Here is a 144,179-nt window from a genome sequence, read left to right as displayed (position 1 = left end):
GGGCTGCAGCCTTGAGCAGAAGATTGCCAGGTTGGGGTGGGGGGAGGAGGAAGATGTAGATTCTGGCTTTGAATACACATGGACATTCCTTGTGCCGAATCAGGTCTATTTAGGCCAGTATTCCCTACTCAGACTGGCAGCAGCTCTCCATGGGGAGAGGTTTTTCACATCCCTTAGGCCCTTTCCACGCATGCAGAATAATGCACTTTCAGTTCACTTTCAATGCACTTTGCAGCTGGATTTTACCGTGTGGAATAGCAAAATCCACTTGCAGTGACGTATGTATAGATTTTTTAATGGGGGGGGTTGGGGGGCAGGGCCATGTCTCCCCAAGCCCCGCCCCCAGCCTCAGTGTTTATAAAAGCAGACTGGGGCTTCCCATTCCTTCCCTTCCCATCACATTTAGCAGGGCAAAAAGCAGGTTTAGCGTTAACTGCAGCGGTGTCCCTGAATGCTCCCTTTCCTTTCCCCCTGTGAGTTCTCTCTCTCTCCACACCCCCCCCCCCATCAGCAACTCATCACAAGTTAGATTGGTTTTTTTTTAGGACCAAGCACAAAATACGACACGCAAAGAAAATGTCAAAGGCCTTTAGACCAAGAATAAAAGCTGTAAGACAAGAGGACAATCGGGCAATCCCCCAAAGGCAACAGCGTTTGGGTTTTGTTTAGTTAAATAAGGGAAGGTCAGAGAGACTTTGGTGGGCATCACTTAATGTTACCCGTAGGAAACAATGAATAAGAGCTGAAGTGTGACAAACGTTGGCACGAATGTCATCCTCCAAGGATCATTAAATCATTCCTCGCTTACACAGCTGAGATGGGTCGTCCACTGTGCCGAGGGCTCGTGCTTAGCTTAATTTGTAGGCTAAGGGGGGAAATTGGTCTGCTTTCCAAGGCTATTTAGTGCAGATGTACAAAGCAGTCAGTTCTTGCCCCGCAGCTGAACGATGCAGCTGCTTATCTTCTGTATTTTCTGTTGGAAGTGAAGGACTTTGTGCTGTCTCTTTACCTCAAACTGCAGAGGGTGACTTGACTAAAAAGTCAGAGAGAGATAGGGGTCAAGGCGCTGAGAGTCCTTTCTCTACTGCTCTGACACTATCCTTTTAATGTGTAGACTCCTACTCTCTGGGAAACTACTTTCCTTTCTGTGTCTTCTCACACTCCCACGCGATTCTTTTCCACCTTCCAACCATGAGGGCTGGACGCAGACACTGCATCTCCATCCTAGGTAGAATAGACTGGGAAACTATATTTACTCCTATTCAGAAATGGCGTTCCTACAATAAATGAAGCGTATTAGTTTAAATAGATAAAAAGGCTCTGAGTAATTTTGTTGCTGGCACACACAGAGATTGGATGGGGCATTGCTGAACATACTGTAGCCTTTGTGCACTCTACTAAATTACCAGTTCAGGGTGTGACAGTCTAATTTAAAGAGGGGCGGTAGAGCGGCAGCTAGCGATGACACCGCAGTGCTACATCCAAAGAGGCAATTGGTGGCATGGGCACCGGGGGAGAAGGAGAAACTCCTTTCTTTCCCGAGAAAGCCCATTGCAGCTGTTTTGGCAGTATTTGCACTGGGAGCTGACTAAAGTTGGCTCGGTCCCCAGGAACACCACGGAACACCTCCACTCACACCGGTATGGACTCCTGGGATGAAGGGGTGCTGGCACGTAAGGCTGCTTCTGGGTTTGGGTGCCACACTACTGCACAGTGCCCTGCCACCAGCATAATTGCTCCTTCACTGGCATATTCATCCCTTACGCCAGAGGAGTGAGCACCCATGTAAATGGAATCTTGCACAGCTTCCAAAGCTCCATTCATCTCCCCTTTGGGTTGCACAGGAAGAGGCTGAGATGCCCCGATTCTGAACAGACCAGCAGAATAGATTCTGAATATTTTTGAGCAGACGAGTTGCTTGAAATTACACCATGTGACTCAGAGTCACCATACTGCAAATCATCGGAACCGAAGTTGCAGATACAGTGGAACCTCGGTTTTCATCGGTTTCGGTTTTCATCGTTTTTTTTCAGTGAAAATGTTGTCTCGGTTTTCATCGATTTGCAGCAAGGTGCGGGGGTTTGTGGAGAAAAATCACCCGGTCAAAGCTGTTGCAGGCCGGGTCTGCACCTTGTTTAATGACAATGTCTTGCCCCATTTCAGACAAATCTTAAAGAGGCGTCAGAAACAGACCTCTTTGGACAGCAACATTGGTCCACTGGCTCTGAAGCTGGTCCTAGTGTTATTGTTTGTTACTGTTTTCAGCATTAAACACTATGTTTATTCACCAAAAATGTGTTTTTGGTATGTTTTTTGGAGTGCCTAGAACGGATTAATTGGATTTACATTGATTCCTATGGAAAAGTTTGCCTCAGTTTTCATCGGTTTCGGTTTTCATCGATTCTTTTCGGACGGATTACCAATGAAAACCGCGGTTCCACTGTACAGGCAGCTAAGCGGTGCAGCAGATTTGCCCATAGAAGACCCCCTGCTCAGTCCCCTGATATTTACAGTGCCACAATCACTAGTAGTCAGTGCTGGGAAAGGCCTTTTTCAGCCAGAGACCCTGGAGAGTGGCTGCCAGTCAAAGCAGGCAATACAGAGCTAGATGGACTAATGGGCTGGTTTGGTAAAAGGTAGCATCATATGTCCATCTCAAGGCACCTGGTGAATTCCTTCTGATGTCATAGGCCCCTTCCGCACACACAAAATAATGCATTTTCAAACCACTTTCACAACTGTTTGCAAGTGGATTTTGCTATTCCGCACAGCTTCAAAGAGCACTGAAAGCAGTTTGAAAGTGCATTATTCTGCATGTGCGGAATGAGCCATAGATGTCGAGGTCCTTAGTGATGGAAGGAGCAGAGAGACAGGGCTTGCTGGACTTCACCAAAGTAAAGAAACCCTGACCTTTCATAACGACGTTCTTAAAATGGGTCTGTGAGATTTGGAGTCTAGGCTAGGGGAATGTCTGCCACCATCAAACAGTTCTGTCAGAACACTTCATTAATCACACTAGCATTCTGCTTTTCCTTTTAAAATCGGAGGGCAGAATAATCCGTTCTTCGCAACGGCTCCGTGAGGTACGTTAGGCTGGAAGATGGTGACTTGCTCAAAATCACCCAGTGAGCTTTACGACGATTTGGACTTAGATCTGCTGATCCAAGTCTTCCACTCTTTCTGACACTGTCATGAATGGTAAGGATTCCTAGTCACTTTCAGCAGCCAAAACCTCTTTTGGAAAAATAAGTGGCATTTCCAACTATGCTTCTTTCCAGTGAAAAACAATCTGCGTCAAAAGCTAGATTTTTTCTGCCTCGTTCATTCCAAGGGATCATATGTATCCTATTTTCCATTCTCTCCAGGCAGATTGACCTGCCTGCTTTAAAGGCACTTAAAATTGGAAATCCAAAGTCACGTGTTGCCTGAAATTCAAGCCTGTCAGAATATCCGTGACTTGACCCAGATACCTTAGGATCATTCACACTTCCTTAAAAGGCTTCCTACTCGCCTCTCAAGTTATGCCTGTGAGCTCCGTACTTCTGACTGTTTCCCACAGAATGTTTTTTTTGGCATCTGTTCATTCTGTTTCTCATTTCTCTCTCTCCCCCTCCAAAAAAGAAAATAAACTTTGCACAGGGTACACATCTATTGCAGAGAACTGCAAAAAGGGGCATCAAGCGAGCAAGCATCTTCCAGGCAACTGACCTGCCTGGAGCTAATTAAAATATGGTACCTCAACCGAAACAACACCAGTGATGTTCTTTAATAAAGACTAACCTAGCTTCTATTGGATTCTTGAAAGTCTCCACATTTTGAAGTTCAAACAAATCTGTAGCAGAAGTGTGTGTGTGTGTGTGTGTGTGTGTGTGTAAAGAACATGGTTAATTACATATCCTGATGAGTTCTCTTTGGGTAACGAATGAGTCTCCTCTAAGCCAGGGCACATGAGGCTGCCAGGCCTCCAGCAAGTGCCATAACAGAAAAAAAATCAAAAAGAGATTGGGCAGCCCACTGAGAATGTGCAGAGGGCTCTCCCGCCCTAATCCCGTCACTCCTAGAAAGGGTACTGCTCCTTGACCAAAAGACCTTAAGAAACTCATAAGCTACCACCAGCTGGTTCTTTCTGAGAGTCAGCGTGGTGTAGTGGTTAAGAGCAGGCGCACTCTAATCTGGAGAACTAGGTTTGATTCCCCGCTCTGTCACTTGAGCTGTGGAGGCTTATCTGGGGAACTAGATTAGCTTGTGCATTCCAACACGACAGCTGGGTGACCTTGGGCTAGTCACAGTTCTTCTGAGCTCTCTCAGCCCCACCTACCTCACAGGGTGTATGTTGTGAGGGGGGAAGGGAAAGGAGATTGTAAGCCCCTTTGAGTATCCTTACAGGAGAGAAAAGTGGGGTATAAATCGAAACTCCTCCTCCTCTCCTTCTTATAGGCAACCATGGCTTCTTTCATCAAAAGAAACCTCAATATTAATAGGGAGCAACTTTTGATAGCATCACTAGAGCAGCCTTCACAGGCGTAAATGGGTTATTAATCCACACACAAAGACTTATGGTCAAAAAGTAAAAGCTGTTTATTGGAGGAAGTGGTGAACAAGATGTTTCCATGACATATGAAAAGGCAGAAAACAAAAGATTAGTAGAAATGCAAAAGGCATGTGAAGGCCCAATCTAGCCCAAACGTCATGAGATCTCAGGAACTAAGCAGGGTTGGTCCCGTTTAGTACCTGAATGGGACACCACCAAGGACCACCAAGCAGCAGGCAGTGCCAAATGACCTGGTGCCAGTCACATAATCTCAGCATAGCCTACCTCACAATGTTGTTGTGAGGCGAAAATGGAGAGGAGAACGACATAAGGCTCTTTCAGTCTCCATTGTGGAGAAAGGTGGGGTATAAACAAACAGCTGTTTATCTGTTGCCTTGAAATCCCTATATTGTGGCCACAAGTCAACTCCAACTAGATGACAGTTTCCACCACCACCACCATGATGGGGAGCTGAGAACCGCTGCCTAAAGCTTATCCTGGCCTTGGCAACTCCACCGCCAAGAGCGTGGCCGACAACTGAAAGTGATGTCGATGAAGACAAAATGTGCTCCCAGGAGTACAAAAATCCCTCAAGGGGGAATCCGGCTCTTTGCAGGAACACTGCACATGGATCCAGGGGGAAAGAGTGGACCACCGCTCTTTATAGCTCCAGAATACTGCCGCTGGAGGGAAAGCAAGGTGGAGTGAGCACTTTTGAAGTTGATGAGCAGGCTCTTCATGGAAGCCATTCGTGTGCAGTGACTAGCAAGGGATCCAGTGACTAAGAACAAAGGAACATAAGAACAAGCCTGCTGGATCAGACCAGAGTCCATCTAGTCCAGCTCTCTGCTACTCGCAGTGGCCCACCAGGTGCCTTTGGGAGCTCACATGCAGGAGGTGAAAGCAATGGCCTGCTGCGGCTGTTGCTCCCGAGCACCTGGACTGTTAAGGCATTTGCAATCTCAGATCAAAGAGGATCAAGATTGGTAGCCAAAAGACTGGAGCTGTGCCTCAGCTGTGATGCATCTGCCTTCTCTAGCAGCTGTTGCCTATTCTCTCGGAGCACGCGTCCTTGCTCTAGAAGAGCTAGACAGAATAATGAGGTTTCAGTCACAGCTTGTTTTGCAATTCAGCCAGCATCGAATGCTGTAGCTTTCCTGCTCTGCCCCTTCGGGGTGTTCTCGCTGTCACCTTGGTTTTTCCCACAGTTTGAAATGAATTCATTGTCTGAGCAGCGCAGCCATTCCTGCATGCTTCTAGAGGCACTGGATTACTTCTCATATGGGACAGGCGTGACATTCACTCTATGCCACGCGTTCGGGGACATTCAGCCCAGAGAGCAGGGGTGGATGGGAAAGAGGGGAAGCCAAGTGAGTTACCTCAGAGGTGGCCGTCATCCTTCTTGCCCTGGTGTCTTGTTGGTCCTGCTTTTGAGGGCTGTTACAAAACTCATCTTAGAATGCTCGGCCCGCCTTATAGGGAAGGTATAGTGACCAGTGAATCCTTGTATGCTTGAATTTACTAGAAACCGGGCAAAAAGAGAAGGGAAGCATATCCCAAAAATGGGGTGCTACTACTAAGCTTCAGTCCTCACACAAGAATCCATGTCTGAGCAGAAGAGCAGCATCTGAATGGCATGCAGAAGGTCCTGCACTATACTCCCCACATTCCCAGCATTTTCAGTTAAGGACCAAGCAGTAGGTGATGTGAAAGGCCTCATCCTGAGACGCTGGAGTTCTGCCACCAGTCTGAGTAGACAATACTACTGAGTAGACAATCCACATGGACCAAGGTTCTGGTTGAGTGTGAGATAAATTCGCATGTTCCCTTCATGGATATCTGCATCACTTCAGAAGATGGGGAGATCTGAAGCAAGACTGGCAAAGGAGAACACCACATCTAGGCATTAAGATACAAATCTAGGAAATCCTTCGTTTCCAGGCATACATTTTAGTCCTGGAATCTGGTCAGGATAGAAATTAAGAACATGAGAAAAGTTGTCTCTAGTGCAAATCTTATATGGCCAAAACTTACTGGGTGGGCTTAGGAAAACCACTGTTCTCTCACAACCGCTGTCTACAATATGAGGCAAATGTTACAAGGCCTAACCTCACAGGGCTGGAGTAAGGCTTACTAAGGCCTAGTTTACTCATATAGTGGAACAAAAAAGTAGACTTCTGACATAGTAAAACAGCTAGTGACAGAGTGCCTTTGATCACATCAGACTTCAAGGTAGAGATGCAGGAATCATGTTCTTCATCTTCCTCTACATTGAAATTATCCGCACATAGAAAGCCACCAGAGCAGGTCAAGGATAGTAAAACCTTTTTGCCCTTAAGTTCTATTTTTCTACTCGTTCAAAAATGGAACATTACACCCTCATTCCATTTGATCACCTACTCTGTCTCTGCAGGAGAAATGTTGAAAGTCAGAGCAGATAATATTAAGTTGGGTGGACAAATGATCTGAGTCTATAGGAGGCAGCTTAGTATGTTCCTATAAAACAAACAATAGAACATTCATTTTAGTGACAAAGTTGGTATGCCCAATGTATTGTCGAAGGCTTTCATGGGCGGATTCAACTGGTTCTGGTGGATTTTCCAGGCTGTGTGTCCATGGTCTGGTGGACCTTGTTCCTAACGTTTCGCCTACATCTGTGGCTGGCATCTTCAGAGGTGTATCACAGAGAGAAGTCTGTTACGCACTGTGTCCAGTTACACAGCATGTAATGGACTTCTCTCTGTGATACACCTCTGAAGATGCCAGCCACAGATGCAGGTGAAATGTTAGGAACAAGGTCCACCAGACCACGGCCACACAGCCCAGAAAACCCACAACAACCAGTTGGTATGCCCAACTTGCTTGCTTACGGTTACAAGTTACGTACCAGAGGAGAATTACAGTAAAACTATATTTTGCAGGTGTGTTATGAAACTTAAGCCGCTGTTTACCTTTTCTATAGTGGATTGAGGGGCAATGAATAATTTAGAGCTGGGATTGTTTCCAAGTGCCTCCCGCCAATTCAAGCTATTTGATCAGCAGTGTCAGTTGAAGCTTCAACAAATAGCATCCGAGCCATCTCTCCCCCGAACATTCTGACCCAAATCCAGTTTCAAAATTACATTTTTGGAATGTATTAGGAAGAAGGCAACATGCTTGAAAAAAAAAACCTGGGACAGTTCTATCGAGCAAGCCATAAATGGGTTTGTATTTGATAGTTTTGTGGCTGAGTTTCTGCTAGGGAGAAAGAGAGGCTGTGTGTGTGGCGTCTATATCCTGGATTTTCAGAAGAGAGGCACAGTGCTTTGTATCCCTGTGGAAAACCTTAACAGCACCCGCAACCACACTGCTTAAACCTTTCCAGAGCCCACCATTTAATATATTACTCTGTGGGGAAAGCCAGATTCACATCTCGAGGTTTTGTGCGTATGATTAAAAGTCTTGCTGTGTGAAGGAGGCCTGAAGGGCTAGAAGTTTGTAGGCTTTGAAAGAGCCGAGCTCCAGAGGAGGACGAATTCTGTATCCATTTACTGAATTCCAGTTTGGATTACAACCAAAAAAGAAATTGGATAAAATAGGTGCACCAGGAATCAGCTGGAACTTCCTTTAACATTTTCTTCAGAAGCAGACTCAAACAGGCAGGCCTCTTTATTGAGTTTAAAAGTAATATACTTACCACAGGTTCTTAGAGTATGTAGACATTCTAACTTTCAAGTGAGTCTCATATATGAGAAGCATTACGTAGGAATACTGTTAATGGGTCCAAAATGTGTGACAGAGCCCATCTCTTCATGTTTCAGATCAGAAATGAACTTTCCGTGTTGTGGTTCACCCTCATGAAGTTGGTTGGGACAAGGTTTGTCCCCCACAGTCAGAACCTTTCCCCATCTGGCCACTTTCAGTCATGAAGTTCCATCACATACAACACAAGATCAATTCAGCTGTGAGATGGGAGTTCCATGTTTTGGGCTTCTAGCCAATTTTTAGAGTTCAAAAATGTACAAGATCTCAGGGGAGACTGGAGGGAGGGTAGAAGGGACTGCCGTCTTGGAGCCGGCAACCAGGAGGGGACTGGGTTAGGGGACGGGCCACGCCCTAGGCATAGCGGGGGAGCGAGCGCCCGGAGAACGCATGTCTCCAGGTACCATTTCCCCCCTGGTACCCCTGTTTCTCAACCTAGAGTGGGCAACCCAAATGAGACATGAAGTTCAAAGAGCTTAACATCCCCCACCCCCACAAAGTTATGTTAATGATATTGCCAAGATCCTGGGACTAAGGTGGAAACTGAGCAGCCTGTAGGCCCCAAGGAAGCCTTTTGCCCACTTGCTAGGTTTTTTCCTCTAGGTCTACATTTCCCAGGCACCCTCCAAGCCTGATGCTTATCATGAGGTAAAATCTGAAAGAATGGGAAGGCTAATCGTCATCGAGAAGGCTGAGAGGACTTGAGAGAAATAAGAACTCCCTCCCTCACTACTGAATCATTTCGCTTCACACTTTTTTTCTTGACAGCACACCAGCAGTCAACACACGGTCTCAGAAATTAAACACACACAGTTTATTCTTAGAGTGACTTTATTCATGGAATTCACAAATAATTAGGTAATACCTCAAATTCAATCTTGCTATGCAAGCAAATTCACAAACTACCTAGAATACTAAGCTTCCGAAGGTAAAAAAAATACCATGGGTATGAAATGCCATGGTAAATACTATTTTGACAGTCTACACATGGTGTCAGAAGTGTCGGGCACAATCCAAGAAGACTGACTTCTGTTCAAGCCCAATAAAAATGAAATCACGATCCTGTACACCTTCCACTCATTTCAACAGGGTTGAAGACTTCCACGTGGACTGAGTGTGGGGGGTGTTTTTTAAAAATAACAAGGCAGCGCTTTGTTCTAGTCTTTCGTTTTTTTATGATGAGCTATTTTATTTAAATCTCCCTAGCTAATTTACTCCTCGTAGCACTCAGAAACTGAGCTCACAACTCGAAGCTCAAGTTCAATATGTTGAAAGTAAGAATGTAGATTTTTTTTTAATTTGCTCCTCTCCAAAGGCAATCCAGGACACTCACGATCAATCTATGTCGCACTCAGGACATGCGGTAACGCAGCATGTCAACCTTGCATTTTCGAAGCAGCGTAATGCAACGTAGTCACGAACGTATGAATATGGTGGTGCTCCTGTTATGCAAACTTCTGAAAAAAGAGGAAACCTTCCTTTCCTGACTTATCTATCTGTACATTTCCTGATCTTGGCAATCAACACAGTGAATGCTTTCAAAATTCACTCAACTTTCACCTTTCCGAACTGTCACGGCTGCCTCATTATAAATGTCACGTACGTTAAAATCATTCCCACATTTGCATCATAAATCTCATTTTTTTCATGGCGCATGCACAGGAAAAAATGCTTCGTCTTTTCATTTACCTTGCCTGCATGAGGCCCAAGTTACATACACGGTCCTAAATAATGTACAAAGACAGGGCATGATTCATCCAAAGTTAAACCCTTTATCTGTCCCATTCATTTCACTGGGAAAGATTTAAGCACAGGGCATTAAAAGAAAAATCAGTAGGTATCCAAAAGTGCTCAACTTTGCCTGGATCATGACCATTTTTAAAGTGTTTTTAGCTATCGTAAAACCAAATCAATTAAGTTAAAAGGCTTTTTCACAATACACTAAATTATTCCACATATACAAAAAAAAATATCTCACAGCTAGAGAACGACAGTTCTTTAATTAAACGCTGAATTATATGGGCAATGGGGAAGGGAGAGGAAAAAGTGACTTAAAAAAATAGAAAAAAAAACACTTCTTCATACAGGGACGTCAATTCAGAATGTTTAACACTGCAAAATGCCGCAATATGAGCACTCCATTTTCATGACAAGCCCCTCCCCACCCAAAGGAGCAATGTGAGGAGAGATGCCAAAAAGAGAACGAGAGAGATGAAATACTGCACCAAGAAGCATGCATACAATCGCTATGGTCATTCCATACATGAGCGATTTTTTATTCTCTAGGATGGTGGCCTAACATGTGAATGAGGCAGTGTTTGCAAACCAAACCAAACCCAAAACCCAACCAGTCAACACCTACAGGTTGATCAAGCTTTCTGAGGCAGCGAAGTGAGGGCACAGGGCCATTTCTGGATTCTGGAGCTGTTTGAGGATACGCTTGTGGAACTTTTCCCGCACCCGATTGAACTCCATGATGTCCAGGGGATCCTCGTCAATCCAGAATTTGTGGAATTCATGCATCAAATAGCCTATTACAGGATATAAAGGGTTAGTAGATTATTGTTCAATTCAAACTGGTCATTGATTGTAATAAACAAATGATGATGACGACGACGACGACACAAAAGGGTTAGAACACAGGTGCCAAACTTGCGGCCCTCCTATGGACTACAGTTCCCATCATCCCCTGCCAGCATGATGACACCTATGGGTTAGAATGTTAATAAATGATCTCCACTTTTACCATCAACAGACTCTGTGACTCTTGCAGCTTGGGAGCCCAAGTTCTACAGTTCAAATCTTGCCATATTTTGCTGCAAAGTGAGATTCATTCACATGCGATTATTCCCAAGCTTGTGCACGCTGAATATCAGTTCGAAGTCCTGCTATGGCATTCTATGTTTAAAATACATCACAACCAGGAACCAATGAATTGACAGGAGTATGTAAGGAAATACAGGCAATAGCCAAGTATTGGGTGAAGGTCAGCCTCACTTCTGCCTCTTCTCCCTTGCTTCCTCCACAGGTATCTCATCCATCCCAGAATTCTACCTTCCTCCACTATGCTCTCCATCACCTGCCAGTTCCCATCAGTCTCTACCCTCTTCTCCTAAGATCTTCCACTTGGCCCTGCTCTGCCTTCTCTATCCTTCTGCCTCTTTCCTGTTGCCTTCTTGTGTTTATCCACTGCTTTCTACACTCCCTTACGACAGACCTTTCCCTCACTCCAACTTCCTGTCACAGCTGAAGGCTGGTAAGGATGCAGGGAGGGAAGAGAAGAAGAAGAGCACTGCTGATTTCATAAAGCAGTGGTGGCGAACCTATGGCACTCCAGATGTTCATGGCCATGCTGGCAGGGGCTGATGGGAATTGTAGTCCATGAACATCTGGAGTCCCTTAGGCTCGCCACCACGGTCATAAAGGAACCGTAGCCCAAAACTGCCCTGTGGTTCTTCTCATTTGCAATTTCTCAGATGCGCTGGTAGATTGGATTAAAGATGTTGTGTAGAAGCACCGGAGCTGTACTGCACCTTACAAGAGGTTATGTTTGCAGTTTCTCTTAGAAGGGAGCCATCCCCTCAGATGAAACATACTCTTAAAACAGTGTGAAGCCAGAGAAGATTCACGGACAGGCTTATTAATATGAAACCTGAACAACAGAAGTTTTAAAAATACAGTTTTGTGGACTTTTCCCATTCAAGTTCACCTATCTGTGCCTTCAAATAAAATTAAAGGATTCTGACCGACAGGCTTGGTTAATAGAATTAACAGTTATATAGCACTTTTCAAGAACACAGCACATTTCTTTACATACATTAGCTCAGTATTCCGTACAGCAGGCCTGTATTTATTTATTTTCAAGAATCGTTCTCCACTACTCGGTTCCTGGGGCGGTGTAGAGCATATATAAAAGTCAACAATAAAAACAAACCATGACAAAATGCCTGGTTTTAAATATGATTTACAATGCCGCATAAAAAACAAAGTCATAAAACCAGTGAGACAGTTAAAATATTATAAATCCAGTGCCTGTGGGAAAATGAGAAGAGAAATCAAATTAAACATCTGAGTAAACAAAAAAGACTCGACTGAGAGTTTGAAAATAGGAAGATCAAGTGGGGGTGGGGCCAGAGCTCAGTGGTGGAATATCTCAGTGGTGGATATGCAGAAGGTCCCAGGTTCCATTCCAGACACCTCCACACAAGAGGATCCGGGAGTAGGCAACGTGAAAGGCCTCACATTGATCCCAGACAGCCACTGCTAGTCAGAACAGACTATATGATCCTTAACAGGTCAATATAAAGCAGATTTGTGCATGTTTAGGTGATCATCTGAGAGAAGATATTCCACATCTGAGGAGCCATCATAGACAGATGTCTCTCTGGAAGTCACCCTCTTCAACTGTGTTGACCGGGTGTCACGGGAAGGGCTTCTGAGCAAATGACCAATGTTGCCAGCCAGACTGATTTGGGAGAAAGTGGGTTAACAACAAAGTTATCCTCACACTACAGATGTGCAGACTGATGTCTGAGACAGAGTGGAGCAGTGGTGGCGAACCTTTGGCACTCCAGATGTTATGGACCACAATTCCCACCAGCCCCTGCCAGCATGGCCAATTGTGAAAATGAAGAAAACTTGTACCCAACAGGCTACAATAATGACTTCAAAAATTAGTGCTCCCACTGGAGTAGCAATTTACTAATAAGTAACCAAAATAATTTTACAAACAGTAACAAAATGTTTTGGAAAAATTGTTTACATTCTCCCATTCGAGTAATATATATACACACAAGTTAGAACGGCACGGCAATATAATCTAAATACAATTATAACAGCTAGCCAGAATCCAGATAATTAACTGGCCTCGTTAAACTTCACGGCTGTTAAAGGCAGGTCAGGGTTTTTCAATGTACAATCTACAATGTATTTTCAATGTATAATCAGGGAGGACAATGCTCTGCAATTAGTTTGTTCTTATTATTGAAATGTCCTGGTGTGTACCTTCCCCTTTTGCATAGCAAGCATGGCCAATTGGCCATGCTGGCAGGGGCTGATGGGAATTGTAGTCCATAACATCTGGAGTGCCAAAGGTTCGCCACCACGGGAGTAGAGTCACTTGTCTCAAGTTCCATAGGAAGTTTTTGCCAGAGGTGAGATCTCCTGATTGGCTGTTAATCTTCAGCCAATAATTACACCCCGCAAGCTCCCAATCAGTACCTCTTATAAGCCAGAAGACAGATTAAATGATATCACATATTTCAGCCATCATATCTGGAAACGAGTCCCACTGATCCAGAGCCACCTGTGTGCTACAATGTGAATATGAAGCAGCAGCATGCAGATGTAGATGTCTCCAGCATCAAAATGAATGAAAAAGTAATTGTGGGTGGCAGGAGACTCAGTACAATAAACAAAGCCAAGCCTTCCTTTCTGATTTACTTATTTACTCCATTTATACCCCACTATTCTTCCCAATGGGGATCCAATACAGCTTATACCTTTCTCTTCTCCATTTTAAAAATCTTTATAACAACCCTGTGAGGTGGGTTAAACCGAGATTATGTGACTAGCTTGAAGGCAGAATGGAGAATTGAGCCTGGATCTCCTGGATCCAAGCCTGACACTCTAACCACTATACTACATCACCTCTTAAGAGCCTTTTGAAAATCACAAATGTGGTAGCTGTGAATCTGACTGACAAGTCCCAGAAAGTCAAAGTGAACAACAATGATTAAATTCAATTCAAAATCTGTTACCTTGTCAAAATCTATGAGGGAGGGAAGCTATGAAGCCCTTGACCTCATTTGCAGAAGTAAAATTTCAAAGATAACAAGCAGAGAACAAAATCTGTTCCCCAAAACCACCAAAAGCACTAAAAAGAAAGGCTGAAGGGAAACCTGAGCACTAGGCTAAGTCCTGAACTCACAAACCCCCCCAGCAATCTGGCTAAAGCTAAGTAGGGTCCGTGTATGGATGGGAGACCTCCTAAGAACTCTGTGCTTGTCTCTGTAAGCTCTATGACAGAAGAAAATCTAATTAAGAAATTACATATTATATGCCCATCAGCAGCAGGATTGATGAACCTATTAGCTACTTCCTGAAACTGAGGGCTCTTTAAAAGATGTCTGCAGGCTGACCCTGAACAAAGGGTACAGAGCCATCTGGTGCACCCTCTAGATTAGGGGTGTTCCAGATGTTCATGGACTACAATTCCTATCAGCCCCTGGCCATGCTGGCAGGGGCAGATGGGAATTGTAGTCCATGAATATCTGCAGCACTATAGGTTGGCCACCCCTGCTCTGGATAGTGGCCCAACTTGGCAATCTCTACTTAACCATGGTGTAAACTACCATCCACCATATAAATTTCGACCACTGAACATATAAACTGAAAAAAGATGCTGCCTTCTACGGAGTCTATTTAGGCAACAACTCTCCAGGTTCTCAGGTAAAGTCTTTTACATCACCTGCCACCTGATCCTTTTAACTGGAGATGCCCGGGGCTGGACCGAAGACTTGCTGCCTGCAAAACCCTGTCAATACTCCTCATCCTTTTTAGACCTCTTCCAGTCCTGCATACCTCCAAAGCCTACCCACATGATGCTGCTGTGACATCATCAGCAAACCACCTGGCTGAGTCAGATGAAACTCCGGTAAGTCACCTGATAGTTCAATTGCGTCACATTCGGACTGCCAGACAAAGGGACAAAACCGCATACTGGTGAGGTGGTGTGTTGCTAGCCAATATTCCAGAGCCTTCTGTAGACTCACATAGACACTGAATAACGCATTTTCAATTCACTTTCACTGCACTTTAGTGATATTTTACAACTGGATTTTGCTGTTTCACACAGCAAAATCTAGCTGCAAAGCTGCACTGATCGTGCACGACCCAGTGTGTGTGAAAGTCCCCCCCACCTCAGGCATCTGGAACCCAGGACTGAAACAGGTTTCACTATTGTTGAAACATCGCCACTTTTTTTCCAGAAGGTATGATATTAAAATTATGCGTTTCTTTAGGAATACTACTATCCACAGACTCATTGAGGACACCCATGCTACACCTGACAAGAGAAATGCAAATTTAAAGGAGTTCAACAAAGCGACTGCTGTTGGAAACCCTAACAAAACTGGACCCTCTTCAGAAGCTTTCACCAAAGGAATCAAAGAACTAGCGGATGAGTGGAAGCAACTTGAGATGTCCCTGAATGAAATCCACTCTTCCCACCAACATATCCTTGAGGAAGTGGAGGATGTTTTGCGCCTCAATTCTGCTCCCAATTCTGTTCCAGAGGCCTTGGGGGATGTATTATGCTCTGGAAATTCCCCTTCTTGCCCAACCTTACTTGCCTATAATCCTGCAATTCAAAGTTACTGTTCTCCAGATAACTTTTATATATGCTCTACACCGCCCCAGGAACCGAGTAGTGGAGAATGATTCTTGAAAATAAATAAATACAGGCTGCTGTACGGAATACTGAGCTAATGTATGTAAAGAAATGTGCTGTATTCTTGAAAAGTGCTATATAACTGTTAATTCTATTAACCAAGCCTGTCGGTCAGAATCCTTTAATTTTATTTGAAGGCACAGATAGGTGAACTTGAATGGGAAAAGTCCACAAAACAGGTGCCTATTTATTTTATCTATCACATTTCTATTGGCCGCAAGTCAACATATACACCTCAGCAGTGGAATCTACAACTCATGCCAGTTTTATGGCTCATGAGGTTGGAGGATCACTTGCTGGGATCAGCCAAAATTGCAGTCCTTTGCTGCATCGAGCCAAGTTCAAGGAGTACAAAGTGTACCCGATATCGTTATGAGGCCTTGCTCTGGGTGGCGAATTGGCTCTTGGTCTTGGCCATTCTCAGTACCAGAATAGACAGACAGACAGACAGAAAGAAAAAGGACAGCAACAATACAACTGGGGCAAAATTGGAAGGGAAGCAGAAAATCTGTAGACAGGTATTCCTAGGAGGGGGCATTGAACACTTTCTTCCCCTGCCATTTCTCCAATCACAGACACACAAACACAAATCAAGTATCTTTCCCCGTCAAGAGGCTAATACCAGACAGAAGCTTATGTGCCCGCACTTCCGTGAATCATTTAGCTTGGGGGAAAAAAATAGCAAGCGAGATGGCTTAACTTGATCCCAAACTACCTTCCATCCAGTCAAACCCATTTTAATTTCTCATTTCAATGCCTAAATCTGTCTTCTTCTTGCTGATGCTCAAAATGGTTTATATTGGAACATTATACCAGCATGAACCATTTAAAGTATTCAAATATTTCATTTAAATTTTAAAATGTTAAATATTTAAAGTGTCAGACAAGCTCATTTCAAAACTAGCAAACACTGAATAAATAAGTAAAATAAACACTTTTTAAAAGACTACACTTGGTTCTCTGACCATCAGTTTTTAGGTTTCTACTTGCTGTTACCCAAGTTCCTTTAATTACAGACCCCCTGGAGACCTTAGGTTTGCAAAACATATGGACAGTGGGATGCTGTGTGGTTTCCGGGCTGTATGGCTGTGTTCTAGCAGCATTCTCTCCTGATGTTTCGCCTGCATCTGTGACTGGCATCTTCAGAGGATCTGATAGTAGGAAAGCAAGTGGAGTATATATACCTGTTGCAATGTCCAGGGTGGGGGAAAGAACCCCAGATAATGATAACAACAGACAATGGTTCTTTCTCCCACCCTGGACATTCCACATGTATATATACTCCACTTGCTTTCTTACTATCAGATCCTCTGAAGATGCCAGCCACAGATGCAGGCGAAACATCAGGAGAGAATGCTGCTAGAACACAGCCATACAGCCCGAAAACCACACAGAACCCCAGTGATTCCGGCCGTGAAAGCCTTCGACAATACATATGGTCAGTCATTGAGCTTCGGTCCCACTGAATACTGCATTTGTATCCTTGCTCCTCTGGAGTCTCACAAAGAAGACATCCTTCCCCTTGTCTCAGATTTCAATCTGAAGCTTTGAATGGCCTATCTCACAGGCATGTTTCAAGACTGAATGAAGATGAACAGACAACACACACAGGACTTTGTGTTTATGTTAGGATAATATATATTTTAAAAAGCCTTGGCAAATTTGATCTTTTTCTCCTGTTCTGTTTTGCTCCTTCGGAGTCAAGATTCTTCCAGGTCTAGCCAGGTGACAGCAGGAAGCAGCACAGGCTGGGCAAAACCCAAATTGGAAGCATCAGTAGAGCTGGTTGGATGGTTGTGCAAACAGAACAGCACCACCTGGTGGATGAGGCGGTACCAACAACCCCCCAAAATACACACACACACACACACACACACGCATTCCTGCACACAGACTTTCCAAGGCTTCAATACAGAATTTAAGATTTCTCAAGTAGCTGTTTCGGGGCTCTTGGGCTGGGTGGCTGTGGTCTGGCAGTTAGTTTGCTCCTAACAATTCACCCATGTCTATAGCGGGCATCTTCAGATGTGGGTGAAAGGTTATGAGCAAAACCTACCAGAATATGGCCACACAACGCAGGAAAACCACAACAGCCGGTTGATTCTTGCTGTGAAACCTTTGCTAATACAATTCTCAAATATTTATGAATAGCTAGATTTGAGTCCAGTAGCACCTTAGAGACCAACAAATTTTCAGGGAATGAGCTTTTGAGAGTCAAAAGGAGCTTTGATTCTTGAAAGTCTGACCCAAGGAGTGATGTCACATCATGACATTTACTAAGCAGTCCATGTTTATGGGGTGGTTTGCCACTGCCTTCCGCAGTCATCTACACTTTAACCCCAGCAAGCTGGGAACTCGAGTTACCACCTTTTGAAGGATGGAAAGCTGAGTCAACCTTGTGCTGGCTATCTGAAACTGACTTCCGTCGGGATCAAACTCAGGATGTGGGCACAGCTTTGACTGTAGTATTACAGCTTACCACTCTGTGCCACCCTGCCCAACTGAATGTATGTGTATGTATTTGTTTTGTTGTAGGCTCCTAGCAAAAGTGCAGTATGCTCGAAACCCCAGTGGGCAAAGTTTTAAAAAGGGAACTGGTTGTCTATGGTACCTTCTGGAAGTTTTCCTCTTGTTTCCACAAGAACAAGGGCTGAGGAGCTCCTCAGTTGCTTACCCATGTCTTGGCACATGTACAGTAAGAGATGCTCAGGTGATTAAGATGAGGTTAAAGTGCCTTTCAACTGTGTCCAGCAGTGAGCAACTGAAGTGGCGTTTTGGGACAAGATTCTACAGAATCTCTGGTGCCCTTTGGGACATGGATTTTTTTTTTTGGTCAGTTTCAGACACACAGAAGAAAACAGACTGCAAAATTCCCACCATTTTACACCATCAGGCATTTTCAGTTGGAAATGAAGAACAGTTTCCTTTGGTTGGCCTTGTTCACTGACCCACTAAACAGATACATCTATATATTTTTTGCTGAGTATTGGTTATCCCCCAACAAAAGTCGAAGTTAACTCAAAAATGGAACCAACCAATTGAAAAACAGCTGCAAAACCGCAGTCTTGCTCAATACCAGGAACAAGTACTTTAGAAATAGAATTCTTGTTTTATTGATAGCAAGCATAGGATAGTAACTTTATTGTCTGAACTGGCCAGCTCTTCACAAGACACAGATTATATGTTCCCAGCAGTTTCCCCTTTTCCCTCCTATAGATATTCCCAGGAAAGAAAAGGGCCGGGGAAAGGCAGGGCTGTTTCACCCAGACACACACGTTCCAAAAGGCAGAACGTAGAATCATAGAGTTGGAAGAGACCACCAGGGCCATCAAGTCCAACCCCTTGCAATGCAGATAACAGTCTTGACTTGATAACTTTCTTTCTCAGGCCGAAAGCGTGAGAAGGACCTCTTAATAAACAACACTGTATTAAAACTGACTGAGCCAGTACAATCTGTAATTTATTTATCTGTAGTAAATCTGGGCTCTTTTGTTTGATTGTACTGGGATTCTATGTTGTACACCACCCAGAGCCCCTGGGGGATAGGGCGGTATAAAAATCCAAATAATAAATAAATAAAATAAACGTGGCAGGACCTGAGCGAACTTTGGCAGGGGTTAGCTATGGTTTGTACAACTAATCACCTGTATCAATTTGAAGAACAAGTACAAGTACAGCAACAACATTTCACATGCACGGTTCGGCACATACTTACAGAAGGTTTGCTGGAAATGGGTTAACGTCGGAGCCTCTGGAGCAACGTTGTAGAAGTGCGTTTTCAGAGCACCGCTCAGAAGCAGATTGTATGCCAAGTCCGTGATGTTAATGCCAACGATAGCAAAAGAGTAGCTGCAAGAAACAAGAAATGGAAATTGCCACTTTAAAAAATAAGCTTCTAAACCTAACATGGCTAGGAAGTCATGACCACGGCTGATCTGGTAACTTGACAGGGGGACACAGTTTGAATCTCTTGTGTGAGGTTTTCCATGCTGAAAGCAAACAACTGTTTTGTTATGGCAGTGATGTAAATATCACTGAAGCTAGAGGGGACCCAAAGAACCACATGGCTCTGAACTGAAGTACTTCTTCTTATCTTACTGTTCTTCTGACTCAAAAGGACTTGATCAAAACCCAACCCTCTTACAGGCAATCCCCACAGATAGTTCCATCATTTCAAAGAGTAAACCCTTTTCACAACTTGAAGCAGCAGCTAGGGAAGCACGTAGCTGAGCTGACAATAATTGTCAATAAGCAGTGATGATGGTAATTCCCTATTTTGAAATTTACACTTACCCAATAGCTTTATCAAACTTTTTCTTCTCCCATTCAGCCTTGCTGCATTTGCTGAAAAATTAAAAAGACACATTGCAGCACACGAATCTCTTTATATCACTCAGGAAAGCTGGATCTGTGTGGTAGCATCATTTTGCTAAACCAGGGGTCTGCAACCTGCGGCTCTCCAGATGTTCATGGACTACAATTCTCATCAGCCCCTGCCAGCATGGCCAATTGGCTGATGGGATTTGTAGTCCATGAACATCTGGAGAGCCGCAGGTTGCAGACCCCTGTGCTAAATGTTCTTGTTTTTAAAACTCAACCTTATTTTATTTTTTAAAAACCCCTCTGACAACTAGTCACCTGCCTTATCACATTAGTGTGCCCCCCAGCACTGCTTGTCTCTGACAGAAAGAATATTGAAGTCACAAGTTGTTTTCTATGCAGCCCTAACAAAGGAGGGATCTAATTTTGGTGCACTATAGGTAGGGTGAAGAATCTGTAGAAAGATCTTTGTTTCTTCACATGGAGTAAGTATGACCTGAGCAAGGCCTTTGGGATTCTACAAGATGGATATGACATAAATCACTCGGAACAAGCTGGAGAAACACGTGACACCACAGAGGCAAGAAAACAGGAAAAACCACTGCCCAAAATGCTCTTCGCCTGCCCAAAATGCTCTTTGTCTGAGAGGCTGGTTCACACGTGGCCTCGTGTCCCTTAAGTGGCAAGGTGAAGAAGCCTGCCTTGGAGTTGTGTTTGCCCCCCTGCAGGTAGGACATGAGCATGATACAAAGTCCGCAAACATACACTGAAATGGGTAGAAGCTCTCTCTGTGTGACTTATCATTGCCAAAAAAGAAGGCAAGAACAGGTCGAGATGATGATACCTGTGTGGGCCAGGCTGGGAATTATGGGACTGGCGAAGCCATTTGGGACAGGGTTGCAGAGAAGATGGGAACTAACTGAGCAAAGCTGTAGGAGTCAACTTGGTATCCCCGATTACACCCTCACAGACTCCAAGAAAGAAAGCTTAAAAACCAGCTTTTAGAAATTCAGTAGAAAGGAAGCATTTTAGTTTTATAATTCAATTTTCTAAAATGTTTTTATTTACAATTTAACTCATTTTATCATATGTGTTTAATTTTTTTTAAATGATCAATTTGTGGATGTAATGGTACATGCTAGAAACCCCCCCTCCCCCAGTTCATTTAAGATGGTTTTGGACAACACATGTCCATGGAAGTTTCCTTTCTATATCTGGAAATCCTTGCCTACTGCTACTGTAAAAGCAGGCCATTTTGTCTCTTTTACGGATAATGAGAAGCACCAGGCAGTGGAAAATATACCAACTTCCCCACAACATAAAAAATAAGACTTTTCCCAAAATACTAATAAAATACAAATATGTTTTATGTATTGCCATCACCGCTGGCAACAAAACACAGACTAGGCGGAAGTACATTTTCAGGATTATTCAGGATTATTTCCATGTCTGGCTTGTGCTTTTTAATAGAAAAAGCAGCATGCAGGAGCACAACAAACCATCACAGCATCTCTCAACATGCAACACAACAGAATGGCAGCAGGATTTTCGGTGCCGCACTTTGCAATTCAGTGAACGAAAGGAAGCAAGAAAAAAAGTAAAAAACAAAACAGTAACATGTAACATCCTGGATTCTAATTTAAATGACTCATCCATACCTGCAGTATCTTTTGCCTCTCTGCCCCCACCTCCCACTATGCTGAAGTTTAACTATTTATCAAACTCAGGGGTCACTTTTCCCCTTTTATTGTAATTCCCAAAGATAGAAAAAAATAAAAATAAAACACAACTCTTTCCCACTTTTGCCTCTTCAGAGAAAGGAGGGAAATAGGCCTCGGTTGTAAAAAACAAACAAACAAAATTATACAAAAACCCAATTATAAAAAACTCAATCGGTAAGTAAATTATAAAAAAAACTCAATCAGTAAGTAGAGCAGCAGTGGCATAGTGTTTAAGAGCAGGTGCATTCTAATCTGGAGGAACCGGGTTTGCAGAGGAACCAAAACCATTTCCCCAGGTCAGCTGAAAGCTGGCAAGTTTGCCAACAACCAGGCTGAGTGACAGAGGACAAAAGGAGGGGTAAGGACAAGCGTCATGTGCTTGCTAATGTGAAACCAAACGGCGGTTTGGTATTCCAAACCATGGTTTGTTCTTGCATCTGAACTGAGTCTGAACAGCCTTTAAAAAAATTAAATAATCCAAACAAACTCTCTATAAAATATATCCTTTGACTTGGTAGAGTGCTATCGCTATAAAGAACGACAGCTCGGTTGTGTTGCTGACATGCTATCCCTTTCTACTGTGAGGCCAGCTCGCTGGTAAAAATTCTGAAAGAAAGTTATGAGAAGCTAGCCAACTGCTACCCCAGATTGCCTGCCCATAGTTCTTGGATGGTGGAAATGAGTTCCAGCCTTCCCTGCTCACGCTGAGTCTTTGCAAGCTTTCCTCTCAAGCACATCTGCTGGGGCTCTAAAGCGCAACCTGCCACTTTCTCACAAGTACATCAGCTAATGAGGAGGCTGGGAAAGGAGAGGAGTCTAAAGGACAGAGAGGAAAGGGCATTGGTAGTAGACACAGCCATTCCTTTAAATTGGACCTGCTTGCCAAGAAGGGCATTCCTCCCACACTAAGTACATGAGCTATTCACCCTTGTTCCCCGGAAGTTCAAGTTCACTTCAAAAGTTTGCTATGCAAAGGATTATTAAGGATACAACAGGAAAGCAAGAATACCTGAGATCCTCTTTAGTAACTTCCCTTGATTGTGAAAGATGAAAAAAAAGGAAAAAAGAAATGAGCAGCTTAAAAAAATCATCATCACATGGAATAAAGCAAATGTATTTAACAGTAAAGAAAGAAATATGCAGAATAAAGTGAAGGTATTTAACAGTAAAAAAAAGAAATAGGCAGAATATACAGAAATCTAATAATATTTTTTCTCCAATTTAAGTAAACACGTTTTTGGGGGGATGGGAGGGGACAATCTCAGATAGATCAGCAATAAAACATACAAGATGGTTCCTAAAAGGATCTGCTTACGAGAAACTTTTGCTGTCTCTAAGTTTCACATGTTACCTGTACTTTGGTTGAAGGGAATCCAAGAGGACCTGCTGAGCTGCGGCAGCATCCTGTTCGGCAAAGTACCTGTCAGGGGAAAAACAAATTGGGGGAATTAGCTGGAGACAGAGAGCAACTATAACCTATGTATATGTTAGGTCTCGGATCTTGGACCAATAAAATGAACTCTGGATACTTGATTGGTTATTGGTTATTGGTTGGTTATTGGGTAGGTTATTGAAGGCTGCAAGCCCCTCGCGAGAGAAAGCTGGTTCTGGGGGAGACCTGGCTTTCCAAGGCTCATGGTGGCGAACCTTTGGCACTCCAGATGTTATGGACTACAATTCCCATCAGCCCCTGCCAGCATGGCCAATTGACCATGCTGGCAGGGGCTGATGGGAATTGTAGTCCATAACATATGGAGTGCCAAAGGTTCGCCATCACTGTCTAGGCTGTTATATCTCCACCCAACCCCCACTCCCGCTTTCCCAGCAAAAGTGTGAAAATAATTGCTTAGGAGGCATAAGCCCTCAAGGTTGCAAGAGAGAGAGAGATGCGCCACCTGTAGTTCAATGGACCTCCTGTTGTCCGAGACCAGGAGGCTTCCCAGGGTCATTTGCCTACTTATATATGATCGATGTGAAAGCTGTAAACACCAAGGAGAGGTACAGAAAGGGAAGGAAGAACCCCTTCTAAATGTCAATCAGCAGGCATATCAATCAGAAAGGACATCAAAGTATCTCAGGCTTTGGTTCTGACAGCATACCAGGATAATCCAGGGTGAAAACTCTCAAATGAACAGACAGTTGTATAATTAAAACATGGTTTTATTAAAGGGTAAACATAGTAAATCGAGAAATATATATTTAAGCAATGAACATATTCACACAAAACCGTACAACAACTGACTAAGGCCCCTTCCGCACACGCAAAATAATGCGTTTTCAAACCACTTTCACAACTGTTTGCAAGTGGATTTTGCTATTCCGCACAGCTTGAAAGAGCACTGAAAGCAGTTTGAAAGTGCATTATTCTGCATGTGCAGAATGAGCCTAAGAGAAAAGGGAGGCAGTGGGAAAGAATTTCAGGGATAGGATAGGGTTTCTGGGATGGGTGACAGTGGCCTGTCTTGATGGGATGTTTTTTAGGGAAAGCAGAACTGAGAGGGGAAATGACCGGTATTTCCAGGAGCAATAAGAAGAGCCCACATACAAGGGGAGGTGCATGACCAGATTGAAGAAACACACACATATACACAATGAATGGCCAAAGGACCAATATTTATATCCCAGACTAGGTCCTGAGGTGGTATGAGGTAAGCTGGCAGGAAAACCAGAGGAAAAGAGTTGATTGTTTTTCCAGAGGATAGGAGAGGATAGGAGAGGCCTGATGAGTCGCCAGGACCCAATAGAATGCCTGGACTATTCTCTTGAATACTGACTGATTGCCGGGTTGGGTAAGTAATAGTCTGCTTGGAGCGCTGATTGAATCACTTTAGGGTGACATAATGGGGATTTGCTAGCCTCACTTGCCAGCCAGGCACACCTTTAGGCCAGGAAAAAAGTATAGCAGCCACCCACCTTCCTGACCAGGCTTGACACATAAGATGTATCCCAGAACTCTCTGGGAGGCATCCATTTTGTGTGGAGCAGTGCCTTGCTCTGATGGCAGTCTTTGGCCCCTGTGCCTTTGGGACACCCCTTAGAGGAAGAAAGGGTCTGACATGTAAGTTGGAAAAAGATTAGGCTAGATCAGAGGTCTGCAACCTGCAGCTCTCAGATGTTCATGGATTACAATTGGCCATGCTGGCAGGGGTTGATGGGAATTGTAGTCCATGAACATCTGGAGTGCCATAGGTTCGCCATCACTGACCTAGGGGAAATGGTGAGAAAGGCCAATGCTCAGAATGCCCTTCTCATCTGTCCCTCTTTCGCTCTTTGAAGATGCTCCCACACTTTATAAGCCCCTCCGAGGGCAATGGGATGGATCCAATTATTCCCCCAAGGGGCCTTCCTTCAATTTAAGTGGTTCTGCCTCCATCGGAGGAACCACTTAAGTTGGAGGATGGCTCCTTATGCTGGAGAAAGGTTTCAAACTGTACTCCTTGGAGTGGACGGGGGTAGGATCCACACCACGATCCCTGAGCTCACTACTCATATACGAACACTTCCATCCACCAACCTGGAATGCAAAAAGGTACAGTAAAGCTTCAAGATGGAAGAAAGAAGTAGGGATAAAAGCCCCGCCCTGCCCCAATCCTCTAAGGGCCCATATTCTTACCTACAAAAGAAGAAGAAGAAGAAGAGGAGGAGGAGGAGGAGGAGGCGGAGGAGGAGTTTGGATTTATATCCCCCCTTTCCTGTAGGAGACTCAAAGGGGCTTACAACCTCCTTGCCCTTCCCCCCTCACAACAAACACCCTGTGAGGTAGGTGGGGCTGAGAGAGCTCCGAGAAGCTGTGACTAGCCCAAGGTCACCCAGCTGGCATGTGTGGGAGTTTACAGGCTAATCTGAATTCTCCAGATAAGCCTCCACAGCTCAGGCAGCAGAGCTGGGAATCAAACCCGGTTCCTCCAGATTAGATACACGAGCTCTTAACCTCCTACACCACTGCTGCTCAATGAAGAAACATGCACTGAAAAATTATCTGCCTATGTAATGTATTACTGATGGCTTTGACAGCTGGAATTAACTGCCTGTTGTGGGTTTTCTGGGCTACGTGAGCATGGTCTGGCAGTTTTTGCTCGTAACATTTTGCCCACATCTATGGCTGGCATCAGAGGTACGTCACGGCAAGACGTGTTTCTATCTTATTGTGACATCTCTGAAGATGCCAGCTATAGATGTGGGTGAAACATTAGGAGCAAATGTTACCAGACGGTTGCTGGATAACCTGGAAAACCTACAACACCCAGTCTCTGCCTATGGTGGGTTACACAGATACTACAGTAAAAGGGAAACAGGACATGCTTTGATAACATTGCATCTCATTGTCTGCTACTTTATATTCATGCTTCTCAATGAAGTGGGGAACCCCCCCCCCCGGATCAGAAGCTAAATCTTCAGACCCAATAAATCTTTCAATAATCCTCCAAATGGTTTTCATATGAAAGTGTTTCTCATCCAAAGGGACGAAATGTTACAGTTATAATGAGGAGTTCTGCACATTTCCATAACTACGATCCTCTTAATAAGCTCTGCTGTGTATTAGTGGGAGCAACATTTATAGCTTTGTACTCAGTCTTTAAGGAAAAGAGCTATACTTACAACAAATTATATAAGCCCAGAAGGCCCATGCCTCTGAAGTCTGTTTTAGGATCATCACCTTGGAAACCAATTTCACACCACTGCTTGGAAATCCGAGCTTCTAGCGGGGAATCGGGTTTCAAGCATTTCCATAGCTACAGGAGGGAGGGGGAGAATTCGCAGGTAAAAGAAGACATTTGTGGATTGACATTTCAGAAACTGGTTCCCTATTGGCCTTGGCTTCATTCGTATGCATCGTATTCCGAAAAGCTTGGGGCAATGCACTAAAGAAGGAACACTGGCAGGTAATGTTCTTCAGACACAGCAGACTTTTAAATATGGCCGCCGGGAAATCCGGTGACCTAATGCAGAAATGGTGCATAGACTTGAACAGGGACGCACAATAGCCTTGCAAAGGAGGGGAAAAAACCACTTCCTCTGAACAGTAGGTTGTTCTGCTGGAAGCACGGAATGATCTGACTTCCTTTTCACGAGGCAGTTTTGCAAAGGCCCAGAAGAGAAACAAAAGGGTACAGGTAAAGGCAGTCGGCTGTGCAAGCCCAAAGTCATTACCGACTCTTGGGGTGACATCACATCACAACGTTTTACTATGTCTATGGGATAGTTTGCTGCTGCCTTCCTCAGTTGTCTAGACTTTACCCCCTGAATGCTGGGTACTCATTCTCCTGACCTCAGAAGGATGGAAGGCTGAGTCAACCTTGAGTCAGCTACCTGATACCGTCTTCTGCTGTAACTGAACTCAGGATGTGAGTAGACCTTTGACTGCAGTATTGCAGCTTACCACTCTGTACCATGGGGCTTCTTTTAGAGAAACAAAACAGCTACCTAAATACAGAGATCGGCAGCTCTGAGAACACTGCCTTCCAAACAAGTTGATACTACAGAACAGATTCCTGGTACCCACATATAGCATAATAAGTTTTAACAGAAGAGAGGTTGCATTTAACAGGCATTAATGGATTGGAAGGGGCTTGGAAAATGGGAGCAGTAAGTGACACCATGGAACTATTAACATCCAATGCTCACATTGAGATACATGCAAGGAGAGGAAAATAGCCTGTGACTACCCAGGGGCTCTTTAGCTACTTTTAACAGGCTTCTATCTGTTGATATCCCCTACAACAGATCAACAAAATTTGACTGTCAACTAACAGGAGCTATCTCAGAATAAGCTATTGCATACACAAACCTTTTGCTGATTAAGTAACCTTCTTTTCAATTGCTTACCTTCAAGAGCATTTCTTCATGCCCAGAATCTTCTGAATCATATGGTTCTCGGCGCAGTTTTTCAACCTCTGCAATCAAATTCCTGTACCCTACAATCTGTAAGAGGCAGGCCTGCAGAGATACACTGAGCCTAATAGGAAAAGGAAGCAGCAGATTAAACCCTGCGCTTGACAATTTGAGCTTTTGCATGATCGAATATGGAATTGAGTATGGAATATACCTATTCACCAGAGAGGAAAAGGGCATCAGTTTAGGCAAATATAGGCCATGACATCCCATAATATGCTAAACTCTCCTAGCCAAGTCATGTACCTTATCTTCACTGATGTATTGTTGAAGGCTTTCATGGCTGGATTCAACTGGTTGTGGTGGGTTTTCCGGGCTGTGTGGCTGTGGTCTGGTGGATCTTGTTCCTAACGTTTCACCTGCATCTGTGGCTGGCATCTTCAGAGGTGTATCACAGAGGGAAGTCTGTTACACACAGTGTCTAGTGAGAAGGGAATGTTTTAGTGGGGTATATACTGTCATGTCCCCGGGTGGGGAACCAATCAGTAAGTGTTTGGGTGGACCTTGCTATGCAAAGGTGGGGTTGATAGTATAGTATTGCAGGTGGGGTTTTTCAGTCCAGGGAGTGCTTCACATTTGCATTCCCTGCAGCAGCAGCAATATTAGTGAATGCAAATCCTGTGTTTGGGTGGAGTCCATTGTCCATGAACTTAGCATGCCCTTGGCCTTTGATTCTGGTGTTTTTAAGTACTGGTAGCCAAGCTTTGTTAATTCTCAGAGTCTCCTCTTTCTTGTTGGCTGTCTTGGTGTTCTTGAAGAGGGCAACGTTTTAGGGGGCATTTTAGGATGCAATGGTGGTGGGGGAAACAAGATGATACTTAATGGGTTCCAAGTCAGATTCTCCAAAGAGACAGACGCAAAGGTTTCCGAACATAAAATGCGACAACAGCCCTGCCCTTCTCCACTTACTGTGGGTTTACATCCGGATTAATCTTCTTCAGGTCCATGATGGCATCTATGGTTTTTTCAATTGCATCTGGGTGAACACTAAGTGAACTCTGCAGCAACTGAAAATATAATACATGCATTTTTAACTAAACAGATCACAGTTATGTCTTCGTGCATCACTCTGAAAACAGGCTACTATGTTTCTGATTTAGATGAAGGCGAAGTTAAAATTGGGCATGGGATATGCTAATGATACCATTTTACTGGTGGAAAATAACAAAGATTTGAAATGACTGCTGCTGAAAGTTAAAGTAAAAAGTCCTGAAGCAGGACTACAGCTGAACATTAAGACGACAAAGTAACAACTGCCAGGGAATTACTCAGCTTTCAAGGGGGACAGTGAGGAAATTGAAATTGTTCACCACTTTCTATTTCCTGGCTCCATTATCAACCAAAAGAACCAAGAAATCTGAAGGAGACTGAGACTGGGAAGAAAAGCCATGAAGAAGAGTCTTAAGTGTAAGGATGTGAGACCGGCAACCAAGACCACGTTAATTTCATGCCACAGCACCCCCTTTTATTATGTATGGGTGTGAAAGTTGGACAGTGAAGAAAGCTGACAGGAAGAAAGTAGATTCCTTTGAAATGTGGTGTTGGAGGAGTGTTACGGATACCAAATTGGTAGATTCTAGATCAGTGGTGGCGAACATATGGCATGGGTGCCAGAGGTGGCACTCAGAGCCCACTCTGTGGGCACGCATGCAAAGAGTTCGTCATGTGATAATATTAGCATTAAACCTAATACCTAGTTTTGGGGAAGCAGTGTACATAACCCTGTTGAGCGCTGTTAAACCCTACTGATTTTCATGGGAAGAACTAAAGCGAGATCCTTTACCTGGGAGTAAGCTCGGTTGCTGGTAATGGGGCTCGCTTCTGAGTAAACCCTCCTAGGGTTGTGATTCACCCGTTCGAAGCATTGCACAGTTGCTTCAAAGCAAAGCCACCGACTACCACAAGCTTACTCCCGAGTACCGCACACCTTGGAGCTAACCTTTTTCTCTATTCTAAAACCTCAGTATTCAGGTTAAATTGCCATGTTGGCACTTTGCGATAAATAAGTGGATTTTGGGTTGCAGTTCGGGCACTCAGTCTCGAAAAGGTTCGCCATCACTGTTCTAGATTAAATCAAGCCTGAACTTTCCCTAGAAACTAAAATGACTAAACTGAGGCAGTGGTACTTCAGTCACATTATGAGAAAACAGGACTCACAGGAAAAGACAATAACGCTAGGTAAGGTGGAAGGTAGTAGGAAAAGAGAAGAACCCAACATGAGATGGATTGACTTTATAAAGGGAGCCCGGGCCCTCAGTTTGTGAGATGTTCCACTGATTCATAGAATCGCCATGAGTCAGAAGTAACCTGAGAGAACTTAAGTCACACACAACATTGCTGCTCTCCAAGCGGATATCAGCTCAATGGACAGCCTTCAGAACTACATTCCCCGTCCTCAGCCTCAGCACCTACCACTTTGTCCACGAGAGATAAGTAATGACCTCTAACCACAGGGGTGTTGAGAGAAAAAGAAAATTTAAGACTACATAAAAAGCATGTAGCATGTCAGAAAACCAAAAACAACGGCTATCACCCAGTTTGAAATGGTTGGGATCAAAACCTACATGGATTATTCCGCACAATGTTTGATCGCCCTCACATATGATGTATGATAAAGACTACTGTTCACTTCTCAAGGGAAAAATATTCAACAGTTCCCATATTGCTGGTCTGCACAGCAGCTCTGATCTCAATTGACTGCACCTTAGAGTGTCTCGCTGTGGTTTGAGTAACTGGGACACTGGAGAGGAGAAAGAATGCAGGCCTTTGAATGCACACAGAACCTCCTAGGCTGCATACATTGTACATACAATGGCCCAGTTCAAAGGAGGGGCTGCATGCAAGCAAAGCACTACAGGTAAGTTCTTTTGTCCTGCTAGCATCACCCAATCATCCAAAGACTGGGGCGGAAGACTTTAGTTTGTTGGATCTTCCTGGGATATAATGTACAATAAAGACTACTGTTCCCTGTGAGTTTGGACTTAGATCAGGGTCTCCTAAAATGATCAGATTTCCTTCTTTGCTGTGCCCTCTAATCGCTTTCCCTCCTCCTTTCCATTCCCTTCTCTCTTTCTACATTCAACAATTCCAAAGCAACACTTAGGAATCTGGAGATGTGAAGATGGTTTCATGCATTACTTTGAAGGTAAATCTAGGTTTACTGCTAATGGGTCACATCCCTGTTAAGTATACAGTTCTGGCTCCCTGTAACGTGCACCTCTTTATGTGCTAAAATGAGTTGGCCACAGTTGCACATCGCATTATGGGGGTCACCTTTACCACATCGTATGGAATGCACTTGACATTTTGAAAATGTGATCTAAAAAGCAGCCCTATAGCATTTGACTAAAACAAACATCTGAAGGAACAGAAATGCTATTTTATACACTGCGTTAAAAACACCGGGGGTGCAATAATTCAGAAGAAACAGTGGGTTTTGCTATATCTGGCACAAGGAAACAATCTCCAACTTTCCATTTGCATTTAAATGAAACGTTAAAGGGCAACAAACAACATTCAAACTACTTTGTCTTTTGCAAATGATGCCCATTTTATAACAGGGGGAACAAATAAGCAGAGGAGGGAATCCCTAAGGCTCAACAAGACATCTCTACTATAGTAAAAAATAAGACTAAGCCCCTAAAGAATTTAATTCCCACCACCACCCGGCTTTCTTTCCTTGCCTGTTATTACTTCTTCGGCACCCAAGCCGCAGCCGAGTCCAACGTTAAAAGAAAAGTCCAATCTTAGCTTGAAAAATAAAACCACCTATTTCCAAGAAACAGATGTCCTCACAGCAAGACACTTTTCATGCAATACATATCAGGGTATCTGAAGTGAGCTGTGACTCATGAAAATGAATATTCCGGTCGGTTTTGTTAGGCTTTAAGGAGTTTTTATTTTGTGAAATCTGATAACAGCAGTATAAGGCCTAGTTCATGCATGCACCGGAACAAGGTGTCAGACATAGGGGTGGGTGGTGGTGACAGAGAAGTTATGGCACCACTTTGGCCTGCAGGTGGAAGATCACATTTCAAAAAAGAATAAAAAGGTGTCTAGTGGCACATTAAAGACTAAGAAGAACTTATTCCAGAATAAACTCTTGTGTACTGGAGCCTGCTTCCTCAGACTGTTCTTGGGGAAACAGTTACATAGGAGATATACTTGCACTGTTCTAAACTCAGTGATTTCAATGAATTTTCAAGGGCCGAATTCTCCTTGAGATTACCCAGCAAGCACCACTGTCAGAACAAAAAATAATAATTTTTTTGTACAGGCAGGCTCCAAAATGAAACTGCTGTTCTTTTTTCCACCCTCCCTTGGGCTGAATAAAGCTCTGGGCTTCCTTCTTCATTACAGGTGTTAGCCAGCTGAGTATTAAGTGGCTGGAGAACTGACAATTACTGCTATTCTGAACAGTGTACGTAGTTGATTCTATACGACTTTTACGTAACTGTATGTCACCCTGTACTTTCACAATCCCTTCATTGGGCTATTTACGCTTTTCCCCCTTCACACCTCACAGAGGGCCTGCTACACTGCATCTGAAGAAGTAGAGCTAGTCAGCAAAAAATCATGTTGGAATAAAACACTGTCAGTCTCTATGGTGCCACCGACTCCCACTTGTTTTGTGCTGCAACAAAACAGCAGAGTTCTTGCCTCGACACCCTGCAAACAGAAAAGTAGCACGCCCAGTCATAGGAGTGACCGTGGCCCTTTCCACACAAGCCCCTGAAAAACGTTTACAAATGTTTTCAATACTCCCCGTTTGTCCACACTCACCCCCTCAAAAACACTTCCTGGCTGCCATTTTATGGTTGTTCTGGGGTTTTTAAAAACTTCTTAGACTCGTAGCTACAAATATTCAAAACTCTGTGATACCATTCAAGGATTCAAAGCTATGTAGACACGACCCTCCAAAATAATAATAATAATAATAATAATAATAATAATAATAATAATAATAATAATAATAATAATAATAATAATAATAATAATAATAATAATAATAAAAACCTGATGGAAATACAGAGTGAGCTAAAAAATGGGGCTGATGAGGAAGTCTGAGAACTGCAGAGAGCGGTAAGAAATGTTTTAAATATCTCCGACCAGCAAGTGAAAATGGTTCCACAAAAGGAGCGCTTTCAGAAAACAGTTTCCAAAAAAAAGATTGCTTGGAACAGCATCCAAATAAAACGTTTCAAGGTAAGAAATAAAATGTTTTTGGCTAAAAACCATGCGGAACTCCTCTGAAGGAATGTTTTATTTCCTGCCTCAAAACGTTTCATTTGGTTTGTGCAGAAAGGGCCCATGACAAGATAAAATTCCTCTGTTAGCCAATCCTGAAAGAGTTCATTCCAGGAATGAACATGCCTCAAACTGCTACCAGAGTTAGGTGCATGCAAGCAACCCACTAAAAGTTCCCAAGAGCATGCATGTTTGATGTGGGAACAATTGGCAGGGCTGCTCAAACTGGCAATATCAGCAGGAAGACAGAACTGGGAACACAGGAGATTGAAAATTTGCCATAAAGTCTATTACTCACCTTGTTTTTCGAACTCCTCAGTGACGTTTCTGTGAAGGAAACATTTAAAAACTTGTTGAGGATTTTGAACCTTGATTCTATTTATAAAATTTATATGCTGCTTCTATCGGGAAACTGCACGAGGTGGCTGACAAAGTAAAACAGGAGGAAAATTTTAACACCAGCAAATTTTGACACTTTTAAAAACCCAGCTGCAGTACGAACACAGTGTATAACATTTAGCAGTCTAAAATGATATAAAACAGTTACAGGCTAATAACGATGCTATCACAGAGTGTTCATAAGAAGGGAGAGGTAACAAATTCCGAATCGTCTTCAAGGTATTGGTGTTAACCTTTAAGGCCTTATGCGGTCTGGGACCTTCATACCTCAGGGACCATCTGGCCCCATATGTCCCACGTCGGTCTCTGCGCTCGGCAGAGGCCAATCTACTGGAGATCCCCGCCCCCTCTATGATGCGGCTGGCCTCCACTAGGGCCAGGGCTTTTATGGCCCTGGCCCCTGCCTGGTGGAATGCTCTTCCTCCAGCTGTCCGGGCCCTGCGGGACCTAAATGAATTCCGCAGGGCCTGTAAGACCGAGTTATTCAGCCGGGCTTTTGGGGAGGCCGGCTGCTGATAGGTGCCCGTTAACAACTGAGATCCACTGTTCCCCTCTCAGAGTTAGAGGAGTTAATGGTTGAACGCCATCTGTTTTAAATATTTATGGATTTGGAGCGCTGCATTTTAACTGGTATTAATTTTTAGCATTTTATCCTGTTTATCCACTTGCCTGTAATTATGTTGTAAACCGCCCTGAGCCCTTTGGGGGAGGGCGGTATAAAAGTGGAATAAATAAATAAATAAATAAACAAACAAAAACAGCTGTGACTCTCAATGAAGATCCAGGAATTCCCCTTACCGATTTTCATAGTTCTGCAGGCCCCAGGCTTTGTGCTGTAGCAAATCCGCTGCAACTCGCACCGACCTGTCAGTTTCCTCGCGACAAATTTCAGGCAGCGCCACAAGCATTTACAGTAGAAGTAGAGGCACACCTGGACGAGCATCCTGCCAGAAGGAAAAACTTGAAGTGAGAAGTCAAGCCAATCCCCACAGAGAATCTTTCGGGGGGGGGGGGGGGATAAAAATCCACTCTCATCCTCCTTTCAGTACTACTGAAGAATAATACCTTCAGCGCCTCATTCTATTGGGGCTCACTGTCAAGAGAATCACTTTTCAATGCTGGGCCATTTAAAAAGAAAAAGAGGCATTCTCAATTGTCTCAGAAAACAGTCCTATTCCAAAGAACGTGATCGCTTATAACGCTTCTGCAATTGGGAATTTTAAAAAGGAATTATGTCCACTTAACACAGGAATGAAGGATTGGCTGAAAAACAGCAAGGTCGTAGTTGCTCTCTGTGGTGGTGTAGCAATAGTTTTGCTAAACGAGACAGCCAGCTAGTGCGGTGCAGTGTCAGACTAGGATCTGGGAACCAGATTCGAATCCCCACTTTGGAGGATAGTGGGTGGCCTGGTCTCACCCTCTCAGCCTAACCTACCTCACAGGTGGTTACGAGGACAAAATGAGGAGCATGAGGTAAGCCACTTTTTCAATGCAACTATTTTTTCCATTTTACTGAGGCTAGAAATTCTTCAACATTTTCTTTGCTCCGAAGTACAGATCAAGGGGAGACACTACCTCTTTTATTGGGACATAACAGTAGACCTATCACTCTTCCAGTTGTTAAATGTTATGCCCTTGTGATAGATTTTTGCAGCTGTTCTGATGTGGAATAGCTTTTCACATGTTAGCAATCTGCTTAAAACTAATAAGTTAAGAAGCAGCTTGAGGTAGAGAGAGCAAGAGAGAGAGAGAAAATAAATATGGTGGAAACAGAGAGGAAGACCTGTAGTCAAGTTCCTACCCCACTCAACAGCCAGCCTTGAATGTGAAACCTCAAGCCCTGAGGGGGGGGTGGTGGTGTCTAAATGAGCTACCAAGGACTGTGCAAGTGCAAGCTTCAGACTTTTCTTCAAGTACAGTGGGGAACAGGGCAATATAAGCCCCTGTGGACTGGACAGCAGTATAACACCTGTAGAAAAGCCAAGCCTGGTATCAATTGTAGGAGCCTGGCATTTCCTGCCTGCTATACTACAGCTTCCCACTGTGGCCCCGGCTCCGGCCTCATGCACTCAGCTCTACAAACTGACCTCAGGGACCCTGGCAGGAAAATACACACAGTAGGGCCTTGATTTGCATCCCTTTGCCCACAGCACCAGCCAGGGCACAGCTCTCAAGCCCAGCTAGTGCCTACAGCACTTCCCCTCTTTTTGCAAGGATAGCCAAAAAAAGGAGATAACTGATGGAGGTTAGGATGGTTCTTTGACAGAAAAGCCTATGAGAGAAGTACAAGTTAACACGTCATTTAGAGCCATTTCCTTACTGCTTCCTGTGAGAAGCTTCAGGGGACTTTTAGATTAAAATAGGCAGTACTGGGAATGAACTGGGATCAGGGCCCTTTGGGTCAGCAAGACATCCTTGGACAAAGTCTCTTTTGAGGGCTGCCTGAATCATGCACTTAAAACAGAAGAACAGTACCACATAAGAGGATGTTCTCAAAGGGGAGGTGGAACATGGTCCAAAACCCCACAGAACCATGCTAATTTTATTAACCATTGTCAATGAAGTTCTCAAACCTGTCTCCAGGGGCATGAGGATGTGTAGCATGAGGATGTACAGCAGTATAGGGCAGCACAGGGCAAATATTACTGTGGACTACCCAGCAAATAAGCAACAAGTGAAATCGTATATACTCGTGTATAAGCCGACCTGTGTATAAGCCAAAGCACCTAATTTTACCACCAAAACCTGGGAAAACTTATTGACTCGTGTATAAGCCGAGGGTGGGAAGCCGGGAGGCAGAGGGAGCTCCTTATTTGGGCAGTGACTCCCCCTGATGTCACTGCCCAAATGGCTTCCTCAAACCCAGCCAGGAGGCAGAGGGAGCTCCTTATTTGGGCAGTGACTCCCCCTGATGTCACTGCCCAAATAAGGAGCTCCCTCTGCCTGCCCTGGGCTTCCTCAAACTGCCTCCCGGTTTGAGGAAGCCCAGCCAGCCGGGTGCCTCGGGGTTCCCCCTTCACACTCTGAGGAGGGCAGCAACAAGCGGCTGAAAAACTCAGCTTATATGCAAGTATATACGGTACATTTGCTTCACAGTTGCATCCAAAATAAAAACTCTAAATTAATATAATAGAATTTTAGTAATTAATATTATTAATATACTATATTAATTAAATTAACATTAATATAAATAATTACTTGCTATCAAGCACATGTTCAATTGTGTAGCATTGCCAGGCTACCCATCAAGGGGCCTCACAAGAAAGTGAAGAGAAGGAAGAGAGAGAGTGTGTGTGGATGAACTCTGGTATCCAGCCACCCTCACTGTCAATATAGATTAAATAATCCCGTGGCTTCGGAGTCTTCCTGCAACCAGAAAGCTTTCATAGAACTTTCTCAAATAAGACTGTCACCTTTGGGAGATTTTTTTCAAGAATTGCAAAACTAAATTAGTTAATTGAATTGCCTGACCGTTGAAAAGTCTACCCCTTCATTAACTGGGTAACATTTTTAAATGACCAATTGTTGTAAATGTAGCTTATGCAACTATTAAAATGACAGAAAATTCCTTCCACTTTGGAAGAGACATTAGAACATAAGAACATAAGAAAGAGCCTGCTGGATCAGACCAGAGTCCATCTAGTCCAGCACTCTGCTACTCGCAGTGGCCCACCAGGTGCCTTTGGGAGCTCACATGCAGACTATGAAAGCAATGGCCTTCTGCTGCTGTTGCTCCTGAGCACCTGGTCTGCTAAGGCATTTGCAATCTCAGATCAAGGAGGATCAACATTGGTAGCCAAAGAGTGACTTCTCCTCCATAAACCTGTCCAAGCCCCTTTTAAAGCTATCCAGGTTAGTGGCCATCACCACCTCCTGTGGCAGCATATGCCAAAACCAACCACGCGTTGCATGAAGAAACGTTTCCTTTTATTAGTCCTAATTCTTCCCCCCAGCATTCCCCCTTCTTTCTCACGGGAGAAAATTTATCTTAAGATTGTGATACCCACATTCACAGAATATTTTCTGCCAAAGTCATGGCGTTGTTGATGCCTCGGCCTCATGGGAAAAAAGTTAAGGTTTCCTTAATCGGCCCTCCCTTACAGAACATCTGTGCCTTTAACAGATGTATAAAGTCACACCCCTTTCCATTTGTTTGAGGTCCACTTTTCAAAACACCAAGGTTTTGACAACACAATAAGATAGCAGAAAAGAAGCTGAAAGAAAGGTGTAAGAATCAAAGCCCTGCTCTCTCAGAAGCTTGGGAATGGAAAAGCCAGCAGGGTTTTCTAATTTACGCCATGAATTCTGCACTGCAGAACTGAAACGCCACACATGTGAAACTCCCATACAGCAACTTCCCCAATAAATTTTGTTTCCATGTATTCAATCTACAGTTTTATTGTATTGTCGAAGGCTTTCACGGCCGGCATCACTGGGGTGCTGTCTGGTTTCCAGGCTGTATGGCAGTGTACTAGCAGCATTCTCTCCTGCTGTTTCGCCTGCATCTGTGGCTGGCATCATCAGATCCTCTGAAGATGCCAGCCACAGATGCAGGTGAAACATCAGGAGAAAATGCTGCTAGAACACGGCCATACAGCCCGGAAATACAGTTTTATTGTTTAGCGCTCAGCACAGTATTGGTCTTGCTTTCATAAAACTAAATAAATAGCTTTAAAATGTTTTTTGGAGGGAGGACTACTTAGCTCTTGTTGTCGCTCTTGGTTCCAACCAAGCAACAACAGCTTGTAAGTTACGGAGAAAGAAAGAGGTTGAAAGGCCTTTTTCAGTGCTCTTGTTATTCCACCTTAAAATGTGTTCACAGTTAAGATTTTGGTTGCAGCCCTCAGCACATTTACTAGGATTACTTAATCCAGTGAGGAATACTAAGGAGTTTAGTTTGGCGAAACACAGCAGCATCCAACCACAACACCAGAAAAGTAGTAGAGGTCAGAGGAAACGTATAGTAGGCACTGCTGAGAAAGAGCTAAGTTTTAACTAGAAACAGATAGCCCAAAAAAGAGAACATTCATTTTGGTGGGTACCTTCAAATGATCTACTACTCCTCCATCTTTAACTTATGACACTGGAGATCTTCTTTAGGAACAAGAGTGGCAAGTACAAGTTAATCTGATATCTTTTCAATGTCTGTTTTAAAATAAAAACAAAATCTTGCTTGTAGAAATCCTGCAAGGAAAGCACACTATTTATGAAATGGATTGATGTTTCTTTTTTTCACTTTATGATGACCTGACTTTCCTAAGCCCACTAAACCATCAATTAATGTCTTTTTTAAAAAGACAGTAGCATTTTTACACAATACAAGGCATCCCCAGGAATGATGTTGGTTTAGAGCAGGGGTCTTCAAACTATGGCCCTCCAGATGTTCATAGACTACAATTCCCATGAGCCCTACCACTTGGCCATGCTGGCAGGGGCTGATGGGAATTGTAGTCTATGAACATCTGGAGGGCCATAGTTTGAAGACCCCTGGTTTAGAGAAAGGAGTCCAACAGACGCTGCAGAGGAAATTGGGGTAATCTCTTAATGACGGTCCAGGAATCAGGAGGAAGAAGAGTCCTCCCTTCTTCTGTTACCAACACAGAATTCTTTTAAATGCAGTTAAGTGTAACACTTATGTCAGCCTTCGCTCACAGTGGAATCCTAAGCAAAGTTATACATTTCTAAGTCCACTGAAATCAATGGCTCAGAAGTGTTAAGGATTGTGTTGTATGTATTCTGCCTTAATAGGATGTAAAATGCCAAAGCGGGCCACAAATATGAGGAAAGTCAACTACCTGTAGAAACCCCTCTCTGCCTCCCTATCTTCCTGACCAAGTCAACAGCATAACACTTGACTAATCCTCATTTTTTTAAAAAAATCCAGTGGATCCAGAACTACCAGTGTTTATCATCATGAGTCAAATTGGAATGAGGTGGTAGTGGAAAGTACCACTGAGTCACAGCCTGAGCTTTTGCAGGTGACCCCTGTAGGATTTTTTCAAAGGCAAAGAGCTATGCCAAAGAGGTAGAAGTTTGCTTGCCATTGCCTGCCCTCATAGTAGTAGGGGTTGAAAGAGTTCTGAGAGAACTGTGACTGGCCCAAAGTCACTCAGCAGTCTTCCTGTGGTGGAGTGGGGAATTGAACCCAGCTCTCCAGACAAGTGGGGCACTGAACCCTGCTCTTAACTTGTATACCATGCTGACTCTCATGAGGATGAGGTAGTTTAAGTAAAATATGGAAAATCTCAGGCAGACGATTATACTAAAAAGTCAGAGCTTTATTACAAAGGAGCTCAGAATTTAAGTAAAGTAAAGCTATTTAAAAGGTGTGCATGCAGGTGGTGGAGGACACAAAACCAAAAGCGTTTTTCTTCCAATGTTTGAAAGGGGAATTAGGTTTACTCCAAAATTGCTCAACCACAAATTCTTTTTCTGATTAAGCCATCTTAAAATGAAAACCGGCCACATGTTCCGTCTCTAAACAAAGAGTCCAGAAAGAATGCAACAGAGAACTCAAAAACCACCATCAGAACAAATCCCTATTTAGGTCTTAGTGAATCCAGGAAATCAATAATGAAAAACTTGGGAAGGGGGGCAGGGAGGAGGGGATAAGCTTTTCTCGTCAACGATTCAGTGGACCGAAAAGCTCAGCCAATCACTAAGCCTATGCAAATGAGGCGTTGCCTAAGAGGAGGATAGTCTCATCTTATCAACGTGACCTGAAATATACATTTCACTGTCTGGGCCGGCAGGATCTTGAGTTTGTGACCACACACACAGAGCTCACTTGCTATCAAGGAATAGGGGTTTCGTCAAGAGTTGTAGTTAAGATGCATTTGGGCCAGAAGCAAACTTTAAAGCCGATAAAATATTTTTCTTTTAACACCTGGGTCAATGGCAAATCTAATCAGAGCTACTCTAACACCTCAGCCAAGTCCAGGGAAAAACCAATCTGGGAGAAGTCCCTGTCCACAGTTGCTTGCCAATATGCTTTAAAAAGAGCCCTTTGAGAAACGTAGGCAATAGTTCTAGTAATGATAAAGCTCTTCTTGTAGGAGTTCTTAAGAGAGGCTTTCTTCTGGCCCTTTATCGGCCTTTGATGTTAAGCACCCAAATCTTTTACCAGCTGTACCACCTGGTCCTCAGAAAGGATGGGCTCATAATTCACTTGCCAAAGCCGATAGCTGCTGATTGTACAGAAGATAAGCACAGGCGAGTATGTGAGGGGCAACACCATAAGCAGAATTTGTGTGCAGTGATCTTTAAGCTTCTTCCAGAAACTGTGGTTGTTTGCAGGGAGTGTGCGTGACTGAAACAGGCACTAAAAGTTCTATTAATGTTGAATTGTTCTATTAATGTTGAATTGAGTGCTCCTACAGCAGCAAGTCTCTGGATGTTAAACACTGTGGTTAAAACACGAAGGCTGCAATGCCGTGAAGAGCAACCCCTGTTTTTCCCCTTAGTTAGAAATGCCTCCACAGTTCTTTTCTCCACTTACAGACATAAGCCAGCTCTATGAAAACCAAGCTTTAGGCACAAGAAAGAAGTGACAGGTTGGGTAATCGTCTTGTCTGCTTCGGACTGGTGCAATATTATTTGCTGAACCACACACATTCACTATGACACTCCAATTAGTTTCATGTATGTTTTGCACAGGAAGCAGAGCCTGGTGTGTACAAACACCTTACAAATTGGCAGTAAAGCAGAGGTAACAAATACAGCAAATTTGACCCTCTGATTTAAGAATTGCTATGTAAGTAAAGAAGACGAGACAAAATACAAGTAGGACACGATCATGAACGGGGGGAAAATACTTGTCGCTCTCAGCCCTTCCTTGGTGGTCTTTCTGGTTTCTTGCCAGCAACTAGTTTGCCAGGTACAGTAAAAGCTGATTTTTCCCTGCTTCTCCATCTGCTTAGATGTAGAGAAAAGAACACCATAGCAACCGGAGTTTGTACCAGAGGAAAGACGTTCAAAAAAACCATTATATATTCTGTAGCTTATCCTCCTGATTCAGCTGCCTCAATGATTTATTTCTCTTGACGTGACTGGAATACAGAAGGGACCTTCCACACACGAGGAGAGATTTGCTGGCACTGAAAGGCTAGTTAGCAATGCATAACAACCTGGGTTGTCAGAACAGCAATAGACAACAACACGAAAAATGGGCTGATGCTAGCAGCAGATTCTAAGCTAAGGAGATATGTTATTTCAGAGTGCCAAAAATGAGAACATTGATAGAATCTGCAGACTGACTTAGAGGGCGGTAGCATCCAATATGGTCCCGTGCCCACAATCCTTTCACTTTAAAAGGATTCTATGAGCGACTGTGAGAATTTGCTACGTTATGTCTATATGGATGTGTTTTTGCATATTAAAATTTGTGTGCGGCGCCATCTTTGGGGGCAGACATGACCACAAGGTGTCACATGCCTCCTCATATAGAACATCAATATACACAGCTCCATCTTATCTTGGAGCCATAGTTGCTGTCTAGGAGGGATGGGGAGGAAGGGCAGCTGATCGCAGCCAGATGTGTGGTCCATGGAGGGCAGGACTGTTGGAGGCAGTCGGCTAGTTGGGAGTTGTTTCCTGTGCCAGCCTGGAGGGAGTGGGCCCTTGGCCTAGCAAGGCTTAAAGGGCAAGTCCTTCTTGACCTCTGGACTGTTGCTGTGGCACTTCTCCATGGACTTGCCCACCGTACCTCCCTCACTATGGTAAAATGGTATCTTGTTATTCTTATCATCACAGCTTGGTGGATTGGCACTGGAATGGATCCTCTTCAGGAAGGCGGTGTCTGTGTATCTGCTTCCCTAAAATTAGGGGGGTCCCCATAAGGAGCCTTGGAGAGGTGGTAGCAATTATGCCACATGCCCAGGTGGGAGCTGCTGGTTGTCCGATACCCTCAGGTAGTGATGACCACACAGAGGCCAGTGCCCAGTTGATGCCGGGACTCGCTGCTCCCTGGTGGGCTGGGGGAAAAATGACATTCATCATGTAGTCAGGTGGGTCACTCAATGACAGGATCTGTCCCTATGCTACACCTTAGCTCCTCACACCTGAATTCAATAAAACTAAGCTGTGGCGACCAATTTTACCCAAAAGGTGTCCTGTGTTATTTCCTGCTCTGATTTCCCCACCAGTTCCTTCCCTGGCAGGGAAACGGGCAAACATACAAATCAATCTTTCTGAAAACAAAAACAGAAATTCAGAAAGGGTGCCCAACTTAAGATACTTTAAGAGCCGAGGTCGCCATTATGGGAAATCAGACACAACCAACACCTCTCCCCAGGGAACAGAGTCTACCGGCTCACACACAAGAGCCAGAAGAAGTTGATTTCTAATCTTTGTAGTTGTTCAATACCGTATAAGTGGGGTGGGGAGATCATCTTATATAAGCAACCCTGAGCTCCCCAAGGGGGGGGGGGGCAAGATAAAGTTGTGGTCAGTAACCAAAACAAAATTAAGCAAAATTATGGGGTTATTTTCCCACAATACAAGATGCTGGGCTAAAAGAAATCTTGCTGTTGAATATGTCAATCCCCAGAATGCCGATGTGTAAAGGCTAGAGGTGAATGATCTGTGGTATCCACAACTTTGTGATCCATGGTTACCACAGTAACAATTGGAGAAAGGTAATCTCTAGCAAACAGAGCGTGCTTATACAGACACCCAGCTGGTTAAAGCAGACCGCTCCTACAAGTTGGGGCGCTTCACATAGCAGAAATACCTGCCTCTTCCAGTAGGGACTATATTCAAAGGGTATGTTCCACCACCGAGCCTTAGCCTATTTTCATAGCTGGCCATGGAGAGCGAGAAAGTCTCACAAAGGAAGCAGGACTGGTATTTCAGAACAGACCTGAGACTGGGGATTGTCAAACAGAAGAAGGCCATCTCTGCTGTCACAGCTTGTATGAATTACTAGGAGACAAGGGGGGGGGGGGCCACGACAGATGTTCCAGAATCCCCCGGAAGGCAGGGATATACGCTGTACAGCTCAGCCTTCAGGGCATTTTGGGACACAGAGAGGCTGGGAAAGGGAAGGGTGCTTGCCTCCCCACTGGAGGTTTAAGAAGAAGAAGAGTTGGATTTATATCCCCCCTTTCTCTCCTGTAGGAGACTCAAAGGGGCTTACAAACTCCTTTCCCTTCCCCCCTCACAACAAACACCCTTTGAGATGGGGCTGAGAGAGCTCAGAAGAACTGTGACTAGCCCAAGGTCACCCAACTGGCGTGTGTTGGAGTGCACAGGCTAATCTGAATTCCCCAGATAAGCCTCCACAGCTCAAGCAGCAGAGCAGGGACTCAAACCTGGTTCCTCCAGATTAGAGCACACCTGCTCTTAACCACTACGCCATTGCTGTACCCAAAAGTTAAGTTGTAAAATATTGCTGGGAGGAGGGAACCCAAAATCTCTAAATGTGTCTGGTTTTGGTCGTGAGACTTCAACCCAAAGATTTACTTTAAACTCACTGAGCGAGCATCTGACTTTCTTTTTTCTTTTTTGTAAAACAGCTGATTCCCGAGTTTTAACAGTGGTTTACCATGTAGCATGTGTAGATAGAGGAACTGCTATTTGAAAAACACAAGCCCTAAATCCCCGATGGACACCCATAAGGAATTCTAGCAACCAACTTCTCTTTACAGTTCAGTTACTTCTAAAGCATGTAGCCAAATTGTAATTATACACTGCTTTTGAAACACGTTGAGAAAAGCGGGGTATAAAAACCAACTTGTCTTTTTCAAACTGAATTTATTTCCATCTTTACTACTCATTCTAATATTTTAAAAACAATCTAGCAGATGTTATGTACAGAAACATAAGATGAATACCAACATTGCTCTTTAAAAAAATAATTTCTGTGGGATGTCACAGCAGAAAGTGTTCATTACAAAGAGGAATCTCTGGCAGTCTTTACACAGCACCTTCCAAGTGTTTAAAAATCGTAAAGCCGGGATCCCCAACATTTTTGAGCCTGCAGACACATTTGCAATTCTGACATGGCGTAGTGGGTGCAGCCACAGGAAGCAGAGCCGGCTACAAAATGATTGCCACAGATTAACTTCAGTAACACAACACAGTTCCTTGCATTATGGTGGCAGCTGCTGCCAAAGCAATATTTTTTAAAATCTGCAAACTATGAAATCTCCAGTTGTCAATCAGAAGTCTTGCTCACAGCAATGATGGAGACTCACAATATTTCTACTAGCAGTTAAAGCCAGCAATTACCTCTAATTTACACATTTTCTACATGTTTTGGCCAGATATTTAGAGTCTTAGCAAAAAAAGGATTATAAGCAATATCTGTTTTTACCCCTTTTGTTTTTATTTTTGGCAGTCTCATTTAATGTTAATAGAAATGACACACATGAATAATCACATATGCTTATTTCATAATGTTTACATTAAAAGTTTGTGACAAAATGTGCATGCGACAAAAATGTCCGTGTAATATTTGTTCATGTCTTGTGACTTTCAGACATCTGAACTGTATTCTATATGGGTCTTACACTAAGTAAGTTTGGCCACTGCTGATATAGAGCAACTGTGCACCTGCCTTTGGAATGCTATGAACCTTCAAAAGAATTTGGCAGACCTGGCAAAAGAGGGCAGCCTACATGATAAACTGGCTGGGGAACAAAATCTGGACCCTGAGGCAGAATGGCAGGAGAGGAATAAATAAGTAGCTTTCACAGTTTGTTATTCCAGCAAGCTAGAATTTAGAATATCAGAAGAAGAAGAAGAATGTTTCCTGGGCAGCAGGGATCTAAACCAACCTGGTAGGCAGAAATTGGCCGCACTGGATTATTACAAAAAGCAGGAACCTCGTGAAAGCAGGAACCTCTTGAAGTAGTTGCTGTATTTCAGTATCAAGCTACTTCCTCCTCCTCCTCTTTTGAGGAGAGACATTTTCATTGTGTTTTTAAATGAAGTTAACCCAAACTAATGCTTGTGGGATCCTGCTGCAACTCCACAACCCATGTGCTTTTCTGAATAACATTCTGCCTAATCATTTTGCCCAAACACAAAGCTAAACCTGCAGCCCAGAATGCTGCATTTTCTCTTTTGAAAAGGCTTTGTTATACTACAGTGTTGACTTCTTACTGAAAGACAGAAAGCAGTATACTGCCAACTACACTGGCTACCAATCCGCTCTGGAGTGCAATTCAATGTGTTGGTTTTGATCTACATGACTTGGGAATGACCGTATTCTCCCTCTTGTCCCCACCTGGAAATTAAGATCACTGGAAGAGGTCCTCCTAACTATCCCATCAACCAAGGATGCTTGCCTTTTCTGTAGCAGCCCATGAACTCCCCAGGAAGGAGTATCCCCCCCCCCCTCACTTTCAACCTTTAGGAGGCCGCTGAAGACTTTTATTCAGGACTGCACTAAATTAAAGCTGCCCTCAACTGTAATTTTTAATATTGGATTTATGTTTTCTAATGTTTTATGTATTTTATTAATATTGCAAGACACCTTGAGCTCCGTAGGGAGAGTGGGAGCTAATAAATATTTTAAATAAAGTATTCTCTCTATATCAGAAGCAAGAGCAACAATCCTACACCCCAGCTTCAAACAGGGGGGCTCAGAAGTGGTTTTTTGTTTGAGAGTTAGTTGCTGTTCAGTCAGTACCAGAAAATAACTAGCAACAGTCACAGCTGAGACAATAGGCTATTCTTTTTTTTTTACTTTGATTCCCTTTGATTCTGAAATTCCTGGGATTGCATGAAAAAGAAATAAATCTGCATGGTCCGACCTTCTTCTCATGTTCAGACAGCAATGAAGTGGAGACTTTCAGAATTCTAAATACTCTGAGCCGACTGCTTCTCACATGACAGGTCTTTACTTGTCTACAAGGTGTAGGATTGCACCATCGCCATTCCTTTAGTACCAGATCACGTGGGGGTGGTGGGGGAAGGCTATCTCCTGTCCTTGCCCCACAGTCTGGGTATTTGGTCAGTCTGGAGAGATTCCCAAATAAATGAGCAATGAACAGTAGATTTCTGATACAGGGCTGAGGTGATTTAGTAGTCAGCAGCACCATGGACAGCACCCAACACAGATATCAACCATAGTCCATTTCCCTAAGCAGAGAGAAGAGTTTGTGATAACTGTATCTGCTTTGAAAAGAGGAAATAATTCGCTCCAGAGACACAGCAGTGTGAACCAGCCAACTCAGCAGGCTGGCCAGTCTCCCAGCTATACCTTCCAGTAGTTGCAGCCCGAGCAATTTTCACCCTGGTCCCTTCTGCACATTCAGAATAATGCGCTTTCAATCCACTTTCACAATAGTTTGCAAGTGGATTTTGCGATTCTTTGCAGTAAAACCCAGCTGCAAAGTGGATTGACAGTGGATTGAAAGTGCGTTATTCTGCATGTGCGGAAGGGGCCTCTCTTCTGTCGAACAATTCAGACCAAAAAAAATTAAAAAGGGACAATTTCACGCAGCACTGTGCTGTGTGTATGTGAAATGAGTTTCACTGACCTAGTCATGTGATAGGCACTGTTTAATATTGCATAAAAGTTCTGCACCTTCAGAACATTTATTCATCGTACAGCCTATACACCCTCAAAACGCACAGAAAAGGTTGGTGCAATTCTGACTATGCCATTCCAAACAGTCAAGAGCAAAATGGTTTAGCCTCTATTAGTTTGGAGCACCAGAAACAACCAGACAAAGGTTCAAAAACAAATACTGTAGACAACCAACACAGAAACAATTTTTTAAAAGGTCTGCAAAGGGCCGGGGGGCAGCAGTAGCTTGGTTGCATGCAGGAAGAGCATCTGCTTTGCAGGCAGAAGCTCTGGATTTCATCTCCAAATGAAAAGGGATAAGGAAGTAGGTAACATGAAAGACCTTGACTGACCAATCACAATAGAAAATACGGACCTCAAGAGACCAAATGCTCTGACTCAGTAGAAAGCGGCTTTGTTTGCACACCCGGAATAGTGAAGAAAGAAATCCTAGCCACTGATACACTTTATCAAGATATACGAGTCTCTACATGCCTTGTGTTTCAGCTGAGGGACTCCACAAGCACATGTTAACAATTCAGAATAAGCTGCTTACCAACCAGGTTATTATTTCAACGGAGTAATTTAAAATAAAATGAATATTAAATGTTTGAGAGTGCATTTTTAGTCTCCATCTTAGCCAAACTCCAGCCTGTGTACACAGTACTATCAAAAACATTCACATGCAATTTTATTTGTTTAAAACACTCCTATCCTGCCTTTTGGTACAAAGCATTCCCCCAAAGTGGCGTGCATCCTATTAAATACAATAAAAATGACAGGCCAGATTTTTGCAGCACAGTGCTAGGCATGGTTAATGTGAAAAAGTCTCTCTGAGTTCAAAGGGATTATTCCCAAGAAAGGGTGTCAAGGATTATACCCTCCACTTTTTGTTCGGAATGTTCTTTATTGATTTTCTTTTTAAAAAGAAAAGACTTCAGAGTTCCAGGTCACTTTTTTGTTCCTATAATAAAGTTTCAATTGGATAATTTTTGACCTGTTTCTTGGCTCCTTGTGTAAGATTGAGAAGTGCAAAAAATAAAAAAAATTGCTTCAAGCTGCTGTGAATTAGATATTTTAATCTTGCAGAACACACACAAAATGTTCTGCAACTCTATTGTATTTTCCTTCGTAGGATGACTGTTTCACTTTCCAAGGTATATATTTTTTCCCTTTAATTTATATCCTTTCTTGCCTGGATGCCTGCAAGGTCAAGGACATCCCAAAAGAGGCCCACTGGCAAGGCTGGTCCATCTGTAGGGAAAGGATGCAGGACCTTGGATAGGTCTAAGGTTACAATCTGGTATCGAACAATGGCTGTCTGATCTAGGCCCAACGCTTATGTACTGTACTAGAGCAGGCTCAGAGACATCAAACCAGGACACAGCATGCTAAGGCAAGGACTGGATCCCTGCTTTATATTTGGAGTCTTATGCTTCTGCAGCACTCCCCAATCCCTTGACAGGTCCTCTGCCATCTCCAACAAATGGGGGTGAATGATGGTGACCATAAATGCCTTTGTAAAGAGATTCTAGATCAGAGGTCTACAACCTGCGGCTCTCCAGATGTTCATGGACTACAAATCCCATCACCCCCGCTAGCATGGCCAATTGGCAGGGGCTGATGGCAATTGTAGTCCATGAACATCTGGAGAGTCGCAGGTTGCAGACCCCTGTTCTAGATGCACACTTGATGGTGCTGGTGGAAGGTGAGAACTGGTTCATGGTACTGGGGTACCTGGTACCTTCTCCTTCAACAGGTCCTTCCCTGGAGAGGGTTGCCAGCTTTCTATGAGAAACCTGCCTTTTATTGGGCACTTTTGCACATGCAGAATAATGCACTTTCAATCCACTTTCACAATTGTTTGCAGGCAGATTTTGCTATTTCGCACAGTAAAATCTAGCTGCAAAGTGGATTGAAAGTGCATTATTCCGCATGTGCAAAAGTCTCCATTATTTATTTATTTACTTATTTATAAACCACCCTTTTTCAAATAAGTTAAGCTCAGGGCAGTGAACAACAATATATCCACATGTATTTATACAATATTAAAAACTAGTTACTTAATACTTAAAAATGACACTCAGAAGAGAAGAATTTGGATTTATGCCTGGCCTTTTTCTCCTGTAAGCAATCTCAAGGAAGCTTACAAGCTCCTTTCCCTTCCTCTCCCCACAACAGACACTTTGTGAGGGAGATGGGACTGACAGAGTTCTGAGAGAACTCTGACTAGAACCAAGGTTGCCCAGCAGGCTTCATGTGGAGGAGAAGAGAAACCATTCACCAGATAAAGAGTCCGCTGCTTATATGGAGGAATGGAGAATCAAACCTGGTTCTCCAGATTAGAGTCCACCTGTTCTTAACCACTTCATCAATCAGGATTCTCTTTACACTGTTCAGCCTCCCAGGGGAGTCATCTCCTATGGGGAGAGGGAGGAGCCAGCAGGAAGAGGAACATTCCAAAAGAATCCCGCAGTGGAGGTCAATTGATATAAAGCCATTGCCGTCTCCAACCGTAGGTGTCATGGCCAGCCCTTCGACCCCTCCTCCTGACACCTTGCCTAACATTCAGGGGACATTCTATGGGTTTGAAAGCCCCTCACACACTGTCCACTACTTCTTCACCAGCAGTGGAGGGGCGTTCCTCAGCTTTGACAGTGAGTTGGAGGAGTCAGCTGTCAGTAAAGAGGCATCAGGTCATCTGGATTTGCCTATAGAACAGTTGGCCAATTGGCCATGCTGGTAGGGGCTGATGGGAATTGTAGTTCCTGAACATCTGGAGAGCAGAAGGTTCCCTACCCCTGCTATAGAAGATCAGCCTGCTGCACCAGTTTGACACAGAAGCATCTCTCAGTACTGACAGCCTGGTGCCAGGACCATCTTACTGGCCCTCCAGCAATACTGTCCTCTCTCAGAGCTCACCATCAGCGCACTGGGCAAGTCCTCCCTCTGGTCTAGCCCATCTTCCGCCTTGGAGCAACGCCGCTAGAGACTGTGCTCGGAGCTGCCCAAGTGCCGAAGAGCAGCCAGACGACCAGCTCGCCGACTGAAAGTGGCTCTCAGGAGCAAGACCGAGGGGGAAAAACCTGCCGATCCAATCCCCGCCCTCGCCAGTTGTCAAAGCTCACACCTCCTCTTTGGCTCAGATATTCTGAGATTATTTCTTCTTTTTAAAAACCAAAAGAAAACTTCTAGCTTTGACGGCTACATCATCAACCTTCATTAGGATATTTATTGGCTCTCTTTTTCACCCTAGGACAGTGGTGGCGAACCTTTGGCACTCCAGATGTTATGGACTACAATTCCCATCAGCCTTTGTGGTGAACCTTTGGCACTCCAGATGCCAATTGGCCATGCTGGCAAAGGCTGATGGGAATTGTAGTCCATAACATCTGGAGTGCCAAAGGTTCGCCACCACGGCCCTAGGAGGATCCAAAGCAGTAACAAGCAATACAAAAATAAAAAGCCCACATTAACTGCCACAAAAAAACCTGAAAGTCTTCAGCTTAAAGCAAGCGGTGCCTGTTGAAGTCTCAGAAATCGGGGAAAGAAGGTGCTTAAAAAGGGTTTCCAAATAATCAGGAAAAGGATGCTTCAGATCCCAGCACAGAAACAAAGATGCGCAAAACATACAAAAGTGTATATTCTGCACCAGCTCAGCAATCACAGAATCTTGGCACAGAAAAATGTTAGCAGCTTGATAGAAAAACTTTAAAAAATACTACAAAAACACCAAGTAGATACCCAACTCCATTTGTAATCTGTTTATGACATCCAGAGACAAGTGAACAGAAATAAGATGCAAGGGAATTTATTTTTTATTTACCTCAGGAAGTGCTTCATTTTGGCAGCTGTGTTCTTCAGTTATCAGCAACTGTCCTCAAGTAGTCACAGGCAAATCTTCTTCCTTCAGAATTTATGCTGTGAAAGCAAGAGGAATACACATGGTAAAGGAGGAGTACGGTCCATTGGTTCACTTACCGTGAAGGGGCCTTCTCTTGGAGGCTCGGGGCATCTTGGTGGGTGATTTTCCACCCCAACTCAGGGAGGCAGGAAACCGAATTTCGTCACTTCCTGTCCAGGCTTGGCATCCATTTTACCCAGTATTTTTCCTGCCTAGACAGGGAGTGCACGGAATTCTTGGTCTCTGGTACCTAATTCCTGGCTATCTTTCTTTCCTTTTCATCTCCTGTCCAGTTTTGTTCCCCTTGTTGTCCTCTTTCTGTTTCCCTCCTACATCTGCGTTTGTCTTTTGTGAGTAGATTGGAATTGTAGTTTTTAGAGGTAGTTAGGACCCTCCCTCAGGGAATCCTTCCCGCCTAAAAGATGGCCGACAGTCGATGCCCAAATATAATTTCTTGAGCTTTTCATACATTTAAAAAAACCAGCATCAACAACAAAAAATGCACTTAAGTACAAAAGACTGAGACACATTCAACACTTGCAAAAGAATAGGGGGTGGTTTAGAAATGTTCCAGCAGCATTCAAACATAACCCCTTTTTGTTCTGGGACAAGCTCTGGAGAAAAGAAAGCATTCTGCAACTTTTAAAAAAGTATTTCAATTTGATTAGTGAAAAGCAAGTCGCAGACAGCGTTAACTGGCTGATTCTCTGTTACTACAACTGGAACACATTTCAACCATTCCCTGGAGCAATTTTACAGCTGTACTGAAAATGTTCGTTTTCTTTTTTAACGAAGTGAAGAATTACCATATGATGTGCTTTTTTTAAAAAAATGAAAACTCGCAGTGAAGCATGAGGAAAGAGATGGCGCAGGAAGTTAGGTAGTGTTTAACCTACTTCTGTGTGTCTGCACAAGGCAACACTTAAAAAACACCCCCAATGACTAAGGGGAACATGATAGCAGTTTATAAAATTCTACATGGAACAGAGAAAGTGGACAGAGAGAATTGTGGCTCACTGACAGATCAGTCACTTTGAATGCGGAAAGTCCCAGGTTCATTTCTCAGTATCTCCAATTAAAAGGTGCAAATACGAAGTGATGTGAAAGACCTCTACCTGATAACCTGAAGAGCGGCTACCAAAGTAGACAATACTAATCTTAAAGGACTAAGGATTTGACTCAGTGTAAGACAGATGAATATATTCCTATTTTTTTCTCTTTTTCTCATAATGGCAGGACTCAAGGGCACCTAATGAAATCAATGGACAGACTCAGAACAAAAATAGAAGGTGCTTCTGTAATCTACGAATAATTAAATTGTGGAATTGGAAGTCAGTGGCCATTCTGATGACCACTAGAATACATGGCTTTGAAAGGGGATTAGACAGATTTATGGAGGGGAAGGTCCATCAACGGCTAGCCGTGATCTGTAAAAGGAACTTCCACATCCAGACACAATAAACCTCTGAATGCTAGTACCAGGAAGTGACATCAAAAGAAGACCTTGGCTTCCACGCTTTGTTGCCTCTACCTTGGGCTAGTTCTTTGGAGCTCTCTCAGCCCCATCCACCTCACAGGGTGTTTGTTTTGAGGGGGGGGGGGAGGAAAAAGAGAGTGTAAGCCCCTTTGAGTCTCCTTCAGGAGAGAAAGAGGGGATATAGATTCAAACTCCTCCTCCTCCCTTCTTCTCCTTCTCCAAGTCTTGCAGGACCATAAAAGCTACCTGGTAGGTGGCCCTTTCTGGTCTGGCTAAGAGAGATCTCCAGTCCAGCTTGGGGTAGAAAGCAGCCCACTGCATCTGAGCTGGACACAGCGACTCTCAGCCATTTTTAAAAGGCAAGATTTGCTGATAGTGGTTGGATGCACTATAAATACTTTTAAAATCAAAGCACCATGTTAAATTCTGCACAGAATAATGGTTTTGACAAAGACTGTGCTTAAAATGAATTGCAATGCTCGTAGTCATTCGGGACTATTTTTCTACTGCGGAAGCACGCTACTTTCTCTTCCTCCACATCACAACTGACAGCACTTTATGTGGAAAACAGTATAGCCTTTATATAAGTTAATACAGGCTTAGTCTAAACTCAATATACAGGTAACACAAGTAATGCAAATGTTATAAATATATTATACTAATATAAGTGATTTTCTAAATGCTACCACAAAATGTTACATCTGTACTACCATGCTTCTCCGAAAAATAAGACAGTGTCTTATATTAATTTTTGCTCCCAAAGATGCGCTATGTCTTATTTTCAGGGGATGTCTTATTTTTCCCCTCCACAGCTGCATGCTCTGGTGTTCTGTTCGACGGGCATGCTTCCAAACAAAAACTTTGCTACGTCTTACTTTCGGGGGATGTTTTATATTTAGCACTTCAGCAAAACCTCTACTACATCTTATTCTCAGGGGATGTCTTATTTTCGGAGAAACAGGGTAGTACTTGCTTCAGATGTGGCTTGTAGAATAGATTCACACAGTGGCAAGTCTTGGGTATCTGCCAGAAATTCTTTCACCTCTCCTTGAGCCTGATTTGTGATTCAAATCTCAGTTCAAGGGCGGGAAATCTCCATATCTTTTTTTAAATAGATCTGAAGCAAATCTATCACTGAATCTGTTTTTAAAATATGTGACATTGAATATGCATGAAAGAATAGATCAGTGTGAAGGGTTTGGGGGAGGGAGGACTCTCCTTCATCAATACTAGTATCAACCAATTTGCTGGATCAGGCTTTCCTAAAACTTGCCTCGCTGGTAGAAGTTAACCTTAACTTTGCAAGATCAAAGCGCCTCTGATCTTAGCCTTGATGCAACAAGGTTGTTTGATCAACACTGAAAAAGGCTCAGCTGTGGTATCCACTCTGCATGTGTCAACTTTCCTTTTAAGTATGAGGATAGGGTGGCCCTTTTAAATGATAAAAACCTGTGCTTTGAAGCAGCGGGAGGAGGAAATGAGTCTACAAACAGTTTTATGGAAGTCTTACAAAGCTGCCCTGCATTGAAGAAGAAGAAGAAGAGTTTGGATTTATACCTCACCTTTCTCTCCTGTAAGGAGACTCTTCAGGGATCTTTGTGGAGATGCTGGGCAACCTTGATATACATCCTACACTTCTAAAGATGAGGTTGCCAGCTATGGCTAGTTTATTGCTACATGGCGGGATAGATGGCCTTCAGTGGAAGACCGTTATTTTTTTTCAGGATGGAATGTTGGCCTAAGGGTGCCCTGGGTCTTATAACCATACTAAGTTCCTCACCTCCAAATGCCAAAAGCCCACCTTTTTGTTAACACTTAGTATGCCATTTTCTGTAAGGGACTTCACCTGTAATATCATGTAAAAGGTGTTGATAATGTGATGAAATGTGGTGTACCTGCAGGAAATTGTGCCCTCCCCCAAAAAAAACTGAGGCAGGAAGGCAGAGGGTGGTGTGTGGGGGTGCACAAGGAGGCTGCCACAGAGCCAGTGGCAGAGTCCTGAAGTATGCCTCCGAGCCTGCCCGCCCACTCAGACTTATGCAGTCCAATACAGTTGATTGCTCCTGGGGGGCAAGGGGAAACCAATTAAATCCACCCACACGTGACACTTTAAAGTGGCACCTGGGCATCCACCCGCTCTGTTTCCTCTAAGTATGCCATTGCTCCCATGGTAGCCATTTTGTGATGCCACCCACTAAGCATACCCAAAATTCGTGTCCACATACTTAACAAAGGTTATAGACCTCGGGTCTACTGTACTTGCATGGATCATCATTTGTCTAATGTAGTATGTTGGGTTATGTAAATTTTCCCCAGATCTACCTGAAATCACTGGGGTGTTGCCCAGCTCCACCTAAAATCCCCACTCCTACCCTCCAGCTGGGTGACCTTGGGCTAGTCACAGTTCTTCAGAACTCTCTCAGCCCCACCTACCTCACAAGGTGTCTGTTGTGGGGAGAGGAAGGGAAAGGAGCTTGTAAGCCCCTCTGAATCCCTTACAGGAGAGAAAGGCGGAGTATAAAGCCAAACTCCTCTTCTCTTATTCTAAAAGACCCCAAATCAAGCCAGCATGTAGGTCCGTGGAAGCTATCAGGTGACCACTTCATATTCACTTAAGACTGTCCTATCAGCTTTCACATGCAGTGTAAAAGGGAAAGTCAGTCTTTCCCTACACCCCACTGACAAAATATGGTGAAAGCCACCATGCAAACCTAATACGTCAGCTAGTTCAAGTGCAATCCTTTTATCCTGCCTGGAGCCCTGCTGTTTTCCCCTCTCCCTTTAAACCATCAGTGAGTGCATTAATTGCAGTGTCACCTGCAAACAGGAAGAGAGCAAGCCACCCAAAGGCAGCTTTCATCCTGGACCTCACCTGAAAAAACAGGTAAGCCCAAAGAAAGAAAGAAAAAGCCTTTCGTTAGCATTGCTTTTGACTGCTGGAATCCTGCTGCCATCCCCTGAATTCAGCTGTAATTGCTACTGACTGCAGGGACACCAGCTCCAGGATGACAGAAAAAGAATAACAGCAAGTCAATTCATTAATGAACTCAGCAGGCAAGGTTCCAACACTTCCTGAATACACTTTTGATGTTTCCTGCATTAACAGCAAGGCAGGGTGGGTGGAAAGGGGGAGAGAAAATAACAGGGGAAGGAGAGCAAGCCATCGTTCTTCTCCAACACAACTGCGCCCCCAAAGCAAAAACAACCATGTACACCTTGGCACATAGCACTGTGCAAAGAAACTCATTCAGCAGGCTGAAACTGTAATCCTACGTGTGGCTACTCGAGTTTGAGCTAAACAAAATCTGGCTGTTGTGGGTTTTCCAGGCTGTGTGGCCATGGTCTGGTACTTTTGACTCCTAACAGCTCATCTGCATCTATGATGGCATCTTCAGATGCATGTCAATGCATGTGTTTCCCACATCCTGCGCTGTAGACACCAGATGCAGGTAGAAACGATTGGGAGCAAAAAACTTGGCTTCAAGTGACCATAGCCAGAAACCCTATTCCAGAAAGAGAGAGCCATAGGGTGCAGTGGGATTTGAAACAGAGCAGGTGCACTCTAATCTGAAGAACTGGGTTTGATTCCTTGCTCTGCTACTTGTGCTGTGGAGTCTTATCTGGGGAATTAGGTTAGCTTGTGCACTCCCAACACATGAAGCCGGCAGGGTGACCTTGGGCTAGTCACAGTTCTTCTGAGTTCTCTCAGCTCCACCCACCTCACAGGGTGCTTGTTGTGAGCGGGGAAGAGAGAGGAGATTGTAAGCCTTTCAAGTCTCCTTCCAGGAGAGAAAGGGGGGATATAAATCCAAATTCCTCTTCTTTTTCGCCTGTTGATTCAAGCCATGAAAACCTTTGACAATGCACCAAACAAAATCAATAGGGTTTGGCTGTAATAATTCTGCACAGGATTACTATGCCCATGCAGCTCGATCACCCACAGATACAGTATAGTTGATCACTGATCCATCAATCTTCCAAATGTGTGTTCTACATCTGCCTGCCATGATGGGACTGGAGACAATTTTGGCCTTTGATCAGAGGGGAAAAAAAACACCAAAAAACAAACAAACAAACAAACACCAGACAGCTTCTTTCCAATTTCAACCCCCTGAAACAGTATGACTTTTGGAGCCCGTTTGCAAGAAGCAGCTGTGTGGCTCTACAATGAATCTTAACATCAAAATTAACAAGCAGACTTGTGGCACCTTACAGACTAGTTCCACAAGGTTCTTGTTTATTTCTGCTGCAACACCCTTAAAATTGGCTACCAGTTCTGTTTTTAAGGCCTGATGTTGCTCATTTGGGCTATAATGGTGTCTTGACTGACCATAATAATACTACACTCACCGGGTGTGTGTGTGTATGTGTGTGCGCGCACGCGCAAATCCAACATTCCTGCATTCAGTATTGCTGAACCTGAAGTCTGGCATGCAGGAGGTCAGAGCTCCTGTTTCGCTTGTGAGGGTAACAATACAAATCTAAATGTGGTCAATTACAAGGAAGCACACTGTAAGCCAATGACAAAGGAGTTCTTTATTATCTTTTGTGCCTTAATCTAGGGCTTGGCTACACCGTTTTGGACAGGTTTTCAGTACATCTCCAACTGTGAAACTAGAATGCTACTATGCACCCGCTTGATTCTCCTACATGGTTCCCTCCTTAGCTCAACTGGCAAACTAGTAAAAGCTATTTTATGTTTATCTCCCTTCTTTCCCCTTTTCACCACATTCCTGGGGCTATATCAACATCATATCTTTCCTCTGAAATCTCCAGTGACATATATAAAAAGTAACCCGTAAACAGAATCAGAAAACAACAAGTTTGTTCTTTGCACAGGTGGTCCAGGGGGGAAAATTGGCTCTGGAAAAGGGTCAGCTTCTGTGCCCAGTCAACCCTGAGAGTGACTTAGCCAGGTGCTTGACTTGCACTGTGCTGGCCACTGAACCATAGGGAAGAAGACGCTGAGTTGGATTTATACCCCACCTTTCTCTCCTGAAAGGCGTCTCAGAGCAGCTTGCAAGCTCCTTTCCCTTCCTCTCCCCACAACAGACACCTGGTGAGGTAAATGAGGCTGAGAGAGTTGCGAAAAACTGTGACTAGACCAAGGTCACCCAGCAGGCTGCATGTGAAGGAGCAGGGAAACAAGGTCAGTTCACCAGATAAGAATCTACCGCTCAGGAGGAGGAGTGGGGAATCACTCGATTCTCCAGACTAGAGTCCACCTCTCTTAACCTCACATGCTGGAAGGAGTTTCATTGGCCAGGGTCTATCAGCCCCAGCTTAAAAAAACCACTTCAGCATGCCACTGCATCAACAGACCAGCTTTTGCATAAAGAGTTTGACCCCAAAATGAAATTCAAAACACATACCTGACCATCTCTATTTCTTTACTGTCATGAAACCAATGTGTTATCAAGAAGAAGAGTTTGGATTTATATCCCCCCTTCCTCTCCTGTAAGAGACTCAAAGGGGCTTACAAACTCCTCTCCCTTCCCCCCTCACAACAAACACCCTGTGAGGTGGGTGGGGCTGAGAGAGCTCCGAGAAGCTGTGACTAGCCCAAGGTCACCCAGCTGGCATGTGTGGGAGTGTACAGGCTAATCTGAATTCCCCAGATAAGCCTCCACAGCTCAGCTGACAGGCGGGGGAATCAAACCCGGTTCCTCCAGATTAGAATGCACCTGCTCTTAACCACTTTCCCAGCCCTGCAAGGGAACCTTGGTGCGTAGGGAGGTTAAGAAACTCCCATCTCCTTCTAATCTGGAGGAACCCGGTTTGATTCCCAGCTCCTACCAGCCTGGAGTTGTGGAGGCTTCCCCATCTCAGAAAGTCCAAGACAAAACCATGCACCCACACCCAAAATGCCAGCCTAAAGGGTGACTTCTCAGGCTAGTCAGTCTGGCACCTCCCGGAAACTCTCAGCCCCACCTACTTCACAGGGTGTTGTCGAGAGATATCAAGAGATTGTGAAGCCCCTTTTTGAGATCCTCCTGCAAGAGGATATAAAATCAAACCTCTCTCTTCTTCTTCTACTGCAAGAAACCTTTAACGTCCAGTTAGGCTGACTACTTGTGCCTGCCCTCTGAAATGTCTCTAGGTTCTGCTTCTGTCCAGTAAAATCTGCTGAAATTGTATTCTTTTTTCCCTGAAGTAACCTTGTGTAAAATGACAGGATGTCCACTGCGCTTGCTGTTCCACAGAGAGTTGGCATTGTGGTAAGTTGCATTTCTATCAGTGTCTCAAGCCCCCTCTCTACGCCCTTGCTTCAGCTGCAAGATGGATGGTGACCAGGGACCGGGCAGTTTTTGTGGTGGGGCCTCACCTTTGCAACACCCTCCAGCTTGCCTGATGCCTACTTTACTTTCTTTTAGGTGCCACGTTGAAAAAAAAATCAGCTCACTCAGGTTTTGAGTTTTTATTTTGCTAACTTTTTGCTGGCCAGCTTCTGTTTTATGGATAGTTTTTATTCTGGATATATCCAATGACTCGGTTTTTTTGCATTGTGGTTATTAATCATAAGCCACTTCAACCAGGACTCTGAGGAGTCAACCTAAAAATATCCTAAATATATAAATATTCCAAATAAATTAATCTATTAATAAAATATCCTAAATAAACAAATCTATTATTGTATTGTCGAAGGCTTTCACTGCCAGAATCACTGAGGTGCTGTTTGGTTTCCGGGCTGTATGGCCATGTTCTAGCAGCATTCTCTCCTGATGTTTCGCCTGCATCTGTGGCTGGCATCTTCAGAGGATCCTCTGAAGATGCCAGCCACAGGAAAATGCTAATGCAACCACAACCAGGCTCCTTTAAATCTATTAATGTAACTTAGTACATGCAAATTTTGTCCACATACCGAGTCAGCCATGTTGTTTACCGACATGGGCAGCAACGCTCCATGGGTTCATTCAGAATGGATCTTTCACATCACCTATCACCTGCCTCCCACTCTTTACAAATGGAGACTGAATCTGGAACCTTTCGCATGCAAAGCAGTAGAGGATCCATTTGGTTGCAGAAGGTCCCAGGTTCTATTTCTGCGATTTCCACCACGAAGGATCAAGTAGTAGGCAGTGTGAAAGAGCTCTATGGGATACTCCTGGGAGATGCTGCCAGTTGGAAGTGGTAGCAGGGTGTAAACAGACATGTGGATAAGGGGGAACCAGTGGACATTGTCTACTTGGATTTCCAAAAGGCTTTTGACAAAGTTCCTCACCAGAGACTGTTGAGAAAACTCAGCAATGAAGGAATAAGACGGGAAGTCCTCCTATGGATTAAAAACTGGTTGAGGAACAGGAAACAAAGGGTGGGTGTAAATGGGAAGTTCTCACAATGGAGAGATGTAGGGAGTGGTGTCCCCCAAGGATCCGTTTTGGGACCAGTGCTCTTTAACTTATTCATAAATGACCTGGAAGTAGGGGTGGGTAGTGTGGTGGCCAAGTTTGCAGATGATCCCAAATTATGTAGGGTGGTGAGAACCACAAAGGATTGCGAAGAGCTCCAAGCGGACCTTGATAAATTAGGTGAGTGGGCTCAGAAATGGTAAATGCAGTTCAATGTAGATAAATGTAAAAATTGATGGCATAGGGGCAAAATCCAAACTTCACATACGCTACAGAGGGTCAGTGCTATCAGTCCACCAGACCAGGGAAAAGGGATTTGAAGTCGCCAAGTTGATAGTTCCATGGGAATGTCAACTCAATGCATGGCAGCTGTGAAAAGGCAAACTCTATGCTGGGGATCATTAGGAAAGGGAGTTGATAATAACACTGCAAGGATTTTGTCATGCTCTTTATATAAAGCAGTGAATGCGAGCCTTGGAGATACTGTGTTCAGTTCTGGTCGCACATCTCCAAAAAAGGATATCAAAGAGATAGAAAAAGAAGTGCAGAGAAAGGGGCAACAAGGATGATTGAAGGATTGGAGCACCTTCCTTATGAGGAAGAGGCTGCAGCGCTTTGGGACTCTTTAGTTTGGAGAGAGGAGTCACCTGAGGGGGATATGAGTTGAAGTCTATACAAAGGAAATTATGCATAGGGGTAGAAATGTTGACAGAGAGAAATTTTCCTCCTCTTTCTCACAATACTAGAACCAGGGGGGCATTCATTGAAAAATGCTGGGGAAGAATTAGGACTAATAAAAGGAAACACTTCTTCACGCAACGTGTGATTGGTGTTTGGAATATGCTGCCACAGGAGGTGGTGATGGCCACTAACCTGGATAGCTTTAAAAAGGGCTTGGACAGATTTATGGAGGCTACCAATCTTGATCCTCCTTGATCTCAGATTGCAAATGCCTTAGCAGACCAGGTGCTCAGGAGCAGCAGCAGCAGCAGAAGGCCATTGCTTTCACATCCTGCATGTGAGCTCCCAAAGGCACCTGGTGGGCCAGTGCGAGTAGCAGAATGCTGGACTAGATGGACTCTGGTCTGATCCAGCAGGCTAGTTCTTATGTTCTTATGACAATACTGACCTTGATAGGCCAACTGTCACTCAATATGGAGCAGCTTCATGCACCCTCATGTCTTCAGCAATTGCCGGAGGGGGGAACAACAGCAGAGTGGAAATTAATCTATTCCTTCCCTGCTCCTGAGTTTCCCAAAGGCATCTGGCTGGCCATAGGGAGAAACAGAGTGTTGGTTCAAACAGACCTTTAATCATACCTGAAGGGCTCTTCTTATTTCCTCAACAGTTCTAGATTTCCTCAGCAGTACTTATTTCCTCAGCAGTATTAAGGCAACAAAGCCTCCCAAAGATTCAAACAAATATCATACCAACTGTTTTTGAAGGGTCAGGAATCTTAGCTGCCAACAATATTCACAGGCAATATTCTTTACTAGGGGGCCCGGCCACGCTTCACTGTGGCTGAGGGCAGTGAGGTCTGAAAGGAAGGGAGGAGGAAGGGGAGAGGCGTAACGGCCGTGTCGGACCGTTTGGGTGGGAACACTCTTCCTTCCTCTCCCTGTGAGTTTTTGGAGCCGTTGGTGTGGCTGGGAGTACCTCCTCGTTCCCCGACGGGGGCCGGCTTGGTTGTTCCTAATGCCCCTCCGCACAAGCGGGTTGCCACTGGCAGGCCACGCAGGGAAGATATGAGGGAAGCGAGAGATTGCGGACCTCCCTATTTAACTTAACTGTTCTTAACCAGTCTGTGGCTTTGCTGCGGCTCACTGTGGGGAGGTAGGCAGGGAAGGGAGGAGGAAGGGGAGAGGCGTGCCAGCTTTTCCAAAGGCTCCGGCTTGGAACTCTCCTCCTTCCTGTCCCGGTGTGTTTCTGGGGGATTCCAGCAGCAGGCGGGTTCGCCTGGCGTGTGCGCTGCTGAAGGCGGCCAAGCCACGCCCCCCAGCACGGCGGCCCCTCATTGGTCCGCTGCGGGTTTGGGGAAACGTGCCTTTTAGCGGGCTCTGGTGTGACCTGTGAGCCTGGTGAAGATTTGAAAACATGCCCGCAATGGGAAGCCATGCCGTGTCCAAATTTGGGGGAGATCTGTCCAGCCGTTTCCGCATTAGGGCGTGAGTAACAAACTCATGGTTAGCTTTTTATATAGAGAGATAGCACCAATTGAGGTGTCCATGAAACATGAAGAAGCAGTCCAAATTTGGCCTTGCACCCACTGTTCATTACCTCAGAACCTGACTGGGTTTAGATACAGTGTGATGTCATGGTTTATTATAACTACGGATAAATTACCATATGGATCTGAAAGGATCACTCAGCTCCATGTTTGCCTCAACAAATGCTGTATTCACTGTCTTTCCACACAAAGACCCAATCAATTCTTGTCAAGCATCCCACACTACATGTGGGCAAAAGCAGGACTTGGGGATAAGTCAAGATTTCCAAAATCACACCATGGCAGCACAACTAAACCTGTTCTTGAACTGAGCTCCATTTCTCCCCAGCCCCAGGGCTGTATTTGATTTATTTGTTCAATTAATGTATACCCTGCCTTTCTCCCCAATGGGGACCCAAAGTGGCTCACAACATTTTCCTCTCCTCCATATTATCTTCACAGCAACCCTGCGAGGTAAGGCCCAAAGTCATCCAGCAAGCTTCCATGGCGCGAAAGGGGATTGAACCCAAAACTTTCAGATACTAATCTAACACTCTTAACACTACACTGTGTTGGCTCTTCTGAATTTCTTAACACTTGTCTTTGACTAACTAAAGTATTATGTAAATTCTGCTTAACAACAATCATTCAAGTATTGACAGAAATATCCACACACTGGAGAAAAAACCTAAGTAACTCTAATGTAGTCTCAAGTAAGTTACCAATAACCTAATCCAAGTAACTGTTCTTCCTTCTCCTCTCATTTCTTTTTTTAAATAAAAATATTTATTAAGTTTTAAAATTGATAACATAGCATCTGAATTAACATCATTCAAAAACATTCTAAATCATATTCAGGTATTATATAAGGTCAATCAGGTTAAGTTATTCTGCTTGTAATGAATTGTATCTCTGTCTAAACTATTTATTAACTCCTGACTATGCATGTTATACAATTCAAACCAAATATTAAAATAGAATAATAAAAATTAACAAAATATAAAGCTAAGAAGAACTAAAATATACAGGGGAAGGTAGAATGACGTTTCTCCCCCTACCCTCTTGTACTAATTTTTTTGGTTTACTTCCTACCTTCTCCTCTCATTTCTGATTAAATACTCCCAAACAAACTTTACAAAAATTGCCTTTCGAATTCCTAGGGAAATCAAAAGCTGAAAAGACATGAATCAATGAATCAACAAACTTGTAAAGCATACATTACATTTGTTAAGCATATATTAAAACTAAACTTGTAAAGCATACATTAAAAAACCATCGATTCATGGCATATCAATTATTGCAAGTCAATGAGGTACAGTTGTTAGAAAGTCAGATTAGAAACCTGAGGAGACCCGGGTTCAAAGAGCTCCTTGGGTAACCTGAGGTCAGCCATCTTTTCTCAGCCTAATCCGCCTCAAAGAATTGTTGTGAGGGTAAAATTTATATGAATGGCAGTGGAAACATTACACATGCCCACCTTCCTCCCAGCAGATCAGAGAACACCAAATAAAGAATAGTCTTTTGTTAAACACAGTTAGATTGATAAATGGCTGCATTATCGACAATCTAACCCTGCAAAAAAGGCTCAGGAACCTTATGAGGCGTTTCAGAAGCCTCCTGGATCTTAAAACATTTCTCGAAGGAATCAAGAACCAGATGCGCTTTTATCAGCCTACTATTCTACATCCCATTTTCCCTTAAATTAGAAGCTGAGCAGGGGAGAATTGATTATAATGCATCAGCACAGTTCTGACAGGTGAAAGTGACATTTTTCCATTATGAGAAAATATGGTCACAGCCCCTGGCCATCAGCCAGGTGGGGAATTTGCTACTGATTTGAGTGCAGAACTTCATATTTTAACTAGTGAGAGGAATAGGGACAATCTCTGGCTTCAGAGCCACACAAACTTTGGCCCCTTCCGCACACGCAAAATAATGCGTTTTCAAACCACTTTCACAACTGTTTGCAAGTGGATTTTGCCATTCCGCACAGCTTCAAAGAGCACTGAAAGCAGTTTGAAAGTGCATTATTCTGCATGTGCAGAATGAGCTTTTGAGAGAAGAGGAAGAAGAGTTTCGATTTATATCCCCCCCTTTCTCTCCTGCAGGAGATTCAAAGGGGCCTACTAACTCCTTTCCCTTCTCCCCTCACAACAAACAACCTGTGAGGTAGGTGGGGCTGAGAGAGCTCCGAAGAACTGTGACTAGCCTAAGGTCACCCAGCTGGCGTGTGTGGGAGTGCACAGGCTAATCTGAATTCCCCAGATAAGCTTCCACAGCTCAGGCGGCAGAGCGGGGAATCAAACCCGGTTCCTCCAGATTAGAGAACATCTGCTCTTAACCACTATGCCACTGCTGCTCCTCTTTATAGACCTTTTCTCTCCCTGCAGGTCCTCTGTGTGTGCTTGAAGGGGAGGTCAGGGGTCATCAGCAACCACCATTACGACTGGGCTGCCAGGCTCAGCTAAAATTTGAGAACTAGTTACTGAAGCTGTAAAATTGGTAAAGCGTGATCAAAAACCCAGAAAAAAGAAATTTCAAAAAAAGAAAAGGGAAGGGGGGTTAACAAGGGGCATGAATGACAGGCACACCAAAGTGATCTTGTTCAGTGTTTTATAGAACCCTCTGCGGCGCATGACAGCAAGAGTCAAGCCACAATGCGCTGATGAAAAGTGAGCTGCAGTAATCATAACCCACAGGACTGTACTCAAAGGTTAGGCGGTCTGTGAATTACTGCACTCTTCCAGTGGGAAGCACTAATTATGGAGCACAGTCAGTCCCTCTGTTGACTGCTGATCTCTAAGAGACAGCCAGTGAATAACACGTTGTAGCTTTTTCCTGTCATGACGGATAGCTGTGGGAAGAGTGTCTGAAAAGCACTTCTCGGACAGGAGATCAGCAAAGCTTTCTGAATGGCTGCACCACGCAGGGTGGGTGAGCTCTGTTAATATTGAGATGAGAAACAGCTCCCCCCACTCCGCCCCAAATTTCAAAATCTCCATGATGGCTGCCTCAGAAGATGCCATCAATTCTGATCTTGCCTCATTTCAGGGCACTGAGCTATCCTGCTGCTTCTCAGAATGAGTTCAAGGAGGAACAGGCCCCTTCTCCCCAATTTCACTGAATAGGAGCAGATGCTCCAGATGGTGAAATGGTGGCAATTGGAATCCACAATCCCCCTACGCAGCTGTGAGCCAGCATGGTGTACAGTTAGGAGAGGGGGACTCTATTCTGAAGAAACGGGTTTGATTCTTTCCTCCTACTCTACACAATACCTGCTGTGTGACCTTGGCCCAGTCATGGGCTCCTTCTGCACATGCAGAATAATGCACTTTCAATGCACTTCGCAGCTGTGCAAATTAGCAAAATCCACTTGCAAACAATTGTGAAAGTGGACTGACAACGCATTATTCGGCGTGTGCGGAAGGGGCCACAGTGCTCTTAATCCACGCAGATTCAGGCAATGTTAAGTCACCTCCAAACATCTCCTGCCTTGAAAACTCTACAAATCAGCTGTGACTTGATGGCATTCCCACCACCTGCAGCTGAAGCCTCCTAGCTGTTCTCATCTTAAAGTTCTGAAGTCCACCTTCATCTTGTATGCAAACTATTTTATGGGCCAACAGTGCTGAAATATGGATAAACTATGGTTATTCAAGACAGGCGCATTCTGTTTTGTCAAAACATACTTCCATAACACTGGATGAAAGAAAAGCCAAGGGAGGGGAGTTAAGCACACCCTTCCCCTGTACCACATCTCCCTTGAAAATCATCCCTTAGTTTCCCCATTTCGCACCTCTCTCACTGAGACCCAGAGGTGTAGCAAGGGGGGAAATCGCCCTGTACACTGGTGCGTCCTCCGCCCCCGTCCCGGAACGCCCTCAACACATCCCCACAGGGGTGCACGCCCAGTGGTGGGATCCAAAAATTTTAGTAACAGGTTCCCATGGTGGTGGGATTCAAACTGTGGCGTAGCGCCAACGGGGCTGGGCATGGCACGACGGGGGCGTGGCTGGGCATTCTGGGGCGGGGCATTCCTGGGCGGGGCTGTGGAAAGGACGCAGCCGCTGCGCTGGTCCTTGGGCGAGAAACGAATGCACGCAGGCGCAGGCTGCCACGGAGGCCGGTGCACCTCCTGCTAGACTGCTTCAAGTTCTGCGCGCTACTGCTGAGAGGAGGGGCGTAACTAAGGCAAAAATCATGTGGCAAAATCACCAATTAGTAACCCCCTCTCGGCACACACAAATAATTAGTAACCTACTCTCGGGAACCTGCTGGATCCCACCACTGTGTGTGCCCAGTGCGTTGTGCCCCCTTGCCCCGCCTCTGCTGAGACCCACATTTCTATTTTAATTAGAACACTTATACCCCTCCTTTCCTCGTCGTCCAATAATAGTTTAAAAACTTTGCCATAAAACCCAGAATAAAATAACAGACCCCAAATTTCTTCCTCCCCACTCCCCTCTCCTTAAAAGATGTCTACCATTCGAACCATGATGGAAAAGATCTTAGTCAGTACCAGACAGGGGTGAGATAGTCAACAGATGGCTCCCAGGAGGGCACAGTAGTTGATCACAGTGGTCTAAGGAAGGCCATGCTCCTCCCAGTATTCCTAGATTTGGGTTTCCTGCCAAAGGTGTAGTTCCAACCTCCACCCTAGATTCTCCCTCAAATATCTGGCATGTTAAACCTGATGCAGGATTTTGAGAAATACCAAACATGGGCATCTCTAATTGTCATTATCAATTCACATTTCTGCTAGCATGCAAGATCATGCCAAGAAACTGATTTTAGATTACCTGTTTAAGACACCAGCCACCAGCTGGAGCTATGTGTATATCAGCACTCTGCTGCTGTCCCTCTCCCCAAGAAGAGAGTGAAAACAAAAGCAGAAAAAGGAAAATAACCCAGTATAACACCACCTCGCCATTCCGAAGACAGAACAAAGCACGGTTGTCAGTTCTGTCAGACCCAACAGGTTAGGCTCCTCAGGCAAACCCAACTGAGAAAAGATACCTTGCCATTCAACAGACTCTTCAGCTCAGCAAGAGATACTTCAGTTGCATGGATTATGGTTTATGTAATCTTTTCTCAATGGAACGTTCCAGCATTCTGTCTAGGGTAAAAAAAATCAAACAATCACAACTACTCAATGGAGATTATGGAAATTGTAGGCGAGCTCACAATAGTAATCGAGTCCCCACGAAGACGAAACAACCTCCAGGCTATTTTACTAATAACAGAGCACTGATCACCTTCAGATGGACAACCAATAAACTCATATTTTCCAAAAATGGGGGGTGGGGAAATGAGTTAGAGAATTGGAATAATAAAATTGGAAACCACAGGTCAAAGATCCTTTTGACTGTACACATGTTACGTTCTTATCACATGAACATATGGAAACATATAATCTGAGCCAAAAATCATGAGCAAATGAAACTCCAAAAGCCACAAGCGTCTCATTCATTTCCATCAGAAGGCTGTGTTATTGGAAGCTTAAAAGCAGATCATCCTTCCAGAAAATTACTCAAAATATAAAGAGGTTATCAAGCTAGAAGACAGCATCTTTTTGTATCATTGCTCGGCTGATACAAGTTATTTATCACTGCACAGAAGACAGACAAGCAGCCTGACGTTGCTCGCATATTTATTAGAAGAAGGTTTTTGGTGTAATGGAATCAGACAACAGTCAAGTGATGTAGAACAGTCACCCTGACATTCCCCACCTTAGCTGTTTTTGCAGACTAACCAAAAACTAAGAACTATCCATCTACTACGTCTGTAAATATTTGGAAAGGGGATAATAAGACAACTGTAGTGCAACAGCAGCTCCTCCAGATTCTCATGTTTTGTTTCCCACTCAAAGGTATTTTTTTTGTAAATACTTGCTGGGCAAGACAATAAGTAGCAACCATGCAGGTGAATGTTTTTAATCCTTTAGCCTCCTTTACATTCAATAGTATTTGTTACCCAAATTGGAACTGTCTGACCTACTAGGATTCCTTGTCTACAGCTGTGTTAACCATTACATCCCTATTCAATTTTTTTAAAGAAACAGAGTGAGCTAGAATTGCTGCCCAGCCAGCAGCCGTAACTGGGTTAACCATTCATCTCCCAATTCAATTAAACCGCTAATAGCTTGGAGGCATGCCTGTGAAACATACATTTTGGTCTCCTCTTTTTCCTCTCCTCCTAGATGATCTCAGCCATTCATCGCTCCAACCCAGGCTAGGCCACCAAGTGTTGCTTTCCTCTTACAATTGCTTTTATGACCTCGATCTCCACCATACTGTCTCCTCCATTCATGCTCAGATATGACATACACACACTGCAGTGCAAGGCACCTGGATACAAGCCCAGAACTGGTTAACAAAACCCATCTCCAAGCATGGTGGGCTTTTCAAAGGTATTTCTTTCACTCATCCTGCTGGGAGCAATACATCTCCACGACCATTCTTCATGAGAAAAAAATCAGCGGGAGCTCACCTACTCCAAAATATCACAGGCTGATCCACATGCCACATCAACAGATTTAAACACACTTACATGCAATCCCAGGTCAGGCTATATAAGATTGCAGCTTTAATCACAAGGACTTCCACAGGACCAAAGCCTGTCACACGTTGCACACTCAGAATAGAGTCGCATGGAGTAATAAAGCCAGGCTTACTCTTCTGTGACCATGTTAAAGAACGTGCAACCCAGTTGCAACCCTGGGCAATGTTACCGAGAGGTAAACATCACTAAACCAACCAAGTAAAGACAAACAGGCTCAGGTAAGCACAGCTACTGGCTCCCAAATATTTCAGTCTCACAGAACTGGGGACCCATTCAACCCATCCAGCTAGCTCACAGAACAAAACTCAAGAAGCACTTTAGAAACAAACATCCGTGTGCTTCAGCCAGCCTCCCCGAGTCACCTTTTTGCTCCAAACCAACATTAGAAAAACAGGCCTGGCATAAGTCTAATGCAGCACTTACTTATTTTCTTGCAGTATTTCAAGACCATTTCTCTCAGCCATAAAGGCGCTCCAGGCAATTCACAACACACACACGTGAAAATATTATGGAATTGCTAGGAATAACTGTGTTCATTATTGCATTGGGGAAGCTGGGGAAGGGGAGGGGGGCAATGGGACACCTTCCCATCAAAAGAGAATTTCAGAGGCATACGTCAGTTAGTGTGCTGTAAGAAAAAAACACAGCAAAACACCCCATGAGACCCTCAAAATAACTGGATTTACTGGTGCACCATTCTGCTGCTTTTGTGTCGTGTCAAAGCATTATCAAAGTGACATTTTCCAATTGACAGCTTTATCAAGCCTGATTTTAAATCAGCCTACATTTAATCTGGAAACTGCCCTAAGGACCTAGTGTAGCAAAATGGCAGGTGCATATACGTGTGTGTGTATTAAGTGTGTGGGAATATCTATACAAACACACACGCATATAACAAGAGACAATTGTACTGTTGTATAAGCATTCAAGACTAGAACCTATAGTACACAATGTCAGCATTGAAGGTGCCATAAACCTCTGGATCGTTTCACCCAGGAATCCTATCTGAGTTATTCCCCCCCCCCCAAAAAAAAACCCCCAGCAAGTTATGCAAGAAAGGGAACCCTCTTTTCGACCACCGCTTACCTTCCCCGGTTCCTTTATTTTCCTCCCTCCGTGCGAGAGCCACCAGGATTGATCCCAGCCAAGGTGGCCGAAAGGACCCCCCCCCCCCCAATTGCAACAGCTGCACTCGGCAAGCGACCAAGGACGGATCAATTCAAACAGACGCCCACCCCTTCCCAGCGGGGCGTCAGGCACGGCGGCCGCCCCCAGCCACAATCAATCGCCGCGACTTCCCATCTGCTCGCTGGGCTAGGCAGCTGGTGGCGCTGGGTGCAAGGCCAGTGCCGAGTCCCGGGAACTCGCGCCGCTCTCCATGATTAATTGATTGCCCGTCGCTAGGCGACCCGCGCCGGGCTTTGCTGCTTTCCCGGTGCAGGCTCAGCCATTGCAAGTAAAGGTCGCGTGCCTACAAATGCAGCCACGGGAGGGGATAGAGGCGAAATTAGGGGCGACGCAGTGTGTTTATTCAACATGCAAAAAAAAAAGCAAAGGGGGTTAAGGAGGGGGGACTCTCCCGGGTGGAGTTCGTAGGCGCCAACACCCCCACCCGCGGGCATCTTGTTGCAACCAAAAAAAGACGGCGGTGTGTGCAAAAGGAGAGCGTCCTTCCTCCCACGTCCGCCTGACCGCCTGCTTGCTTACTCACCTCGCTTGGCTATCACAGTCCCATCGCGCCGCAGAGCCGCAAGGCACCTGCCAGCGTCCCTTCTCTCGAACAAGGGCGGCGGGACCCCGAAGGCGCGGTGGAAATCTGGGTCACCGCAGGGATCAAGGAAAGGGAAACGAGGAGGGAGAAGCGGCCGCGGGGCAGCGCGCGCGGAAGGAGAGGCAGGCGCTGCGCCCTGGGGAGGCGAGGCGAGGCGCAGCTTCAGGGGATGCTGAGTGGAGAATGGGCCGCTTTGCCCTCTGCTGGTGAGAACCCAGCACTGCCAGAGCAACACAGAGGCCCCTTCTGCACATGCAGAATAATGCACTTTAAATCCACTTTCAATGTACTTTGCAGCTGGATTTTGCTGTGCGAAATAGCAAAACCCACTTGAAAACAATTGTGAAAATGGTTTGAAAGCGTGTTATTCTGCATGTGCAGAAGAGGCCAGGGATGCAGAATCTGCAGCCTACATGGGGTAGAAGAAGGGCCTTTCCCCACTTAACTTAAGCCCCGCGCTACTCTCCTCAAGTAGTGCGGGGTCCCGGGGCACTCCCCACGACAGGGGTGGCGACAGTGCAGCCGCCCCGATGCTGCCACTGCCGTGCCCCCTCAGCGCGCGGCATCCCTGGCGCTCTTGTAAAGGGCGCCTTTTGATGACCTCGCACAGAGCGTGGGGGCGTGGGGATGCCCGGGCGCACGGCATGGGGGGATCCGGGTGAGTGGGGAAATACCCGAAGAGGAAGAAGAGCTTTGTTTTTTCTCCCCCTGTTTTGTTTGATTCCCCACTCCTCCATATGAGTGGTGGATGCTAATCTGGTGAACCAAGTTGGTTTCCTCCCTCCTCCACATGAAGCCTGTTGAGTGACCTTGGACTAGTCACAGTTCTTTCAGAACTCTCTCCACCCCACCTTCCTCACAAGGTGTCTGTTGTAGGGAAAGGAAGAGAAGGAGTTTTCAAGCTGCTTTGAGACTCCTTGCAGTTGAGAACAGCAAGGTATAAGCCAAAGGAGAAAAGCAGGGTATAAATCCAAAGTCATCTTTTGTCCACCTTCAAGGACTCTCAAAGCGGCTTGCAATTGCTTTCCCTTCCCCACAACAGACACCTGTGAGGTAGGTGGGACAGAGTTAGTTCTGAGAGAATTGTGACTGGCGCAAGGTCGCCCAGCAGGCTTCATGTGGAGGAGAGGAGAATGAAATCCCATTTTCCAAATTAGAATCCACTGCTCTTAACCACTACTCCACGCTGGCTCTCGCATTTGGACCAGGGTCCAAACAACCTGAGCTGGTGTTTGGAGTCCAAGTTGACCACCTTGGCCAAGTCAAGAAGCACTTCTGCCTTTGGCTATCTACATAAGAGATGAACAACCTCTACAAGAAATGAATAGGGCAACACAGTACAGTTAATTCCTTGTCTATTTTATCATCCCTGTTTGCTCTTTTCCTCATCAGAGGCTTGGAAAATAGCAAATGTAACACCATTAAAAGAGACAGATCTAGGATACTGCAAACCAGACAAATGTCAGTTATGAGTAAATTAGCAGAAACCATTATTAAAAACATAAATCTAAAGCATATAGAAGACCCTGCTGTATAGGGGAAGAACAACTGGACAGGGAGGGCAGCATAGAAAGTGAAGAAATAAAGAAATAAATTTCTGCAAAAGGAAGTCCTGCCTCACCAACATTTGGGAGTTCTTTCAGAGTGTGAACAAACATGTAGACATTGTACGCTTGGACCTCTGGGCCAAGGCTCATGAGTAAACTTAGCATTTATGGGGTAAAAGGACGTGTCCTCTTGTGGATTAGAAACTGGTTAATCAACATCCAAAAACAACATCCAAGTAATACATTTTATTAAAACCCTCCAAAATAGCACAGCACATACTGGTAACTTTCACGTTCTCCAGAACTCTTTATTAGGCTGGTTTTTGAAAATCAGAGGGAAAGTATGAGGAGAGAAAAACACATCTATCAGGTCTTGGCATTAAGGCCTGACTTGGGCACAGGGCACGGCTAGATGGTATCAGATTGCTCTTGTAGCACACTACGAAGAAGCAACAAGAATGGAAGCTGCATCCAGTGTAAAACGTAACAACCTATGTCTCTTAGATGTCTAAAGGAATGCACAAGTATGGGGGCGGGGGGAAGCGAAGGATCAGTGTGAAATACAAACCCAAAACACAATATACCATGATTTTAAAAAATCAACAGTTATTTACGATGCCAAAGTTTGTTTATTATATTTAGTCCTTCCTGACTAAACCAGGCTCAATGTGACTAATAATATAGGATTTCAATTAAAATCGTAAATATCATATGAATAATTAAAATATTAGATTGAACAAGTAACAGATAGATATCTACAAGAATGTGGCCGAATTATTTTTACATGGGTGTGTGTGTGTGTGTGTGAGGAAAGGACCTCTACAATTTAACTGCTTATGAAGATTTGATAATAGGCAAGAGCACAAATTTAGCAAGACTGACTGTGTTGCCAAGAAACTCCATCATGTAATTTTAGGACTTTGGTTTCTCCTGAACTTTATAGTTTACCAGAATCTACCTTTCAAATATGCCAGATTGCTGTAATCTGGAGGTCCTGGCCTCACCTGGAGGCTGGTAACTCATATATTGGTGCTATTTTATTTGTTCATAAATGATTTAAGGCTGAGCGGTAAAGAGGCCAAGTTTGCAAATGAGAAAACACCAAATTTGTTCAGGATGGTAAAATTCATAGAGAGGACTTTTCCAACTTGGATATAATATGATAAATGAGGGTTGAGGCAACTCCTGCATGCAGGAGCAAAAAAAAAATCTAAAACATTATTATATTTGCCGATACACTATGAACTGGTATTTGACTAAGAAAGATCGTTGTGGTGAGATCAATTGAAATGTTGATTTAGTATGCATCAGCAGCCGGAGAAAAGACAAATTAGCTTGCTGCCTTTGGGAAACACCTTCACTTGTTACTCGTCGCAAACATTTAGCATATGCCACAGTGGATGGGCAGTGTAGTGGAGAGATTGTCAGACGAGGATCTGGGAGACCAGGGTTTGAATCCCAACTCTACCATGGAACCTTGCTGGGTGACTTTGGGTTAGATACATCCTCTCAGTCTAACCTACCCCACAGGGTTATTGTGAGAGGCAAACAGTGCCATAAGCTACTTTGGATCCACATTAGGAAAAAAAGGTGGGGCATAATAAATAATTAAATACAGGTGAAGGTATACTACTTCAGAACATGGAGGTTCCACTCCTTAGCTATTGTGACTTTGATGTATCTATTTGCCAGGAATTTGAAACAGATCACCATGTTGCAAGCCTATGTAAGGCCTGTTCAGTTGCCTAGCGTAAGAGCTTTGCTGTGCCTGCCTTTCTTGCTGGCAGCTGTTCTGCTAGGACAAGGTGTCCTTCCTTCATCTTCAACATTTTGCAAGGAATGGCTCTGGCTTCCCAGGAGTTCAGCAATACAAACATCATTCACCTGAGTTATTGTTCTGACACAGCGGCTCACAAACTGGGAAAGCCTGCTTCTAGGAATGGGTAACCAGAGGGATTAGTCTCCCACTGAAGCTGGTGAGCAGAGCCTTAAATGCTTTGGTGGCCTGAAGCCAGCAGATGTAACTCTGACCCTGCTTAAATCAATGGGAACTGTGCCATAGACATAAACATCAATTAGGTTTTCTGCATATTCAGCAAAGGACGGTGTATTAACAAGCATCACACATGCTCTTGCCAAAGGACAGTGCATGTGTGGGAGAGAGGAATTCAAAATTCAATGATGGTAGAAAGTGCCATCAACGTCAAGTCACAGCTGACATGGTGGCCTCCATAAGGTTTTCAAGGCAACAGATGTCTGGCGGTGGTTTGCCATTGCCGGCATCTGCGTGGGCTGAGAGTTCTGAGAGAACTGTGACTGTTCCAAGGTCATTGAGTGTTTATGTGGAGGAGTAGGGAATCAAACCCAGTTCTCTAGATTAGAGTCTGCCACTGAAAACTACTACACCATTCTGGTGCTCCAACATTAAGTAGGATTCTGAAATACATACACTTCCTTGTCGTCGTCATCTCAAATTCAAAGGCTTTTGAATTTTGAGAACTGTTTGACAGGTTCCATTTTGTACAGTTTTCACTTAAGGAAATCTTGCAGGTAGGATTAGTTTTCAAGTGAAGATCTATCGTCTGATTTAAATGGGACCCGGGAAGACAGAATATCTTATCCATGTGATGTGGCCGAGTCTCACTTCATTCATTTCATTATATTTACATTATTTATAGTCTGCCTTTCTCACTTGGACGCAAGGTAGATTCACAGAGTGAGTCAATTCAATCCACAGGATGAGACATGCAATAAACAAGGATATAAGATTTGCGTTGTAGGACCAGCCAGGAGTCAACAAACAGCACTGAAGCAATGCATAAATGTTAACATGACAAATTAAATCATGCAAAATTACATAATAGGATCCAACTTACTACAGTAATATAGACCACAATCCCTAATCATTTATTCCTAATAATTTGTGACGCTTTTGTTTAGCACTGCCCTATTGCCTGTGTTGAAAAGACCTCTTAGATAATTCAGTTTTGCAAAATGTGAGGAAATCTGAGAAAGGGAGACCCTTCCTGGCTTCCTCAGGCAGGCAATTTCACAAGGTGGCCCCTGCAGAAAGTCCTGCTAGGATGATGGATGGAGTATAGGGGAAGAGACAGTCTCGCAAATATGAAGTTCCAAGACCTATAGTGTACCTCCAGACACAGCACATCAGAGATGGAGGTATTACACTACATATTCAGTCGATGGCTCCTGTGGCAGGCCCATTCGATGGCTCCTGTGGCAGGCCCGTTCGATGGCTCCTGTGAAGTGAGCCCGTTAAATTGGCTCCCATAAGCCCAAAGGCGGGGGCCCGTTCAATTAGCTCCATGGTAGCGGGCCGAATTCAGTGGCTCCTAGTAGGCACAGGCCCGTTTGATGGCTCTTGTTGCGGGCCCGTTCGATGGCTCCTGTGGTGGACCCGTTCAGAAGAAGAAGAGTTTGAATTAAAGAATTGAAGAATTGAATTGCAGAAGAGTTTAGAAGAAGAAGAGTTTAGATTTTGTCTGGCATTCCCTCATTGACCCCTCTTTTCTGTCCAGGTTTGAATTGTTCTTTCTGAGTTTTTGCACAGAGATTTTAGTTTTGGTTGTAGTCAGTTTGCTAGGCTTTTTTATTTTTAATAAACTTCTGTCCTTAATTGTTAGTTTTACTTGTAACTTCCCCTGGCAGTCCTGCTTGTGTGGAAAAGTGAGATACAAAATTTGTAAATAAATAATAGAGAGTAGACTTTTGACTGTACAGTTTCAGATTACAAGCAGAGAATAGCCCTTGTGAACATTCCCCAGTGAACAACAACTTCCTGTAAATAAAAAGTGGCACTTCAGGAGCTGACGTGCTCGTTCAGCGTTTATTGATCTGCGCAGCTTCATGTTTGTAGGGTGCTTTTAAGGTAAAGGAACATTGAAAAATGGGATCTTCCACCAGATGTGGTTTTGTTGGTTATTCTATCACCCAGCTTTGTTGCATGTGTATAGATCTTCACTTTCTGTTTTTGGGGCTTAGGAGAAGTCTTTTCTGACTTACCCGCTTAGGCTTGCATCTGAGTCCTCAGACCAAACACAACTCACCAACTAAGACAACCTCCTGTTTCTATCTGGCTCCCATGCGTGGTGATGGAGGTTAGTTGGCCAGATATTTAACACTGTCCCATCCTGACTCCAAGCAGATCAGGAGGCATTCTAAGCTGGCCTACTCAGAATTGTACTCAGGTCTGTTCATTGAGATTTACTCCCAACAGAGTGTTCTTAAGATTGAACTGAAAATGTCCAGCGCTGATGATGCACAGCTTCCTAAAATATCTATTTCATAACCCAAAACTTAACAGCACTGTGCTAGCAGAGCAGCCTTCAAACTTTCTATTGCTGAATACAAGAATCTGCCTTCTGCTGAGTCAGACCATTGGTCTGTCATGGACAGAACTGTCTACTTCGACGGGTGACTGTTCTCCAGCTGCTGGAGGTCTCTTGTATTACCTACTGCCTGGTCCTTTCAATTGGAGATGATGGGGACTGAACCTGGGATCTTCTACTAGAGAGTCAGCGTGGTGTAGTGGTTAAGAGCAGGTGCACTCTAATCTGGAGAACCGGGTTTGATTCCCGCTCTGCCACTTGAGATGTTGATCCACCATAATAATCAAGGCAGGTGTACAACAGGTACTGTCACAAATATTACACCAATACGTACTCCAACGCACTAAGTGAGTATCATTTCAATAATATCTTTCTATCACAAATGATAATTTCAAAAGGTCAAGTATGGCTATAAAACAGTGATGGCGAACCTATGGCACGGGTGCCAGAAATGGCACTCAGAGCCCTCTCTATGGGCACGCACAAACAGAGTGCCCCCCCCCCCACACACACACATCAAGGCTGGCCTGGGCCACTGGGCTTGATTATTAGCATTAAACCTAAGACCTAGTTTTGGGGAAGCAGTGTAGGTAACCCTGTTAAGTGCTGTTAACCCCCACTGATTTTCATGTGAAGAACTAAAGCACGATCCTTTACCTGGGAGTAAGCTGGCAATGGGCCTTGCTTCTGAGTAAACCCTCCTAGGGTCATGATTCACCCATTGGAAGAGTTGCACGGTTGCTTCAAAGCAAAGCCACCAACTACCTCCAAGCTTAATCCCGAGTAACGCATGCCTCGAAGCCAACCATTTTTTCTAAACTAAAACCTCAGTATTCAGGTTAAATTGCCGTGTTGGCACTTTGTGATAAATAAGTGGGTTTTGGGTTTCAATTTGGACACTCGGTCTCGAAAAGGTTTGCCATCACTGCTATAAAACCTCTAGATTAGGTTTTATTTCCGCAGTCCTTTGTCAAGCCAACCTGAAATGTACAAATACAAGTATCAATATATAAAACTCTGTCTAATCCTTTCATTTTCATATACTGGTAATTAACAAAAACCCACTAATCCACAGTCCCCCCTCAGAATTTTCAGGGAACATTTTCCGTACGGACATTTCTGTTGAGGAAACCTGATGCTTCTGCCACGGGAAGCTTGTGGCAGAGGATCTTCAAGATAGTCAGTTCATGGATCCAAGCAGCTGTGTTTCATGGTTGCCTCATTGTGATTTTAAAATGTACTAGACCAGTGATGGCAAACCTTTTAGAGACCGAGTGCCCATTGCAATCCACTTATTTATCGCAAAGTGCCAACATGGCAATTTAACCTGAATACTGAGGTTTTAGTTTAGAAAAAAATGGTTTGCTCCAAGGCACGCATTACTTGGGAGTAAGCTTGGTGAAGCAACCGTGCAATGCTTTGAATGGGTGAATCACGACCCTAGGAGGGTTTACTCAGAAGCAAGGCCAGCCTAGGGGTGTGTGTGTGTGTAAAGGGGTGATTTTCCGCTCCCCCTACATCACGAACTCTGTGCACAGGTGCCCACAGAGAGGGCTCTGAGTGCCACCTCTGGCACGCGTGCCATAGGTTTGCCACCACTGTACTAGACCTTTCCTGCAGCTGCCCAGTGCACAGGTCAATCACAGAGATGGACAAGTGGTCTTTGAGAGAAGCTTGCTTGCCATCATTCATGTTCACCATGAGATGCTCCTAAAGAAACACACGCCTGAAAAACCAGTACATTAGCACAAATGGGGTTGTGTTTGGTTCGCTGCTTCCTTGACAGGGTTGGGATGTAAATTGTAAAAATATTGCTCGCTTAGCATAGCTATCATGGGGCTATCTGGTTAGGGCTGCATAGCTTTCCAACTGTCTGCCGAAGCCGAATGTTTTGTGACAGAACTGGGTTGTGCGAAGCTTATGTAGGAATTTGACTGAGGGGCAGAGGAGAATACTGTAAAATCCATTTGAATCAGAGAGATTCTGTAAAATATTTAGTTCATCTCCCCTGCCGGAACGGATCTCGGGCATGGGAGGAAAGATGATTGCACCACCCGCAGCCACACCAAAGCATTTACAATTTCTAACCTGTAAATCATTCTCTTTGAAGAAAAGACAGAGATATTCTGGTTCAATAAGCAAGAAAAGGTGTTCAGACTTAAAAAGAAAATGTTTGATGCCTGCACCTCCTGCTTGGGACTTGTTTTGAAGTAAATATGCACAGGCTCTGGCTGTTCGTTCTGTCAAGCGAGAAATGCTAATGAGGCTGAGCAAAAATAGTAGCTTCAGGGCCAATTCACATACACCAGAGATGGCGAACCTTTCTGAGACCGAGTGCCCAAATTGCAACCCAAAACCCACTTATTTATCGCAAAGTGCCAATGCAACAATTTAACCTGAATAACCCCCTCAAGCAGGGGCCAGCCTGCTGTAGCCTCCAGCAAGTCCCACATGAGCTGCTCTGCGCCTCTCTAGCATCTCTGCTGCCTCGCTGCCCCCCCCAGCAGCAGCAGCCACCTGGAGCACAGGCACCAGGCACCTCCCTGCTCACTGAGGTGCATGCACATCAAGTCCAGTGGCCCAGGCCATCCTAGATGGGGGGGGATCCCCCCCACATGACGAACTCTGTGCGCGCGTGCCCACAGAAAGGGCTCTGAGTGCCACCTCTGGCACCCGTGCCATAGGTTCGCCACCACTGACATATACCTTGGCTCTCTTACAGGTGACGGTTCTGTGAATGGAGATATTTGAAAATCACAAATGCAGCAGACTGATTCCTGTCAGGACTGTGAAGAGCAGGGAAACCTTTGAGCCTTCCTCTTGTGCTGTTTTCCCAATTGGAAAGGGCCCTATACACCTGAAGTTGACTTCTACCAAATTGAACCATTGATCTGCCCACAGTTTGATGCTGGCCTCAGCGAGGCTGGATTCAGTTTTTAAATGGCAGGTTTCAAGATTGTAGTTTAACGCTGGACCTGGGCAGGCCGAGTCCAGCATCAAACTATGAGCTCATCCTCATAGGATCCAACTTTATACTGCTGGCTGGCTCCACCGACAAAATCGTGTGGACTTCTGAGAAGGAACCAGCAGTACACAGACGGACATGGATCAGCACGTAGTTCAATGCTGGGCTTGGCCTAGTCAGGTCCAGGTTTAAACTGCAGGCTCCATCTCCAAAGTTTGCAGGACCTGACCAGGCTGGTGGGAGAGGGGTATTCAGTGCTTGCCCTATAGATATGCCCCTGGTGGGCCTGGAGTGGACCTGTCAAAGGCAGGGTGGAGTTCTGGGCAGGGAAGGGGCCAAGGTGGTCAAGGGCTCCCCCTTTGAGTGATGCCTAGGGCATGTGCCCTGGCTTCCCCACTCTAGATACTTCTCTGAGTCCCACTGAAGTAAAAAGGAACTTTTAAGAACTTGCATTTGATAGGACTCCAACAGGAAAATTTCTCAGTAGTTTGTGCTTTAAGATAGCTAATAGGCTGGGCTCCATTTGCATTTTCTATCTGTTTCCCACCCCTGCAGTGTTCATCTTTTAGCATCCCAGACAGTGGTGGGATCCAAAAATTTTAATAACAGTTTCCGATGGTGGTGGGATTCAAACAGTGGCGCTGCCGCACACACGCCACACACACTCCAGTCCCTATTGGGCAGGGAGGTTGCTTTAGTAACCGCTTCTTGGCACTCAGAAAAAATTAGTAACCACTTCTAGAGAAGTGGTGAGAACTGGTTGGATCCCACCTCTGATCCCAGATCAGCAACTGTAAGTTGTAGGCCCAAAGCTGCCCTATCCAGTACTGGCTGCCCATTCAGTTACCAAACCCAAAAGCTTGAAGAAAATGTGAAGTAACTGTGGGAATTTCTGGCTGTTTATTTTATCTGTTATTAAAATATGTGTATCCCACCTTTCTTTATGATCCAAGGCAAGTGACAAATCCAAATGTAAAACACACACAGTGTAATAAGACCTCCAACCCTGCTGCCAATGCGAGCACCCTGCAACCCATTAAAAGTCCAACGCTGTTTCCGCATGGCGTCGTTGGGGGTTGGGTCGGCGCATCCCACGCCGAACCAAACCCCCTGGGACCGTTCACACGCTGACCCGGCGTGTCTCTGGCCATCCAGCATGTCGCCGAGGCCTGGAGACACGCCCCCCCGGCCCTGCGTGACTGCTCCAGCGTCGCAGGGCAGGGGGGCATGTCCCCAGACCTCGGCAACATGCCAGACGGCCGGAGACAAGGTAAGTGAAGGGGGGGAGGGCACCTTGGAGCCGCTGCCGTTCGCACGGCAGCGGCTCCGAGCCGCCATTTTCCGGAAACCTCACTCCCCGAGCGAGGTTGGAAAACGGCGGCTTCGCGCCGGTCGGGTGGTGTGAATGGCTCCCTGGGGACAGCGTTTTTGCCGTCCCCAGGGCGCCATTAACCGCCCGTGCGGAAAGGGCCCAAGAGTCGAATAAAAAGGTTGCACTGCATCCTATTGCACTGCATCCTAAAACTTCTAGGGATGCAACCCCACTACCTTCCCAGGGATCCCAATCCACAAGATGGGAGAAACAAAGGCATGAGGACTGGTCGATCAATTTCCAATCTCCAGGTGGTAGGTGGAGATTTCCCTCTATTAAAGCTGATCTCCAGTCAGCAGGGATCAGTTCACCTGGAGAAAATAGCTGCTTTGGAAGGTGGACTGTATGGGATTACACCCTATTGAATCCCTCCCCTTTTCAAACCCTGTCCTCCTCAGGCTCCACCCCCAAAATCTTCAGGTATTTCCCAATCTGGAGCTAGCAACTCTATAAAATGACAGAAAGGCTATCTTAAGGGGGAGAACAGCCAGTAGTAGGTGGCAAACTGAAGACTGCAACTAGTGCATGTGAGTCCTATTTATTAATTTGCATTCATTATGGTCTGGCTTTCTCTCTGCGACTCAAGGTGGATTACACATGGTCAGCACAATCAACACGATTGGTCATCTACTACAGTGGGGTTTGAAATGTGAAACACTGAATATGCATTTTAATCTGACATGGTAAACGATAATTACATAGTACAATTACACTTACAGCAACAGACAGTGTGTACCTTAAAATATTTTTTCTTTAAAAAACAGTAAGAACAAGGAAATAAACTAAACTGAAAGAGAGGGGGGAAGGATATAAAAAGGAAGAAACAAAAATATAACAACAGTGGCTGCAGGCTACACAGGGGTTTCTTTAAAAGGTTTCCAAATATCTAAAAATAAGTCCAATTTGTGATTGTTGTCATATCTTCAAATACTGGAAAAGTTGTAAGGTCCTCAATCCATTGATTTCATGGAGTTGGACATTTATCTCTCCAGTGTTGTAACACAAAATTTTTAGCGGTAGCATTTTTGTTGATCATTGGTTAGCCTCCAAGAGATGGGCAGAAAATTTATAAGTACATAAGCACCCTCAGAAATCAATTAATATTCTAATACAAAATTTGTGTGAGTAGTAACGTCCCCCCAGAATGACTGGATATGCAAAGCATTAAGTGACATGTCCTGTGACTTACAATGCCAGCAATTAGACACTTTCCTCAGTCCTTTACTAAAGAGTCACTGTGATGGCCGAAATATCCCAAACATAATTTTTCCCCTGAATAAGTAACAATTTATTAAGTCGGTGGTGGGGTGAAGATCAGTAGGGCAATCAGGTAATAGCTTTATGGCCATATGCCTTTGCTGAGTATCAGAGAGAAAGCCAGACTATAAAAAATGCAAATAACTAAATAAATCCCATGTGCACAGTCTTCAATATGCTACCTCCTGCTGGCTGTTCTCCCCCTTATTTATTAATCATTTATTTATGAATCCCCCCTTAAAATAGCCTTTCTGGCATTTTATAGGGTTGCTACGTCCAGATTAGGAAACACCTCAAGATTTTTGGATAAGAGCCTGAGGACAAGGTTTGGGAAGGGACTCAATAGTGTGCATTGCCATACAGTCCACCTTACAAAGCAGCCATCTTAGTTGAGAGTATATTCAAGCCTACTTGAATATATGGCTTTAGGGAAACTTCAAATTAAGGGAATATCTGGAAATTATTAAATTCTATCACAACAGTGGGGATTCGAATTAGGATGTCCTCGGGGATCCTAGTCCAACGCTCATTGCTGCTACATGCTGGTACTCAACTGTAAAGTAACATTTGCATTGGCTGCAAAGGGCTTCGAAGATCGCGTTGCCAACCACCAGCTGAAGCCTGGAGATTTCTTGCAGTCACAATTAATCTTCCGACAATAAAAATCAGTCACTGTATCCCCAAGAGATCCTTTCTTTCCTTAAATCCTGCTCCCCACCTCCAAAATCTCCAGGTATTTTCCAATCTGGAGCCGCCAACACTAATCGAGGAACTGACTTCAGTGTAAACATGCATAACACTGGCCTGCATGCTGTTATCATTACAGAAAACAAACCAGGCTTAGTGGTGGCAGTTTTGACTAAAAGAAAACATTTCTGCAGCGTTGAGGAATCGTTACAGAAATAAGGGAGGCTGAAGCATTTTTCTAAAATTCACAACGTCGAAAAAGGGGTTAATTTTGGGCTCGTCTTCAAGCGTGATGGGAATTGTAGGCGAGGAGCTTCATGGGAGTTGTAGTTCGTTTCCTTTCCAGCATGGCTGCCTCCTGGTAGGTAAATTAGTTTGCTTTAATCGGCTCCGTTTTATCGTCCTAAAGGAAACAGCCTAGAAGTCCCAACAGCAGTTTAAGTTAATATATAACTGTATCTTTTAAACCAGCGTTAAATCTCAAGCTTTTTCTTTTCCAGTAAGAATTGTTTAGCAGGGGAATCGACTGTCCACTCTAGGGTAGTTGTGAGATCCAGCTCTCTGGCAGTCTTTAAGCAGCAGCTGGACAATACTTGTCAGGGATGCTTTAGGCTCTGATCCTGCGTTGAGCAGGGGGTTGGACTAGATGGCCTCTGTGGCCCCTTCCAACTCTATTATTCTAAATTACTGTAAAGAGGTCTGTTTATGTCATTTCAAAGATAAACCCAGACTTTTTTCCTTCTATGTCTTGCTAAACTGTAGGCATATGGTATCACTGTACTGGGCTCAGAGAAATTAGGTTTTGGCACTGCATAGGAATAAAGTCTGAGGGTTATCAGATATGAAGGATAATCTTTAGCGGCTGTTCAGAAGAGTGAATTTCATCTTGTGCATTTTTAAAAAATCCTTACACAGATCAAATTGCCCTCTTCTATACACCCATTAAAGGTATAATAGACCCAGCTTTCTCTCCATTTACTTGCTCTAATATAGGATGAAAAGGAGTTACTGTTGAAGGCTTTCACGGCCAGATTCAACTGGTTCTGGTGGGTTTTCCGGGCTGTGTTGCCATGGTCTGATGGATTTTGTTCCTAACGTTTCGCCTGCATCTGTGGCTGGCATCTTCAGAGGTGTATCACAGAGAAAAGATTGTGATACACCTCTGAAGATGCCAGCTACAGATACAGGCAAAATGTTAGGAACAAAATCTGCCAGACCACGGCCGCACAGCCCGGAAAACCCACCAGAACCAAAAGGAGTTACATTTATGCTGAATTGGTCTGTTGTGTTTATTATATTGACTTGGTCTGGCAGATGTTGTCCAAAGACTTGTGTAGAGACCTTTTACTTCATATCTTTTGCCCTGTTACTTCATATCTTTATGTGTATGTGCCAGGGACTGAATCAATTAGATTATAGATGCAATTAAAGCCATCCACTGGCATGGGGTAGGGAGAATGACATTTGTGATGGGTGATGGCTGTAAAATGGTGCCCATGTGGGTAGGAGCTTTGAGAATGTGCACCTTCTTGTTTTCATAGTGTTCAAAACCATTTTGACTGCGATCTTCCTGGAAATCAAAGCCAGGGGAAAGTTGAAAAGTAAACAAATTATTATTATTATTATTATTATTATTATTATTATTATTATTATTATTATTATTATTATTATTATTATTATTATTCATTCATTCATTCATTCATTCATTCATTCATTCATTCATTCATTCATTCATTCAATTTCTATACCACCCGATCCCCAAAGGGCTCCATAATATAACAACATAATATAAACAACATAATATAACATAATATAAACAATAAGCAGGAGCAAATATAACAACATAATATAACAACAATAATATAAACTGGAATAATATAATATAATATAAACTGTGCCTGGAAACTTGGAATGAACAGAATTGAAAAGTTCTGCTAATTGGCTATTGTAGGTTTTCTGCTTATGTGACTGTGGTCTGGTAGTTTTTGCTTCAGAAAGGAACACGTCTGACTGACATGTCTGTTAAGATGCCAGCAATATGCGGGTGAAATGTGGGAGCGGTGAACAACATAATATAAACAATAAGCAGGAGCAAATCCGGTACAATACAAACATAGGCTCCGTCAATAAAACATCTTAAAATACATAAAAACAGCGGCTAACAATTAGCAAATTAAACAAGAGGCGTCCAGGCTCAATTTAAAAACCCACCCCAAGAAGGGGGGGACGGCAGGCTCCTCAATATGAGGAGCTCTGTTGTACCAGTGCCAAAGCAGGAGCAGTGGGGGGGGGGGGCACCATATCAGCGGCTGGACACTCCAAAGGCCCAGTGGAACAACACAGTCTTACAGGCCCTGCGGAACTCACCAAGGTCCCGCAGGGCCCGGACAGTTGGTGGGAGGGTGTTCCACCAGGCCGGGGCCAGTGCTGTGAAAGTCCTGGCCCATGTGGAGGCCAGCCGCATCATTGAGGGGCCGGGGACCACCAGCAAATGGCCAACAATATCATCCAGATATGAGGAAGGCTCCTCCAGTTTGGGTATCAATCTGAGCAAAAAACCATGTGGAAGAGGCCTTTTGTGTATTAGCTGGCAGACAGTGAGATCTTTAAAAAGGCTGAGCCTTTTCATTTAGGTGATGATTGTGATCATGCTGACTTTTATACTGTGCCTGGAAACTTGGAATGAACAGAATTGAAAAGTTCTGCTAATTGGCTATTGTAGGTTTTCTGCTTATGTGACTGTGGTCTGGTAGTTTTTGCTTCAGAAAGGAACACGTCTGACTGACATGTCTGTTAAGATGCCAGCAATATGCGGGTGAAATGTGGGAGCAAAAACTATCAGACCATGACCACACAACCTGGAAAACCCACAACAGCCAGTTAATTCTGTCCATGAAAGCCGTCAACAATACATAGGGAAAAAAATATAAATGGGTAGAGTGCACCATCTGCTGGTACAGAGGCACAACTTCTAGGTTTTAACAATACACTGAGACATTGCTTTGGGAGTAACAAAAGAGAGAGAATGGATCATGCTGTGATAACCAAACTGTGCATATGTGTTTGTTTTTAATAAGTCCTATAGTGAAAAGATTCATTATCATTAGTTCCAAAAAATAATCTCTTTTTCAACCACATCTCTTCTTGTAGGGAGCAAGGCCAGTAACCAGCAGTTGATGAGATAACTAGCTTAGCCCTCTCTGGAAGGATTAGGAAGATAACAGATGGATTTAAAGAGGTAAAATGCAGCCATAGGATATGTATGCTTTGCTCTGAAGCTCCTGCAACCAAGCATCTGTCCTAAGAATAGCTAGGTTTTGTCCTCTGCATAATAAGGCAAATGCTCATTTGTTTACTTACTGTGCATGTTTTATTTAGCATCTGGCAGTCATGAGAAGGGGGAAAGAGCAATGCAGGACACTAAGATTGTTTCCTCTGGACCCTGGAAACTCTTCCTAGCTGCCTCTTCTAGTTTCCATGATTTTTCCTGTGTGTTGCTCACAACTGTTCCAGCTCGACTTTGCAGCATTAAGGGTTCAAAAGTTCTTTAGAGCGCTGGAGTCTGTGCCTGATATCAAATTTTGTAGTTGAGCTTCAGGATTGCAAAATCCCAAAATATGCCCTCCTACAACCTGAACAACTTAAAAATAATTGTAATCACAGTTCTTAGCAGACCTACTATGCATTTCAAATGTTCAAAGTTCCTTCTGTTGATGATCTCTAATCTTTACAGCGGTCCTGTAAGGTAGACCAAATGCAGTGATACTTACGTTTATCATTTGTCACTTGAGTTTTGACAGTCATGACAAAAAGGCAATTCCACTGTTGTGAAGTAGTGATGTAGGATGGGACTGTGCTGCAGTCTTTTTTTTCCAAAGGAATTTTAAAGGAGGTTATTTCTTTCTTCCAGTGACCTCCCATGACATATTCAACATGGAAACAGAGAACATCAGAAAACTGAATCAGAAACTCAGTAAAGCAGAGAAGAAATTACGACAGAAACAGATGAAGGCCAGAAATACTTTACTGAAGCATGAGGACATTGAGTGTGTCTCTTTGCCTACAAAGGTAATTAGAAGGACTGATTGTTGCTCTCCTAATGACGAATGTGAGTTGTGCATTGAATTGGAAATAAGTCTCAACTGATTTCAGTGGGACATAGTCCTTAGTAACTGTTCAAATGAATTCAGCTTTATGAATGTTTTCAGAGCTCTTCCACATTCTCATTTTCATCCCTTCTGTCCCTGTAGTTTCATTTTTTCCATGTATTTTGCTCCCTCCAGTTGTCAATTCAATATTATACTGCTTTGTGTCCAGCATATTTGCCTGCACTTTAAATTTTCAAAGAGATCTGCGGGACATAGAACAACGTACTATTGAATGGAACACTAGAGGGAGCAAAACCTATACACAAAAGAAACCCCTCCTTTCCCCAATTGAAGAAAATGAGAATGTAGAAGAGCCCTTAGTCTGGGATAGGACATGAGAAAACCTTTAAAGACATTCATGGAAACCTTTAAAGACCTACAAAACCATGCTTGAAAGACCTCATCTTCTTTATGGGCACACTTGTAGTTGTTCCCTTTTTAATGTGTAGGATTCATTATAACTTGGGACAGCCTCATGGTTGTCATGGCAGCCATGAAGTCCTGGGATGGACCGGGCAAGAGAAGACTTGATTTGCTAGCCACTCATGTGGCTAAACGTTATAAACAACTTTATGTGTGTTGATGACTCATTAATATCAGTTCTATGCATTTGTGGTATAGTGGTTAAGGCTGGTGGACTCTAACCTGGGGAACCGGGTTTGATGCCCCACTCCTCTGCATGAAGCCTGCTGGGTGACCTTGGGCCAGTCACAGTTGTCTCAGAACTCTCTCAGCCTCACCTGCCTTACAAGGTAGGGGAGAGAGGGAGGGAACAGAAGGTGAGTGTAAGCTGCCTTGAGACTCCTTAAAGGTAGAGAAAAATGGGGGAGCTTGCTCCCCTTTAACATGACATTCTTTCAAATATTTAAACATAGTTATCATGTCACCCCTTAACCTTCTCCAGACTAAAGAAGCCAGTGTGGTGTAGTGGTTAAGAGCGGTCGCTCTAATCTGGAGCACTAGGTTGGATTCCACACTTCTCCATATGAAGAAGAAGAAGAGTTTGGATTTATATCCCCCCTTTCTCTCCTGCAGGAGACTCAAAGGGGCTTACAATCTCATTGCCCTTCCCCCCTCACAACAAACACCCTGTGAGTTGGGTGGGGCTGAGAGAGCTCCGAGAAGCTGTGACTAGCCCAAGGTCACCCATCTGGCGTGTGTGAGAGTATACAGGCTAATCTGAATTCCCCAGATAAGCCTCCACAGCTCAAGCGGCAGAGTGGGGAATCAAACCCGGTTCCTCCAGATTAGATACACGAGCTCTTAGCCTCCTACGCCACTGCTGCTCCAGAGTCTTATCTGGTGAGCTGGATTTGTTTCCCCACTCCTAAACACAAAGCCTTCTGGGTGACCTTGGGCTGTCACTGTTCCCTCAGAACTCTCTCAGCCCCACCTACCTCACAAGGTAGAGAAAGGCAGGGTATAAAAACCAAACTATTCTCCTAATCACTCAAATTACCAGGCAAAACTGACCACATGTCAGTTCTGGGCCAGTGGCCCCATTTTCTCTTTATTGCTCTGCTTTGTTTATGAGATTCTGTTCTCAGACAAAGAGATTAATGTTGAATATTAATGTGTTTCTTTTTTGCCTCCATCTTTCCTGCTAATTAGAGCCTGGTTATTGCCAACGGCGGTCTGGGTAATGGCGTAAGTAGAAGCCAACTTCTTGCCCACTGCAGAGTTAGGAAGGATGGTAGGATCCTGTGGGAAGCTCCTCTCATAAATGCCCACCAGAAACAAAGCCGTTATTCCTTTGTTGAAATATGGGATTCCGGGTAGAAGACCAGCAAAGCAGAGAGTTTCCTATAGAAACTCTCAAATGGGAAAGGAGAATAATGTTTAGGAGAATTTCAGCCATAAGTAGAGTCATCCCTCCTCTATGTCAACTTTGTGGAAAAAGGTATCATGACTTGCCTCTGAAGAAAAAAACAACCATCTTTTACACCTCATAGCCCATCATTTTCTTTCTGTTTTCCTGAACGTTGTTTTCTTTCAGATATATTTGACTTGCTCAGCCTCACTTTGAATATAAAGGGAGATTTGAAAGGGGATCAGTAGTGGACTACTTTTCACTGTGGTAGCACAGTTTTGTTTGGAGCAGTTTCTGTTGAATATTTTGTCAGGCTGACTAAAAGTATACGGTTCAGCAAGATGTTTTGTCCTTCAGTTGCTCTCAAAGGGATATTGTAAGGAATTCCATAGAAGCAGAAATAAAAGGCTTTTTGGGTGTAAAAGACCGTTTATTCAGACATCCTAGAAAGCTCACGTACACGCCGTGGCAGGAATAACATTTCCCGCCAGAAGCACAGGTTATAACTCTGTCCATCCCATCCCCCTCCCGGCTTCCCATGGGAACGTAGGTCTCATCTCCCTCGCAGAGATAAGGTCTCCGCCGCAGAAGCTGGCCCATCGCCCGGGTTGTGGAATGTAGTCAAGGCCAGGCGGCTGACCCGCTCATCAACACCACTGAATCCTTTACAGATATATTGAATGCAGAAGTCACACAGACTTGCTTGGTGGGGCATACAGAGGAATAACAGGGACTGGCAGAAGTATTCTGAGAGACCACTATTAATAGCTGGAGATACATCCACATTTTTTCTGTTGCTCTACCGGTATGTAGTTGTCTGTGTATATAGGATGCTGAGGGATGGTGCTATTGAGAAAACTGGCCTTTATAGTCCTATGGATTAAAAACTGGTTGAGGAATAGGAAACAAAGGGTGGATGTAAATGGGAAGTCCTCACAATGGATGTAGGGAGTGGTGTCCCCCAAGGATCCGTTTTGGAACCAGTGCTCTTGAACCTATTCATAAGTGACCTGGAAGTAGGAGTGGGTAGTGTGGTGGCCAAGTTTGTCATTGATACCAAATTATGTAGAGTGGTGAGAACCACAAAGGATTGCAAAGAGCTCCAAGCGGACCTTTATAAATTAGGTGAGTGGGCTAAGTAATGGCAAATGCAGTTCAATGTAGCAAAATGTAAAATGATGCAGGGGCAAAAAATCCAAACTTCACATACACACTACAGGGGTCAGTGCTATCAGTCACAGACCAGGAAAGGGATTTGGGCGTCTTAGCTGATAGTTCCATGGGAATGTCAACTCAATGCACGGCAGCTGGGAACAAGGCAAACTGTATGCTGGGGATAATTAGGAAAGGATAATAAAACTGCAAAGATTGTCATGCCCTTATATTAAGCGACTGCACTTGGAGTACTGTGTTCAGTTCTGGTCACCACATCTCAAAAAGGATAGAAAAAGTACAGAGAAAGGCAATGAGGATAATTGAGGGATTGGAGCACCTTCCTTATGAGGAGAGGCTGCAGCATTTGGGACTCTTTAGTTTGGAAAGGAGACGTCTGAGGGAGGATATGATTGAAGTCTATAAAATTATGCATGGGGTAGAAAATGTTGACACAGATAAATTTTTCTCTCTTTCTCACAATACTAAAACCAGGGGGCATTCATTGAAAATGCTGGGGGGAAGAATTAGGACTAATAAAAGGGAAACAGACTTCTTTCAATTATAATGTGTGATTGAGATTATTTTGGGAGAAATATGCTGCCACAGGAGGTGGTGATGGCCACTAACCTGGATAGCTTTAAAAGGGGCTTGGACAGATTTATGGAGGAGAAGTCGATCTATGGCTACCAATCTTGATCCTTCTTGATCTGAGATTGCAAATGCCTTAGCCGACCAGGTACTCAGGAGCAGCAGCTGTAGAAGGCCATTGCTTTCACCTGCATGTGAGCTCCCAAAGGCATCTGGTGGGCCACTGCGAGTAGCAGAGTGCTGGACTAGATAGACTCTGGTCTGATCCAGCAAGGCTCTTTCTTATGTTCTTATGTTCTTATACTTTCAGATTTAACTACAAGCCACACTTAATTAACCAGGAATAAACTGTGGTTTAGAATTTAAAAAAAGTATTTGTGCCACTGTTTGCAATAATGTGTTGTTTAGTCTAACTATAGCTTACCATAATGTTTGAATGCACCCGCTGACTCTTGTTTGTGTCTGTGTGCCATCATGGCAGACTTCTGGCCTAGGGTTTTCAAGGCCATTGCCTGCCTTTGTGTGGGTTGAGAGAGTTCTGAGAGAACTGAAGTTGGCCCAAGGCCATCCAGGAGGCTTCATGTGAAGGAGCGGGGAATCAGATCAAGTTCACCAGATTAGAGTCTGCCTCTCTTAACTACTGCACCTTGCTGGCTCTTGACTTACTATTGCATGAACACACCGTGATGTGGTTGCGGAAAATGTGATGTTAGTAATATTTTAATTGCTGGTGTTTTGAATGCAGAAGTACTGATCTTTGCAAAAAAATAAAATTGTTTACAGTTGCTTCTAGTTTATGCACTAGAGATGCTCAAGCTACATTGGTATTCACTGACTGTTAGCAGTACTGCTTTTATATGTATTAGTTAATTCTTACTTTTTGGTCATTATTTTGCTTTGTATATTTCAAATGACATTGATTCTGCACAGCCAGTCAGATGTCCTCCTGGGTATTCTGGCCTTGCCCACTTTCTAAGAACATTGGGCACGCATCAAAAACATGTCAGCAGGTGCCCTGCACTATATCGCTCGGATATAGTGCAGGTAATGTACGTAGGTAATCAATGTATGTAGTAATCGAGACCAGAAGCAAAATAGCAGCTTTCTGTGGTCTTGTTTGCCAGGTTGGCCCTGATCCTCTGAAAACTGGGGGACAATGGGAACTTTTGAGTCTAGCAGCAGGGAGCATATTGCTTGCTGTGCTCTCTATTTTCCGGGTTGGAGCATTGAAAAAGGATCTGAATTGATTCTGGGGATCATGCAGGCCTGGTGTAGTGGTTAAGAGTTGGTGGACTCTAATCTGGAGAACTGGGTTTGATTCCCCACTCCTCCACATGAGCGGCAGACTCTTATCTGGCGAACCAGGTTTGTTTCCGCACTCCTGCACACAAAGCCTGGTGGGTGATCTTGGGGTAGTCATACTTCTCTCAGCCCCACCTGCCTCACAAGGTGTCTGTTGTGGGGAGAGGAAGGGAAACGAGTTTGTAAGCCCCTTTGGGTCTCCTTACAAGAGAGAAAAGGGGGTAAAAATCCAAACTCCTCCTCCACTCTTCTCCTCCTCCTCCTTCCTCTTCTTCCTCCTCCTCCTCTATTGAAAAATAATCCCCCCATGCCTTATGACAAGCAATTTTCAGAAAGTCTCCTCAATGTTAAAAGATAACTGTTTCTAGCATGGAGAGCTGCTTGTTGAGAGCAAAAAGGATCTAAAACTTCTGTGGGCAGGGGGAAATTCAATGGGCTTTAGAAAAGGGGGTAAGCAAGCATTTTCTCCTGCAGTGGACTGGTGTGGAGAGAGGAGGCCACACAATGCCCTAGCTACTCCAAGTGCCCCTGACATGCCCCCCCCCCCTGATTCTGCCTTCTCTTCCACCACCACTCTGCCTTCCCCCCTCACCATTTTCCTCAGGGTCCAGCAGATGGTTCTCAGGGGCTGCGTCTCTGGCTGTCCTCCCATAGGGTATTTGGTCTTTGGGGGTTGGGAGAGGGCAGGTGGGGAAGTGGGGAAGCTTGTGCTGGGTCTAGCGGTGAGGATGGCTGGCTGACCATGCCCCGCCAGGTTGGGAAAGGGCGGGTGAGGGAATGGGGCGGTGGTACCAGGGCCATGGCTGCCCATGCCTGCTGGCGTAACTTGGTATTTGGGGCAAGGGGAGGACGGGCGGGGAATAGGGAGGCTGGGGCTGGACCCGGTGAGAAAATGGCCTGTTGGTACTGCCCCGCTGGGCCCAGCTTGCTCCTACGTCGGGGGGGAATGTGTGTGGGGGACTGGTCAGGCAGTTAGGGATACACTTCTCACCAATTGGCACAGGACTCACTTGGGAAGTGAGTTGTCAATTCGTCCCATCCCTTAGTGAATTATGTCTGAGGACTGTGAGGGGTGTTTTAGACGCCATGCTGCTTTGAACATTGGAAAGTGGCCTATAAACATTTTTTTTAAATAAAAACTTGGCTCCCGTTCTGTAGGTTGTGTAGACTGTCGCGTTTCCTGTCAGCAGCTAGCAACTGAGAAACCCCAGGAGCTCTAGAAATAGACACTTGCATTCAGTTGAAATCTCACTTGAAACAGCTAGGGAAAATGATGACCTTTATTTTGACAGAAAAGTCAGGCATTTGCATCTTCAAAACAATGAGATTTTTATGTCACCAAAAGAGAGGGGGGTGGGGGTGGGGTTGTATGTAGCACAGCACAGTGTGTAGGGGCCTTTCCTGTGGTATCTGATTATTACTCTCTGTTGACAATTCCTTTTGGCTTGACCACTTAATTCTCTGTCGTGTTTTCCAGAAGCGTATAAGACTTCTCCCCCTTAGGCGAGGGTCCAGAGATTAGATTTATTTTGATAAGTGTTATTTTGGTATATTCTGTATCTAAACATTTTATCATTTGTTAACAGGACTTCCTGCCCAGAGGGTTTGGAGATAGGAGAGGTTAAAAAATCGATATAAATTCAGTATTTTTAATTTTTTTTAAGTAACTGTGAATTTGATAAACTTGCTGTTAGCCTGTAAGGACACCAAGTGTGTCATTTTTATGGAGATCCTTCATTTTTTTATTCCTGCAGTTCCTTGGGAGGTCACAACACCTGCAGCCTTGCCTCCAGGCCTGAGAGTAATTGAAGATGTGGTTTCTCCTGAAGAAGAAATGCAACTTTTGGAAACCATTGATTGGACGGAAGATGAGGTCATTCCAAACGGTAAATAATTTGTCCAGCAAACAGGGCTTTGTGAACATTTTTGGTTGTCTGGTTTTTTTTGTCTCTGTTACTGATTAGCAGAACTATTTTGTTTTTTAAGTGGCAAAATTCTCAATCTGTGGGCTTTTAAGGGGATTTTTGAGTCTCCCTCCCCACCTAACAATTGTGCCAGAATAGGTGTTCACTCTGTAAGCAAATTTTTTGTGTGAAGGAACTTGAGGCTGAGGCTGAAGAAATCTCAAGGCAGCAAACCTCACTCCTGAAACAGCCAATGTATTGTAGTAAAGGAAAGCTGATGCCCATAGCGTAACTAGGATTTCCGCAGGGCCTGTAAGACTGAGTTCCGCAGGGCCTGTAAGACTGAGCTGTTCCGCCGGGTCTTTGGGGAGACTAGCCGCTGATGGGCCCCCTCCTCCCCCTTATAACATCAAGCGGATCCTACCGCCCCTTCCTTTTGGGTTTTTAAGAGAGTTAATAGTAGGTGCCATCTTATGTTGATCTTAAATATTCTGCATTTTAATGGGGTAAGGTTTATATTTATTAGAGCCGTATTAATTGATATTTAATGGTTTTAATCTGACATATGTGCTTTATTTTATATGTTGTTCACCCCCCTGAGCCCTCTGGGGGAGGGCGGTATATAAACCTATTGAGTGAGTGAGTGAGTGAGTGAGTGAGTGAGTGTGTGTGTGTGTGTGTGTGTAGCAGGGACCAAGGCGGATGCACTTCCCTCTTACAGGGGTGCCAGCAGCACAGCCCGTTTGCCTGAATGTAAACCTGCATGAGCAAAAAGGGGTGCCTGAATGGAGCATCTTTCTCAGACTAACTTGAAATTATGTCAGGCTCCATGGTCATGATGGGGGCAATCCACCCACTATGGGCACAGTTCATGAAACTCATTCTGGGACTCAATAATACCCAGGAGTCCTGCTGCCTGGTCTACAGAAGTCACAGAACAAATTCTGAGGGGAGGAAAATAGACTGTATCAGCCTCCAGGGAGAACCTGGAGATAGGTGTATTGCCCAGGGGGACATATGGGGTCAAACGTCCCCAGGCTGCAGCCATTTAGTCACGTGGGGGTGGAGGCGGAAACTCGGCCCTCCCACTCCTCCTCCTCCTCCCCCCCCCCCGGGTCCATACCCTGACCTCAAGACCTAGCGCATAAAGATGTTTGGTCATGGGGGGGGGGGGGCGGGGGGGGAGCAGAAAACTCAGCTTTTGCACCAGGCTACATTTTCCCTAGATACTTCTCTGCCTGAAGATCTCCCAGAATTATAGCTCATCTCCAGACTACAGAGATCTGTTCCCCTGCATAAAATGGACGCTTTGGAGGGTGGACTCTGTGGCCTTGTACCCCACTGAAGTCCCTTCCTCCCCAGGCTCCGCCCCCATTCTCTAGATCAGTGGTGGCGAACCTATGGCAAGGGTGCCAGAGGTGGCACTCAGAGCCCTCTCTGTGGGCACGCACAAATAGAGTTACTACCCCCTTCTGCTGCATTCATAGACCAGGCCCGAGGTGGGTGGAAACATGAATGAATCTTCATCTGCTACTTGAGATAGTAGTGCAGCAGTAATGCCGCAACAAAGTGCTCTCCAGGACTGCCGGTTGTACCACCTCCCCCTTATGGTACACTAGAAGAGTGTGTTATTTGACCGTAATTACGAACTTATGACATTATCATGAGAATTGACAATCCTGTTTGGCAGGGTAGGTCAGCTTTATCACTGGGATGTTGTTTGGCAGGTGGAGGAATTGGGTTCTGAGAATGGCCCCCATGGAGCTTATATCCCTTGAAGCACAATTTCCTCTCCATCACTTCCTGGGGGGCTTCTTGGTGATTGTAGGAAGATAAAACACCTTTGAGAACCCCAGGTTAGGTGCAGTACTAACTAATGAAACTATTTGTGTGTGTGAGGGGGTACTCCCCTCTAGTCCTACACGGGGGGTGGGGGGGATTGGTAGAAATCAGTGCAACCTAATATGAGTACCAGTACTTTTAAAAATCTAGCAATCAAAAACACTGGATAATCCCCTAAACTGTCTTCATTACAAACAACTGAAACTTACTGAAACCAGCATATGATTATTTTTAAAAGAAGTGTTATGTTACTTTCATTCCAATTCCTAGCTCAGAAGTCTTTGAAGCACAGGAGAGTAAAGCATTTTGGATACGAATTTCGGTATGATAACAACAATGTGGATAGAGACAGCCCATTGCCTGGAGGTGAGCATCTAATCAAAATGTCTTGTATCTGTCTTCTGTTGAATTTTTAAAAAGCCCTGCTTATCACTTTCAGTTAGGTAATTCACAGTGCAAGTCTTTGCAGAGTTACTCTAGTGTAAGCACCTAGATTCCTATGGATCTATACTGGAGTAACGCTGTGTAGAATGGCACTGTTATCCCAGTGGCTTCATATAAAGCATGCATCTGGGCAAAATCCCACTTGAAGTGCTAGAAAATCATCCAGAAAATGCACAAAGCAGCATGCTTTTGCAGCGTTAAGAAAGTCTAACTGGAGTATGATGAACGAACTCTGGGGTGATATCAGAAGTGTTGCAAGGCAGGAGTTTCATTTTTGTATCTGATCTGCCTGACAGGAGATAACATATTTTGTTTGTTTTCTTGCCACTTCGCAATGTGCCAGTGTAGGGAAGAATAAATTTGGAAGTAGTTCTTGGGCCTGCTTTTTTTCTTTCTTTTTTTCTTTTCCATCAGCCGTCGGAATCTTAGCTCCTATTAAGTAGTAGGCGCCGGAATGTACATTTTAGAACAGTAATTGTATCAATTACAGTTTATCCGCCCCACAACAAAATTAGCTTGCCTCAAACAGGAGGCCCAGATTGGCTTAGTAATAACCCAGTGTTGTCTTCTCAAATATCTCATTAGGGTATTAACAAATGCTGCCATCAAGAAAACAAGCCTGTGGTCAGTAGAGATGAAATACGGCAGTCACGAATAGCTTGTTTGGACTTGCAGATAGTGCTGTTTTGTATTGTTCAGGCATGGTTCTGTTTAGAATAGATGGGTGCCGGTTACACATGTGCCTTGAAGACATGTGAAAACCCCATCTGAGAATTTCTGTATGCTGGGGTGCTGTGTGGTTTCCGGGCTGTATGGCCGTGTTCTAGCAGCATTCTCTCCTGACGTTTCGCCTGCATCTGTGGCTGGCATCTTCAGAGGATCTGATGGATCATCAGATCCTCTGAAGATCTGAAAATCCTGCTCCAAATACAAAAGCTAACATCAGGAAAACCTAAATTCTGACTCTGTTTCAAACCACAACACCAATGATCCGAAGCGATGAAAGTCTTCGACAATACATTTCTGTATGCTCTTTTTGTACAGTGGCAGGAAAAGAAAACTGTTCAGCAGAAATTTACACAGCCATTAAAACTAGCTAAGTTGCATTCAAAAATGTTAAGGCAGTTCAGGTATACTGCTTTTTATGGCACCCTACTAGTCTTCTGCATGAAGTTTTTTGTGTTAGACTTTTCTTCATTTGTTTATCTCTAGCTACACAGAAATTTTCAGGTATAAAAACACTTATTTCTTTTATTTGCCACATCAGGTTTCCCAGATCTCTGCAACGTGTTTCTTGCAAAGTGCCTGAAGTTGGGATACATTAAGCAGAAACCTGATCAATTAACTGTAAATCAATATGACCCTGGACAAGGTATGTGCATGTATTCCTGTAACCTCCTTTATCTAATTGTCTAGACTCAAATTTACCACACCCCAAAGGATCTAGGCCATTGAAGCAGTTAGGAAGATGATCCTTCTGTGGGGCATCTTTGTTCAAATTTAAGAAGACCCTCTTTGTTTATTTAGAGATTGTGGCAGAATGTAAAGGAGGATTCTGTTTATCAGTGATGTACCAAGGCTTTGTAGTAGGGTGGCTGCTTTCTGTGTGGAAGAGCCCAGGTTCAATGCCCAGTATCTTCAGTTTAAAGAATCATTTAGGAGAGGAGGACCCAGAAACGTACCGCCTATGGCGACGTGGGGACACCCATGATGCCGGGCGCACACCTGTGGGGTGCCCAGCAGGCTCCTGCCCACACCCCCGCCCTCCAGCAGTCCCCCCTCATCCTCCTCATTCACCCTCCCCCGGCAGGTTCTGAGGCTTGACTTCTGGCAGCCAGCCTCTATTACTTTATTAAAAGGGCAATTCTCCAAAGATTGCTTAAAGATTGCTTTCCCCTTTAAGCAATCTTTGGGGATGCAAAAGTCATAGAGCTAAGGTACTGAGCGGCTAACCTGGAGCCATCCTAAGGTAAGTCCAGAAGGCTGCTGGGGAGGAAGAGGAGCTGCCTGCAGTAAGCTGGGGCTCTGCATTGAGTAAGCTTACCCCTCGCTGGGGGGGCAGCCAGAGGGTTTTTGGTGTCTGGCCGTCATTTGGACCTGGTACGCCTCTGGGAGGACCTCTGCCTGAGATCTTGGCAAGCTGCATCTGATCAAGGGAGACCGTACTGACTTTGATAGACAAGTGGTATTACTTGGCATAAGTTAGCTGCATACGTTTATGTGGATGAGGAATATGGTCCCTCACTACTTCTCTAGCGAATGCCCTATTTATCCTAATTGAAGAAAACACATATTATAATTAATGTCAGCTAATGTCCTTCAGATGCGCAATGAGAATTGTTCACGGGTTTAACAATTGGTTGTACTAATTTGGTCATCTGTGGTTGCCTTAATTGGGTTGTCTGAATGGCCTGGTTTTGAAATGTGCCCAGAAAAGAAGGATAAATCCTTCTCTCTGTGTTAAATATTGCCTGTTTATTTAATTTCTATCTCACCTCTTGGTTTATAAGCATCTTCTTAAATTGTATTGCTTACAGTAATGCAATACTCCATTCCCCCTGAGGCATAATGTTGCTCTAGGATAGCATCTCCCCATACCTTTGTTTCTCCCTCCGAATGCCTTTGTTTCTCCCTAAACCCTTCTCCCCTTGCTTCTAGCCTCTCCCCAAACCCTTTCACCACATCTCTCTGTCCCAGATACTGGCAGTTCAATATTCCCTTTTCTGTCTGTGCATTCCACTCCCCTTAAGTGCTTTGTCCTTTGACTTACCAGGAAAATGGCAGTTCTGTATTTCATTCTCCCTGCAATAATATCCAGAAAATACAAACTGAAATGTCACTGCTTTGTGAGTTTCCTCTTCCCCACAGTCTGCAGCCAGTGAAGTGGAGCATGGGAAATTTGTGGCATGATGGTGTCGCATCACGCGTGTAGTTTTCCTAGACTTCACGGGGGAAGAGGACGAGATGCAGAGCTGCTGTTTCGGATCTCTGTGTCTGCCATAAGGTTTAGTTCCATTTTGAACACTTGGAAAACTGTCTTATACTGAATCAGACCATTGTCGGTCAAGGTCAATGTTATCTTCTCAGACTGAGAGCAGTTCTTCAGGGTCTTAGGAGGAGGGCTTTCACATCACCTGCTGCAGCTACGGGGGATCGAACCCGGGACCTGATGCTTGCTGTGCAGATGCTCTGCCCCAAAGCCACAGATGTCAAACCCACGGCCCTCAAGTTGTTATGGACTACAGTTCCCATCATCCCCTGCCAGGATCATGCTGGCAGGGGATGATGGAAACTAGCAATCCCATAACTGCTGAGCAATGTGGCCACCTATACCAAGCCTTGGGCTCTTCGGGAACCATTCCTAATACTCTTACACTGTTGCTCTTTCAAAGTGAGCTTCTTGCATCTCTATTCTTAATGCAAAACTTTGCTAGGAAGGCTGTAGGCGATATTGGACATTCTTGTGTTTGTTGGTGGGAATTAAAGGTTGAGAGAATGAGAGAGAGAGAGATGTTCATTTTTATCCCTAACTTAGCTACCACTATGTTTTATGTTACAGGTATCCCCCCTCATATAGATACACATTCTGCTTTTGAGGATGAGATAATTTCTCTCAGTTTAGGAGCCAAGGTAATGTTACAGATTCCTTCTGAATGTTTTGGTCTCTGAATGAACTTTCATGTTATTTCTCTTCGCCATTAAATGTAAATCAGATGGGCCTGTGAGTTTGTATGCACAGCTCACATCACTAACTATTAGATGCCTTGGCTGAAACATATGGTGGCTGGGGGCTATTGTAGGAAAGTCTTGTGAGAAAGTATTGGTCCTCTTGCTCTTCCCATGATATTTGTTTCATAAAACATTTTCTTCCTGCCTTTTCCTGTTGCTCAAGCCAGCATTTAAAAAAATGCATTTGTACTCCACTTTTCTCCCCAGTGGGGTCTCATAATTACCCTTCTCCATTTTGTCTTATCCTCACAACAACCCTCCAAGATAAGTTATGCTGAGTGTTCAGCTAGCCCAGGGGTAGGGAACCTGCGGCTCTCCAGATGTTCAGGAACTACAATTCCCATCAGCCCCTACCAGCATGGCCAATTGGCCATGCTGACAGAGCTTTGATAGGGATTGTAGTTCAGGCACATCTGGGCTGCGTCTGCAAGGTCATCCAGCAAGCTTCCATTGCAGAGTGGAGATTCAAACACGGGTCGTCCAGATGCTACTTTCAGGGGCTGACAGGCAGTTGGCGTACCTTCAGCAATTGGTACCTGGGGCAAGTACTGAAAGTGCGCCCCCCCAATTGTGCTCTTGCCCCCAATTGTGCCCTTCTCTCTCTTGCTTACCTCTCTGGGTGGGGGAGGGGTGGCCTGGGTGAGCGGGGTGGGGAAGGTAAGCAGTGGGCAAGCAAGGCAAGCAGCTTATGAGTGGGGAGGGCCAGGCAGGCAGGGTGAGCTGGGTGAACAGTGAGTGAGCAGGGCAGGTTAGGCAAGTGGGGTGGGCCAGGTGACCGGGCTGGGGCAGTTTGGCTCATGGGACGGGGAGCGACATGGCAGTGTGTTTCTTTCTGCTTCTGCCCTGCCCGCTCTGGGCCCTGCTTGCTCCTGGTGGAAACGGGGAGGGTGGGGGGGACTGGCTGAATGCATCCCCTAAGTGACTTTTTTAAAGTGACTCAGATTCGTCCCCCCTTGTGGCCCCCTTAGTTTTGCCATTGCAGACAGACCTTTAACTTTACCAGGCAAGTCCTGTGGGGGAGAGGCTCTGGGGCTTCTCCAGCCTTCCAAAGGGCACTTGCAGGACCTTTGACACCTTTTCTACCTGTTGTTGGGCTGTTTCATCATCCTGATGGCCGTGTCTATCTGTGCCTCTTTACTATTATGACAGTTCCCTCTGTCGTGCCACTGCCGGTCACTTTTTGCCTGCAACCCGCAGCTGAAGCTTGAAGTGGGACACCAGCCTTGCTTGTTGTGTGCTGGTTTCTTTGCTTGCTTTGGATGAGAAACTAGGCCCTTTGCCACGTCCAAGCTTCTTGCGTTGTTTTGCGTTGTTTTCAGGACAGCAAAAAAAAAAATTGTGTGCAATGGTCTTTCTCTGCTCCGAACGCTCATTATTTTAAACATTTGCTGACAGCTCATTTCAGAAAAGCTGAGGGTCTTAATATTTTTTAAGGAAGTTGCCTAAAGGAGGAATAAAGGATTTGCCGCCTCTTCTTTGCCCTGGGGCCATTCTTACCCTACCTGTTGAATTTTTTAATACAAGATGAGGATTTCTTAGAAGTAGCTACCAAAAGGATTCCTGCAGGGAGCTCTGCCTGAGAAATCTTTGCCAATAAAGATATTTTCCCAGTCATTTTATTGAGTTTTTTTAAAAAAATAATATATAGAGGCACTGATGCAGTTTTCCCATCTTAGTCCATCTTGGTAGGCCAAGACTCCTAGATGTTTTTTTATCTTCTGTTACCAGTGATGAAGGCTGACATAGGTGTGCTGAAGAGACTTTCTTTAGTGGAGGAGATAAAAGCCGAAGCAGAAGACTGAGGGGAGAGGAAATCTGCATTTCTAAGTAATTATGTGTATTCAGTACACCACAAGCCAGGCTTTCTGAGTGAGTTTGGTATAAGGGGAATGATTGCATCCATTAATTTAAATACACTTGCATTTATATCACAGGGTTTTCGTTATAGGTGTCTTCTATGAAGAGATTTTGAAGCAGTTGTACAGTTCTGGCAATTATGGGTTTTCTGGGCTGTGTGGCCATGGTCTGGTAGTTTTAGCTTCTGATGTTTCATCTGCATCGATAGCTGGAATCTGTGCCATGGAGAGAAACAAATCTTTCCATGACACGCCTCTGAAGATGCCAGCCATACATGCTGGCAAAAAGTTAGGAGCTAAAACTACCAGACCACAGCCTGGAAAATGCCCAACAGCCAGTTAATTCTGGCTGCGAAGGCTTTCGACAATACACTAAATTGTAAAGTAACTTAAAACGTAACACGAAAAAGCTTCTTAATTGTTTGTTTAAAAATGGCTGCGCCAGTTTTCTGTCTTAAAAAAATGGACATTCAAGGCAGCTCGCGTTCAACAAATATAGGTTGATAAAATCATGTCCCATCATAACAACTGTTCTGAAAACAAAAATGATGGGTGCAGTTCAACAACAGCAATAAGATTATAAAACCTTGGTCCCCTCAGGCAAAAGCCAAACTCCTTTCCCCATGCTAAAACAACAGCTGTAGTTTGACAGGAGCTGACAAAGATGCTATTGGCTGAACTATCTCTTAGGAGGTGGTTCCATTTATGGGGCACAACCACAGAGAAGACTGTTTCTGTTAGACTGCCACTACATTTTTTAAAGTTAGGACACCTGTAGGAAAGCCTGAGATAGTGATCCTACCTGAACAGCTGGATTAGACGGAAAAGGAAGTCCTTCAGGTAGAATTAATGATGGCCTCTCCTTCTATTAAATATTTTCAGAGTGCTGCCAAGTTGCTTCTTGCTTATGGCTAACCAATCAGTTAATGACCTCCAAGATGTCCTATCATTAACAACCTTGCTCAGGTCTTACAAGACGAAGGCTGTGGCTTCCTTTGTTGAACCAATCCATGTCATGTTGGGTTGTCCTCTTTTCCCACTGCCTTCCGTTTTTCCTAGCATCCTTATTGGCGGGCAAACTCATAGCAAGGCGGGGTAGGGGGCATTTTCTAAATGCCTTACTAGTCATGTCTTGGTATCATAGACAGTTCAAACCAAAGTGGATTTCAGTCTTAATTCATGGGCTGTTTCTGGCCCGCGAGAGCAGTGGCCAGCTGCCCGGCAGGTTCGCGGGAGCCACCGCTGCTACATCGCGAACCCCTCCCCAAGGGCAGCTGTTTTTAGCGTCCCTGGGTCGCTGTATTCCGCCTGTGCTGAAACAGCCATGGATTTTTGATACTAAAAGTCTGAGCATGCTTTCCCCCTTCCAACCCAAGTATGCATAACGCTAGACCCTGAAGGCTCAGCCACTTGTATCTGGATAACAGCAGCGCAGCTTGAGACAGCACACCTCACAAAGAACATGTGAATGCTCCACACCGAGTCTATCGGCAAACCCACTAGATCACTGAATCCTTTCTCCCTAAACATTAATCTAATCTCAAACCTCCTGTCCAACTATTAAAGAACCATCAACCTCCTGGAGTTTCTTTGTTTCAACATTCCAGGCTCATCCAAATCTCACCAAGAGTTGGGCGCACTCAGATCTTAATCCAGTCAAGGGCTTTTCCATCGCATTGTTCCTGCCTGGGAACAGAACTCTGTTTTGTTTCTGGAAACAGCCCTTCTTATCATTGCCAGATAGTTAACTTCTCTTATAACTAGACCCCCCCTCACCAAACAAGGGCAGTTTGCTTTTGTTCCATTGTACCGAATATCGTTTTCCTGTAAATAGTTCTAGCACTAGTTCTTGCTTCCTTGGACCTCTTCTAGATTGGTAAATATCACCCTCCCCTCTACGCCCTCTTCTATTCCCATCTGTTGTTCACCTCTCTCTATATTCTAGTCTTCTAAAAACTGTGTGTGGGTGTTTGCAGCTTGCTTGTGTATTGTATTATTTTTAATCCTTAATATAATTGTAAACCAAGGGCACTTTTGCACATGCAGAATGATACATTTTCAATCCACTTTCACAATTGTTTACAAGTGGATTTTGCTATTTCACAGTTTAATCCAGCTGCAAAGTACATTGAAAGTGGATTGAAAGTGAATTATTCTGCATGTGCAAAAGTGCCCATACTCCTTTATTCTGGTTTTTGTTCTGATTTCTAAGGAGAGCGTACTCTGTAGACACGGGTGCAGACCCATATCTGGCATTTCCCTTCTAATCCCCCAAACGGAAAGGCAACAGACCAGACCAATTTGGGTAACCCCCTTGTCTTTTCCAGGGACTCACTTATAGTATGGCCAAAGTATGGTAGGCTTAATTTAGTTATTTTAGCCCCTGAGGAGAGTTCCAAATTGATTTGATCTCGAATTCACTTATTTGTCTTTTTGGCAGTCTGTGGTATCCTTCAAACATTTCATTTTTATTACTCATTGCAGTAACACAAAAGAATCCTACTCGGGCTGTATTTTTAGTTGATTAATCTAAGATTCTAAGTAAAGCTTGCTGTTCTAATTCAGAGCAGTGTTGATCACTTACGAAAACTTGTTTGGAAGCAGATGTCTACAAATTGGAATGGGATGCATTGGGTCTGCTTCTCTCATTATTTTGTCAAACACAGGAAGCAAAATTTGGGGGGGAATTGTAAGAATGTGTACAACATATTCATATTCTTTTGAAAATCATCTGTGAGGTATGTGATCTCATCACCAGAATATCCCAAAGCCTGTTTCATCCAAATGTTTGTTGGCTTTTTGTAGTGGAATACTAATTTCCTTTTATGATGAAAGCATCCTGAATTGCTTAGTTATAATTTCCAAAGAGATTGGAAGCTCCTCTTGTAGACTTTCCCTCTGGCATGGCTTCTGACAGTACTCCAGATTGTCTTGCACATCGCACTGTGATTGCATAGGACTAAACAACTGCATTGATTATTAAATGAGGAAGAAAGAAGACATTAAATGATGTACACGTTTTTCAGATTAGATTGTTCCTTGGTAGCATCTGCATTTGGTGCTTTAATGTACCTGACTAAAAATGTACAAGTTGGCGAGTGGGGTGGGTCCATGCAGAATTGGGCGGGGGGGGGGGGGCAGGTACAATTTGGGAATCTTTAAACTTTCAGGGAGTTCAGCAAATTGATGTTTTGTTTGTTTATTTTGTTGGATTTATATCCTGCCCTATCCCCAAAGGGCTCACATGCTTTCAACATTCCATGCCTTCTGAAGTTGGGGTGTCAAACATGGGGTCTCAGGATGTTATTGTGCCCCTTGAGAGGGCTTATCAGGCCCATGGACCAGCTGAGGCAAACCCCCATCACTCTTGCCAGTTCAAGCACCTACCCACCCCCCACTCCTGATCTGGCCTAGTAAGCCTGTTGTGGGATTGCCAATCCAGTCACCTAATCCAGCCAGCTCCTGATCTGTCCTGGCAAGCCCCCCCACCCCCCATCGGCTGATCTGGGCTGGCAAGGCTGCTGTGGGTTCGACAACCAAGGTAGCCAGTTACGAGCAACTATGATTAGATTCCTTGGACAACTCTTTAGCTCTTCCATTAAAATACATCTTCTCCGCTACGAAATGCGACGATCTTCTTAAAGCCCCCTTCATTTTGCAGCTAATTCCTTGAACATTTTTTTCCCCATTATCCTCTTCTGCGCTGGGTTTTGCTTTACAATTGCATTCAAGATAGAGAGAATCACATAATGAGAACGGGAAAACTAATTATACCTCTGTTTTTCTTAAAAGGTCAGAAGAAATGCATGTCCAGAATTCTGTATGAGTTCCCCAAACCTGGTCTTCCTGCTGTTGAGGTTTTTAATCTGACCCCCAGCTATTAAGGCAAATGAGCACTTTTGAAGTTTATTGCAGTTATCACATTACAGTGAGGTGGGGAACCATCGTTATTTCCTTGCCGTGGGTAGAAAACTCAGTGGCTCAACATCTTTCAAGAAGTCTAGCAAGGTATTAAAGCCAGGTATTATAGCCGGAGCTTTGTAAGTGGTGATTATGCCAAAGTTTGAAGTGTAGTCCAGAAGGGAGAATTTAGCATCTGAAAAGAAAACAGCTTTAAACCAGTTTTTCTGAAACCTTCTGCTTTTAGGGAACCCTTTTGATAAAAATGGACAGTACCCTACCAATTCTTTCGGCGAAGTTGGAAGCTATCCTCCGGTCAAAGAACCTTTTCTGCAACATTAGTGGCTCTTCCTGCGACTGAAGAGCCACCTAAAATGAATTTTCTGTAGGCTGGAGGAGGACTCCTGTAATACCTGCTACCTGATTAATTTATCAAGGAGTCTCTGTGCACCTGCTATGGGAATTTTCCGTCTCATCTTAGCGGACACAAGTCAGTTGATTGTTGAGTGGTGCTGCTGCCTGTGAACTGAGATTACGAGTGTCAGATCTAGAACGTTAGGGACATTGGCCACAGTGCCCTTAATGGACCCCCTTATCTGGGGTGCTCCCTCGATAATGGTAGCATTGTTTGGGCACTGGGCTGTTGGACAGTTTGGGAGCATTGGCAGATGTCCTCCTCCTCCTCCTCCTCTACAGGCTACACCTTAGAATAACCCCAGCACTTCCCTGTGGGTTCACGTTAGAAGAGAAGACGAGTAATTATAAGAAAGCTATTTTTAGGAGAAGACTGCCACATTACTGATCTTCCGAGCTCCTCAGCGTAATTTGTACATACAAATCTTCAATCAATTAAGAGTTCATTAAGTTAGTTAATTAAGACAGGGTGTGTAGTAATCAAAAGATGCTGCTGGATCAAAACAGCCACCTGTGATGGAAGAGAAAAAAATACCTCAAGCTAAACTGGAAAGAAATGTGCTATGATTGTGGTCACAGAGTATACGGTTCTCTTAGTGCCAGATTTTGGGTCTTCTGCCTTATAAACTATACAAATGAATGTAGCTATTCCTTTGTGTAGACAGTACAACCAGGAGGACATCACGGACATCTTTTTTGGACAAAGGGAGCATCGACTCCTTTAAGCTTATGCCCTGAAACTCTTGTGGTTGCTAAGGTGCTACTGAACTCAAATCTAGCTATCCTTTTCGTGATGTTATTCATATTTTGTTTATGCATGCAATAGATCCTTGACCTTTATTACACTTTTGAAATGTCTGATTTTAATGGAAAGTCATAGCTTTAATAACAAAGTGACCGAAAACGCAAATGCTAATGCATTGTGGTAGTCAGAGTACCAGAAAAACATCTGGAACACCCAGCTTTGAATCCTCAGCTCTGCTGTGGAAGCCTGTTGGGTAAACTTGGGCCAGTCACAAGGCTCTCAGCCTAAGCTGTCTTTCGGGATTGTTGTTAGGATAAAATTTAGTTGAGGAAAGTGATGTCATCAGCCAATTTGGGTCCCCCCCCCGAGGAAAAAAGTGGTGTAAATATTTAAATAATACAAATAAACTGGAGTAGTGGTTAAGAGCAGGTGCATGCTAATCTGGAGGAACCGGGTTTGATTCCCCACTCTGCCTGTTGAGGTTTGGAGGCTTATCTGGGGAATTCAGATTAGCCTGTGCACTCCCACACATGCCAGCTGGGTGACCTTGGGCTAGTCACAGTTCTTCGGAGCTCTCTCAGCCTCACCTACCTGACAGGGTGTTTGTTGTGTGGGGGAAAGGAGGTTGTCAGCCCCCTTGAGTCTCCTTACAGGAGAGAAAGGGAGGATATAAATCCAACTCTTCTTGTTCCTCCTCCTCCTCCTCCTCCAAGGTCAGTTGTCTACTGATGACCGCAGCTGTTCACCATCTTTTGTGTCAAAGTGAAAACCCATGTGGTGTAGTGGTTAGAGTGTAAGATTAGGTTCTGGGGCAGTCAGTCCTGAATCCCTGCTCTTCTCTGGATGCTTGGGTGGGACCTTGGGCCAGTCTCACACACTCAGTTAACGCGCTTCACAGAGTTGGTGTGACGATGAACTGAAGAACAGAAGAATGTTGTAAGCCACTTTGGGCCTCCACTGTGGAGAAAAGTGAAGTATAAATGAAGTAAATTAAAAAAATAGTATTTTTTTTTTTAAAAAACAACATTTTGCAAATGATGGGACAAATATCTCGAAGAAGATGAAGAAGATGAAGAAGCAGAAGCAGAAGAGAAGAAGAAGAGGAGGAGGAGGAAGAGGAGGAGTTTGGATTTATATCCTCCCTTTCTCTCCTGCAGGAGACTCAAAGGGGCTTACAATCTCCTTGCCCTTCCCCCCTCACCACAAACACCCTGTGAGGTGGGTGGGGCTGAGAGAGCGCTGAAAAGCTGTGACTAGCCCAAGGTCACCCAGCTGGCATGTGTGGGAGTGCACAGGCTAATCTGAATTCCCCAGATAAGCCTCCACAGCTCAAGCGGCAGAGTGGGGAATCAAACCCGGTTCCTTCAGATTAGAATTCACCTACTCTTAACCACTACGCCACTGCTGCTCCCCTTTGGCCTAAAAACGTTGTGAGATGCTTGCCTCGAAAACGTCAGTATCTTAAGCTGCTTGCTTAGGTGCAGCTGCTATATTCCTGGTTTCCATACGGTGTCTCCAGAGATACATAAACTGCCACTGCTGTTTTCCAGAGCGTTGCTTCACCTCAAGCCAAACTAATGTGAATACTACAATCAGATATTAGTGGTTTAAACATGTGAGATATATTGGAATTAGGTAGAATTAGGATTCCCTTTAGCAAGGCTATGCAAATGAGTAGAACCAATAGTAAGATTTTCCTGGTCAGTGTTGTCCTTAAATTAGTTTTGGCTTGGCATAAAATTCTGCTTCACAGTTTTCAATTTTCAGAGCTGTTTTTATAGGTCACTGATGCCCATCAGCACCATATATGACAGGCTGATTAAATTGCAGAACAAATGGGAACTTGAATGCAGGATCTCATCTGTATTTCCTTTTGTCTTGTAATTTAAACAGTGCAGATATACTGTGCAACAGTAGCTTGTAATAAAAAGATGAAAAGACTAGAAAAAGCGACATATGTGCTAATTCCAAAGTTAACATTAGTAATTCACCAAATTTAAATTGTAAGCAGACAAAACTAAATGTGCAGCTGAATAGATCCCGTACCTGATAGAAGATTACTAGTTTTTTGACTAGGAGATTTCTACAAGTTCATTACTCATGAGCCCTAGAAGAAGAAGAAGAGGAGGAGGAGGAGGAGGAGGAGTTTGGATTTATATCCCCCCTTTCTCTCCTGTAGGAGACCCAGAGGGGCTTACAATCACCTCTCCCTTCCCCCCTCACAACAAACACCCTGTGAGGTAGGTGGGGCTGAGAGAGCTCAGAAGAACTGTGACTAGCCCAAGGTCACCCAGCTGGCGTGTGTGGGAGTGCACAGGCTGATCTGAATTCCCCAGATAAGCCTTCACAGCTCAAGCGGCAGAGCGGGGAATCAAACCCGGTTCCTCCAGATTAGAATGCACCTGCTCTTAACCACTGCGCCACTGCTGCTCCTGAAGTAACACTTTTGTTCTGTTGGCTGTTGGGCCTTAATGTATGAAAGGCCCCACGGCAAATTGAAAACTACCTGTAAAGAAGTTGATCTAAATCAGTGGTGGCGAACCTTTGGCACTCCAGATGTTATGGACTACAATTCCCAATTGGCCATGCTGGCAGGGGCTGATGGGAATTGTAGTCCATAATGTCTGGAGTGCCAAAGGTTCGCCACCATGGATCTAAATAATTTTGCCTACCCATAAAGGCATTTTAAGGTTATCAGCTGATCATTTTAAAAGTGCAAATCCCTCTTCCAAAGTGGTAATTTTTGCACAGGTATTTGTGTGGTTGGATGACCAGATGTTTTGTCTTTTTGAGGCCTGTTGAAGTTCTGTTTCTGTTCAGTAAAATCAGCTGAAGTCTTTGTTTTTCTGAAGAAGCTTTTTGAGTGACAGGCTCCAGGAGCTGAGCCCAGCCTGCTGACCCCAAGATAGACAGAGACTGTTCAGTTTTTCCTGTCCCCTGTGCTTTGAGGTTCAGGCAGCCTTGCTGGAGCCGCATTATTTATGGAGGGAAACTGCAGATGAGGTGGCTGCGGAGACTGCATTCTTAAGCAACTGCAGGGAACCACAGCTTGCAGTTGGTTAAGTGAGGAGACTCACAAAGAGGCTAGCCAAGGCTGTTTCCAAGGGTGGGAATTGAAAGGTAGGGGTATAAGAAGGGAGAAAAATGCCCCTCCTTATCTGTTGGCACCTGGATAGCTGACACTATGCTGAGGTAAATTTCTGCTGGAATTAATGGAATTCTGTGTAAATTTGCACCTGTGAATGAATTAGAATATGGAAATTTTATGCAAGTTTTGTCCTCTTTCCCCCTGCTGTTTTTGAGGGCTCTACTCCTCTTGTTTTGGTCCTCCATAAGTGAACCCCCTACTGTAAAGGCATTTATCATTTCACCATGTTGTTCTTAGTGTACGCTCAGTTGTCTAACCATGATGCAACATTGGCTTGTGCTTCTGTATGAGACAATTTGGTTGTTTGACCAAGGCTTTTCACCAGCGTGTGCTTTTACCCCAACCAGTATCCGCTGACACAGAAACCTGGGTGGTTGATGAATGAGGCCTTACAAAGACAGGGGAGCACACAATAATTGCTACATGGAGACAACTGTATTATCGCATCTTGTGTGTTTTTTATTTTTAAGGTCAGATAACTATGAAGAATGCCCTAGTTTCTTTTATTTCTTGCTTTTTTTAAAAAAAAAACACCCTTAGTTTCTGTAAAAAAATCTCATTCTGCATATCTTATTTCCATCTGCTCCAAGATCCTGATCCAAGCTTCCATTAAAACACATGCACAGTCTTTGCAAGACCACGGGAGAAGCAAGATTTCCTCTTTCATTTCATCCCCATCCATGTAATTCCATCATGCATCTTTCTCAAATAAAAATACCTGTTAGTGGGCGTTTCCCCACTTACCTTTGCTGCCCTTTGCTGCGCGCTACTCTCAGCGCGCGGCATCTCTGATACAGCGCCAGGCGTCATCAAAAGCGCCATTTCGAGGAAGCCAGGGATGCCGATGCGCTGGTCTTGAAGGCGGCAGCGTTAGGGCAGCTGCGTTGTCGCCGCCCCTGTAGTGGGGAGTGCCGGGGGACCCCGCGCTACTTGAGGAGAGTAGCCTGGGTCTTAAGGTTAGTGGGGGAAAAGCCAGTTTCATCCCATGCTGATAGCCAGAGTTATAACTATGGACACCTAACAAGGTTTTAGTTATTGACCCACAGTTACACTGTGCCTTCCCCTTCAGTGGGGACCAGCGGTGGCTTTAATTGTTCTCTCCGTTTCACCCTTACCATAACTCTGTGAGGTAGGTTAGACTAACGGACATTGTACAAGAGTTTCTGTGTCATGCAAGGGTTGGTAATTGACCACCAGATCTTGTTGTGTTGTTATTGCAGGCAAAACGCTTCACAGGAATTGCCCCAAGAAGGATGATCTTCACATGGGCTGTTATATATTTAAAAAAACTATAATCCACTCTCCAAGTGAGATAGAAGCATATAGAACAGGGGTAGGGAACCTGCGGCTCTCCAGATGTTCAGGAACTACAATTCCCATCAGCCTCTGTCAGCATGGCCAATTGGCCATGCTGGTAGGGGCTGATGGGAATTGTAGTTCCTGAACATCTGGAGAGCCGCAGGTTCCCTACCCCTGATATAGAACCATCCTGCTTTACCTCATTATTTAGCTGAATTTTCTTTTTAACAATTTATTTTAAAATGAGCTTTTGGTGGGTGGAGGGGGTTCGTTCCTCCCGCTATCTTGTTGTTCTGTCAGTCGCCTCTTCTGTCATTTTGACACAATAACCTTTCAACACTTTCACTTTTTTTTTTTGGTACTCAGTTCCAAAAAAAGAAAACCGAGGAAAACATCTTTCAGCAAATATAGTCAGGGCTATGGGCATGTCACGATTCTTCTTCTGGGCAGAAAACCAGCAGAACAGACTACGGAATCCAGTGTCCTGGCAATCTCAGGTTCTTCTTTTTTAAAAAAACAAATAAAAAGGATAATTTTGGAGGGTTTATGAACAAATACGCTTACAGGCATGGGTATAACTCAGCCACATCTGCTCTTGCAACATTGGAGTGAAGTTTTTGGTTGTCACCAAGCCTGACATTTTTGTTGCGCATTAAGCTGCGCACAGATGAATATCACCAGATCAGTACAAGGAACTCATGAATGTATCTTTCTGACATTACTAACCGGAATAATTGCAAATTAATTGGGCAGTTTTCTTATAGTTCAGTGCAGTGCCTTCTTTTTCTGATCCCCGCAGGTTTCTTTGCTGTTGTGTCTTTGCTTCATCTCATCACTGCTACTTTGTGGTTTGTTGCGCTGCCAAATCCCTCTAATAAATCGGAAGTGTGTCTTAACTGTCTTCCCTCCATCTGCATATATTCATGCTGAGTAATGCCTCCTATGTGTAATGTGCCACATGCGGTAAGGTTCTTATAAACAGGCTTTATCCGTTGCAGGTGAGAAGAGTCACCTCTTGTTTCCAAGGATATTTTCCTTGATGTCATTCTCTGCACCCCCTTCGTGATGCTCTTTCTGCCGGAGCCCAGTCTTTACGTCTCAGGCCTGTTCTGAGAGAGGAGAATGCAGGTGTCAGTTGCTAGGCAGTACCTAGAGTAAAGGAGTATGCCAGTGGTTGCCTAGCAACCCCCATGTCATTGATCCTCCTCCTCTGTAACTGATAGGGTTATTACAGGGGCTCTCTGATGGACTAGGATCTTGGAAAGTTTAATAGGTTACATAGTTCAGTTATTTCCTCTAAATGGCACTTGGTCTAGGGTGTGGTTCTCCTCTACCTCTCGCCCCTTCTTTATTTGAGTTTCCATTCGAAATCTGTTTTATTCCCATTACTTTTCCTTTGCGATGAATATATTCCAGAAGGAAATTGTTAAAAAGTTATATCGAATGCACGTGATTAAATGTGTCTCTGTCCTTTTCGGAACCGATTTCTTTATTGATATCTATGATTTCAGAAGTCTTGGATTCTGGGATGGGTTTATGCAGAGGCCCTGAGATTCAACAAGGGTTTATCAGTAGCGGTTACTTTTATTTCCTGAGCTATTTTTGGGCAGATCAGTCCACGGAGCATGAAATGAACCTGCTGACGCCTGCTGGAAATTAACCGCAACCAGCTGAACAGTGCAACATTAGAATGCTGTTAGCTGTTGCATTTCACTAATACCTCTGCTGCTAAATTCAATAAGGAGGACTAATTTCATCTAGACCGTGACGTCATTTCCCATTGTTGTAGTGATCTATTTTAAGGCTGTGGCAGATTTCAGCAAAAGCATGGAGATTAGCCTGTACTATGGGCAAAAAATCCAGAAGGAGGCACAATTGGTCTTTTAGGTGGCGAAAGAAGCTTCAACTCGGCGGCGCTTCAGTTTGGGCGGTGTTGGCTTTCCTGGACCTCAAATGGAGTTTGATGATATCTCAGTTCAAAACCTGGGCCAATGAAATTTAATTTCTTTATCTCTGTTCTGTGTCCAGCAGTGGTCCTTTGAGCTGCAAAGTGGAACGTTGAGGGTCATAGTCTAGTGCAGGGGTAGGGAACCTGCGGCTCTCCAGATGTTCAGGAACTACAATTCCCATCAGCCTCTGTCAGCATGGCCAATTGGCCATGCTGGTAGAGACTGATAAGAATGGTATCTGATTCTATTCGTCAGCTACTAAACCACTGTTGATTATGTGTGTTCAAATGATCTTGGGGGCCAAAAGACATATTCTAGGCAAAGGTGCTGCCCCCCCCCCCCCGGTTTGTTTGGGTTTACTTTTTAATATGGCATAACATCGTCTCATATTTGCTTGTAAAAAAGAAAGGAATTCTGAATTATGTGTCCAGCATTGCAAAAAGGGGCCCTTGATTTGATACACAAGGTGAGCTGATTACCACTCTGTTGAACTGGGATTTATGTAATGTGTTAATTACAAGTATGTGTGTGGATAAGTAGAAGGTGCCTAACTGAAGCTGTAGGCTTTAACCTGTGAGACTCTTAACACAGTAATCCCAATGGACATTTTCCTGGGAGTGATCTGCTCTAAACTGTCCTGTGTAGATCTGCCAGAGTGCAATCCTTCAGCTCCCCTTGGCAACTCACTATGAAAATTGATGCTGGAAATTGGAGGCTCCTCAGGGACAATTGCACCATAGCATTAGAAAGGTGCACAAAAGGGGGGAATTTAATAAATTCCTGTCCCCCTTTTCCCAGTAGAGAAAAATTCTCCGCTGGCAGAAGAGCGGGGGCCAATTTTTGCCTGACTCCTTCTCTTCCTTAGTAGAGCTTCCTATGCTACATAGCATTTTCCCCACAAGGCCTTCCCAACCTCCAGCTTTGCTTTGAGTTGCAGTCAGCGGGGGTTATAGAAGACACACCTCCTGCTTGCAGTTCACGAGATCCAGCCCCATATATTTTTGAACCTTGGCTGTTGAAGCAAATGGCAGAGGACGGTTTTCACCTCTTATTGCCTGCTTATAATACTGTCCTGGCTGATTCTGTTGGGAAGATGGTGCTGGCTTAGATGAACTCTTTGTTCTGGTCCACCGAAATTGTTATTGTGTTCCAGCAGGCTCAAAGAGTCTGGTCCAGTCAGAGGCTATTCCTTAGCTGCCAGCAGTGCCATGCTTGCCCCATGGCATTTTCAACATCCCGTTGACTCCTGGTGTTCTCCTGGGTTTAGACAAAGAGATCTCCACATTACAAAGGTCAGCTCCCCTGGAGGAAATGGAATCTTCAGAGACCAGAGTGTACGGCATCCTATTCCTGTTGAGCTCGCACCTCTCCCCAAATTCTACCCTCTTCAGAAACCCCCCGCAAATATCCAGGAATTTCCCAAATTGTAGCTGGCAATCATCTCCCCTGTCCTCAACCAAGTGCTGAATTTATGAGTTCGAAGTATGTTCCGATATTGCTAAATCCTGAAAAGGCATAAGCAAAAATGGAGACTAAACAGAATTATATACTTCTTGTTGATAGAAGGGAGAGGGGGGGGGGGATGACACACTAAGGAAACTGCTGGATCCTTTTGTAAGAAGATGAGCGTGGGCGGTTGGTGAAATTTAATAAACCAGGCAATGCTGGAAGCCTAACTGAATCCTTGGCTTTGTAATCACGGAAGGGGCTCACAGCCTACATTACTTTTCCTGGAGGGATTAAGTCCTTGCTACACCAGCCAGCGTGAGAGATCTGAAGGCAATGAAAAGTGTTAAACTCTCACCCTTAGGAGCTGGAGGTTCTCCGCAGCAAGCTTGCAATCATGAATCCTTTATGGCTTATGGCAGGCTGGCTCTGCTTCCGAATAAGCAAGTGGAAAACAGAAACAGGGAAAGATTCTGGCTGAAATTGCCGGCATTTCAGACTGGTGATAAAATGGCAAGTCGTGTCTTTCAAAACGTGGGAAGGTTCCATCAAGTATTTGCCACTGGAGGACAGCTGCCCACACTCCCGGGTGGGCAACCTGCTTTTCAGTCAAAAGGATAGAATTTATTCCTGCAGGTAAATTTCTAGGAGCTAAAACTACCAGATCGGAGCCACGTTACCTGGAAAACCCACAGCAGACCCAAATGACGTTTGTTTATTTTCCTCAATGAGACTCAAAATATATCACACAGCGTGAATCATTACAATCAATAGGATGATTTAAGTGGATTCTGCATGGGCCAAAAACAGCAGTGTGAAAACAGTGTAAAAGGGTTTAAAACGGTGTAAAAGGGTTTACACCGTTTTCACACCTCTGCTTTTGGCCCATGCAGAATCCGCCTAGGTGTAATAGCTGTTAGATCATTTGCCATTCATGCTGAAGGTCCCCAGTCCCCAGCATTGTCAGCGAAAATGATCAGGGAGCAGATGTTGTGAAAGAGGTGCTTGAGACTCTTCAGATCTTCTGCCAGACAGAGAAGACACCACTAATCTTGATAGACCATGGCATCAGGCACAACCAGAGATCCAGGGGTTTACCAAGTACTGAGAAACAGGTGGCAAACAGAAGTGCTTCCAGTATCTTGCTTCTCTTGCCCTCTGCAAAGAATAATACGAAGATACCTTCAGGAGGCCAACTTTTGCTGAGTTTGTGGCTGTCCTCTTCTGTCATTCTAGAAGCGGTTTCCCCTCATTTAGGCCAGCCGTGTTTGTCCATATTGGAATCAGTTTCCCACTCCTAGCATGCTTTGCTTCCTTCTAACGGATGGAGTGTTTGCTTTCAGCCAGATATACTTTAATCCATACATTCATTCACACCAGGGGGTTCTCCACTTCTGTATTATTGAGGGAGACTCTGTTCTTCAGATAGTCATCCAGGAGAAGAATGGGAGAGGCAGGAAAACATTTTGCTAACACCAGAAGTCTCCAACCCTGTTGAGTCTCTGAACATTTGGGGGGGATTTTGAGAAAGGGAAAGTTGGCATTATTATAAAATGGCTTTCTGGGGTGATGGGGCAATCATAAAACATTGGGAGGTTCCAAGCCAATTGTCCTCCTATGACGGAATAGGGGGCTTTGGAGAAGGGAGCTTTGGAGAAGGCAGTGGATATCAGGGAACACATCAGCAGACTCTGTGGTACCCACTGGCACCTTGCTGGGAATCATTGTTCTACGTGGTCTGACTCCTTTGTATCTGGCCAGGTTGTATCACAAAATGGCCGCTACTCAGCTGAAAGAGCCGCATTGTTACTGAGCACATGAGTTTGGAGATAGCCAGCGCACAACTTGCAAAACCAAAACAGAACATTAAAATCTGGAATACACCCATCATTCTTGATGAGTGATACTGAGGGGCAAAGTTAACCAAGGCCTTGATTTAAATGTGCATCTATAGCCTTTCTAGCAAACGTGGCCAAGCTCCTCGATGGCCACATCCAGCCAAACAGCTCCCATTGTCTGTTCTCGGTATAGAGTTTCTTTGTATACCAGAGGATAGCTGTCTTGGTCTGCAGTGGGAAGTTTTGACTCTTGAAAGGAGCTCTGATGAAGGAAGCTTTGATTCTTGAAAGCTCTTACCCTAGAAATCTTGTTGATCTCTAAGGTGCTACTGGGCTCGGATCTAGCTGTTCTTCATGTAGGTACGTGTTGGTCCCTTTTTGGACCTTTGAGGAGTTATATTCAAATTCAGCTCCATGATATCTTGTCTTTCTGCATCTTCTGTTGCAATTTGCAAGCTATTGCATGGTTCAGATCTGCCTGGAGAAGAGTTATTTATAACCTAGAAGCGGACACATTTTTACACGTTCAGAACCTGGCCCAGTTAACAGTGCCGCTGTACAGGTTACATCTTTTTCTCTTTCTCGTTCCCAAACTGCCATTGCCATCTCTTATTCCCTGTGCTGACGTAACAGTAGCTATTAATGCCGTTAAACAATGACTCACTTTATAGAGTCTCTTTTAACAATGATTTCCCTGCTGTCTCTTTTGCGCCCCGCTAAATGCAATTTCAGCTCGGAGATAGCAGCTGCGCAAAACTTTCCTACCTTTAAGAAATGCCCTTTTCTCTCACTGCCATTCTTTGCCATCTCCCCTGCCCCCCCCCCCCCCCCCGTTATTTTGTCTTATGCCGCTAGCCTAGCATTCAAGATGCAGGTGGTTGCTTGGATGGCTTCACGTATTCCTTCACCACGAACGTCCCCTCCGACGTCATGTTTACACCGAGGAGGTTTATTATTAGCTTCGTGTGTTTCTTTCACACTTCCAGGGGAGTGGGTTTATTATTAGCTTCGTGTGTTTCTTTCACACTTCCAGGGGAGTGGCTGTGTGGTGAGCCTGTGTATGCCCCCCCCCTTTCCCATACAGTTGCATATTATAGTGGGTTGTATAAGACTGAAAACACTCCCCAGCAGTTCCATCCCACCCCCTTTTTAAATTTATTGACTGCGCTCCCCTGTGAGATTCCATGGGCGAGCGGGATGTTTGATCTTTATTGACTTTGCCACTTCAGAGAATACAGAAAATGGGTAAAAACGAAAATAGTAATTGGAAATAGCTCCTGTGGAGGAAAGCTGTCATGAGGCAGATTGATTTGACCAAGGCAGAGGTAGCGATATTGATTGTGAGTCCATAGTGAATTTTGAAAAGAAGAAAAAAAGAGGTCCAGGAGCCTTAATTCTGCCTCTTTTCTTTTCCTTTGTTCCTGAGGGCTGTGACAGAGAGTGAGACAAAGAAATGGCAACTTGGAATGATCCGCTAGGAGAAAGACTGACAAAGGGCTGAAGGAATGTTATCGCTCCTCTTCAGCAATGGCCTCAGTTGAGGGGTGGGAACAGAATTCTTCAAAATCACAGCAAGGTCAATTTTTTCTTATTATTGTGCTACAAAGAATGGTAGAAATTGCTTTTTTAAAACGTTGTCAGGGGTGGGGAGGAAGCAGAACTCTTACAGATGTGGAAATTTCAGCCGCTAATGATGCATTGTGTGTGTCAGTTGCCAGTCAGGAATTGAAAATGTCACTTTGTGAAGTACTTTCTCTGAATTTTTTTTTAAAAGAGAGAAGCAGTGTTTGATCTACATGGAGCCTGTCCTACTTGTAATCTTCCAAGATGGCCACAATCTACCAGGCAAAATGAGCAGTCCACTAGCAGGTTGATAAATCTCTTGTTTTGCAGCCAGGTAGGCCACAGTTATTTGGCTGTGGCAAAAGGCACCCCAGAGGCAAACTCTATGCTGGGGATAATCAGGAAAGGAATTGATAATAAAACTGCAAAGATTGTCATGCCCTTATATAAAGCCGTGGTGCGACCACACTTGGAGTACTGTGTTCAGTTCTGGTCACCACATCTCAAAAAGGATATTGAAGAGATAGAAAAAGTGCAGAGAAGGGCAACGAGGATGATTGAGGGACTGGAGCACCTTCCTTATGAGGAAAGGCTGCAGCGTTTGGGACTCTTTAGTTTGGAGAGGAGACGTCTGAGGGGGGATATGATTGAAGTCTACAAAATTATGCATGGGGTAGAAAATGTTGACAGAGAGAAATTTTTCTCTCTTTCTCACAATACTAGAACCAGGGGGCATTCATTGAAAATGCTGGGGGGAAGAATTAGAACTAATAAAAGGAAACACTTCTTCACGCAACGTGTGATTGGTGTTTGGAATATGCTGCCACAGGAGGTGGTGATGGCCACTCACCTGGATAGCTTTAAAAGGGGCTTGGACAGATTTATGGAGGAGAAGTCGATTTATGGCTACCAATCTTGATCCTCCTTGATCTGAGATTGCAAATGCCTTAACAGTCCAGGTGCTCGGGAGCAACAGCCGCAGAAGGCCATTGCTTTCACATCCTGCATGTGAGCTCCCAAAGGCACCTGGTGGGCCACTGCGAGTAGCAGAGAGCTGGACTAGATGGACTCTGGTCTGATCCAGCAGGCTTGTTCTTATGTTCTTATGTTCTTATGGCTGTGGATCTCCTCAATAGTGCAATGTCAGTTCCCCCATCATACAATAAATCACTAGGCCAGAGCTAGCAGATAGCGATGCACCTGCAAAAGCGAAAGCAATCCCATAACGTTCCCTCTCCCAGCAATGCCATCCTGACATGCAGGTGTGCTCTTTGCAAAGGGAGTACTCTGCCATATTTGTTCATTTTTATAAAGTAGCTCCCTGAATTTTGGGCCTCAAGATGTTTAAAAGACAATTAAACAAGAAGCTCTGGTGTGAACGTTTCCTTTATACTCCTCCTTAATGGTACTTAAGCCCCATCCAGGGGCTAGGGGCGAATTTGCCCACGGGAGTGGCACACAGTTGCTTTGGCGAATTTGCCCTCCCTGGGGCACTTACCTCAGCAGAGGGGTGATTCCTCAGACATGCAGCCGCCACAGCGCCAGACATGATCCCAGCATGTTGGGGGTGAGCAGAGTTGGGGCTGGGGGAGGAGCCAAAGTTAGTTTGCTCCCTCCTGGCCATTTGTCCTGTGGCTGCAGGTTGAGCCACCCTTTTGTGTGGTGTAAGTCTGTTAAGCCCGATGCAGGCTTCTGGGCAGGGGCGGGGGGGGGGGGGGATTTTGAAGCCCTTTTGGGAGTGGCCGGGCAGCTGCAGCATTGGTCTAGCGCCAATGGGGCGGGAGGGGGCAGGGCACCGCAGGGGCATTCTGGGGGCATTCTTCCCCAGGTGCCGCCGCCGCAGGAGTGTTCTGGGGGGTCCGGGTTCAGTATCCCTCGCTCTGCCCTTGAGCTGCAGCACTGCAGCCAGCTGTCTGAACTCATGAATGGGGCTACCCATGTTCCATTTCTTCCCTGGGAATGTTCAGTACATACAACAGGATTTCTGCTGCGTTACAGAGATGGTTGAGATGACTTTTGAAAGTGTATACCACAATAAATGTCACAAAATGCTTGTCTGATGAAGGGACCTCTGACCTTCAAAATCTTACATCTTGAAACTCTGGTTAACTCTGTCTCTAACTCTGTCACCTTAGTCTCTAAGGTGCTACTGGATTGGAATCTAAACCTTTGGAAGAACTGATTGTCAGGGCTGTTCGGCAGTGGAATTCACTGCCTCGGAGAGTGGTGGAGTCTCCTCCTTTGGAAGTTTCTAAACAGAGGCTGGATGAACATATGTCGGGAGTGCTTTGATTGTGTGCTCCTGCATGGCAGGGGGTTGGACTGGATGGCCCCTGGGGGTCTCTTCCCACTTTATGATTCTAACGGTTTTCCTGCAGACCAGCATGGCTACCCCTCTGAAACAAGATGCTTCATTCCTAGGTAATAGGGGGTGGGGTTGTACTGTCATTGGCAGTGCTGTCCTAAGAAAAGTTACAACTCACTAAAGTCAGTTGACTTACAGGGGTGTAAATCTGAGAATAGCCCTGTGAGTTCGCTGTCACATAAAAAAAGCTTTCTTTATGTAGAAAATTAGGTGCTTTGGCCAAGGCTCCCTGACATGCTCGTTTTCCTGCATGTGAGCTCCCAAAGGCAGGTGGGCCACTGCGAGTAGCAGAGAGCTGGACTAGATGGACTCTGGTCTGATCCAGCAGGCTAGTTCTTATGTTCTTATGTTCTTTCTGTGTGTGAGGCGGTAGGACTACTTTGTTATGGGGTGTATAGGGACATCTTAGTACTGAATCTGGATAGGGACAATTTAGTACTGAATTTAGTAATCAAGCCTCTTACCTTGACTCATGTCTCACTATATCCCCCCCCCCCCATTTTTTTTACTTTTCCTTTGGCTGTTAATGTTATTTATTTATATCTGGTGTCTTCTCCCCACAGGGGACTCAGGCCAGCTTACAAGGTTTAAAATGCAGCAGATTCCAATTCCATTCAAATAAATGAGTACAATGCAAATATATCAGTGCAAGGAATGCGGGATCATCCTGTCCTTTACTTGCAGATTGTGATGGACTTTAAGCATCCAGACGGACAGGCAGTGGCAGTGATGTTGCCTCAGAGGAGTTTACTTGTGATGAGTGGGGAGTCCAGATACCTTTGGACCCATGGGTAGGTATTAAATGTTCACATATTAATTATATTGCACACAGAAGACCAGTGAAGCACTAGAATGATGACTGTCTTCCCCTGCCGATGTCAGGAGGGCGTTTTTGGTTTATCCTTGTTAATTTAGATATTTGTACCCTACTGTTCTTCCCCAGAGGAGACTGAAAGTGGTTTACAGCATCATTCTCCCCTTCTCCATGTTACCCTCTCAGCAACAGCCACGTTAGGGAGGTTAGGCTGAGAGAGAGTGACAGGCCACAAACCACCAAGCGAGCTTTCACGCCAGAGCAGAAATTTGGACCTGGATCTCCCAAATCCTAGTCCCAACACTCTCATCACTACACCGCTGTGGTGTAAACAAGCGCCATGAATCTGTGCAGCCCTTTGCAAAGTAAAGTAGGTGAAAAAGGAAGGATTTCCCCCCCTATCACAAAGCTTACAGTTTAAATATTGACATCTGGCTATTGTGTGTGTTGAGGCCCTCAAGTCATTTCCCACCTCAGGTGACCCTACGAATCACTGACCTTCAAAATGACCTATTGTTAACAGCCCTGCTAAAGATGGGCCGTGGCTTCCTTTATAGAGTCAGTCCATCTCATATTGGGTCTTCCTCTTTTCCTGCTGCCTCCTAGCATTGACTTTTCCAGTGATACTTGCCTTCTCATCATGTGAGCAAAGTTGGATAGGTTTTTAAGGAGAGTTCAGGCTTGATTTGACAGCTGGGAAGACAGGGAATAAAAGACAAAAGCCAAGGAAACAGGGAAAGGATATATACAAACACAACTGCATCTAACTGGGGCTCAGTTTCTATCAAGGTCAGGATTAAAGAGGCTATAGAGAAAATGGGGATTTGGAGGGAGGGATTTGGAGGAAGAGAAGAAGAAGAAGAGTTTGGATTTATACCCCCACCTTTCTCTCCTGTAAGGCAGCTTACAAGCTCCTTTCCCTTCCTCTCCCCACAACAGACACCTTGTGAGGTAGGTGGGGCTGAAAGAGTTCCGAAGAACTGTGACTAGCCCAAGGTCACCCAGCAGGAATGTAGGAGTGTGGAAACACATCTGGTTCACCGGATAAGCCTCTGCCCTCAGGTGGAGTCAAACCTGGTTGTCCAGATTAGAATCCACCTGCTCATAACCATGCTGGCTCTCAGCTTGGAGACTGATATTTTGTGGGTGGTGGGGGAGGGAATGCCAGCTATAGGAGACATCAAGGGAGAAGTAGTGGAATTGCAAACTGGAGGAGCAATAGTCACTGGTAGGGATGTTTTGGGCTATGTGGAGGTTCTCTCCCTTTTTTGAATATAGGATAATGCAACTTAGACTTGGGAACATAAATTCTGAAAACTGATTAGAAGTGTGAGATCTTGCATACATAGAGAGGGCGTGCGTGTTTGTGTCTTTTGGCTTGTAATATTTTCCTTGCTGCAGCATATTCTGACAGGTCTGAATTTTAGTTCACCAGCGAAGAAGTCAATAACAGACTGACTGCTTGTCTTGCTGGGAGTCAAGTGCTGATGACTTCGTAGCCAGCTGTTCTGGGGGAATGTCAATGCTCCTCCATCAAAACATTTTCTTTTTCTTCTTGAGGCAAATTCTGCTTTAATGTCGCTGTTCACTGAAGAAAAGGCTCCACAAGAGTCCATTTTGGAATTCTGCAGGATTTCCCCGAAGAATCTGAATCACGCTGTACCCCTCTATTAAACAAACAAGAAAACAAAAGGACAAAACTGATTTTGGAAATGGGCTTCTGCTGCTCTCTGCCTTTGCTTTTTAATTGTTTTCACTGTGAAAGATCTGTTTTTGGTGGAACTGTTCATTCGTTCATGACATTTATGTTTCATCCTCCCCCCCCCCCACCCCGCCCCAAGCTCTTGGTGATGTACATGGATGGGGTTTACCTGTGCTTTTCCTCACAACCACCCTGTGAGGTGATTAGGTTGACAGGGCATGAGTGCTGCAAACTTATTCAGTACACTTCAGCACCTGAGCAGGGATTCCAACCTCTAACCACAGCATAGTTCCTATGTCAGAAACTATTTTTCTCTTCTGAGACCCATGATAGGTTTCCACCCATCTCTCAGCATGTTTCTTCTAGGCACGAGCTTGAAAGAGCTTTACATGTACACACTTCAAATATATAATGGGGTCTGTAAAATTTACCTGGTAACATAATAGCGCTAACACCTGAATCTAAATTTCACAGGGCACAATCCACATCTCTGTCTGAATTCTGTGGCCGTGAAGAGCTCTGTGCTAACAGGGGTTAAATCATTATTTTAATGCCTAAGAGTAACCTGTGAGTGCAGGGGTAAAAATGTCTCCACCCTTTCATAGTTTATAGCAGGAAAGCACAGGCCCCTGTATTCATATCAGAGCATGCACATTAGATCAAGGCAGTTGGTAGTTTTGATCAGCTCCTCTAAGAGCTGAATAAACCTTCCTTCCTTCCTTCCTTCCTTCCTTCCTTCCTTCCTTCCTTCCTTCCTTCCTTCCTTCCTTCCTTCCTTCCTTCCTTCCTTCCTTCCTTCCTTCCTTCCTTCCTTCCTTCCTTCCTTCCTTCCTTCCTTCCTTCCTTCCTTCCTTGCTTCCTTGCTTCCTTGCTTCCTTCCTTCCTTCCTTCCTTCCTTGCTTCCTTGCTTCCTTGCTTCCTTCCTTCCTTGCTTCCTTCCTTCCTTCCTTGCTTCCTTCCTTGCTTCCTTCCTCTTCCTCCTCCTCCCTCCCTCCCTCCCTCCCTCCCTCCCTCCCTCCCTCCCTCCCTCTTTCTTTCTTTCTTTCTTTCTTTCTTTCTTTCTTTTCTTTTCTTTCTTTCTTTCTTTTCTTTCTTTCTTTCCTTTCTTCTTCTCTTCTCTTCTTTCTTCTTCTTTCTTTCTTTCTTTCTTTCTTTCTTTCTTTCTTTCTTTCTTCCTCTTCCTCTCTCTCTCTTCTTTCTTTCTTTCTTTCTTTTTTTCTTTCTTTCTTTCTTTCTTTCTTTCTTTCTTTCTTTCTTTCTTTCTTTCTTTCTTTCTTTCTTTCTTTCTTTCTTTCTTTCTTTCTTTCTTTCTTTCTTTCTTTCTTTCTTTCTTTCTTTCTGTTTATCCTGTCCTTCCCAACTAAAGCTTAGGGCAGTTAACAACATAGAATTACGCTTAAAATTACAAATACATAAATTATTAAAACGTTACAATATCAATAAACAATACTGGTGCCTTGATCATAGCTCTCAGATTATGGTTATCATTTCCACGTTTGGAGAAACCACTTGTTCCCAGTTTGGGGAGCAACCAGATGGTAAAGGTTGGGGATAAGATAGGGTTGGGGAAAAACAAGGAGGGGGAAGGGAAAGGGGGAGATGTATTTAGGGGCTAGATCTATCTCACAAGTTGAAATTGGTGGGAAATAAAACAAACATCCAGTGGCATCTTAAAGACTATGGCAACATTTATTGCCATGTGAGCTTTTGTGTGTAAGAATTCACAAAAAACTTATGCTTGGAATAAATGTTATTAGTCCTCAGGGTGCCACTAGACGTCTGTTTTATTTTGCTGCAGTAGACTAACATGGCTACTCCTCTGGAATTATTGGCTTAGTTTGCAGGTACATCTGCATATGTTTCTCCTTTCCCTGCCTGCTGTTGGGATAATCTAACCATGTTGGAATCTATCCAGTTTAAGCCTGAAAGCCTGAAAATAATCTCAGTAGATGATCTGTACAAATACTAGGTAGCGCAAACAAAGCTTAAAAAGGCAGGAGAAAGGATATTCTTTCACATGAGAAATTGTCCATAGATAACCAGGCACAGGTTCCAGCATTTTACAGGTTTTTAAAGAACTGCTTCAGCAGATGGATTGAATTCGTAAAGCTGTCTTCTGTTGAGTTAGGCCTCAGGTCCATCTAGCTCAGTATTGTCTGTTCTGGCTGGCAACCATTCTTCAGGATCTCAGGTGAGGAGGGGTCTTTGCTTGAACCCGCCTCCTGCAGCCCTTTAATTGGTGATGCCAGAGTTTGAATCAGGGACCTTTTGCATGCAAGTGGATGCACTGAGCCATAGACATTGCCCTAAATATAATTGAATTATATTAAGCTTTGTAAGCAAAAAATTGGTACTCCACCTAAACAGTAACCCATGTTTTATATTTAAGCATCACACCTAGAAAGTTTGATGTTGTTCAGGCATCTGAAGGATGGAAAGTTGGAACTGTCTCTGCAGACATTGGAGATTTAACCTTAAACAAAAGAGGGAAAAGGACATCTTTTACATTCAGAAAAGTGAGAACAACCCCCTGCAATTGTGGTAAGTTTTGGAGCTGCAGGATAACTCTGATAAATCTTGTAGTGATCATGTAGAGAAGTATTGGTTTGGTTTGAAAATTAGAAGCTTCTTCCCCTCTCCTGGTTGCTCTCTCTGCAGTAAAAACTATCCTCTCATCCCTTGTTAGCATAAGCCATGATTAAGAACTGCATATGCACTACTGCTAACCATGGTTAATTATGACCGTGGTTCCATCAGAAACCAGAAGTTGAAGCCATCTTGTAGTGGATTTGTGGACTTCGTGGATTTGTGGATTTGTGGATTTGTGGATTTGTGAACCTATTTATGGCCTCTTTCACACACGCAAAATAATGCGTTTTCAAGCCACTTTCACAACTGTTTGCAAGTGGATTTTGCTATTCTGCAAAGCTTCAAAGAGCACTGAAATCAGTTTGAAAGTGCATTATTCTGCATGTGCGGAATGAGCCTTTGTATTTGAAATATTCACACCCTATCCACCATCCTAATAAAGGGACCCTATATTTTCGAGTCAGCATTAGAGTTGATGCATAAACTATGCATCATAGTTAGAGTTGCTGTATAAACTGTGATTAGTGTTGATAAAAAAGAATGGATGTGAATTTGCTGTGGAGTGAGGAGAAAGGAGCGTTAAGAGCATACATTCGTGAAGCTGGCTCCCAATATACAAAATATGCATTTCTGGAAGACGCTGTCATACCAGTTTGGGGCTTGCGTTGCAGCCCATAAAATTATCAAAGATCAGGAGATTTAATCAATGAAATATGCCCTTAATCATTAAAAATCTGGCTGTTTTAGCAAGCACACTTAACTGTGATGCTGTCTATTCAAGCTTGACTCAGCAATTTCACATTCTGTTGGTAGTCACGTATCTCTTAAGATGCTTTTCCAGAGGTTTCCCTGGACCAAGGACAGGGCCAGTCAGGATCATCCGGCGGGCCGGATGTGGCCCCTGGGCCGTATAATGCCCAGGTCTGGTTTAAACTAATGGATGAGACTTAAAATTGCCAGAGGAGGAGACCTTTTTCCAAAATATGAAGAGTTAATATTTTCATTATTAAAATTCAAAAATGGCAGTGCTGTTTTCAGCTTCAAATACTCTCCTTTGTAAGTAGAAAGGAATATTCTGGTTCAAAATATTCAGTTGCTTTAAAAAAAACTTTTTTTCCCCCTAGATTACCCTTCTGTGTGTGACAGCCAGTGTAAAGACACAGAGCCTGCATTCCCTATCAGTGATAGTGAAGCCTCAACGCTAGAGGAAAAGTACGTCCACGAGGTTTACGAGGAAATTGCCGGGCATTTCAGCAACACTAGACACAGCCCTTGGCCACGAGTGGTTGAATTTCTTAGGGGCTTACCATGTGGAGCTGTGGTGGCTGATGTTGGCTGCGGGAACGGAAAGTATTTGGGAGTTGGCAGCGATTTGTATATGGTAAGGCATCTTGCTGAGAGCATTCTCCCCTCTGCTTTTTATGGAATAATTTATGCAAGAAGCACTGTTTTTTCTAGCAGGAAAGATGTGAATCAATACTTCCTTTCCTAATAAATGTATGAATGCTGATGAATAGTCCCCCACCCCCACCCCAAGAACCCATTTTAGCGCTAGAGTCATAAGGAAAGTAATACCTTTCTAAGCCCAATGTAGTCAGTGGGCTGGGAACAATGTAATTCTTGTTTAGGCTACAAGACTTAGGCCTCTTCCGCACATGCAGAATAATGCACATTCAATCCACTTTCCCAATTGGTTGAAAGTGGATTTTGCTATTCTGCACAATAAAATCCAGCTTCAAAGTACATTGAAAGTGGATTGAAAGTACATTATTCTGCATGTGCGGAAGGGGTTTAAGCAGTGAGTTTCCCCATTCACATTGAATTAGTTTTCTGTATTTCTGAGTAGAATTTATCCAGGTGGTTTTGAATATTGTTTGCTGCCCATACAACTATTATATTATCCATTTTGACTAGGTTATGGGCATCACATCTCATATATAGTGGTAGGACTTAAAAAAAGCCTGGTTATAAGTTTAGACTTTAAGAAGTCTCCTTACTTCCAACTCAGCTACAAGTCTGCAATGTCTTCTGAACAAGGAGGAGGTTTTCTGATAGATGAGATATTTTTGGATACATTTGTATATAGTGATTATCTGATATTTATCATATTCAGTGGAAGCTTCACATGATGGTATTTATTGCACCACTGAGACAGCTGAAATGTTTGGTGTTTTGTTTATTTCATGATACTCTTTGTCTCACTGAATATGTGTTACATGGTGATTGCTCTGTATAAAGTTGGCCACCCCTGGGAATGCTCCTGGAATGCCCTGAATGCACTGGAATGCCCCGAATGCGCTGGCACACTTCCTGCACTGGAGGAATGCTGGCTCAGTGGCAGCTTCCACATCTGGACACAATGGAATTGACTGTGCCCCTGATCCATTCTAGCTTCATTGTCACCTAATGGTAAAGCTTCATGTCTCAGAAACTGTGATAGCACAGATAGTGCAGGAACGTTTTCAAAGGTCATATCAGATGATTAAACAGCTGGAGAGCTATTTGTACATCAAAGAGCTTTTTATAGTTGCTATTTAAAGTCTGGAAAAAGTAAAATAACCTCTGGAGCAAAATTGGCCAAGTTCTATGTTTTTGTGGGTCAGTTTCCTCTTCAGAAGTATTTTGCCACATAACCTAAGCCCCAGGCGGACATTCGGACTCTATAATAATGTCAGTGCTACCGAGCAGTAAAGCACCCCTTAGCTATAGAACACATATACCTGGAAAGTACCGTATATACTCATGTATAAGTCGAATTTTTCAGCACATTTTTAATGCTGAAAAAGCTCCCCTCAACTTATATGCAGGTCATTAAAAAAAATTGTGTGTTTTTACTTTGCTGGCCAGCAGGGGGCGTAGTTTTTATGCTAGCGGCACCAAAATTTCAGGGTACCCTCAGAAGACACACCTGATGATACCAGCCAAGTTTGGTAAAGTTTGGTTCTGGGGGTCCAAGGTTATGGACCCCCAAAGGAGGTGCCCTTATTCCCTATTGTTTTCAATGGGAGCTATTAGTAGATGGGGCTACCCTTTTGAGGGTCCATAACTTTGGACCCTCTGAACCAAACTTCACCAAACCTGGCTGGTCTCATCAGGAGAGTCTCTTTATGATACCAGCCAGGTTTGGTGAAGTTTGGGTCAGGGGATCCAAAGTTATTGATCCCCAAAAGGACGCCCCATCCCCCATTGTTTACAATGGAAGCTAATAGTAGATTTGTCATTTCTGATAATATCCCTCTTAAAATCTAAGTTGGGTTACATTTGGACATACAGATGATGATGAGGAATCCAGTTTTGAAGGATTTTAACTCCTGTGTTTTAGCTTGGTTACTGATTGAGCTAAGGTTTTTGTACTTTTAAGTTACTGTTGAGACCATATTGTTCTTGTTGACCCTCTTTTCCACTTACAGAGCCAGTTTACTGTTTTTCTTTGAAATAAATATTCAAAAACATTTAACCTACTGATGCCTCGAATTGATGTAATTTTATTGGTATCTATTTTTATTTTTGAAATTTACCAGCAGCTGCTGCATTTCCCACCCTCGACTTATACGCGAGTCAATAAGTTTTCCCAGTTTTTTGTGGTAAAATTAAGTGCCTCGACTTATATGCGGGTCGACTTATACGCGAGTATATACGGTACATATAAAACTCAAAATTTAAAAATTAACAGAAGATCTCTCTCTCTCTCTCTCTCTCTTTTTCTCCCTCTCTCAACAATTCGGATTATTGTGCCGTGTAACTTGACAAAAATGTTATTGCATCTTTTAAAAATTGTAGTAGTAAGCACTCAGTTCTTCCATTTTTTTTTGCTCCCTGGGATATTTAGAGAGTTCTGCAGTTCTAAGGAACATTCACCTTCAGGAAGCTGCCAAAGGGTCATACCTAAGAACTTGCAGTTGTGTTTGAGAATTAGGTTTTGGACCTAAGAGGATCACAGGGTGCGTTTCCCTTAATTCAGTGGTTATCAAACTGGATGTTGGGACCCAGAAGTAGAATAAATTCTTTTGCAGGTAGTCAGAAGGCCAGGAGAGGAGAGGAACGGGGTGAGCTGGAAGAAGGGACTATGGGAGGCTTGATGGCAAATTTGGGTTTTCTTCTGCAGAATGTGCAAAATGGCCTCTCAGTGATGCTACATAACGAAACATAAAATTTAAATTCATTTTCTGTTAACTGATTTGAGATTGCTGTATTTTATATTGGAAGTGGCAATTGCTTGTTAATTTGCAACTAGGTGTATCTGAAAACCTCAGTAAATTCACAAGTGGGACTTATTTCAGACAGTTTGAGAACTGCAACTTTAGAACTGCTAGACATGATGCAGGGTAGCTCTAGGAATCACTGTAAACTCTGTGGTAAAATCATAGAGTTTCCTGAGATTTCTAGAGCTACCCAGTGTCACCTAAGGTTTCTCTCAGAAGATACGTAGTGAGGTCCATGACACCACTTTTACATTATTTTTACTTTTACAGCTGCTAGGATTGTTGGGCAGCAAAGATCTATCAGTTGGAAGGCCTGGCAGACTGTTCAGGCTGAATAAAATTGCTGTGGGAGCCGGACCAGATGACTACCCCTGTTTTAGACCACAGTAGCAATATGCACACAAAAATAGTGATTTAAAAGATGATTGTCCTTTTCATGTGTTTTTTTTGGGGGGGGGGGTTCTCCTGTTATTCCTCAACTAGATTATTGCAGGTGCAGGTAGTGGACAGGTTATAAGGACTTCCTGGGGATCAGTTAAGTTCGGTTGGTGGATAATACACTTCATTCTTTCTCTTTCCGTCAGTCATGTTTAGGAATGAACTGAATTGCAGGTAGCTATAAGTACCTGTGTGGTCCCTTGTTTAGCAAATACAGGGAAATTTTTCTTGTTTAAAGATCAGAACAACAACTTGGTATTTATATAGTTTTTTCAGAGTTCAAGGTATTTCAAGCAGAGGAGGGCAAGGTCTGAATCAGATCACAGCTCAGTGTCTTAAACACTATACTGTACCAAGGAGATGTAAGGTATTTGGACATTTCCCCCCGAGAGTGTTTAAATCAACATACTGACAGGAATCTAATTCAAGCATTGTTTGATCACCTTTGATGTGTAAACAACTACCTGTAGGTGAACCCCCACCTTCCATATTGACTAGATTATTAAGAAATCCTCGAACATCTGCTGTGCAATTGCAGAGGATTCTGGGTCATTGCAGAGGATTCTGGGTCATTGCAGAGGATTCTGGGTCACAGGGCTTTCAGAGGCCTGTTAGTCTCACAGTTTTTTGTGTGAACCTAGCACACCAAATCTTCAACTTTGTCTCTCACCTGCAAGGAAAGATGAGTAGTATGTCCTACCTGTCTTTTGGGAAAGCTTTACTGGTTCAGACTGGGGAAACATGCATGCATTTCTAAGAAATTCCTGAGAAAAAAACAAAATAACAAGCTATACTGCCAATCCTAAATGGTCTGACAGACGTCTGGAGGGGCAAAGGAGGCATATTTTTGTTTACTTGGTCTTTCGTCCCTTGGCAGCCCATCTGTCCTTATTAAGATTCTCCAATTTCTCTCCTGAGTGAACTTTTATTCAGGAACCGAAGTCTGCAATGTAGTTAACATCCTCAATGAACTAATAATTATTTCAAGCTATAGCATTCGGGAATAAACACGTCTGCTTATAAATCATTAGATTCCTTCTGGTTTAAAATAAATTGCTGGAAGCAGAAGCATTATAATTCCAGACAGGGTTTTTAACAGCAACGTGTATTTTATAAGTGAGCAGAAGCAGCAAAGATAAACATGTCTGCCAATTACAATGATAACAATAATAAACCTTTCAGTTTGAAAGATTACCAGGTTTTTACAATGTGCAGGCATATAGATAGGTTTTTTTTGGGGGGTGGGAAGGGATACTACTGAAATGCTGCTGGTTCTCTGCCGTGGAAAATAACCGTGGTGAGTTGTTGGCTAACAGTCAGGGTGACATCTTACACAGTTCCCCAAATATCTCTTCCCCAACTACTTGGTTATTAATGTTCTATAAATTATGTTGGATACAGAATCTATTGCAAACATTTGGGGAGAGATTGTCCATATCTTTGAAGCAGGGTATCTTCAATAGGTTGATGACACCCTTCAAAGCATATCACACAACTTATCCACCAGAAAGTGCTGTCTCTATGGTGGATTCCGCATGGACCAAAAACAGCGGTGTGAAACCGGTGTAAAATGGTTTAAAACGGTGTAAAAGGGTTTACACTGTTTTCACACCGCTGTTTTTGGCCCATGCGGAATCAGCCTATGTCTGTTACGTGGCAGAGAGAGAACAAGTCATATTCGGAAAAGTCAGAGGTGATGCTGATCAGCAAGGCTGGAGAATACAGTTTTCCCCACTGTTATGGGTGTGTCCTAATCCTTGACTAAGTCACTTCATTCCAGGAGAGTCTACTGTTCTGATAGAGAGACGTCTTAATGCAGCAGCCCAAAAGTGTATTTTACCATCTGCTGTACTGGTTTTCTACTGTTGGAAAATGTCATTCCCTTTTATTGCAGTCTATACAGCCCCTTCTAGTACTTCAGAAATCAGCCTCTTCATTCACATGTTTTTGCAGCATGTGTAGACCCACCCTTACAGAACAGCTGTTGCTCACATTTGGCAAAGGGGCTGGAATGTTTGCCTGCCTGCCTTCCTGCCTTTGCTGCGTTGGTGTAAACATCCCACTGTGGAGTCTGAGTTGCACAGCGGAAATTGCCCTATCACCCAATAGCATTTCAGCAAGGATATTTCATAGCTAGGGGAGAACCCCATTCTGTAGTGCACGCAGCATGACACCGCCTGCTGCCGCCCACAGGGAGAGGCAGGAGGTGCGTTCACAACCCTGCCGCAGGAAACACATGGTAGCCCTCTACCCACCCCTCCCTTCCTTTCCACCCTCCTAGCCACAATGAAAATTCCCTGACCCAGCCAAGCACAAGCCACTCACACAGGCGTCGGCCATGGGACGGGACCCTCCCGGTGCGTCCCAGCAGCAACCGCCGACATCCCTCGCGCGCGCGCTCCAGCCGCATCCCACCCACCCAGGGAGCCCTGCCACCCTTCTGATCCCCCCCCCAAGCCACAGTGAAGCATGGCCGGGCCCGCTAGTTATGAATAGAAAAGGTAGAATTCCTAGGATATGGACTGCTCAGAGCAGTGACAACAGAAGACAAAAAACTGGGAGCCCCAGTTTGAGTATGTGGCATGGTCTGCCAGAAACAGATGGCCTTCTAGGTTTAGATATGGTGCCTTATTTCTGAAAGATGATGTGACTGGGTATAAGGAAAAACAAAACACTACGTGAAAGAAATGTTAAAGGTCTGATTCAGAACAAATGAAGCTAGGGAATTTTTCTTTCTCTCTCACACAGTGAATGTGTGCTGTCATCTTTTTTGCTGTTTGTGTGCGTTTGCCAGAATTTAATTTGCTTCCTCGAGACTCTCATGCTATTAGTTATAGCTGAGATGTTTCTCTGGGGAGCCACATAATTTCATTTGGTGGCTGAGTTTCAAAATTAGATATAGTTCTCTCTCCATCAGCTTTCTGGTAAGTTCTATCAATCAAGTTTCGGTGGCCTTAAATGATCTAATTCCAACGGATAGAGTTCGTTATTCTGAGGCAAATCTAAATGACCACAGCGGTTTCTTGGTCTCCTCCTGTCCCTTAACTTGGGAGGATAATTAGACTCTTGGGGATTGTGTGTTGCAATTACTACTTTTTAATCTTTTGTCCTGTCTTACTAACTTGATAGAGCAATTGAATTTAATCAAGGCTGGAATGCAGCCACGTTTAGGGATAAAACCAAGCATATTGATGTCTTTCCTGTAAGGCCTAAAGTAATCCAAAACTCCTAGCTATGTCAAACAAGAAGGAGCAAGAGATTAGCGTTCTGCTTCTTCCAAGCCATCCCATTCTTTCCTTCTGAATCTGTATGAATTTTTGAATTCTGGTTGGTTAGCCCTACCAATGTGGTATTAGCTTCTGAAGATATTGCTGAGTTCCATGGAGGTCACATTCCATTATAAATGCAAATGATTGTGTTGGTGCTCTGGGTAAGGTACAGAACTGTCTTATCTGCTGCAGGGCCATTTAGAACATTTTGTTGCCACCTGTGCAGGAAACTTGCTTAATATTTAGATATTTATAGCCTTCTTTTCTTCCCAATGGAGATGCAGTGTGGCTTACGACACCATTTTCCTCTCCTCTACTTTATCCTCATAATAGTCACACTGTGAGGAAGTCTAGGCCGTGACGGAATGACTGCCCAAAGGCCACCCAGTGATCTTCCATGGCCAAGTAGAGGTCAAACCTGGATCTCCCAAATCCTGACCAATGTATCACATTGGCTCTACTGGCTTCTTCACTGCTACAGCCCACCTTCCCATGCATCACTTGTTCCTAGACTCACCAGATTTCTTTGCCTTCTTCATTTTGATATGAGGCAATAAGACGAGTCCTGCTGAGTCAGACCAGTGGTCCATCTAGCCCAGAACCCAGTCCCACACAATGGCCAACCAGCTCCTTTGGAGATCCAACAGCAAGTTATAAATGAATTTAATCATGGCTGAAATGCAGCCTTCCCCTGATGTTGCCTCCTGGCACTGGGAGTCAGAGGTGGACTGCCTCTGAACATAGAGGTAATTGATAGAACTATTCTCCACGAATCTATCTAATCCCCTTTTAAAGATGTCTATGCCTGTGGCCATCACTAGGCAAAAAATTCACATCGCCTGTCTGCCATTTCCCCATCTTCCTTTGGCAATCCCCTTATTCCTTGGTCATCCCAAGGTCCAGTTGCTTCTCCTGCTGGCTTCCTGTTCCAGATATATTTAAAGAAACGTTTATTGTTTATCTTGATGCTTTTAGCAAGCTGCTCCTCAAATTCTCTTTTTGCATGTCTAATTATTAACTTACATTTCTTCTGCTAGAACCTGTTCTGCATTTTGTTCCATTCATTGGAACAGAGCTTCCACTTTTTAAAAGAATCCTCTTTACTTCATATAGCTCCCTTGATTTGTGTTATTAACCATTTGGGTATTATTTTAGCCTTGGCAGTGCCTTTCCTAACCTGGAGGATGCATTCCATCTGGGCTTCAATTAGTGTGACTTTAAATAATTTCCAACCATCCTCTAGAGATTTGACTCTCTTGTGATTCCCTTTCAGCTTCTTTTTAACTATTTCCATCATTTTTGTAAATTCATTTCCTTAACTTGCCCCTTTTCTGCTGCTATGGAGCCTGGAACCGCTGAGCATCCAATTTTTCATTTGATTTGATGTTCTTGCAAAAGTACTGTCCTAGATAAGTTGTCTGAAACTGCCTTAGAGGAAGACCACTTTTGCTTCCTCTGCAGTTTTTATTTTTCTTTCTTAGTCATCTAGCAAAATTTCGTAATCCAGTACACTCCAGGTAGCGGAGAAATATAGTATGAGTCCAAATAAACTGTTCTTCACCAGATCTCTTCAGCAATTTGAGATGACAGGCCACCTTTAAGACATAGAGAAATAAATGCACCACTGTTGATGCAGAGGAACAAATTGTTTTGTGACCTAAAAACAGCACTTTGGTTTTAGTTTGAAACTAGAGTTAGCTGTATAGGGGTGTGATCCAAAATTAGAGCAAATGGGTGTTCGCAGTAACATTTTCAGGGAGCTCCATGAGGAGCTAGATAGCCGGGGTCAGCAATTGTTTGAAGGGGTAGTTAGCACTTCTGGTATGATGAGCAGGGATGTAAGGAATCCATTTTCTCCCAGCAACAGGTATTGTTTTGAAGATGTAATAGATTCCTATTGGAGCGGAGTGAGAATCTGCCTGCGTAACATTGCTACAGAGGCGTAACTTCAAGGGGATGGGGTTGTAGTGAGGGCGTGGCAGGGGCGGGATGGGGCGTTCGGGCACGGGGCGGGGTGGAGGCCGCACCAGTGCACCGTGTGCTTTCCCCCCTTGCTATGCCTCTGCATTGCTGCCAACTCGTTTACCACTTATTACAATAGGCATTTTGCTAATTAATATATGATCCCCACCTTTACTTACTTTCTTAGTGTTCATTGGGGTTCACATCTGCCTTACCAAGAAACCTGTCTCCTGATAGGAGGTAGTTAGTTGTGATCCAGCCCATAGACTCAGAGGGGACATCTAGGGCTTAGAAGCATTGTTGTGTGACCAGGAATTGTGCCTCTTCAAAAAGAGACCTGAAAACAAATAGGAAGCTGGGTGTAGAATAGCCTTGGCTGCGATTTCTCCACCGTCAGGAAATATCACCTACTGATACTCAGAGATTCATCACTGTATTTCTTGGGACCCGTGGCTGAATCTTGGCATTTTGAAAAGGTTGCTGAGTTGAGTCCTTTGCCACATTAAAGTTTGATTTGTTTAACATGTTAAAATGAAATAGCTGCAAATGAGTTCATTAAAATGATATTTCAAATACCCTGATACTCCCAGTGAGAAGGTTACATCTGTGTAACAACATTAAAGCGCAGGTTTGCAGTAATTGTCTATGTTCCGTCATTATGTGCACGCAAGCAGCACTCATAATAATATTTACATCAGAGCCAAATTTAATCAGACACCGATGGACCATTTATAGTTCAGGTAATTGATACTCCAAGGTCCCTTTTCCCCCACTGCAAAAATCAAATCTTTTTTTGTTTGGGGCAGTAGATTCACTTTAATATGTAGGGTAGTAAAAGTAAGCCTGACTTCACAATTATTTGATATAATTTAGATGCAAATGAGGACTTTCATATTCTGGATGCCGTGTGCTTTATTCCTTTCGGTTAGCTTTAGCTGCAGCTCATTACGTTTCCTCAGAGTACTGTGTTGCTTCTTTCAAGGTCATTTCAGCATTGTCTTTTTGATTGAATTCCCACTTCCCAATCAATTTAATACTGTACAGACTTGGGACAGAGTGATTGAAGTCAGTGGAATTTGGTCTGTTTACAGTAATGGAGAGTGTCTTCTCTGTGTCTTAATGAATGTGCCATTATTTTTAGTCAGATAAAGTGACGGTTGGAGACTGTTAATGAAGCACAGTGAGCATACCCTTTTGAAATTGCTGGTTTGGACCTCAGAACGCTTTTGACATAACCGTTTCCTCTTGTAATATAACTTGTTTATTTTTGAGGCTCTTGTGTGTTATTTTGTTGATTATACGAACTGTGTTTTCCGTAATCCATGTTCTTCAAATTGACAGCCTTGTGGTCTCAGATTGAGTGATTTCTTATATTTGAATGTTTTTTAAAAGCGCTTTCCAGTGCCCTGAAGGTTGGCTGCTTTTCTCAGAATCCTCAATGGGACTTTGAAATATGACAGGAAGTGCCAATCTTAGGGGCTGCTCTGTTCTCCAGACAATGATCTCGAGAAACTGCATGTATATTTTGCCACAAAAGAAGAAGGGTTTGACCTTATACCCTGTCTCATATATCTTACAAACTCCTTCCCTTCCACTCTCCATAACAGACACCTTGTGAGGGAAGTGGGGCTGAGAGAGTTCTGAGAGAATTGTGACTGGCCTCCGGTCACCCAGGGGACTTCATGTGGAGGACCATTGCTTTCACATCCTGCACGTGAGCTCCCAAAGGCACCTGGTGGGCCACTGCGAGTAGCAGAGTGCTGGACTGGATGGACTCTGGTCTGATCCAGCAGGCTAGTTCTTATGTTCTTAGGAGTGGGGAAACAAACCCGATTCTCCAGATTAGAGTGTCAAACTCGTGGCCCTCCAGATGTTATGGACTACAGTTCCCATCATCCCCGACAACATAATTCTGGCAGGGGATGATGGGAACTGTAGTCCATAACATCTGGAGGGCTGCGAGTTTGACACCTATGCACTACACCATCCTGGCTCTCATCCCTATCCCGGCTGTGAGTACTTACAACAAACAAGCTGGTGTAACAAGCCAATAAGTCCAAAAAGGTCTGAAGGTTTCTTGCCTTAAAAGTCTCTGCCGGGGTTGCCGTAGGTCGGCTAGCACTTGACGGCACTTTCCACCAAATCTGATCAGACCTGGAGAAAACAAATAGTACTTTTCCTCTGATTAGTTATAAAACGTTTTAGGAAGTCAGGACACTGGATGGGTTTCTAGGAACCTATTAGCAAGTGAATTACCTGTATTTTTGCCTGCATCAGTTCATTAAACTAATAGTGCCTGAGTAAATTGGATAGAAATCTGGGGAACAGCTAGCCACAGAAATTAAATTGGCTGCTGGGAGAACGGGAAATTGAGGGCAAAGTCTTACGGGGGCAATATGCTCGGGAAACATAACCTAAATAACTGCTAGTATCTAAATAATAAGGTGCTACTAGGCTCCTGTTTTATTATTTATATCAGTGGTCCTTAACTATTCCAGATACAGGACCTATGTTTAACTGCAGAGGATGCTGCAAGCATGTGGCAAGAAGTCACAAGATATTCCGGTCATATGACATGTGACAGGAAGAGGAGGAGCCAGGATCTCCAAACTTGCCGGTGCTCGAAAGGTGTTTTTTGCCTTCTTAATGACCAAGAAATCATGTTGCTCTTCCACTACGCATACACAAAGAGGAGGGAGGCATGGTGTTCCTTGGTCACCGTGAGCATTGGCAATAGATTCTTCTAATCTGGAGATCCAGGTTTGATTCCCCACTCCTCCTCCTGAGTGGCAGAGGCTCATCTGGTGAGCCAGATGTGTTTCCGCACTCCTGCATTCCTGCTGGGTGACCTTGGGCTAGTCACAGTCCTTGGGCTGGAACTCTCTCAGCCCCACCTATCTCACAAGGTGTCTGTTGTGGGGAGAGGAAGGGAAAGGAGTTCGTAGGCCACCTTGAGTCTCCTTACAGGAGAGAAAGGTGGGGTATAAATCCAAACACTTCTTCAGAATACAGGGGGTAAAGGCAGTGCTAGAGGGGACAGCAGCCCAGTAGGTGTGATTTTGCAGCCCGCCTGGTAGTCCCAGGCTATGCATTAACTGATTTTAAATCATGCACATCACCTGATCATCTGAAATTAGGCTTTTCATTCCTCCTGTCGGGATGTGGAATGCTCTGTTCCTAAGTTCCACTTCACGCCACTCTAGGCCAGTGGTGGCGAACCTATGGCACAAGTGCCAGAGGTAGCACTCAGAGCCCTCTTTGTGGGCACGTAAGCTGTCATCCCAGTTTGGGCCCTTGACAGCAGCATAACACCAAGGGGGCGAGGGGTGCATTATGCACTGGGCACGTGCCCCTGCAGTTGTGGTGAGGGTATTTGGGGGGCGGGGCATTCCGGGGCAGGGTAGGGGCGTGGAAGGGGCACAGGGCACTCAGGTGCCCCAGGTGCAGTTTCCCCTCGCTCTGCCCCTGGCACTCAGGCTCTAAAAGGTTCGCCATCACTGCTCTAGGAAATTCTTAGTTCCAGTTTTCCCTGGAAGTGATGTAACAGTGCATGTGATGTCATGCATCTCCATATCCCCATCTTTAAACCCCCCACCACCACCACCAGTTGCTAGAGTTGTATTTTAGTTAAATGCTTACTTGACTTTGCAGCTTCATTGGGCAGAAAAGTAGGATATAGATACACTAAACAGATAAACTAACACAACGTACTGTTGAAGGCTTTCACGGCCGGATTCAACTGGTTGTTGTGGGTTTTCCTGTTGCAGTGTGTAACAGACTTCCCTCTGTGATACACTGAAGATGCAGGCAAAACATTAGGAACAAGATTTAACAGACCACGGCCACACAGCCCAGAAAACCTCAACAGCCAAACTAACCAAACAACATTGTGCGTACTGTGCTCTTAGCCCTGAATTTCTTAGGACTAGATTTTTTTTCCTAGGAAATATGTCAATATCACAATTACAGCATTAGCTACCATGCACGGTCCCATACAGCATTACTTCTCCTTTTTTCTGCCTCATTCTTGTCCCGTGAAGCCGCAGAGGGGATTATCACATTTTATCCTACTGAAGATAGAGGTCTCTTTATAATATGAAAAAGGCACATTGCAGTAAATCTTTTCTGGTTTAATGCCTGTCTCTCACCAATAGCTGATTATACAGAATGACTTGTTTACTATTCTCCTGGCACTGAGGGTGGTTTGGGGCCTGGAAGAAATATTCAGAAGTCTGTACTAGGCTCCTTATTATCTGGCTAGTATCTAATTATTTTAGCGGAAAGTAAATACAATAATCTTACAAAAAATGGCTAGAATATGGAGACAAGAACCTCCCATTGAAAAAAGTAGCACCTCCGATACCTACCGTAAAAACTAGAAAAATCCAAAGACAGCTCAAAAACATCAATAAAAAAAATTTAAGCCACCATTTGGATCTGTCCCTCCCTTCAAAGATATTAGGGTGGCATATTTGGTTCTTCTTTTCCCCATTATCTTCACAGCAACTTTGAAGTAGGTTAGGCTGAGACAGTTAATTGCTTGGCCTGGGATCACCTATACCCTTTTCTCAGGGAAAGATGAGAAAGCGGTCATGTGTGCTGTGGCGGAAATTGCAGCCGTGCATGACCACATTTAAAAGTAGGGCAGATTCTCTGTAAAGATTAAAGAAACTTACTTATGCGCCGGCTTTGTCAAAACTATTGTCCTTTGTAAACACAGCAGTTTGATGAAAAGGCTTGTATAGTGCTCCGGATGGCTATATGTACTACTTTTGCTTTATACAGCTGTGCTCGCCATTTTGTTTCCTGTGGCTGTGCGGAGCCCGCAAAACGACAGGCGTAACTATAGAAAGCGAAAGTATCGCTATATAGCAGTGATGGTGAACCTTTTCAAGACCGAGTGCCCAAATTGTAACTCAAAACCCACTTATTTATCGCAAAGGGCCAACGTGGCAATTTAACCTTGATACGGAGGTTTTAGTTTAGAAAAAATTGTTTGCTCTGAAGCACGCGTTACTCAGGAGTAAGCTTGGTGAAGCAACCATGCAACGCTTCGAACAGGTGAATAATGACCCTAGGAGGGTTTACTCAGAAGCAAGGCCAGCCTAGGTGTGTGTATGGGGTGATTTTCCGCTCCCCCCACATGACGAACTCTGTGCGTGTGCCCACAGAGAGGGCTCTGAGTGCCACCTCTGGCACGCGTGCCATAGGTTCGCCACCACTGCTATATAGCCACCCCAAGCTTTTTTTTACCAAACTCTGTGTTTACCATTGCAAAGGATAATAGTTTTGACAAAACTGGCACATAAATAAGCTTCTTAAATCATTACAAATGGGAGGGAAAGGATGATTTGACGATTTAATCTGCATCTCATCTTTCCGTAAGAAAGTGTATAGAATCTAGCAACATTTCATGGTAGAGTGGGGATTTGAACTATGACATCTCAGAGTATAGCTGGAAACTCCAGGAACTAAGCTACACCACTGGTGTAGCTACCACAAGGTAGGGCCCCTATTCGGTCACGTGGGGACAGAAAATCATCCCCACAGCCCTCCATTTCCGCCCTTGGCCAGCCCCGGCCCCACCAGGCCGCTCCTTCAAACAGTGGAGGTTGAAGGAGAGGCCTAGCGGGGCTGCTACAGGGCACCCCTTGGCCACGCCACGCCAGGCAGCCCGGGACCGCTGCTTGCTCAGGTAAGTGGGGCACAAGGGGGGGGCATAGTTACCATGGGATGCGGGGGGCACGAGGGGTGCCATTTTGTCCCGGTACTATTTTCCCCTGTTGTGCCCCTGTTCTATACTGGCTGTTTTAGCAATCAGTCTTTATTATCTCTTTTGTATATATTTTTTAAACCAACATCCCATAATTATTTGAAACAATAGGTATAGTATGATATCATCATTGCCCCTCAGATGAAGAAAACAGATTATGTCAGGATTCAAAATCGTGTGAAAACGCCGTCAATGGGAAGCCAATGTTTGGCCTTCTGCTATCTGTAGGTCACTCCTGCAAAATCAGCTGGGATTGGCATGTCGTTTCTCATCCGCGTCCCTCTCCATTTTCTCTCGCAGCTTGGCTGTGATTACAGCAAGAACCTCGTGGACATCTGTGGACAGAAGGGGCTTCAGGCTTTCGTGGCTGACGCCCTATCCGTGCCAATACGAAGCGACTCCTGCGATGCCTGTATCTCCATTGCTGTGATTCACCATTTTGCTACAGCGGTAGGTTCTGGCCTACAGTTCTTTGCATTATAATAGAAGAGGAGCTGGATAAGTTGTTGCGTGGCACAGCAAAAAAACTAAACTGTTTATTGTGGATGAGTCTGTTTTGGAAGCCTTGCTCAACATCTTACCTGGCTTTCAGTGGCTAGGATCGCGCCAGTATAAGATACTTTGAAACAAATTCAGATTTAATCTGTGGTCTCAGTGCAGCCCCATGCTGGAGACTGTGCCTGCATGGGCTTCCCTATTTGTCAGAATTCTTTTAGCCATTAGCAACAGTAGGGGGTGCTTTCCTCCCTGTGTGATCCATGAAGGTTCCTTCCCACCCAAACCTTCATGTGACTCAGGGAGGTGTGCCCCTTTCCTCCAGTTCCTTGTGTGCACATCAAACGGAGAGCGGATGCTTAAGATTGCCCAGACCTTGTACGTTGATGTCCCTACTTCAGATCCAGAACCAAAGGGCGAGATTCTCAGTCGTTTGTGGAATAGCTCTCCTGATTGTCGCATTTTTTGACTTGGAGCGTCTTTCTGAGTTGTCATCAAATATTTCGTTGAAACCGTCCACAGCTCCTGCCACCTCTAAGAGGGTGGAGAATCTTTACAGAATTACGCCAGATTTGTGTAGTTTTCTATCTATTCATCTGCCTCCATCATCCATAGTCCCCAGTCACTTGCAGACCAGACAGTGCTCTTGCCAACGTTCCGTTCCAGCCAACAAGGAGAGCCATCGTCTTGGCACCATCGGTGGAAAGGTTTATTTTTCCTCTTCCTTGACTTCCATGTAGCCAACTACCAGATCACAATGGCAGGCTATCAGTTGGCCCTATGGAAAGGTCTCACACCACAGGTTGACTTGCTCCCTGATGATATCCACTCATCCTTTATGCGAGTCCAGAGCAAGATGGTGAAACTTTCCAAACAGGAGATAAACGTTGGTCAACATGCAGCCGAGCCAGCCACCTGCATTCTGGCCTCTGCAGTTACTTTGCAACACCATTTGTGACTGAAGACCGCAGCCTTGCCCATTGGGACCGGGGCAGACTTGAGGGCCAAGGAAATATAGTATATATAGAATATACTAACAAGGAAATATAGGCCGAATGCCAAGTACTACGGGTTTACGGCTTTGTCTTCCTACTCAACTGTGACAGCAGACCTACTTTACCAAGGTTTCTGGTTCTAGTCGTACTATGAACAGGGACAGTAACCTGCACATAAGCCTTTTCCACAGTCTTCTGAGGGAGGGAGGGAGGGAGGGAGTGGGGTCGGTCGGTCGGTCGGTCGGGGTCGGTCGGTCGGTCGGTCCTGGTGTATGTGACCATAACACAGGAGGGCGAAACTGTTGCTGTAAAAGAACTTCTCTTGCCAGGCTTCTTGGTCTTTCACCAGTCCCGGACAAGGTGTCAGAGGGGGGAGGGAGAATAGCAATGCTCATCTGGGAGGCTTTCATTAGACTTCATTAGGAAATCTAATACTCTCTCCCAGGAGCTTGATAAGGACTTGAGATTCCTCAGCCATTACAAGCCTAGCAAAACAAAGGAGATTGCCAATTGTTACTGTGAATGGTCTCTGTGCCTTCTGCATTCCATTTGCATTTCACTTCATTATGTCCTGCCTGGTACTTCAATTCATCCCATGTCCTTGGGCCCTGGTTCATAACCTTCTGCGTGTGGCTTGTGAGAACTCAATACATGCATCTACCAAAATGGGCTGAAGTCCACAAAATTCTTGCTAGAATGAAAAAACTGGCTTCTTAAAAGACATCACTGTTTCTTCATCATACCATATTGTGTGTGTATGTGTGTGTGTTTGCTTAGTTCACACCCAACCATCTCACTTTTCTTTTTCCTTGACTAGGAGCGAAGACTGGCCGCTCTTTGTGAATTAGTCCGTTTGCTGAGGCCAGGTGGAAGGGCTCTCATTTATGTCTGGGCTATGGAACAGGAATACAACAAGCAGAAGTCTAAGTATCTTAAAGAAAAAACAGCTGTCAGGGGCCAGATGGAAGGAATGAACATCAACGCATATGACGGTGGTTGCCAATGTTCAGTGAACCCCAGTACAAGCACAAACCAGGCAATCCACCCCAAGCTTCCTGTGCATACCAACAGAACTTCCTTTGACTCCCAGGACTTGCTGGTCCCTTGGCATCTGAAAGGTGGCACAAAGAAAAAAGCAGAGTCGAACAAATCTCATCAACCTCTGTTGAATTCTGCAAACTCGTGTGAACCGAGTCCCGTTTTCTGCCGGTATTACCATGTCTTCTGTGAAGGAGAACTGGAACAGGTCTGCAAAAACCTGGAATGCATAAAGATCAAAGAGAATTACTATGACCAAGGAAACTGGTGTGTGGTTCTTGAAAAGCTGTAACATTATTTGAGGTCCTGAGAGAAAGGTGGTCTATGAATAATGTAAATAAATAAATAAAATTTGATTTGAAATTTGATCTAAATATTTGTTTGCAATGAAGTTTCTAAACCTCAGGTTTTGATGGCGTCCAGTTTTTAATGAAGAATCAAGGGTTGTTCCCCATTTTCCCCAAGTAGCTAACTGGTACAGTTGTGACTTTTGTAATTGGACTTTTTGCTTTGAACCCAAACTGCACAAGTGTTCAACTGGATCCAGGCCTACAGCTACCACACAAGTGGAGCAGAACTCACAGGAGGGATCTTTGCCACCTTCATCTTCTTCCCCATCAGAACATAAGAACAAGCCTGCTGGATCAGACCAGAGTCTATCTAGTGCAGCACTCTGCTAGTGGCAGTGGCCCACCAGATGCCTTTGGGAGCTCACATGCAGGATTTGAAAGCAGTGGCCTGCTGCTGCTGCTCCTGAGCACCTGGTCTGCTAAGGCATTTGCAATCTCAGATCAAGGAGGATCAAGATTGGTAGCCATAGATCGACTTCTCCTCCATAAATCTGTCCAAGCCCCTTTTAAAGCTAACCAGGTTAGTGGCCATCACCACCTCCTGTGGCAGCATATTCCAAACACTATTCTCCTCTACTTTTAAGGCGTCTCAAAGTGGCTTACAAACTCCTTCCCTTCTTCTCCCCACAACACACACCTTGTGAGGTAGGCAGGGCTGAGAGAATTCTGATAGAACTGTGACTTGGCCAAGGTCACCCTGCAGGCCTCGTGTGTAAAAGCAGGGAAAACAAACCTGGTTCACCAGATTAGCGTTTACCATTCTTAACCACTATATCACACTGGCCATAATGGAGAAACATTAAATCAATTAATTCAATGCCATATTTTCTTTAAAAAATTTTTTTTTA

The 144,179-nt window shown here is 44.3% G+C and overlaps 2 protein-coding genes across 9 annotated transcripts; one reads left to right on the top strand and one right to left on the bottom strand.

Moving 5' to 3' along the window:
* Positions 1 to 9,085: 9,085 nt before the first annotated feature.
* ELMOD1 (ELMO domain containing 1) lies at positions 9,086 to 70,256 on the bottom strand. Of its 4 annotated transcripts, none has more exons than XM_048493437.1 (12): positions 70,026 to 70,256; positions 50,644 to 50,738; positions 34,100 to 34,245; positions 33,201 to 33,229; positions 28,565 to 28,662; positions 27,590 to 27,719; positions 26,363 to 26,496; positions 23,115 to 23,183; positions 22,773 to 22,796; positions 20,016 to 20,066; positions 19,438 to 19,571; positions 9,086 to 10,803 (listed from the first exon to the last, which is right to left on the bottom strand). In XM_048493437.1, exons 2-12 carry the CDS (start codon positions 50,658 to 50,660, stop codon positions 10,631 to 10,633), a joined length of 1,005 nt encoding a protein of 334 aa, XP_048349394.1. In that variant the 5' UTR covers positions 50,661 to 50,738; positions 70,026 to 70,256; the 3' UTR covers positions 9,086 to 10,630. The 4 variants fall into 4 exon arrangements, with proteins under 4 accessions (XP_048349394.1, XP_048349396.1, XP_048349397.1 ...); XM_048493439.1 differs by lacking the exon at positions 70,026 to 70,256 and adding an exon at positions 69,401 to 69,656; XM_048493440.1 differs by lacking the exon at positions 70,026 to 70,256 and adding an exon at positions 66,553 to 66,782.
* A 12,297-nt stretch (positions 70,257 to 82,553) lies between these two features.
* Positions 82,554 to 143,355, top strand: ALKBH8 (alkB homolog 8, tRNA methyltransferase). Of its 5 annotated transcripts, none has more exons than XM_048495482.1 (13): positions 82,605 to 82,624; positions 85,410 to 85,497; positions 86,170 to 86,327; positions 88,019 to 88,307; positions 93,017 to 93,148; positions 95,279 to 95,374; positions 96,720 to 96,824; positions 99,012 to 99,082; positions 120,389 to 120,495; positions 124,610 to 124,761; positions 125,934 to 126,190; positions 140,754 to 140,903; positions 142,761 to 143,355. In XM_048495482.1, exons 5-13 carry the CDS (start codon positions 93,097 to 93,099, stop codon positions 143,271 to 143,273), a joined length of 1,503 nt encoding a protein of 500 aa, XP_048351439.1. In that variant the 5' UTR covers positions 82,605 to 82,624; positions 85,410 to 85,497; positions 86,170 to 86,327; positions 88,019 to 88,307; positions 93,017 to 93,096; the 3' UTR covers positions 143,274 to 143,355. The 5 variants fall into 5 exon arrangements, with proteins under 5 accessions (XP_048351441.1, XP_048351439.1, XP_048351443.1 ...); XM_048495483.1 differs by having other exon boundaries at positions 82,609 to 82,620; XM_048495484.1 differs by lacking the exon at positions 85,410 to 85,497 and having other exon boundaries at positions 82,554 to 82,620.
* Positions 143,356 to 144,179: the final 824 nt, after the last annotated feature.

The sequence above is a fragment of the Sphaerodactylus townsendi genome, linkage group LG04 (genome assembly GCF_021028975.2).
Source record: "Sphaerodactylus townsendi isolate TG3544 linkage group LG04, MPM_Stown_v2.3, whole genome shotgun sequence".
Classification (NCBI taxonomy): domain Eukaryota; kingdom Metazoa; phylum Chordata; class Lepidosauria; order Squamata; family Sphaerodactylidae; genus Sphaerodactylus; species Sphaerodactylus townsendi.
The sequence above is the reverse complement of the archived record's forward strand: the minus strand, read 5'-3'. Positions and strand labels throughout refer to the sequence as shown.

Excerpts from the sequence above, each read along its gene's own strand:
- ELMOD1 (XM_048493437.1), bottom strand. Across the intron at positions 20,067-22,772 it reads GTTACTAAAGAGGATCTCAG|CAAATGCAGCAAGGCTGAAT; the intron begins GTATTCTTGCTT and ends TTAATTTTTCAG. Across the intron at positions 10,804-19,437 it reads CCATTTCCAGCAAACCTTCT|GCTATTTGATGCATGAATTC; the intron begins GTAAGTATGTGC and ends ATCCTGTAATAG.
- ALKBH8 (XM_048495484.1), top strand. The coding sequence starts at position 93,097 with ATGCAACTTTTGGAAACCATTGATTGGACGGAAGATGAGGTCATTCCA. Across the intron at positions 96,825-99,011 it reads TCAATATGACCCTGGACAAG|GTATCCCCCCTCATATAGAT; the intron begins GTATGTGCATGT and ends TTTATGTTACAG. Across the intron at positions 124,762-125,933 it reads AACAACCCCCTGCAATTGTG|ATTACCCTTCTGTGTGTGAC; the intron begins GTAAGTTTTGGA and ends TTTTCCCCCTAG.